This window comes from Tasmannia lanceolata, unplaced genomic scaffold, assembly GCF_043159265.1.
Source record: "Tasmannia lanceolata isolate RefF3 unplaced genomic scaffold, GAP_Taslan_0.1 ptg000012l, whole genome shotgun sequence".
NCBI lineage: Eukaryota > Viridiplantae > Streptophyta > Magnoliopsida > Canellales > Winteraceae > Tasmannia > Tasmannia lanceolata.
In genome coordinates, this window is record NW_027518689.1 from 34,841,445 (window position 1) to 34,967,373 (window position 125,929).

A 125,929-nucleotide genomic window follows, 5' to 3' on the forward strand; every position below is an offset into this window, starting at 1 on the left:
ATCCACATCATATTGAGAGAGTGGCCCTCAATCATAGGCTTATTTAGCCAATCCTTATCCACAAGTCTAATCATTGAACTTCAACATCAATAGAATCAGTGAAATTATTAATTGAGAATTTTGTACCAATAGTAAAAATCATAACTGTAAACACATAAAATTCAAAAAATTTCTTTAAATAAAAATTATGAAGAAAGCCTCTAGCCTAAATTACCGTTTTACTTAAAGGGTATGTTCCAATGAGGGTAAGTACAAAGGGGCAACCCATTTCACAGTAAACTATTTCAGAGTAATCTACTTACCTTGGATTCGTTTTCCCTCAAATCGATTTCATTTGTTTCAATGAGTGTAAATTAAAGGGGTATTTGATTTTCAGTGTTCCGATAGAACCATTGATCTCAGCTGTTGGCCCCAAAATCGCCTTTTATCATTGATTGTAAAAGTGACTTTTACGTAGTTTTTAAACCATCCACGATAGGGTCCACCAGATGAAAGGTCCAGATTAGTTGAAATGATATAAGCACCCCTTTTTACTTGGGACAGCCCCCTCTAGTGTAAAAGAGTAGTATCTAGGGGCTGTCCCAAGTAAAAAAAGGCAAATATTTCACTACCCTACCCTGTTTGGGCGGTTCACTTTATCCTACAGCGGGACCCACTACTAGATAATTTAGCAGTGTGAGGGAATTCTCTCCCCATGTTATTGCTCTATGTGTGTTAAGACGTAAAGAGCGGGATTTAGCGCTATTACTTCTCCGACTTTCCCTCTCTACGTTTGTCACTTATGCTGATTTCTATTTACTACCTTTTCGAGTGTATGCGATTTCCCCTCTTTTGGGGTAAACAAATGACAGCGCGGAAGCATCTTACGGGGCAAGTTGTTATATTTTGATTATTGGAACACCCTTAAATTTTGCAAAGAGGGTAAACTAATGTTTTACCCCCTATTTACCCTCATTGGAACAGACGCTAAAGGATTTTGCTAATGTAGGGCACTCGTTAAGGTGCATTGGGAAAGAAATTTTACACTGTTTTTATAAAGAAATCTCAAAACAGGTGTAGAAATCCGAAAGTATGTGTAAAAGGATTGAGAAATTTCTTTTCCAATGTACCTTAACTGGTGCCTTATGGCCCTTGTTTTAATTGAGGGGAGAGGGGAAAGAGATGTTTGGAGGCAAGTAGATCATATCACAATAATAGAATTTCAAGTAAATCCCTTGTTTGCAAAGGACTGAGAGAGTTGATCGAGGTTAAAAAATGGAGGTAAATTTGCAAGTGACTCTGAACGTTATGAGATCCTCCCATCTCTTCTTTCAGCAGGGGCATCATACGCAAGTCCTCCTGACTGCACAATCCAAGAAAAAATATTTAGAAAGAAAAAGCATTTTGATCTTTATATGGATCTTCAAATCATTATTACATTGACCTAATTACTTGTGTATTGCTCTCTCTCTCTCTCTCTCTCTCTCTCTCTCTCTCTCTCTCTCTCTCTCTCTCTCTACATATTTTCAGAAAATTGACATTAAGTATACATGATTAACATCAACTCTACATGCTTAAGCTTTAGGTCCCAACCCAGCTTCCGATTTGTCTCAGCATATGACTTATGGCACAGATGGTCTGTGATATGCAACGGTAAAGAGCAGAGGCTGGCCATTGTTCAGCCATGGGATCCTCCGTCTCAGGGACACTTTAAGTTGAATTTCGATGGTTCTAGTCTAGGGAATCTAGGGCCTGCTCGAGTCGGTGGTCTTTTGCGTGATCATGATGGTACGGAGATATGGACGCTCTGAGGTCCTATAGGGATTGCAAATGCAAATGAGGAAGAGATCAAAGCTGTGCATCAAGAAATCAGGTTCATTGAGCTGAGCATACTTGATAAAGTAATAGTGGAAGGCGATTCCTTGAAGGTGATAACATGGTTGTATGGTAATCTCTCTCATCCTTGGCATTTTACGCACTACAATGATGAGGTTTTGGATCGAGTAGTAGGATTCTCTATCTTCTTTCATCACGTGAGGAGATCGGCTAGTAGTGAAAAACCGATAGGTTATCTAGGGAGGGAGCTTCTTGAGCGTCATAGGAAGTCTTCAATTTCCTACCTCCTTTAGGGGTTTCGATTTGGAATTTTGGTTCTTTTTCCTTTTGGTTCTCCTTGTATTTGTTTTGCTTGTTACCGGGTGATTACTCAGGTTTCATTCTTTCTTATAATATAATTCTTTGCCATTCAAAAAAAGGCTTTTGGAGTAATTGATTTTTTCACATGGTATCAGAGCAATTGCCTCAGGGTAGGTCCTAGGTTCTAAACTAAAAATGTACATGTGTGGACAACCTAAAAGAGGGGCCACACATGAGGGAAGTGTTACAGTATAAATAATTAAATAACCCCTGAAGGATAAAATCCCCCACCTTTAACGTTATCCATTAACTTTCAAAGGTAAGAAAAAACATTAAAGGGGGTTAATTTATCCTCAAGCAGTAAACCAGTATCACGGTAAACCTTAAGGGGGGGGGGGGGGGGAGGATTTTATCGGTCAAACGGGGGAAATATCATTCCCCCAACTCTAATAGCTTAAGCCAGCAACCCTAAATTTATGCATTTTCCAACTGCCTCATTTAATTTGCTCTTACTTTTTCATGTGTAGGACAAACAAACATGTTTTGATATTCCTAATTTTAAGGGTCTATACCAGTTCCCTATTTTATGGAAATATTCGTTTTTTTTTTCTGATCGGTAAGCTGGAAATTGGCAGTGGACCCCGACTGTATGTAAATATTCTTAGGAGAGCTATTAGGAAAAACACGCCCATTTCAAGGAGGTCCCCATGAGAACTCTCTATTGTGCCACTAGTACAACATCCCATTAATAACCAATTTTTCATGCTAAAAATACCCTTGTGTTTTTTTTTTAACCCGAACGGTAAAGAATATTATTACAAAAATACCCTTTTATTTTACAAAAAATGATAAATATATCCCTACTCTGGTTCACATGCAACTAGTAATAGTTCTACTTGTTCGAGTATAAATGATTAAATAATAACAGCTCTAACAGCTTAAGCTTTTAGAGTTGTTTTCAATTGGTACCAGAGCCATTGCCTCACGGCAGGTCCTAGGTTCAAAATCCAACAACTCCTTGGTATTAAAAAAATTCCAACAGAAAAAAAAGAAAGAAAGAGCGGTCACATGTGATGGGGAGTGTTGAAGTATAAATGATTAAATAGCACCATCTCTAACGGCTTAAACTTTCAGTGTAATTGCTTGTTAATTAGCTTTCAGAGTAATTGGTTGTTTACTGTCCAAGCAAAAATTCAAAATCCTTACCAATACCACACTATCTCTTGCTGCAAATATATATATATATATATATATATATATATATATATATATATATATATATATATATATCAGCACAAGAAACCACTCCTTTGCTTAGGCCCGGTTTATTATGGATTTTGATAACCGACTGTGAATCCAAAACTGATTATTGGACTCAAAATTAAGGACTTGTTCATTTCAGATTGTGACAACTGATTGTGGGCCCCAAACTGATTATTGGACTGAGAATTAAACGTTTAATTCTGAGTCCAATAATTGATTTGGGCCCACAATCGGTTGTCACAAACTAAAATGAAGTGCCTAAACGTAAATTTGAGTCCAATAATCAGTTTTGGACTCACAATTGGTTCTCAAAATCCAAAACAAATGGTCTTAGAAAAATGACATTTAAAACTTTACCCTAACAAAACAATCATGGAAATGCATTCAAAGCAGCCCCACAGCTAGCTAGACCCTTGTCTCTATTAAAAGCCTCCGTAACCTCATCCTTTAACAATTAACTCGGGAAGGGAAAAATTACCTGTATCAACTTGAAACTGAGCTTCCGACCCAACACTAAGACACAATACCACAGCCAAAGCTATCAACATTCCTATGCTCAGACCCATCTCTCCAATCACCCAAATTTAAAGTAATACCAATTATACTTGCACTGCATGGTTATCTATAGTAGAAAAAAGGTGGCACGCTTGCAATATTAAATCACTCAGCTTGTGGGTCGGGCGGGAAATATGAAATATGTCTAGGTATTGAGAAGGACCCTGTTGGACAACTTGTAAACAAAAAGTTTTTTATCCACTCTCAGCTGAAAGCTAAGGGCGAGCTTTGGCGCAACGGTAAAGTTGCTCCATTTTGACCTGGTGGTCACGGGTTTGAATCATAGAAACATCCTCTCGCAAAGCAGGGGTAAGGCTATGTACATCTAGCCCTCCCCAGGCCAAGCAATGGTGGGAGCCTCGTACATTGGGCCACTCTTTTTCTCAGTTGAAAGCTGATAAGTTCTTGGACTAATGAAGAAGAATCAAAAGCATGAGTGGGATCTTAGAAAGGGAAAGCAATGATAGTTGGTAGACAGATTTTATATGATGTGGTCGTATACACCACTATTTTTCAAAAAGTAGGGTATGGCCCACTCCATAGGATGATCCAAACAGTACATAAGTTGGGCCACAACGTAAATAGGTTGTGCCCCAAAAAGCATTTCCATAGGATGATCCTAATTCTGATCTATAGAAGTTTCTATAGAAGTCCCTCTATAGATCGGAGGGTTATGATCATCCTATGGAAATGATTCTTGGGGCACAACCTATTTACATTGTGGCCCAACGAAAGGAGGATTTGGATCATCCTATGGAGTGGGCTGTACCTTACTTTTTTGAAAAAATATGGGTTTATAGCCACACATCGTATAAAATCTCTAGAAAAATGGTGGAAATATATAAAATAGAGGAGTGGTTTTGATATTGTACCGACGAAAGATATGTATCGTGCGTCTCCCGGGTGTTAAGCATAGGTGATTAAATGCCATTCCAAAAATGTATAAATGATTAAATAACATCAACTCTAACAGCTTAGCTTTTGCATTAATTGGTTGTTTCACATGGTATCAGAGCTACTGCCCTCACGACAGGTCTGCACCACCAACCCAAAAAAAGAGGGGCCACACGTGGGGGAGTGCATAAATGATTAAATAACACCAGCTCTAACAACTTAAGATTTTGGAGTAATTGGTTGTTTCACACCGAGAAGAGGATTAAGGTAGTGAGTCTGTTTCAAACATGTAGGACAAATTTATGTCTCCTTTGCCGACTTTAAATTTGATTAGAAACATTAAAATGGTTTTTTTGTACCTGCGTCCAAGATTTTAAATTTCGATTGAAATCCGAAATTTCGGGTTTCGTCAACCCCGAAACTGAAATTGTAGATACCCGAAACGATACAATATTTCGTTCAAAATTTCGTTTTCCCCGAAATTTAAGGAATTTCAATGAAATATCTATATTCTTTAATTATTTAATACTTTCCCAAAATTTCAGCCAAAATTTTTGGTAATTTCGGCCAAAATTTCCTATGAAATAAAATATTATTTTATTTGGTTTTGTTTATTTCACCCGAAATTTCAGAATTTCGGCCGCAAAAGCTAATAGCTTCAAACCAAGGTTTTAAATTTCAGTTTCGGTATTGATTTCGGACCCCACCGAAATTCTGTATTAATTAAAAAATAGTATTTAATAAATTTAGAAATTTCGGCCGAAATTTTGTAACAGGTTTTTTTTTTTAAATTACATTAAATCGAAATTTCGGACCGAAATTCTGAAAAGGGAGAAATCCAAAATTTCGCCAAATTTCGGTTTCGGTCTCCACCGAAATCGGATTTCAGCCGAAATTTAAAACCATGCTGCAAACCCAAGCCCGCACCAAGCATAAATTATGTCCCTTGTGGCTTCTCATTTGAACGGGTAGTGGTGCCTCTTTTCCTTTTGTGGTTTGCTATTTAGGGGGAGCTGTCCTTTTGGAGCTTGTGGCTCGGCGCTTAGCCTTACCCTCTTTGTAACTCTGCGTTTCCTATTACATAGAATCTACACATTCTTTCCTAGGTTAAAAACAAAACAAATAAAAAAACACTCGCACCAAGCAATCCCAAAGCAGAGAATATAAAAGAAAATAAAAAAATATAAAGGGGAGGCCCGGTGCACGAGACTCCCGCAATTGCGGGGTCTTAGGAGGGCTAGATGTACGCAACCTTACCGTTACGCGTTACGCCGAAGTAGATAACATAGTTTTTGATAAATAACAACCGAATTTGCAGTAAAAAAAATTATCTTGACGACTTGAAACGGTCAAGTTGACTCAATCACATAACAGAAAATTGAGCTCCTCATAAGAATACTCGGCCATTGTCATTTTTTTGAACGGTGAATAAATAAATAAGTAAATGAGAGAGGACCAACGTGATCAAACTAATAGAAAAAAAAATAAGAAAAGCAAATTAAAAACTAAAACACAAAGAAACTCCAAGACAGCAAACATCTCCAAAGTTGGGAGAAATGATCAAACATCTCCAAAGTTGACCTCTCCACATCGGATTTAGCAAGGTGATCCACTTCACCATTTGCCAAACGAGTTGACCCATCATTGAGAGATAGTCTATAATGTCCTAAATTTCCACAACCATGTCATTAAATCTCCACGGATCGAAAATTCTAATTCCTGTGAGGAGGTCAGAAGAGTCATCAGTAGAATCAATGACACTCACAGTAGGCCCAAATAATCTCCTCATCTTAATCATAAATAAAAACCCCATACTATCTAGCAAATGTTCCATAAACTTGAACCATCAAAATTCAACTTCACAAGCCCAAAGGAGGGGGGAAATCATCTAGGAGTAAGGCGTTCCAATCTGGCATTGCTCATTCTAGTGTTCATACTAAGCATGCTAGAGAGAAGACTATATAATCCCCTTAAAATGGGGAGGACCGTGGATTAGAAAATTGATGCGGTACTAAATGTCCTGAACACCACATTCGAACACTTTTAAAAACCCCACCATTTCTTTCTTTGCAAGTCATCCAGAGAGACACTTGCAAAAACAAGCCCCAATAGGGACCGACCCCTCTAAGGCCAAGGTGCAAAACCCCAAGCCTTGAACAACTCAACAATGACCAAAGAGAACCAAGCAAACCTCGAGCAGACAATAACAAATACCTAGATACCTCAGCAAAATTGCAACGGAGAAACAAATGATCTACAGATTCCTCAACTGCTTAGCACAAAGCGCGGTGATTGATGATAATCATCCTGTGACTACGAATTGAAGATAATCAACCGTCAATATCTTATTGAAGCAATCAGTCCAACAAAAAGCAGTCACCCTCTGCGGGACATGTATAGCTTCTAAACCTACCAGCATGAGACCTACCAAAATGAGGGGCAAGGTGGATCATAGAAAGACTGTTCTCCTAAAAGGGACTCTACAATTACTAGTCTCACTAAGGTGGATAAAGGATGAACCCACGCTGCATGTTTGGATGCATGGATTCCATTTTCTCGAAAAAAATCCTTACAAAACGAGTTTTCCAATGTTTTGTTAACCCGTTTACTAGAGATTCTTTTTCCTAGGTTAAGCTTTTCTACCAAAAAAAAATAAAAATAGAGAAAACAAAATGAGAAAAATACCCATAGCTCTTGCAACACCCAGAAATGAGAAAAAAAGAAAAGAAAAAATTAAAGAAATCCAACAAAAATCTATAAAACACTTTTATAAAAATGGACGTAAAATTTGTTTATTTTTATGTCGAAAGGAACGGAGCCTAAATGACATTATACCTAACTCATAGAATATAACCAAGATATCCCTATTTCATCAAAAGTGTTAAACCATTCGTGTTTTATAAAAATGACCAAAATATCGCTATCTCATAGAAAATAATCAAAACACCTCTACCTCACAAAAAATAACCAAATATCATTATATAAAATTGACCAAAATAATCATATCTCGTGAAAACAACCAAAATACTGCAGGGTCAGTTTGTCTATCCATGATAATTTTGGAAAAAAAAAATGAGAAAAAAAAATTAAAAAAGGGAAAATAACGATAATTAAAAAATCATGTAAAATCAACCAAAATACACCTGTTTCCGAGACACTAACCAAAATGCTCCTACGTCATAGAAACTAACAACATACACGTCTCTCATAAAAAACGAAAATAAAGGTACGTAGTTAAGGTCGGTGGATGAATGATAGTCGTCCCCATCCTTGGAGATTTGCTGATATGATTGATGATATTAAAAAGCGTGTAGTTGATTTTCATGTCTTCTTTCTCCATGCGAAAAGATCAACGAATAGTGATACGAATAGACTTGCTCATCTGGGAGTATGCAGGGAAGCAATAGAGATATTTGACTCTTACTGATGCAGCCCAAAAATTTGGATGCTCTTTGTGGTGCCAACAGCGGATGCAAGATTGATAAAATAAATGAAAAAGGGGCCCTTCAAACACGGTCGTAGAGAATAGAATACTTCGATCACCGTCGAAGGAGATGTGATTTACTTGAATATCGTCGAAGTCAAGTTTTTTAGAGCGAAACTAGAAAATACTCTTGCAGGTGCTAACCAAGCATCCAAAAGTTCTCAAAAGAACTCAAAAGCCTAAAGGCAAATTTCATTCAATAATCAAAGTCCATTGCAAGGCTTACATAACATATATTTATAATAAAAGAAACCCTAAGAGCTAGCTTAATACCCAAGCAACTAATCATAGCCGTCCATCTATAATAACATAAATAAAACCTAAAACTTGACTAAAACTTACCTAAAATAGTAATCCCGTAATAGACACTTACCATATCCTAAAACTGCCTATAACTTAGCCAAATCAAGTCCTAATAGCGTAATCTTTGGCTCTTTAGATAAGTAATCGAAAAATCTTTCTAAAAACACCAAAATCAGGCCAAAAGAACAAGATTTGATGCCCTAAGAAACTTGTTTCACGCCAACGAACATAACTATTCTTGGTGATTTTCGTTTGCATCACTTACCTCCATGGTAGTTGTTCTTTATTTTTTTGTCTCATGTAACTTTGACCATCTCGATCTCCTAGGGTCCCGGCGACTCATTCTGACTGAAACAAAGGGTGAGCCTTTATCAACATCAAAATCAAAATAGATTTGTAGGAAAAAGTCCAACCTTGGGTAAGGGGGGTGGACCGAGACCTTAGATGTGTAATATGTGCACCTGATCGTGATTCGTGAGCACCCTTCTTCTTTGCTCTTCTATTAAAATCTATTTTTCCCATTTGAAAAATGAAAAAAAAATCAAGTCAAATCAACAAAATATTGAGTCAAATCGTCAAAGATCAGGTAGACTCGACCAAAGATCGGGTCAACTCAGAAAAGATCAGGTTGAGTAAGGAAAAGACTGGGTTGACTTGTAAAAACATCGAGTTGACTTTTGTGCAAGTCGGCCCGATTTTTTGCCAATTTGACCCAATCTTTGCCGATTTAACCCCAAATTTGCAAAATTGACCCAATTTTTTGTCGATTCTTCTTTTTTCCTTCTTCTTCCTCTTATCTTCCTTTTTTTTCTAATGTTTTTTATTTTTTCCAGTAACGATTCTTCTTTTTCCTTCTTATCTTCCTCTTTTTTCTCCGCTTCCTCTTCTTCTTCCTCCTTTTCTTCTTCTTCTCCTTCTATTTATTCTTCTGTTTTCTTTTTCCACTTCCTCTTACTCCTCTTCCGGAGTTGCAGCGGCAACAGGCAGTATAAGAGATGAAAAAATAGAAAATATTAAATGACAACCCAGGAGGGAGAAATTAGTCTTTCGGACTGTACTGTGCCCTTCCAGGACGCAAAAGGTTGGAACTACAAACCACCAAATATAATTTATTCATCTTATATGTATTTTTTGTCTTTGAAAATTGATGGTTAAAAGCTACACATTGGCACGAGTTCAAATTTCAACAACAAAACATCATATTACTGACCGTTAGAATGCAATGATTGATGTGATTGTTTAGTCCATAAGAGATCAAGGCAAGGCCTATCAAAGGGAAGATTCAGATTAATCACAGGTGGGATCCATTTTGCCAGATTCTGGGATTTGTCTTATTTCCGAGATCAGAATTGGGAAGTATTATCTCACAGTACCTTTTCTTAGGAGAGGAAGGAGTTGTGCAATCTCTCTACAGATCAAGGGGTTTGGATCATCCTAGGGTAGTGATTTTTGGGGTACAACCTATTTACATTATGGCCCAACAAATGACTGCTTTGGATCATCCTATGAAGTGGGCCCTACGGTATTTTTTTAAAAATACTGGACTTTACGGCCATCTACCATATAAAATCTCCCAAAATAGCATTTCCCTGGAAAAGAAAAGTAAAATAACATCATTTTCCATTTCCCAGGGATGTTTTATTGCAATGCAAGGTTTCTTTTACATTCCTTAATTGTTTGCAAGGAATTTTTCAAATAATAGCCTTTTGAGTTTCTTAATGTGCATCCAAACGGGCCAACAGAGTACTATTTTGGTTTCCTAGTTGCTTTAGCTAGGAGAGAGAATTAGTGAAGAAGAGGGGTTCAATCTTTTTCAAAGAAACCAGCTGATTTAGATTGAGCACATTTTGGCCGACAAGATTTAGGCCCGTTTGTGATATGGTACGAAGAAGAAAAGAAAGAAAAGAATCCCTCCTGATGGGGTCCGGACTCAGCACTGATGGGTCCGAACTCAGCACTGATGAGGCCCGAACTCAGCAACCAATTGGTTGTTGACACGTGGCCCTCACAGGGACCGCTGCAAAGCCAACACATGTCCCTGCTAGGTGTGACATCTGGGCCAATCAGGGACTTCCACCTGCCCCTCCTAGGTATGAGACCTGGTCCATACGGAGGCCACCACCTGTCCTGGACAGGTGGCTCAGAACTACCACCTGTCCTAGACAGGTGGCTCAGAATCACTATAAATAGCCTTCACTTGTGCTAAGGTGAGGGATCTGAAAATCAAAACCCTAAGCTTTTGCTCTGACATTGCTCTGCACTCCTACTCATACTGACTTGAGTGTCGAAGCGCCCGTCCGGAGCACCACTCCGGGTTGGTCTTCTGATCCTTTGTCCTCTTCTCTGTGCCCTTGTGCAGCGCAGGACCCCACTAGCCCTTCAGCTGTGGCTTGTCAGATCTGCCCTTCCGGCCCTACCATAACCTGTTACCAATTTTAGACCTAACAGATTTGGCGCCATCCGTGGGACCCCGCAACAAAAAGCTGTTCGGAACCTCACTTAAGCAATGGTAGGAAAAAACAAAAAGCATGTGCCAACCTCCCGGACGACTCGGGCTACAGCCCCCCGCGAACGAAGAAGCGAGCGACTGGCCTCGCAGATAGAGGTCAGGGCGGCAGGGGAGCGCAGTCCGACTCGCTCGGACCGTTCAGACCCTACCCCGACCCCGAGGGAGATGCGCGCCCTTTTCCAAGAAATGACTGCTGTGATTGCGCAGTTCAGGAATCCGGCCACCGCACTCCAGCAGCACCCAGCCGAGGCCTCTCAGCCCGCCCAGAGGAGGGGAAGCTCCCGCAGAGAGCACACGCCTCCGCCCCGGGAGCAGACTCGTCACTCTACAAGACGAGATCACCTCTCCCGGGACAAGCATGTGCGCCCCGAGCCTCGCCTACATCACCGGTCACGATCTCCCTCCGTACAAAGGCATGGCAGCAAGAGAGACGCCACGCACGGAGAGGGATCGCGGCACCGGCGAAGGAGTCTGGCCAGTCAGTCCGGATCGGCTATGAGTCCGCCAGCAAGAAGAGAGAGGCCCGTCCACCGGGCGGAGGAAAGAGAGGACCCGGTGTTGCGAAGGATCCAGCAGATCGACCACCGGATCGAAGAGCTCGCTAGAGAGCAGGGCCGGCCTGCCTCCCGGATCTTCACAAGCGCTCAACCATTTTCGGACAGAGTGCTCAGCGCAGAGGCCCCTGCGGGCTGGAAGATGCCGCAGATTCCGCAGTATGACGGGACCACCGACCCCGTGGACCACCTGGAGACTTTCAGGACCACAATGCTCCTCCACGGGGCGTCGGATGGATTCCTTTGCCGGGCATTCCCCACCACGTTGACCGGAGCAGCGCGGGACTGGTACTCGCGGCTCAAACCCAGGTCCGTAGACAATTTCGATGACTTTGGGGACGACCTGGCCCGTCACTTTATGAGCAGCAGAAGACCCAAGAAGACGACGACTTCGCTGATGGCCCTCAGGCAGGGAGATGAGGCCTTGAAAGTGTTCGTTGGTCGCTTTAATAGGGAAGCTCTTCAGGTTCCCAACCTGGATCCCTTCGCAGCCACGAACGCCCTTCTGGCCGGCGCCCGATCAACTGACTTCAGGCGAGCAGTGGCCCGGCACAACCCGCAATCCCTCGCAGACCTGATGGCCGGGGCGGAGGAGTACATCTCGGTGGAGGAAACTCTCGCCGCCCTGGACTCTGCTAGCAAGAGAAGGCCCGAGGAGAAGAACCCTAGCAAGCAGCGTAGGGATGATAAGTCTCAGAAGAAGGAGAGAAGCCCTTCTCGAAAGGGGAGAAGCCCCCACCCGAGAGAGCATTACACGCGGCTGACCGCGTCCAGAGCGCAGATCCTGGCAGCCATTCGGGAAGAGGACTTCATCCGGTGGCCGGAGAGGCAGACCTCGTCGACAAAAAGAAACATGTCCCAGTACTGTAGGTTCCACAAGGACCACGGCCACGACACCAACGCGTGCCTTCATTTGAAGGAAGAGATCGAGCAGTTGATCAGCAGAGGGTACCTCGGAAGGTACTTGAAAAATGATGACAACAAAAAAGAGCGCAAGGACAAGCCGAGGCCCAGAGGCAGAAGCCCCCGGGGCGCTCAACCTCTAGGCGACCGCATTCAAGCTCCGGCCCCGGCCAGCCCCCCTCCTCAGGTACCTCAACCTCAACCTCATGGTGTTATTGGTACCATTTCAGGAGGGCCGACCGCAGGAGGAACCTCTTCATCAGCCCGCAGGACTTATGCCCGACAGGTCAACGCCGTCCATACCTGCAGCAAGAAGGCCAGGCTAGAGAACGAGATATCCTTTTCAGATGCAGATCTCGACGGCCTGATCCTTCCGCATGATGATGCCCTGGTCATCACTATGCTGGTGGCGAACTGGGAAATGAAGAAGATCTTGGTCGACAACGGGAGCTCCGCAGACATCCTCTATTATCACGCCTTAGAGCGGATGCTGATCGGAACCGACCGTCTGAAGCCGGCCAACTCTGATCTGTTTGGGTTCTCCGGAGAAGTTGTCAAAGTTGAAGGGCAGATCGAGCTTCCAGTTCTTATCGGGGAGCCGCCCTGCCAGTCCGTCGCGATGGTGAACTTCTTGGTGGTAAGGGCCAAGTCGGCCTACAATGCTATCCTGGGTCGCCTCGGCCAGAATCTCCTCCGAGCCGTTCCTTCCGCCTATCATTAGAAGATGAAGTTCAGTACACCAGGGGGCGTAGGGGAAGTCAGAGGGGATCAGCCCCAGTCGAGGCAGTGCTATGCAGCGGCACTAAAAGGGAAGAATGCGTCCGAGTCTCTGCCGATCGAGCTGTTTGATCTAAGGGACGAAGCCCAGATCACAGTAAACGAGCCGGCCGAGGACATTATATCTATCCCGTTGTATAGCGATGACGACCAGAGGGTTGTTCAGATCGGCTCTGCCCTGCCAGAGGCCGCGCAGCAGGATCTTGCTCAGTTCCTCAGAGCCAATGCAGATGTCTTCGCCTGGGCTCCTTCAGACATGCCCGGCATCGACCCTGCAATCAGCACCCATGAGCTCGGGGTTGATCAGACCTGCAAGCCCGTGAAGCAGAAGAGGAGGCACTTTGCACCGGAGAGGCGAAGGGCCATTAGAGAAGAGGTGGAAAGGCTTCTGAAGGCCGACTTCATCCGCGAGATCCAGTACCTGGACTGGCTCACGAATGTTGTGATGGTGAAGAAGTCTAATGGGAAGTGGAGGACCTGCATAGATTTTACAGACCTAAATAAGGCCTGCCCGAAGGACAGCTACCCGCTCCCAAAGATCGATCAGCTCATCGACGCTACTGCAGGTCACGAGCTGCTAAGCTTCATGGACGCCTTCTCGGGATACAATCAGATCAGAATGCATGAGTCCGACATTCCGAAAACATCCTTTGTAACCGATCAGGGGACTTATTGCTATCGAGTTATGCCTTTTGGACTGAAGAACGCAGGAGCCACCTACCAGCGGCTCGTCAACAGGCTGTTCAAAGAGCAGATCGGCCGCAATATGGAAGTATATGTGGACGATATGCTGGTCAAGAGCAGAGCTACCTGCAATCATGTTGCCGACCTCAAAGAAGCGTTTCAAGTCTTGAGGGAGCACAACATGAAGCTCAATTCGACCAAGTGTACGTTCGGCGTCGGAGCAGGCAAGTTTTTGGGCTTCATGGTAAGCTAGAGAGGGATAGAGGCAAAGCCTGAGAAAATCAAGGCGGTGATGGAGCTGACTCCGCCCAGAACTATCAGAGAAGTACAACGCCTGACCGGATTAGTAGCTGCCCTGGGGCGGTTCATCTCTAAGTCCGCAGAAAGATGTCTTCCGTTCTTCAACGCAGTCAAGGGTATAAAAATCGCGCCCTGGACTTCGGAGTGCCAAGCGACATTTGAAGAGCTGAAGCAGTACTTATCCTCTCCACCGTTGCTGTCGAAGCCAGAACCGGGAGAAGAGCTGATTCTGTATCTCTCAGCGGGACCTTTGGCAGTTGCAGCAGTACTGATCAGAGAGGAGTACCACCAGCAAAAGCCGATCTACTATGTCAGTAAGGTCCTCCATGATGCAGAGACAAGATATCAGCGAGTCGAGAAGCTCGTATACGCCCTCGTTATGGCGGCCAGAAAATTAAGGCCGTATTTCCAGGCGCATACGATCAAAGTCCTGACAGGACAGCCCCTCAGGCAGATCCTCCACCGTCCAGACACTTCAGGCCGACTTGTGAAGTGGGCCGTGGAGCTCAACGAGTTTGACATCAAATATCTGCCCAGGCCAGCAATCAAAGCTCAGATTCTTGCAGACTTCATAGCTGAATGTACCATGCCAGATTCAGACCCCGGGTAAGAAGCAGCGCTTCCTTCAGAAGCAGAACCGGTCAGACCCGAGCAGCAGATCGAAGCCGAAGCGGTTCCGCTTCCCGGGCTTGAGAGTGCAGCTCCTCCGACCAGCCCGCTTCCATGTTCTGAAGAGCCGTTCTGGGAGGTGCATGTCGACGGGTCTTCAAATAAAAGTGGCAGCGGTGCCGGACCAGTTCTCACAGGACCAGATGACTTTGTCCTGAATTATGCCCTGAGGTTTGGATTCCGTGCGTCAAACAATGAGGCAGAGTACGAAGCGCTCATCGCCGGAATGAACCTCGCCATTCAGGCCCGCGCTCAAAGATTGAAGGCGTACTGCGATTCACAGTTAGTCGTATGTCAGATCCAAGGAGTATATGAGGCCCGAGAAGAACGAATGATAAAATATCTGCAAAGGGTCCGTGGCCTGGCCAGCAAGTTCGGAAGTTTTGAGGTCATCAGAGTCCCCCGGACTGAAAATACAAAGGCTGATGTGCTCTCAAAGCTAGCGGCATCAGGCTACACCGCTCTCAGAGAAATCCGTATGGAGTTCCTAAAGACCTCCAGTATTGATGACCAGCCCGCCGTAGTAATGCAGATCGACGATGAGCCGTGCTGGATGGATGAGATCATCAGATATCTGCGCAGCGGAGAGCTCCCCGGGGAGAAAAAAGAGGCCCGTAAAGTCGTACAGCGGGCAGCAAGGTTTTCACTTGACGGCGAGACTCTGTACAAGAGATCTTACACCCTCCCGTACTTGAAGTGTCTCCGGCTAACCGATGCCCTGTATGCTCTGCGAGAGACCCATGAAGGGATTTGCGGAGAACATCTTGGGGGGCAAGGCCCTCGCCATCAAAGTCCTTCTAAGAGGCCTGTACTGGCCTACATTGAGACAAGATGCACTGAGCCTTGTGAAGAAGTGTGAGAAGTGTCAAAAATTTTCTCCCGCCGTTCACCAGCCTGCCGTGCCAATGGCTCCGATCATCAGCCCTCTCCCTTTTGCTATTTGGGGAATGGACATCTTAGGTCCTTTTCCGCCGGCCTCCGGAGGCCGCGAGTTCGTCGTTGTCGCCATCGACTACTTTACTAAGTGGGTAGAAGCTGAACCTCTGGCCAAGATCACCGAGCAGAACGTCCAGAACTTTTTCTGGAAATCAGTGGTGTGCAGATTCGGGATACCCCGGGTCCTCATAACAGACAATGGCAAACAGTTCGACTCAAGGAACTTCAGAAAGTTTTGTGCAGATCTGAAGATTGAGCAAAGGTTCACTTCCGTGGCACACCCTCAGACGAATGGATAGACCGAAGTGACAAACAGGACTCTGCTGCAGGGGATAAAGAAGAGACTGGATGATAAGGCCGGACGCTGGGCTGACGAGCTGTACCATGTGCTCTGGGCGTATCGGACTACCCCACGCACTGCAACGGGTGAGTCGCCTTTCAATCTCTCCTTCGGAACAGAGGCTGTGATTCCGGTTGACATCGGTATTCCTTCCCCAAGAATTGTTAACTTCAATGAACAGCTGAATGGGGACGGGCTCCGTGTCAACCTCGACTTGCTTGAGGAAGTCCGTGAAGAGTCACAGATCAGAGCCGCAGCGTATAAGCAGAAGGTGTCTAGATACCATGACACGGAGATCCGACCAAGGGAGTTCCGCACAGGCGACCTAGTTTTGAGGAAAGCGGCCGTCTCCTAGCCAAGAAGGGTGGGCAAACTCTCCCCGACTTGGGAAGGGCCGTACCGAGTCAAAGAGGTCATCCGTCCAGGAAGCTACCGCCTAGAGACACTTGACGAGCAGCTGCTGCCGAACGCCTGGAATTCCAGAAATCTTCGAATATACTATCAATAGTATTTTCCTTTGCCTTTGAAGGCCTGTAAAGAATCTCTGTAATTAAATTTCGAAGAGAAATAAAGTGGAGTTCTCTGAACTGTGTCCCTCACTTTTGAGTCACTAGTATATGACAGCTCCCCCATAAAAAGACTCTAAGTGTTTGCAGACTTACCTCTCATTCTAAGTGTTTGCAGACTTAGAGAATGGCAATGGTGCACTCCAGCGCGTCCAATTTGGTGTGAAGATCAGTTCCGACCACATGGACCCGCCCTAGTGGAAACCACCTCAAAGACCTGCCCAGCCTGGCCGTCCACAGCCTAAGCCGGACAGGATATGGCGCAATCGCTAGACGCCAAAAAGACTAAGTGTTTTCAGACTTAGCTCTCATTCTAAGTGTTTGCAGACGACAGTGGTGCACTCCGGCGCGTCCAATTTGGTGTGGAGATCAGTTCCAACCACGGACCCGCCCAAGTGGAAAACCACCTCAAATACTCTAAGTGTTTGCAAACTTGGAGACAGAAGTGGTTCACTCCGGCCAATGACATCCGGTTAACCACTCCGGCTTGGCAGAAAGATAAAGATGAAGCACAGACGTCATAAATACAAAAAACAAGGTAGCCGTACAGACAGTTAGACAAAATTGAATTTGTATTCATATCACAAAAGTGCTCTTTTCGCCGAGCTGGCTTACAAAGAATGAGCCTCGTGGGCCATTACAAAAATTTACAAACAAAAATTAAGGAAAGGAGCAACAGGGCGGCCACTCAGGCCTCCCCGTCGGCCACCTCGTCGGTGACTGCCTCTGCAGTAAGGGCTGCAACCTGGCCGGCCTCGGCAGTTGGAGGGGTGACCTCGGAAGCCAGAACGACTTCCTGTTCGACCTCGATGGGTTGGGAGGAGTCCAGTTCGCCTTCTTCCTCCTCGTTCTCTTCCTCCTCATCCTCTTCCTCCTCTGGAGGTGCATACGGGACGGCCAGTCCGTCCAGAGATATGCCGGGGTGAGCCTTCTTAACCTGCTCGGAGCAGAGAAGGAAGCCTGCCTTATAGGCTTGGAGGCCCAGGTTGAAGAACTGTGTGTCCTTCCTCTCTTCGGTCTTCTGCACGGCCTCCCGCACTGCCACTTTCACGGCCGCCTCGATAGCTGCCTTTTCTCTCTGATCGGCTCGCTCCCTCGCAGTTAGGAGATCCTGCACGGCCTGGTTCTTGACCCTCTGCACCTCGTCCTTTAGGCTGTTGCATTCGGCCTCTTTGACCTGGACGGCTTCACTAAGCCCGTCCTTGTCCTTTTGGAGCTGGCCCTTCTCGGACTCTATCTCTGTGAGCGTCTCAGAGAAGAGATAACTCTTCTTCGCCATATCCCTAGAGTACACCTGGAGCTGATAGAGGGCGGAGGCGATCGCCTCTGCACAGGTCTCCGGCGCCTCTTTCTCTACTTCCCGTCGGTCGCGTGGGAGGACGCCCTGGTACATCAATTCTGTGGCCACCCGGCTATCCCCTAGGCCGGTGTCCGTTTTCTGCACCGCCCAGTTTGGGCGGAAGACGTTATCGCCTCTCGCCGCCATGGCAGCAGGGATGCCCAAGACTGGCCCGCTGTGTTGGGGCTCTGTCACCCGTGCAGACCCTGAGCTCTGCCCGACGAGATTTGGCCGGCTCGGCTTAACTGCAAGCTTATGTGTCGCCTGGCTGCTTTTGAGAGGCTCAGCCAGTACGACCATTACCGGAGTTGACTCCGGCACCTTTCTTTTCTTGCCCTTGGGTTGGGGCTGCTCATGCGTTGGGGACGCCTGGGAGGTCTGCCTGATTCTGTCCATCATGGACATCTGCTTCACCATTTCTGAACGTGAAAACAGAACAGAGTTAGAACTATAAAAAAAAAGAAAAGAAATGAACAGTTCAAAAAATAAGAGTTGGCCTAAAAAAGTCTACGTACGTGCCGGCGTCGCACGGCTGATACCGAGCTCTACCAGGACGGCCTCCTCGGAGAACTCCGAGCAGTTTATTTGACCGCGCTTCAGCTCTTCTTTGATCAAAACGAAGGTCATGTAGTCATAGCCCTTAAGGGCTGGCTTCCGACTAAGGTTCTTGGTGTCTGGCGTTCTCCACTCCAATGAGAACGGCCAGTGGGAGCCCTGCTCGGTGTCCCTAGCGTAGAAAAACCTGTTCTTCCATGTGTGAATGGAAGTAGGTATGCCAGTGATCATTTTTACTTCGGGCCGTTGGCTGATGTAGATCCAACCGCCGTCCTTGTGCCTCTTCAGGTGCGCACACATCCTGAAGACGGGCAGGGTGGGGTTCCTATGGAGCCGAACTCCCAAAAGGTGCAGGAAGCCGACCAGCGTCCTCCAAGAGTTCGGCACGACCTGTCTAACCGCCAGCCCGTAATAATTCAGCACGTCGACAAAAAATGGATGCAAGGGAAGCCTGAGCCCGGCCCGTAAGGCTTCTTCGTATAGGCAGAGATCTGCACTATCGTTGCTGGCCCGGTCCCCTTCAACGGCCGCCCTCAAAAGGTACCGATCAGGGATACAATATTTGTCCCTGACGGCCTGAAGTTTGCCCGACCCCAGATGATTCGCCTCGTACAGGGCCCCGATGTTGTACTGTGGGTTGGCCTCCATCCGTGCCTCCGCTATCACCTCGACGGGTGCGCGCGGCAAGCGAGGAACTTCAATGTGTTCTTCGTCATCGCTGGTTTCTACCCGGTGCGGTCCGTCCCCACGGACCGGGATTGTGTCTAAGTCCACAATCTCTTCTTCTCCGCTCTCCTCGTCTACTACGATTATTATCTCCTCGTCCTCAACACCGGCCTCCGCAGGAGAGGCCGGCCTCGTCCTCTCCGACGCCCCGGACCCAGTACTACTAGTCGAACCGGACTCCTTTGAGCCGGAGTCCGACTCGGAACTAGTGCTAGACATTAAAAGGGAACAAAAGAAAAGCTAAAAGAAATTACCGAACTGAGGTGCTGATTGAAGATCTCCGGGCTCACTGATCCAAGGCGGGCAGAAATTTGACTAGCCGAGCAGCAGAGAAGGAGAGGAGAATGTGAAAAGTGAAAAATGAGGAGTAAAAACTCCGGTATATATAGGCTTGGAAGAGCGGGAAAAATCCCGCCCTTTTCCCACCAGCCGGAGTGCGCCACGTCACCTACCGCATTAAATGCGCCGCTCGCATTAAATGCACCGTCCGCATTAAATGCAAGGTACAAGTTCCAAAGTGCAAAGTGATGATGCCAGAAGACAAAAGATCTATCCGGCCTGGCCGTCCAACGCCTTAGCCGAAGCCGGACAGGATATGGCGCAATCGCTACGCGACAAAAGACCTGCCCGGCCTAGCCGCCCAGAAGGCTTAGCCGGACAGGATATGACGCGTTCGCTAGAAGACAAAAGATCTGTCCGGGCTGGCCGTCCAACGCCTTAGCCGAAGCCGGACAGGATTTGGCGCAATAGCTACGCGACAAAAGACCTGCCCGGCCTAGCCGCCCAGAAGGCTTAGCCGGACAGGATATGACGCGTTCGCTAGAAGACAAAAGATCTGTCCGGGCTGGCCGTCCAACGCCTTAGCCGAAGCCGGACAGGATATGGCGCAATCGCTACGCGACAAAAGACCTGCCCGGCCTAGCCGCCCAGAAGGCTTAGCCGGACAGGATATGACGCGTTCGCTAGAAGACAAAAGATCTGTCCGGGCTGGCCGTCCAACGCCTTAGACGAAGCCGGACAGGATATGGCGCAATCGCTACGCGACAAAAGACCTGCCCGGCCTAGCCGCCCAGAAAGCTTAGCCGGACAGGATATGACGCGTTCGCTAGAAGACAAAAGATCTGTCCGGGCTGGCCGTCCAACGCCTTAGCCGAAGCCGGACAGGATATGGCGCAATCGCTACGCGACAAAAGACCTGACCGGCCTAGCCGCCCAGAAGGCTTAGCCGGACAGGATATGACGCGTTCGCTAGAAGACAAAAGATCTGTCCGGCCTGACCGTCCAACGCCTTAGCCGAAGCCGGACAGGATATGGCGCAATCGCTACGCGACAAAAGACCTGCCCGGCCTAGCCGCCCAGAAGGCTTAGCCGGATAGGATATGCCGCGTTCGCTAGAAGACAAAAGATCTGTCCGGCCTGGCCGTCCAACGCCTTAGCCGAAGCCGGACAGGATATGGCGCAATCGCTACGCGACAAAAGACCTGCCCGGCCTAGCCGCCCAGAAGGCTTAGCCGGACAGGATATGACGCGTTCGCTAGAAGACAAAAGATCTGTCCGGCCTGGCCGTCCAACGCCTTAGCCGAAGCCGGACAGGATATGACGCGTTCGCTAGAAGACAAAGATCTGTCCGTCCTGGCCGTCCAACGCCTTAGCCGGAGCCGGACAGGATACGGCGCACTCACTAGGCGACAGAGGACCTGTCCGGCCTAGCCGCCCCGTCCAGGAAATCTGCCCGGCCACGACGCCCAGGAGGTTTGGCCGGCCAGACTTCTGGTTCAAATTTCGGCCGGACTGGATTGCACAGGGGCTCCTACCCGGCCGTGCTCCTTCAGGCCAAGTTTCAAGGCCGGACCAGGCCGCCAAGAGGCCCCCGGCCACCGCGGTTTTTTCTGGCCCCTGCCCGAGGCCGGCCTCAGCTGCCCAGAGGCCTCAAGGCCGGCCAGATGCTGCTTTAGCCCTCTTTTTGCTTCCCCTAGCCGCTGTCACGACTCGGAGAACCAGGGGGCAACTGATGGGGTCCGGACTCAGCACTGATGGGTCCGAACTCAGCACTGATGAGGCCCGAACTCAGCAACCAATTGGCTGTTGACACGTGGCCCTCACAGGGACCGCTGCAAAGCCAACACATGTCCCTGCTAGGTGTGACACCTGGGCCAATTAGGGACTTCCACCTGCCCCTCCTAGGTATGAGACCTGGTCCATACAGAGGCCACCACCTGTCCTGTTCTGAGCCACCTGTCCTAGACAGGTGGCTCAGAATCACTATAAATAGCCTTCACTTGTGCTAAGGTGAGGGATCTGAAAATCAAAACCCTAAGCTTTTGCTCTGACATTGCTCTGCACTCCTGCTCATACTGACTTGAGTGTCGAAGCGCCTGTCCGGAGCACCACTCCGGGTTGGTCTTCTGACCCTTTGTCCTCTTCTCTGTGCCCTTGTGCAGCGCAGGACCCCACTAGCCCTTCAGTTGTGGCTTGTCAGATCTGCCCTTCCGGCCCTACCATAACCTGTTACCAATTTTAGACCTAACACCTCCTTCATACCAAGTTTCGACTTCTTCCTCCTTCATAGAATAGAATTGGTTAACATTAACAGTCAGTTTTTAACCAAAAAATTATCTAGGGACCCCGGCCGGCACCTTAAATTTTATCGATAAGGTAAAAAACATACAAGAGGACGTCCTGTCTTACCTCAAATCCTATAGCTATACTACAATTACTTACAACGAATACTTGGAAGACCCAAGGCATCATATCGTAAACCACCCCTTGCTTTAGTAGGAAGATTCCTCCAGTGCCTAAATGCATTATTAGTGTTATCTTTATTTGAAATTTGAATTCCTTCTTAGTGATCACATGAAACTAATTCCCTTCATTCACTTTCAATCTGTCAACTCCTTACTTCACAACACCTTTTAATTAGTCAAAATAATTGTGCTTAGACAACATTATCCATTGCATAATAATTTTAACTCATACACTCAATTATTTAGAAAGAAAAAGAAAATAAAATAAAAGAAATTTGGTAAGCCCCCAAAAGCAAACTAACCACATCAATTGATTACCCTACAATTCGACCGAATCTCTCCGGCAGTGCCAGTCAGGACTCCGAGTTGACTCATCTTCACCATAGCTGAGGCGAAATTTTGTCCCCAAAGAAATGGATTGCCCACATTCAGACTAACTTGGTTCGCAGTCGCTGGGTTTGTCAAGAGCGCCTGATCTGATGTGAACAAACCACGGTTCGCTAGAACGTCCATGTAATAGCCAGTGTCAAATATATTTGGGCTGCTTGGATTCATCTGAACCACCAAGCTTGGATCTGTGCTCCCTTGTGGACATTGAAGCTTCAGTTGGGTTGCATAGTTTGGGTCTAAGCTTGGGTCTTGGCTAGTTGTGGAGTTGAATGTGTATAGTCTATTACTGAAGGAAGTGCAGTGAGAACGACCTATTGTATGTGCTCCTGTGTAGACATGTACATCAACAAAGAGAAAGGTAATTGAAAATTATGACATGAAAGCATAACAAAATAAAGGTTAATAATATTTCCGCCCTCTTTTTCAGCACTTCCTCACTTTTGTTTGTTTCTCTTAAAAATGATAGCATTTGGAGGTGGAAATGTAACGAATAGGGGTGGAGATTTCATTTTCCACAAGTAAATAACTAGTGGGTCCCATTGTAATGAACCAGTAATCACAATACTTCTCTTACTTCCTTTTGAAAGGCCTCTCAGTGCATCATTAACACAAATGTGGCACTTAATACAAGTGAAATTACATGCAACTAGGTTCAAGGAAACAACAGAATTCTATATCTAGGGAACTTCTTACCAGAAAGTGTAACCATTTCTTCTTGCGTGAATCCCTTGCCCGAGAAGGCTTGAGTGAGTTGGTCCACGTTAAATGATGGACCAGGTAAATTTGAGAGTGATTCAGAAGCTAAAGAGATCCTTCCATCTCTTCTCCCTGCAGGGACAGCATAGCCAAACCCTCCTGTCTGTACAAGAGAACAATATATATAAAGCATAAAATCAGTAGAGAGAGACAGAAGAAAACAGCTTAAGGGGCTGTTTGGATACGCGGAATTTAGAATCTGGGATTTCTTCAAAATTGTAGATGACAGATAAGAGAAGCGGACCAGCCGTCATTTTCTGATTTCTCGACCTTCTTTCCGTCGGCAAGAGTGGCAGATCATCCCATGTTTTCAGGTTTAAGAAATCTCAGGATGCTGGAGATTTATTTCTAAAACCTGGAGATTTCTAAAATCTCAGGACAGCATACAACAGCTTGATCATGAACTCTCTTTTACACTGTTTTTTTTTTTTTTTTTTTTTTTTGAAAGATAACCAATTTATATCAATATTCCAACCATTATAAAGTGCGGACCAGGATCTTTTACACTGTTTTCAAACTAAAACCTGGATTCTAAAATCCGCGTATCCAAACGGCCCCTAAAAGATGTAGAAATAGAGGGGGAAGTCAAATGTGGCCAAACTTAGAGAAGAATATCTCTCTCTCTCTCTCTCTCTCTCTCTCTCTCTCTCTCTCTCTCTCTCTCTCTCTCTCTCTCTCTCTCTCTCTCTCTCTCGCGTCTGTTTAAGATTATGACAACCGATTGTGAGTCCAAAACCAATTATTGGACTCAAAATTAAACGTAAATTTTAGTCCAATAATTGGTCTTGGACCCACAGTAGGATGTCATAATCTTAAACGGGCCAAAGTAGCTAGGTAGATATTGAAAAGAATATGTGAGATCTCATAAAATCTCATCATTGGATTGTGTCTAGGGATGCAACTCGGGTCGGGTTGGGTCGGGTTGAGGCCAACCCGAGGAACCCATGTTTCCAACCCAACCTGACCCAACCCGATTTCCAACCCGGCTGTGTTCAACCCAACCCAATCCGAATTGCAATTTTCTCAACCCGACCCAACCCAACCCGACCCGATTTGCAATTCACAACCAAAAAAAAAAAAACACAGCTTAACGGCCAGATTTGATTTGAATTTCACCAAACTCACAACCATTTGATAATTGATATGAGTTAACCACAATGTTTAATCAGAGAGCATAACTATTTGAATGAATTCCACCAAACTCAGAACCAGTTGAATAGCCACTGGTGCATGAACACAGTTCTGATATTGTAATGCAAAACCATCAAGCCTCTTACAATATAATTTGCAATTTTCCCACATGCATCAAAACATCATAGTGCTACACACTAAAAAGAGATATGGGATACTGAAAACATCACAAGGAGGAGGTGAAGCCGCGGACCAGACACGTGGAGACGATTCCATGCCGCCGTGACGTGGGGTTAGGGTTTCATTGGTAAAGGAGAAAAGAAGAAGAAGTTTTAGATCTCAGGGTTTCTACTTTCTACTGTTTAGTTTAGTTTATGGCTTATATTTGGGAAAGAGAAAAACTGAAAATGACATAAAGAATCAAAGAGAGTAAAGCTGTAAAGAGAGTACGAGACCTGCTTTCATTGCTTTGCCAGCTGTGAGTCACTTTCACCAAAAGTTTAAAATTCTAAAAAGAAATGTCTAAAACGATAAAACCATATTTATTAATAAAAGTTGAAAAATATAAAAAACTTCACAAAAATCGGGTTACAATTCGGATCGGGTTGTCCGGTACCCCAACCCGACCCGACCCGATTTGCAAATCGGGTTATAAAATTCCAACCCAACCCCGCAAAAAACCGGGTTGAACCCGTCGGGTTCGGGTTGAGCCCGACCCAAGTTGCACACCTAATTGTGTCAAGATCTCACGGTTGGATCTTCTTATAATATTCTATTTTATCAGATAATGCCAAAACATTACACTAAGATCTCTCTCTCTCAACATGGCTAAGTAGGTAAATAAGGCCAAAACATTAGACTAAGAAAATCAGTGTAAAGATAAGACATCTCTCTCTCTCTCTCTCTCTCTCTCTCTCTCCAACCCCGGCCCATTTAGGGTATAAGTTGAGTGAATGGAAGATTCTTACCATTTGCACACTATCCCTAGCTGCAAAAGCAAGAATATCAGCACATGAAACCACTCCCCCACATACGTTTTCCAATCTAGACTTGGCATTGTCGATTACTTCAAACCCCCGAAGACTAGGATTGTTAGCTGGAGAATCCTTCTCGGCCGTGTTTGTTGGCGTCGAATCAATAAGAACAGACCCATCACACCCCTACAATGTCCAACAAACGTCAACTCACTTCTCATACACATAGAGTTGAGATTTTATAAGATTTTATATGGTGTAACCCCTTGTAGTCCAGTATTTTTCAAAAAATACCGTACGGGCCACACCAAAGGATGATCCAAACCGTCTATTTGATAGACCACAACTAAATAGGTTGTGGCCCAAAAATCATTTTCATGGGATGATCCCAGCACTTCGATCTATAGAGGTTTCTGTAATATGCAATTCCTCTATAAAATCGGAGGGCTAGGATCATCCCTTGGAAATGATTTTTGGGGCACAACCTTTTACGTTGTGGCCCATTAAATGGACGGTTTGGATCATCCTATGGTGTGGCCCGTACCCTATGTATAGCCCATACAATCTTTTTGAAAAATACTGGACTGTACGTGCTGCTTACACCATATAAAATCTTGAGTCAAACATAGGTAATAAAAGAAAGATAGAGCTCCAAACTAACTTACCCTAACAAAGCAATCATGGAAATGCATTCTCAATAGACCAGCAGCCACACCCCTGTCTCTATTGACTGCCTTTATAACCTCATCCCTAACAACAAACTCAGCCAAACTACATGTAGTTTGATAAAACCCCACTTGAAGCTGCGCTTCCAGCTGAACACAAAGACTCAAACCCACAACCAATGCTATAAACATCTCTACTTTAAGACTCATGTCTTGAATTTTCAAGATTTCAAGACTTGGGTAACTATACCTCACTGAGTGACTACTTATAGTCAAAGAAATTCGACAAATGTGGATTAATTAATCTACCCATTTTGGGTTTTATATGGGTTAGTGGCATGTGATAAGGAAAATGGCTGGAATGACTTTTTCGTAAGCAGATTAGAAGGGTTGATTTGACTTTTGAGGGCTAAGAGACAGTAGGGTTGTTGTTGAAAAAGGAGTTAAACTAAGAGAGTTTAATCGATTCTCATTCGAATGGAGGCCAAAAGCCAATGGTGATTGTTGTTCGAGAAGTGGTGGAAGCGATGGATAAATAAAATAAAATAACAAGAGATGATTTGGTATGCAGGTTTTAAAGATTATTAACGAGATTACTACTATATAGCTAGAGAAAAAAGGAATTTCGTTTTTTTTTTCTGTGAGATTTACACATCAGCATTACTCTTTTACCATTAACCTCTTTTGATGCAGGGAGCGTGAGAGGCAGCAACACAAGATGAAGATCAACACAAGAAGCAACTAAAATAAACTCGTGGGGGTTTGAAAACCCATGCCACGGTTTGGAGAAAAGCTCCAATATAACAGATGACAGGAATCATGCTTCTTCTTTTTATTTATCTTGCTTTAATTAAAAGATTGAGAATAATAGTTAGGCAAGAATTTAGGGTTGTTATTCTTAGGTTTTGGCTTTTTATATAATGTAATGGCATGAGGAAAGAAAGATAGATTTGAATAAAGTTTATTTTTGGGATATCTTTTGTGAAGAGCATTGGCTCGTTCACGTGGGTGAAGGAGCTTCGCTCCTGTCATCTGTTATATTGGAGCTTTTCTCCAAACCGTGGCATGGGTTTTCAAACCCCCACGAGTTTATTTTAGTTGCTTCTTATGTTGATATTCATCTTGTGTTGCTGCCTCTCACGCTCCCTGCATCACCTTTGCTGATATCTAACATCTATCTCTATGAGAAATTATTTGAGGATAAAATCGTAATCTACATATGAAAAGTACCAACCCAAGGTACCTGTCTATGAAAATTACGAAACAAAACTACCAAGAAGAGGTAAAGACATATGACAATGACAAAAGAACTACTTTATATTACTCATGCATGACACTTGCAAAATATTGACAGATTCCGAACACCTGAAGATGAACAACAATTATGGAAACCTCTGTCGATTGGAGGGCTAGGATCAGCCTATATCGATTGGAGGGCTAGGATCAACCTATGGAAATGATTTTACGAGCACAACCGATTGATGTTGTGTTCCATCACATGGACGGTTTGGATCAACCTATAACCCGCTATAGATCGGAGGGTTCGGATCAACCTATGAAAATTATTTTTAGGGCACAACCTATGTAGGCAGTGGCCCATCTAATGGACGGTTTGGATCATCCTATGGTACGGGCCATATCGTACATTTTAATAAAGTGAGGAGTGTGATCATCAAAATACGGTGAGTAGTGCCATTATAAATATGGTAGTGAGGACATTAGCACTATATATAATTTGAAACCATCGTTGTTACTTGGATGTTCCCACGCGGGTCGGGTTTAACCCGAATTGGAAATCGAATCGGGTCAGGTTGGGCTGTCGGGCAACCCGACCCAACCCGAAACCCAAATTTGGGTTCCATCTGAAGAAGTTCTGTTTATGTGTTTTTCTTTTTCAACATTGAAATAGTCTCCACAATCCACAATGGACTGTTTGGATAATCCTATGGTGCGGGCCATACCGTACTTTAATAAAGTGAGGAGTGTGATCATCAAAATATAGTAGTGAGGATAACATTTCCCTTTATTAATTGTTAGTCTCTGTTTGGCTTGGATTTTGAGAACCGATTGTGAGTTAAAAACCGATTATTGGTGACATACTATTGGTTCTCAAAATTCAAAACAACCAGGCTTGAGTTGAGGTGGTCAGCAATTGGTACCATATCAAATCGGGTCAACCCGACCCAACCCAACCCGAATTGGAAATCAGGTTGGGTCGGGTTGAGGAAATTGCAGATCGGGTTGGGTCGGGTTGAACCCAGTCGGGTTGGAAATCGGGAACTACTTTTCCTTATTCACTATGTGCGTGTCAAATTACGGAAAGTTTGATATTAGGAATGCAGAACACCTGTAAAAATATTGACGAATTCTGGGCACCTTAAGAGGAACAACAATTATGGAAACCTCTATAGATGGAAGGGCTAGGATCAGCCTAGGGAAATTATTTTACGGGCACAACCTATTTATGTTGTGTTCCATCACATGGATGGTTTAGATCAACCTATGATGTGGTCTGTACAATTCTTTGTCGGCCCGTGCATCGCACGGGGTTTTTTGCTAGTTTTACATTATGAGGAGGTCTAACTTGGGGACCCATGTCGGTAAGAAATCTATGACAGAAAAAAACTAAAAATAAAATAGTGGAACGCTAGCTATTCTCCCTCTAGTGTTTTGCTCGCAATATTTCACGTAGCATTGAATAAATTTTTTTTAATAAAACCCCCCTTGACCAAAGTTTCTCAACCAAAATCTCTTACAAATTTGGAACATGATAGATTGAAGGGCGCCCTTGCAATCCATATCAGCAAAGTGCATTTATATATGGCTCCTTTAATCAAGGTTTCAAATTTCGGTTTCGGAATGCATTTCGGTCCTCACTGAAATTTTGATTGAAATGGAACGAAATTATAAAATAAAAAATAAAAAAAAACTAATATTTATCCCGTACAAAATTTTGGTAATTACGACGAAATTTCTGGAAAATATTAAAGAATGAATAAAATCAAGATTTTTTGGTGAAAGTCCTTAACTTTCGGACCAAAATTTTGAAATTTCAGTTAAAATAATGTAACATTTCAAGTATCACAGATTTCGATTTCGGGATTGACCGAAACCCAAAATTTCAAATTTCGTCGAAATTTAAAACCTTGCCTTTAAATTTAGGGAAATGATACCAACACTTCAACATTTTTATAAGATGCGCAAAGCATCTTGTTGTATAGTCTTTAAAGGGCTTGTATAGGGGCGGAGGCACATATAGCATGAGGGGGGCCATGCCCCGCGCCCGCCGCGCCCCCCCCCAGTGTAAATTCATGGCTCCGCGCCGGGGCTTGTAAGAGCTTTTTGAAAACTTTAATATCCTTCTGAAAGCCCTTTAAATACTACACGATAAGATGCTTTCGCGCTTCTTATAAAAGCGTTGGAATGTGTTGATGTCATATTGTCATTTCCCTAATTTTATTGTTGTCAACCCTATTTCATATTTTTTTTAATGCCCTTTTAAATGCACTTTCTTGTGATGGACCAATGAAGGTGCCCTTGTAACGTTTTTGAAAAGCCACCCTTCAGTCTATCACTCCTCTACAATTTTTTAGAGAGGTGCAAGCAAAAAGTAAACCCATGCATTTGGCTAAAAACACAATGGGTTTCTATGCAAAAAGACAAGAGAGGGGCCGGGCCTAATAATTTTTGGGTAAATCTAAGTAATAAGTAGGCATCTCGTGAAGCCAGATGCCACCAATGCCAAGCAGAGTATCTCGACCCAAGCAATTCCTCGTCGAAAGAAAGTCCAAATGGCAAAAGGTGGTTATTTCATTCTCTTGCTTTTTTTTAAAAAAGTAAGAGGAGTTGGTTGTGCATTCGAATCCGGCAAGATATCACACAATCAGATCGGATAGAAGAGTCATTTAGATTTTACCCTAGGGCTCATGTTTGACTCAGTAGGATACTAGGCATACCTCCCAAATAGGTTCGTTCTCTGATTGCACGATTGGAATGGGTTACGCATCAATCCAACTCGATCGAAGAATGAAGTGTTACACATCAATCAGATAAGCTATCAAGGTATGATAGCTTGAGAAAAAGGGATTGATGAATATACTTCCCATTGAATGATTCTACTATGTTGTACTAGCACGTCTCTACTTTTATTAACGAAAACAAGTCATGTTGTAGGAGGGAAGAACATAGGATTACATTTTGTAGCTATTTCTAACAAATTGCATGTGCATAAATTTTTTTTATAACAGACTATATTTTAACCATCCATGTGAATTTGTTCATTGAATTTGAACCCTCCATATGACTATGGTAATCAGATTTGAGCCTATGGGTGAATCTGGTAATTAGATTTGAATCATGTCGAGTGAATTGGCAATTGGACTTGAACCATCTGATTGAATCTGGTAATTGGATTCAAACCCTCTCTATGAATTTAGTAGTTTGATTTCAAAATCCAAGTTAATTTTTCTAATCAGAATTGGACCCCTCAGGTATATTTGGTGATCAAATTTGAATCGCCTAATTTGATCTGGTTGTCGAATTTCAACCTACCTACAAGCAAGCTTTTAAATTTCGGTTTTGGTGTCGGTTTCAACCATCACCGAATAGATATATTTCATTTTTCGGTGGGAATTATAACATATTTCGGTTTTCAGTGGAAATTTGGGCCGAAATCATGTAAAAATATAATAATAATTTCAATTTTTAAAAATTTCCTCCGAAACGTCAAGCAGTTTTGATGGAAATTTCATAAATTTCGGTGGAAATTATAACATTTTGATGGACATTTTTAAAATTTCGGTAGAAATTTGTAAAAATGTGTAAAAATGAAATTGCAACTGAAATTTTGGCGACATTTTGATGAAATTTTGTTGAAATCTTGTGAGAAAACATTTTCATGTAAATTTCGTTTTGACCTTTGGCCGAAACCGAAATATTTTAGCTGAAACAACGCTGAAACGTGTCGCTTCGACCGAAATTTAAAACCATGACCATAAGCGAATCTGGAAATTAGAATTCAAACATCCAAGTTAATTCGGTAATCGGATTTGAATCTCCAGAGTGATTCTGTCAATTGGATTTGAACTCTCTACGTAAATTTGCTAATCGATTTGAACCCGTAAATAGTTGATCTAGTGATCACCAATGGCTCCTGTAACAAGTGTGGTCAAATGATAAATGGAGATCCAGTTTGCTCATCAAGACTCCCGAAGAAAAAAATCCATGCCCGAGAGATGATGCATATAAAACTACTAATATGAAAACCACTTTGCTTTTCTTTCTTCTTTATGTCCCAGTTATGCAAAAATCTTAAACCGAAGTTGGTTGGATTTTATTTTAGTTTTGCTATCTTCCTAAAAAGATTATGACATTAGAAACATCTGATGGGGTCCATTAGATCAACGGCTGTGATCCCCCTCCCTCGTTTGATGGGTCATTTGTACATATTCGTCATTCTTAAAAATCTTCGTGCCATTTTTGTCAGCTAATCTCGCATCTCATTATCATTTATCATCAGTCATCACCCTTTTGGAGTTTTGGGCCACTCAAGCTTTAGAAACCCTCGCTTTCCTCTTTCAACTCCATTCCTTCTCCTTTTTTTTGTGCAGAAATCAGCAGCAAAAATGCCGGGCGCGGTCGTAGAAGAGCAGGAACATCTCGTCTCCGTCGAGGAACAGCAGAAACTTCAGGTACTCTTCCCTATCTACGCCTAATATACGCTTTATTATACGCTTTCGTATGTATACACTACTTTCCCTATTTGCTTTCCATTTTATTTTTCTCTTTACCTTCTTTCAGAACGAGGATCCAATCATCGAAGATGTTAAGGACGATGATGATGAAGACGATGATGAAGACGAAGATGATGACGAAGACGGAGCCGAAGGTATTTATTTACTCTTCATTTTTCCTAATTTCCAAATTGGGTTTGCTTTTACGACTGGTATATAGTTTTTTTTTAATCCATTTGATTGTTTTTTAGGGTTTTCCTTTTTTTTTTTTTTTTTGCTGAAACCCTAATGCATAAATTCTAGTAATGTACTTACTCTTCCTTTTTCCAATTTGCAAATGGTTTTGCTTCTTTTTTTTTTGTCCATTTGATTGGTTTTTAGGGTTTTTCCTATTTGTTTTGCTGAAACCCTAATGTATAAATTCTACTAATGTACTTACTCTTCCTTTTCCCAATTTGCATTTGGTTTTGCTTTTATTACTGGTGTATGGGCTTTTTAATCCATTTGATTGTTTTTTAGGGTTTTTCCTATTTTTGTGTGGAAACCCTAATGTATAAATTCTATTAAGGCACTTACTCTTCATTTTCCCAATTTGCAATTGGGTTTGCTTTTATTACTGGTGTATAGTTTTTTATCCATTTGATTGGTTTTTAGGGTTTTTCCTTTTGTTTCAGAAACCATAATGCATAAATTCCAATTTGCAATTGGGTATGCTTTTGTTACTGCTATATGGTTTTTTAATCCATATGATTGGTTTTTTGGGTGTTTCCTATTTTTCAGGAAACCCTTATGTATAAATTCTTGTAGGGTACCTACTCTTCCTTTTACTAATTTGTAACTGGGTTTGCTTTCATTACTGGTATATAGTTTTTTTTTTTATCCATTTGATTGGTTTTTAGGGCTTTTCCTATTTTTTTTGCTGAAACCCTAATGTATAAATTCTAGTAGGGTGCATACTGTTCCTTTTCCTAATTTGTAGCTGGGTTTGCTTTTATTACTGGTATATAGTTTTTGTTATCCATTTGATTGGTTTTTAGGCTTTACCTATTTTTTGCGGAAACCCTGATGTATAAATTCTACTGTCTCTATCTGGTTGAGTGTATCTTTTACTCTAGGTTTTGATTGAGCGTCTCATTTTCTATTGTAGATTGTAATTTTTTTAATGATTCTATTGTAGACTGTAATTTGTTGCTTTTATGTTTGAGTAGAAGTTTGAGATGTGGTTGATGGATGCAGAATAGATTTACAGCTTCAGTGTGTCAAGCCCAGGCGAGCAATTGTTAGTTCTTGCATATGTTAGCTTTGTTATTTTTGTGCACATATTATGGTGCCACTCCAGTGTATTTGGATACGGGGCCAGTTCAATCACAGGTCTGGACTCTGGACTATTATGAATATAGTGGGAACTGTTGTGGATGGGCCACGGCGTGAACATCATGCCAATTGGAAATCCTAATCACTTGATCAATGGTTTCAAATTGATGGTTAAAAGAAAAAAAAAAACCATTTGTGTGCAGCCGTTTGACTGTTAGATCATCTGATCGAAACAAGTTTTGGGTCATCAGCAATCTAAAGTGCGCCCCATCAATCTAGTTCGGTATTTGTGTGTCCAATAGATGAGAGTTACAAGATCCTGGTAATGGCAATCGTTTTAAGGGCAGAATTTTTTTTTAGTACTTGAAATTTGTAGAAATTAGTTTCTCTGCATTTGTTAACACAGATATAACTTAAGACTCATGTACATGCTATTCGCAACCAAGGTGCACAAATTAATGGAATAAGGTTAAAACAGGGTATAGAGTTCTGAGGTCTTATTTTGTGATGCTTCGGAGGCCGAAATAAAGGCGGCTTATCAAGGTATCAAAAGAATTGATAGAGAGAACATGGACAAAACTATTGTGGAGGGTGATTCTCTCAATGTGATTCGGTGGTTAAGTAGGGCGGTGTTGCCTCCATGGAGATTCTATTCTATTTTTGATGAAATAGAGGATTTAATCTCGGGTTCGAGTATTGTGTTTAATCATGTGCGGAGGTCCGCTAATGGAGAGGCGGATGGTTTGGCTAGGGGTGGAGTTAGTCGTTCGGAATTGGAATGGTTTGATTTTCTCCCTCCGTGAGTATTATTTTGTAATTTTTCTTTCTTTTTCTTGTTTCCTGTATTCTCGGGTGTGGTCCATCTCGGTCCCCCCCCCCCCCCCCCCCCCCCTTCTTTTTATGATATTTTTCACCATTTCAAAAAAAAAAAAGTTCTGAGGTCTTGATACTTGATAGAATGCCCTATATAACAACTTATCTGACTTGATGGATGAATCTTTTATGTGCCCCTTATAAATGTAGCCGGTGTGGTCTTTATCTAAAAGGCTCCTTGCTTGTTGAGTTGGATATTGGTTACCCATCTGCAATGTGCCATATGTAGGTGAAGCGCCGGGCTTTTTGAGGAAGCTTGTTTATGGATAGCTGATTAGCTACACTCTTAAATTTTTCTTGGTTTGGGTGGTACATGCCCTGAAATAAGCATGGTGTCCAACATTTTAATGCCATGACTGTGTCTCAATGTGGCCTTTATTAAGGCAAGATTATCCCCATGTTGTAATTTATTTTGTGATTTTGTGGTGTAGATAAATTAGAATACCAATCTCACTTTTCGAACCTAAATTCAAACCCAAAACATAGCCAAATAAATACTTCAATAAAATATAAAAATGGAGAGCAAGATATGGAGCTGCCTGAAAGAGGAACAACATAGGAAAAATCAAAACTACTTGCATAAACTTAAATTTTGTAATTAATCAAAATTCTTAAACAAGGGTTTGGACTGACCACACGGTTTGTCACTCTCTTCTCTCATAAAGATCATTTCCATTAGGAAGAAATACTCCTGTAGTCCTACCATTCTCAAAAAAGGAATATGTAAAGTCGCTTTCACCTTCAAAGCACTTCTCTTTCCATACACAAACTTTATAGAACTTTTTTTGCACTTTCTAACTTTAAAACACTTCCAAGACAAGCCCCAAACAAGCTATCATTATTTCATAAAAAATAGGAATGTCTCAAAGAGAACTGGTCCACATCATTATAACCTTTTTTGGACTTTTAAAACCCAATTAAAAAGTTCTCCAAACTCACATAAAAAGCACAAAATTAATGAAAACTTCTTGAATGGTCATCATTCTCCAATTTCTGATTTGAAGGACCTATGAATTTGTGATTCATCGGTTTATTTATTTATCCCTAGGATGATTAGTATAGGTACCTAGAAAATTCTATCTTGTAGGAGACCTTATTATTCTTTTTGAACAGTAAGTTTCTTTACTCTTCCGGATAAAAATGCCATTTAAATGTACTTTAATGAAGCACCATTACCTCATGTTTTTTCATATCAAAAGTTTAAAATTTGCAAATTGTTGACTTGGCAGAAAATTGGTTCCTGGTCAGTTCAAGGCCTGTCTGCGCTTTCACTTAAAAATGATTAAAAGCTAGAAATAAAACACAAAATTTACCTGAATATACTATAAGAAACTAAGATTAATGTATCAAATCATAGGTTTTTGTGATTTTGATGCTATCCTATAATACTTAATTCCTTCAAAATGCTAGAGTATCTGAGTATCCTATATGGACCCCTGGATAAGTATATTTATACCATCAAAACATTGTATGGAATGATCAAATTAGAGAAACTCCTTACTCGATCCTTGTCATATTGGATGTAGGTATCCCGATCCTAGTAACACACACACACACACACACACATCTATGTATATTAAATGGTTATCCTAGTGACTTATGATATCTGAGTATCCTATAAGTACCCCTGGATAAGTAGATTTATACCATCTAAACATTGTATGGAATGATCAAATTAGAGAAACTCCTTACTCGATCCTTGCCACATTGGATGTATGTATCCCTATGCAACATGGATATGCATAGGGGTATCACCAAACCATGTTGTATGACACAAGATATCCATAAATAAAATATTAGAAAACTCAAATAGAGTTAACTTCGAAGGAGGAAGTATAATATATTGACTTTAGCATCTACAGGACACATACTCAAAGCTCAAATTACAAGTATGCAATACTATCAATTAACAAGCATGCTATTTAATTCGAGAAGAATGCATATATTTAAAGCACAACAGGCATAAGTATCCATGCATTATCTTTGAATTAGTATTGCTGTCATGTTATGTCTGACGGTACGTTGGGCCTATACAAGTGCATATGGGGGTATATCATGGACCTTCACTCATATTTTTTTTTCTTTTTATGAGATGCCAGTTTGCTTAATCTGATTTCATCTTTCATGATGCTCATGCACTTTTTCAGAGATAAGCTAGGAATGAAACTGTAACACCAAGGTTGTGTGATTGCACATTTCCCAAATGAGCTACAATATAGAACCATTTCACTAGTTGCGGACTCCATCACCCTGTATTCAGCTCTATGACTTCATCTAGGGGTTTTTTATATGTTAACATCTTGTTGATTAAACTGGTGTAACTTTCAGGATTGCATTTTTCTCATTCATTAGTTGCCACTGATTTGTTTTCTGTTGAAAATTCTGTGGTTGATGGTAACAAGCTAGCATCCTACATTTTTTCTTATAAATCCAAGCTTGTATCTCCTTCCAGATGGTATAATCCCCTTCTCAAACCTTTGAGCTTCAATACCCAAAATGTATCTAACCTTGTCTAGACTCCACATTGAATATCTCTTTCAAGTATCTTTTTGAAGAGCTAAATAGAACCAAGTCTATTCCTGTGGATTAAACTGGTGTAACTATCAGGATTCCATTTTTCTCCTTCACTAGTTGCCACTGATTGGTTTTCTGTTGAAAATTCTGCGGGTTAATAGTAACAAGCTAGCATCCTACATTTTCCTTATAAACCCAAGTGTGTATCGTCTAGACTCCATATTGAATATCTTTTTCAAGTGTCTTTTTGAAAAGCCAAAAAAAAAAAAAAACTATTCCCTTTGTAGACCTTCTTAAAAGTAATGATGAATCAGAATCTGCCTTCATCAATCCTTCGGGGGCATGGCATTGCAGAAGTTGTCAGACAATGCTTGAGGAGGTTGCTTTAATCCTTAAAGTTACCTTTAGGTATGCACTATAGACCCCGGTATGATTACAATGAGATGTGCAGCTAAAATACATATGTACATCTTATAAACAGCCATGCAATAAAGCATTTATAATATCCAAATATAACAACAATTAGCTTCCATGGATGAAACAATTCACAAATGAATTATATGGAACAAAATGTTGAATGAGATAGTTATTATGATTTGCTCCAAGGAGATGAAGTTCTAAAGATAAATGAGGAACATTTTTAGCCAATAAAGTTGGGCATTCTATAAGAATTGAAAATTTAGTTCTAGGAAGGAGGTAGGTAGTGCCAGTTCATTAAAAATTCAGAATTGACTACAAATTTGCAAGTTCATAAGTATAGATTTCCTTTTCACGTAATGTTAAAAAATAACCCCGGTCAGCGGTTCTCAATTCTCTCTTGACTGTGGATCACCTTCACAACATGAATGTCGGGATTATAGATCATTGCACCTTATGTGTAGCAGTTAGGGAAAGCGCTAATCATATTTTCATTCATTAGGTTCGCTAGACAAATTTTGGGTCGGACCTCCCTCTTCACATTGATGAGCTCTTTGAGGAGTGGCTTCTCAACCCTTGGCCTTTGAGAGGTCAAACCCTATGGAGATTAGTGTTTCTGGCAAATATTTGGGCTCTTTGGGAAGAAAGAAATAATTGATGGCTTAACAAGTCGAAGAGTGCTCCCGCTCAGTTTACTTTCTTAAAAGCTCGGACTCTAATTATTTAGTGGGCCAGTGTTCTTCCGTGTTTTTGAGATGCTTCCTCCTATGTGTTTTGGTATTATTGTCGTGCGATTTGCAGGAACCTGGAGATTCACTCTTCCCCTGGGCCTCGCCGATCTCCCCCTGGACCAGATATCTATAAATTCAATTTCGATGGGTTGAGCTTAGGTAATCCTGACCCAGCTGGAGTGGGCGGGGTCCTGAGGGATGAAAATGGTGCCATCAAGTGATCGTTTTAGGGTCCTATATCCCTTTGGTGTCATTGACATAAGAGATGTCATTCAATCGAAGAAGATGGTATCGTTGACATAAGAGATGCCATTTCTAGTCTATCTGTTTCTATCTATGGAAAGCTAAGAAGTCATCATATAATAATTGAGAAATTGCAATAGAAAAGAAGAAAAAAGAGGCGACTTGCTTAATGTCATTAGGTGGATGAACAACTTGTCTTCTCACAGAGATTTGCTAATGCAATCGAAGAAATTCAGGATTGCATCGAGGGTCTTAGAGTGCAATTCCAACATGTTTAGAGGTCAGCTAATAGTAATGTCGACAGACTTGCTCAGACCGGAGTGATTTTGCTTTCTCCTCTCCACCTTGAGAGGTGGTGTATTTATTTCGGTTTCCTTTATGTTGTACTTTGACCACCTTGGTCTTTTTTTAATGAAAATTTCTTCCATTGAAAAAATATATTCAATAGTGCATACAATGAAGAAAGGAATGGGATAGCCTTTCATGGGATAAGAATCAATGACCATCACATAGTTCATGTAGCGTGATAGGGATTGGGGTAATAGAGGACAATAACTTTGGTGTAAGGCGTATGCGTTGATTGAGGTTTGTTGTGAGAGTTTGGTATGAGTCAGGTCAGTATATACTAAAAGGAATTGGGTAACAATTGAAGCATTCTTCTTTTTTTTCCTGAAGGGACAATGTATTGATAAGAAAAAAGAAGCAAAACGCCAGCTAAAGTCCAACACCATAAAAGAGGAAAAAACAAAAGAAAAGAAATCCTTGTTACAACTTTGACATCTCATGCCAAACCATGCAATCTAAACATGAAATTCATGATTGAGATATTTTTTCAATCGAGCAGCATGAATTGAAGTATCATCTAGTTCATCTAGTGCTGCACCAAAAAAAAAGTTAATTTAGGCATTGAGAGAAAAAAAGGACCTTTGCTTCACTGCAATAGGTAAATGTCTTTGGAGGTTTGTGACAAGAGAGGTTTTATGGGCCGTTATTGTAATATTTGCTAAATTAAATGACATTTCCAGGCTCAGGCACTAGGATAGTGAGATTTGAGACTAAGTTATTATTCACAGCCGTTGCTGGTTTGCTTAGATACAAGGTTAAAGTTTTAAGAAATGTGCTTATTTGGCATGAGTTTTGAGTAGAAGAGGTCCTTTGGTAGTCTGGTAGATGCCATAGTTTATAATTGCAGTTTTATACACACAGACATATTTTGACTTTTGCTTTATTCATTTAATTAATCTGACATGGCTGTCATCACTTGCGAAGGACGGAGCACGAAGGAGGCTAGCAGATCCCATATCAAATTTTAGATTTTCAAACTTAAGCAAATATGGGCCATTGGATTGAGCGAGGCTGGAAGGGAGTGTTAAAACTAAGTGTTTTTTTAATTTTCATTAAAAATAAGAGAATGGGCGGGGCCTGAATTTGGAAGAAACAGTGGCTTAAAAAAAAAAAAAAAAAAGTTGGGTGAACCTAGAACCTAACCAACCCGATCAAGATCGTTTCTGGTTCGGTTCCAGGGTTCCATGGTTCGGTTTTGGTTCCCAATATTGGGAACCGATAGGGATTGGTTCGGTTCTGGGAACCGAACCAACCCTAACCATGTCCACCCCTAGTTGACGCAGTCTAACATGGGAGAGTCAAATGAGTTTTGATCGACTTTGTAGGAAAAAATGCGGACTGGGACAAGAACACAGCCAAGGTAAAAAGGAGTTGACTCGGGGGAGTCTACAATGACGTAGGGGAGTTTTGAAACTATGCTACAAACGACTCCAATCTCTTGAACAGATTCCATCACGACGAGTTGAAAGATTCGTTATCTTCTTTCTCCACCACTTCCTTCGCAAGCTTATCCGCTTGCTATTCATTGAGTGCTTCATATGGTTACACTCCGGGCAAACAGACGTGCAAAGATCACCTATTTTCGAGACAATATTTGCCAATTCCCATCGACCAGGAGACTTTTCCATTGCGCACACCAAGGCACTGGCGGAATCTCCTTCAATGATTAAAGGCTTTGACAATAGTAGACACGTACCACTTCAAGTCCCAAAGGAGTCCTCTCGCTTCTGACTCATTAGAATCACATAACCCAGCTGGTCTAGAAAAGGAAAAGATTGTGTGACTGCTATTATCAAGAAATAGGCCACCATTGCTCACTCTACCAAGGTTCCCTTTTGCGCTTCTGTCGAAATAAAACTTCATCCGCCCTCTAGGAGTAGGGTACCACCTAGGGGCGATTTTGCGCTTCACCCCTTTAATGATAGTCCTCTAATTCCTTCAAATATCTCCCATGATATATGGAGACAATACGTTTGCATGTTTTGCCCTACGAAACTAGTTCAAATTTGACTTCCTTTATAATACTTCAAATCTTCCCTTTCTCTCTTCAAATATAAGGTTGTTCCTCTCTTTTCAAAGGTGCCAGATCATGGCGAAGGGTACCAACCTCAAAAGGGTCTGCCTTGCTTGGCCAAATGGTCCATTACTCCATTGTAGGATTGTCTTTTTGATGATTCTATGGGATACCCAAGCCTAACCGAAGCTCCTTATAATTAACCGCCAAATCCGATGAGCGAATGTGCAATGTAGCAAAATGCGATATAGAGTTTCTTCATCGTTGTTGCAAAGGATGCGTTTGATGGCGAGGTGAAACGACCTTCTTTTATGGTGATCACCTGTATTGATTCTTTTGTGCCAAGCAAATGCCGCAATCTAAGGGGGAGCTGACAAGTTCCATATGTTAGGGAAGGGAGTTATGTGCTGTTGACCTCAATATTCTACCCTTGAGTGCAGGTAGTGCTACTGCGGCAAAGGTTAACTTCGTTGTCAATTGCTCATTGACCCATGGTGAGGGTAGCGGGCTTTGGCAGGTACAAGGGGTTTTAAGCTGTAGGGGTTTTGCTTTTTCCTGCCAACCCATTAGCTGTTACACTGGCTTTTTGTCTGGCAAAACATTTCCGGGAAGTATAGGGCTTCATTTTTTCAACCAATTTGCTGCTTGAGCACTTCTTTGGCATCATTCCTATATATGTTTTTTCTATCATTCTCTTTATAGACATCTAGCTCAGATAAGCTATCTGGGGTCTCCCTCAGGTACATTTATCTAATAGATAAATCATTCTCTTTTTATGAATGTTACCCAAAAAAAATCATTCTCTTTTTATGCACATGGGGACATTCAAATGAAAAAAGCACGACGCTTGAGGACTTTTTTCATTGTACTTGTGGACCCATGGCTTATTGGATAAAGAAATAACATGTTATCTGCTTGAATAACAAAAATTCATAAACTAATTTGATTTTCATTTGCTACACTAGTTCTGGTGTAATTTGTGATTCTTTGTTTTTTTTTGGTGAAATGGTTCTTTGCTTCTTAAAGTTGAGAATTTTTCTGTTGGTACGCTATGAATGCCTTCTTCTCCTCAATCTCTCAACAGGTGAGCAAGGTGCAGGCACAAACGAGAGCTCAAAGCAGAGCAGAAGCGAGAAAAAGAGTCGCAAGGCAATGCTCAAGCTGGGATTGAAACCTGTTACAGGTGTCAGCAGGGTTACCATCAAGAGAACCAAAAACGTAATCTGTCATTTCCAAATTAGTCTCTCCATTTCATCTTCTCATGACTAATAATCAAACCTTAAACATTCAACTGTCCACCACAGATACTGTTTGTTATCTCCAAACCTGATGTGTTCAAGAGCCCGAACTCCGAAACTTATGTCATATTTGGCGAGGCAAAGATCGAGGATCTGAGCTCTCAGCTGCAAACACAAGCTGCCCAACAGTTCAGGATGCCAGACATTAGCAGTGTGATGGCCAAACCTGATGTGTCTGCCGCTGCACAGGTCGATGAGGAAGAAGAGGAGGTTGATGAGAGTGGAGTGGAGCCCCGAGACATCGAGTTGGTGATGACCCAGGCCGGAGTATCAAGAGGAAAAGCTGTCAAAGCTCTCAAAACACATGGCGGCGATATTGTCAGTGCTATTATGGAGCTCACTGCCTAGTGATATCTCCAGTCTACCATTCGTCTGATGACTTCATCTTTGCAGGCATTTTCTTTGATTTGAGAAAGGTTGAGACCTTTTATTAGCTTGGTTATGGTTAGGGTTCTTTTTTAGTTTTTTGGGCACCAGAGTGCCCTTATTATCCTACTCTATTCCTCCTGATATTTTGTCTTGTGTTTCGTCTATGTTTATGCATTATGTGGACTAAAGAATGGCCATAATGCTTTCAATTTCCACAGCTCGGGTAAGTCTCTACATGTTGCTTGGGGGATGATGCTTGCTTTTATTTTCTGTGCAGTGGTGGTTGCCTGCATGTAGGGGTTCAAATTTATTTTATTTTTAAGTGCTATTTGGATCTAGGGAAAACAATTTCCAGGGTCTGGCAGGTTTGCAATTTTCTTTGAAAATTAGAAAAAACTTTTGTTGTGTAAAAAATATCCACAGAAAATGAGTTTGTCAAACGGTGGAAATTTCATTCTTGGTAAAAGTTTTCCAACAAATTTTCCATACGTCCAAAGAGTCCTTGAGCACTGAAGTGTGTCCTGATAGAGTAGTGGGTAAGTAGCCAACTGGTAGAGTAGCGGTGTAGTAGTATTCTGGTGGATTAGTAGTGGTTGTCAAGGATTGGTTGATAAGAGAGAGAGAGAATAGAGAGAGTGAGAAGTCTGTAGATGATATGTTCAAAGCTCCCTACTATTTTCTCTCACCCAGTAATACATATACACTTCTGTCTATCAATCTTGAATATTTGCTGTGGCAAAACGAGATCAGCTTCTTGTGAGCTGAATATTACATATACTTTCAGAAAATGTCCCCTTCCATAAAACGAGCTTATGGGCAGTTTAGTGGAGGGGATGATAGAGCCTTCTACGTAGAGGGAGTAGGAACAGGACATTTTAAGGAGATGATGAATCAACCCCAGCTTTAGAAGTTACTATTCAGGAGAATGAACAGGCTATAACCAGCGGCCGAGGCGAGGCTAACGCCAACAGAAGTCTCTATATTTGGCCACCAAAAGATCAAATCTACTTTTCCATTTGCCAACAAGGCTTTTTGAAAATTAACGCCTTTTTTTTAACCTGCGGAGGAATGGGGCACTAGGTTGGCCCTCAAAATGATATAAATATAGGAAACCAACTAAGGAGGACTAATCACCTTGTCTCTACAGTACAACATGGGGTAAATCCTTAGAACATAGGAGCCCCCTCCCTTAAAAAACATATTACTCTCATTTGCCAGTGCCCAAGTTGGGGGAACCCAGCGCATCACATCTCGCAGCCCCTCTAGCTGCTATGGGCATTTCCCTCTGCCATCTAAGGTGGAGTTGGCTTTGGAGAAAACCGCTTCATTAGCAAGGGCGGCGCCTAGTGTTAACACTGAGATCGGAGTAGGAGTATTTTTAACCCTTAAACCCTACACCCAACCCTAGTGCAATCTTAACCACCTGAACAGCCCACCCAACATCCTATAGATTCAGCCCTCCAAAAAAACGCAGCAACACTCCCAAAAAACCTAACCTAACCAAAATTTAATACCCCTCTATTAAATGCCCCATCAATAGACCCAACTTAAAATTAGGAAGGAAAAAAAAAAAAAAACCCTCAGAAAGAAAAATTAAGGGCACATTTGGCTGCCAGAAATTATTTTTCATGTGGGTGAAGTTGGCTAAAAATCTGGAATCAAATTTCCGGAACTAGTGTGTCTCCGGCTAGGAGAAGTTGCTAAAATCGGGAAACCAAAAACTCTACTCAAAACCGAATCAACCTTCCGACTTCTTAATAGTTGGTACTAAAATTAAAGCTGCAATAAAGGCTCGGTGTCATTATGTTAATAAAAAAACAGCTCGGTAGTATGTCAACGAATTGGTCCAACTTCTCCACTAGTTCTGGGAATTTGATTCAGAATTTTTAGCCGACTTCACCCACATCTCCACTTGGAGACGTCCAATTCATCATGAAAAAACAATTCCTAACAACCAAACATGCCTTAAAATTCCAATTTGGGATTTGCTAGGGTCAATCGCAAAAGGCTTTTCGCGGCTAGTCTGTCACACTTCAGGCCAGCCACACACTTCAGACCAGCCCCCTGGTGAATACAGACAAAAGCCGTTGTCTTCATTAATGAGGTGGCTGATCTGACCTGCGACAGACCAGCCTCAGAAAGCCTTCTGCTGTAGACGCTAGCAATTCCCTTCAAATTTATAAGAAAGAAAAACAAAACCTGAAATCTAAAATCTAAAAGAAAGTAAAACAAGAAAAAGTAGCAAAAACCCACATCTGTAAAACACGTAAACGTGTGAACAAACCGCCCAACTTGTCTCTCCTTGTTGATCTTATAAATATTCTCTCCCCACTCTCTTTCTTCTCCTTTTCTCTCTCTCTCTCAGACCGACTCATAGACTCCGAACACACAACGAAAGAATCTCATGCATGTCTGATGGTCAAACCAAAAAGGCAAAAAAAAAAAGGCTTCGAGAGAAACCCAAAAAGGATAAAAAGCAGAGAGAGCAGAGTCGCGTTGATAGGCCGTCGAATCTTCTCGCAATAAATAAAGCGATATTTTTGCACCCATTTATCGTTCTCTGTACGGTCTCTATCTTCGCCCCAAATATTTAGGGCAACAATCAAACCCCCAAATATTTCCTAAAAAAAACACACACACAGAAGAAAAATATCTTCTCTTCGCTTCCTATTTATATACCGATTCTTATCATTTTTCTTCATCTTCTCTGTAAGTTAACTCTTGATTCTTCTTCTGTTTGTTCTTCTCTGTTTCGATTGTGTGTTTTTTTACTGTTTTTCTGAGCTTTTTGTTGTTGGATGATTGAAGAGAAATGGAGAGCGATAAGGCATTGCTTGATTGTGTTGAGGCTAGGGTTAGGGTTTCGGAGAGTACGGAAGTAGAGGCTAGGGTTTCTGCTACTTCTTACTGGTTAGATGCTTGTGAGGATGTTTCGTGTGATGATATTTCTGATTTTGTTGATTTTGGGAGTGAGATAGTATCAGGAGTGGCCGATGATCTTTCTAATCAGGCTGTTGATGCTAGTTTTTTTGGGGAAATCGATCGGATTCTTGATAGTATTAAAAATGGCGCTTCTTTGGAACCTGTTGTTGGGGCTATTGATAAAGATTTAATTAAATCGGAGAATGGGGCGGTAGAGGGTGAGGGTTTTAAGGAGCTTGGTGAGATTCTTGAAATGCGAGTTGATGAGGTGGTTGTGAAGGGTCTGAAGGATGAGATTGAGTGTCAGAGTAATGGAATTAAGGATGAGATTGAGTGTAAGACTAATGGAATTGAGAAGCACTGTGAAGGTGATGATGAGAGGAGGGTTTTCAATGGTTTTAAGGGTAGAGGTGAGAGGTTTTCCAAGGAGAATGGGCGTGAGGTTTCGAGAGATAGGGATGGTGATAGAGATAGATGTAACAAGAGGACTCGTCTTGGAAGTGGCGGTGAAGAGAGGAATTGTTCAGCTGGTCGGCGTGGTTACACTCGAGAATGGGCGGGTAAGAAAAGGGTGAGAGATTGGGAAGAGATTGAAAGTAGGGATAGGGATAGGGATAGGGATCGAAGCAGTAAGAGAGAACGGGACGGGAGTGATAGGAGGGATGGGAGAGACAGGGAATGGAGGGAGAGAGAAAGGCGAGGGTATTGGGAGAGGGATAGATTAGGGAGGGTCGTGTTTCGTGTTGGTTCTTGGGAGGCTGAATCTAATAGAGAGGCGAAGAGGGTTAAACAAGAAGGTCAGGAGCAGGTTAAGAGTCCTGAGAAGAAATTGGAGGAGAAGAAAGAGAAACCCGCGGAGGAGCAGGCGCGGAAGTACCAGCTGGATGTTCTTGAACAGGCAAAGAAGAAGAATACAATAGCTTTTCTTGAGACTGGAGCCGGAAAAACACTTATTGCTGTTCTTCTTATCAAGAGTATATACAGGGATATGCTCCAAGAGAATAGGAAAATGCTGGCTATATTCTTGGTACCAAAGGTCCCTCTTGTTTATCAGGTACATATCTTTAATCCCCTTCTTTTGTTTAGAACATTTATCCATATCTATTCATTGACTGAATGTTGATTTAATATTGTTATTTGATCTTAATCTCAGCAAGCTGAAGTTATCCGTGAGAGAACTGGTTATAAAGTAGGACATTATTGTGGTGAGATGGGTCAGGATTTCTGGGATGCTCGGAGGTGGCAGAGAGAGTTTGAATCGAAACAGGTAAATATGATTGTCAAATGTATTGTCTAAGTTGCTGTTCTTTTAGTCCACTACAGTTCTCTCTGTGCCTTGGTTATAGTTCAGCCTTATTTTTTGTGTATTTTTTCCTTTGTTACTTATATGTTCTTACACTCTGAATATGGCATTTGATGGCATTGAATGTCCCCTCCTCTCTCTGTTTTGCATACGGAAAGGGTTGAATGCTATTGAGGGTTAAGTACTCAACACAGTTTTTTGGTTTCTGAATTGACCTGTAAAGAAAATCTTGTTCAGTTTAAAATTGGGGAACTTTACTTCCAATCAACTGAAGCTTTTCGTACCATTTAGTAGACACAGTATTTACCTTAGTAGAATGTTAATTCAAGCTAGAGGCAGGGTTTATTTTCATAGACATGTTTCATGGGTAAATGCTTCATGTTGTAGATGTGTTATTTATCTACATAGAATCCATGTTAACTTAAATCAAAAGCCAAGTTTACTTTTATGGAAGGCATTTCATTTAGTTGCGATCTATGTTGCGTGCGTATAGGTACGAGTGTCAGAATTTGACACGGGTATCAAGTGTTAAATTCAGCAAACCTCAAGGAAAATAATTCCTGGATCTGCCAATTTATTTTAATCAGCTCTAAATATTTAACACTCATGTACAGTAATATGATTATAATAGGTAATATGTTGGGAAATTTTTTTTTGAATGGTAATATATTGGGAATTTTAATAGGTTTAAGTTTATGTAATGCTTTATTTCCATATAAAAGTGACTATTGGGATGGGTAAAACTCATAACTTGTGGTAACTGTAGGACAATTTGCCAATTTAGAAGGGTCCCTATAACATAGATTTTGGGAAGACTAGAGTGGCTGTGAGACAAAAGTGCCACAACACCCTCCCCCTAGATGACCCAGGGAAGAAGGACCAAGACTCAATAGCTTCCACCACCAATCTAGGGAAGACCCCTATAACATAGATTTTGGGAAGACTAGAGTGGCTGTGAGACAAAAGTGCCACAACACCCTCCCCCTAGATGACCCAGGGAAGAAGGACCAAGACTCAATAGCTTCCACCACCAATCTAGGGAAGACCCCTGAAGAGTTTGAGCACAAAATGCCCAACGTGAGAAGCGAAATGTAATGGGGCAAGAGGAAGCAATCCACTGACTCTGCATCAACCAAACATTTCTAGCAATGGTTGATGATGAGAAGGTGACGATGGATAAGGTACAGCATCTTATCTATGCACGCAGTCCAACGGAAGGCTAACATGGGAGGGGGAGCAGGGATATGCCCAAGTTTAAATTTAATGCTATTTTATCGACGCGACAATAGTCTTGCTTCATAGTCTATACTAGAAAGGTGGGAATGACTCTTCTTGAATTTATCATTTATGATTGGTATGCATGGACAATTTTTCGGAACTTTTTTGAAACCGTTATTTACTTTTGAACAACCAATTTTGAGAAATAAATCTCAAATCTAGCTCATTTACTTTAGTTTGTCAACTTACCATGCTCAACCTAAGTAGAAGTTATTTTTAGTTAAATTCAATCCACAATACTCCCAATCTTATTATGTAACAACCACTAATCTTTGTTGCAAACAACTTGTAAATCCTACTTGCAGACATCTCCTGATAACCTATGACTATTTTCTAGCAATAGGTAATTGAGATGTGTCCAAAAACATATTCAACTTTTTAAATTTGAAATTTTAATCCTACCATTGCAAGAACTCTTAAATGATCATACTATAGCCAAACTGCATCTCCTAATATCACCAATAGTGTTCCAAGTCTTCTGACACATGCACATGACTTATTCAAATATCATAATACTAATAGCAGGTAAAATAAAAGCCCTATTTTTTTTTTGAAAATGGAAATAAAAGCCCTATTGAACAACAGAATTCTTTCTTATCAAAGAGTGGGCCCTATCCGCAAGTGACATGTCACATTATGTCACAATTGTCTAATGGGTTGGGGCCATTAGTGATAATGGCACTCCTTCAATATTGATTCCAACAATTGATAAAGAAACCCTAGCATTTTTTGTTTCCCAAATTTCAATGCGAGAGGGTAATCAATTTCAATGATAGACCGTAATGATTCCAACAAATGTTAAAGCCAAGTGGTACAAGTCCAGAAACTCTTGAATTCCTTTGTCAATTCTAAACTACAGCTGTTTTGTGCCAGATTAACATAATCAGCCTTCTGGAGATTTGAATAGCACCTGTTTTTAGCCCTTTTGAATTGGGCTATTTATGCCATTACAGAATCATCAGGCTGTTGGCTAAGTCTAGCCAAATCAACGATATTCTCTTTGGGCTCGGTTCTGTAGGATTGTGAACGAAAAAGGTATTCCGTCTCTTGCCACGTTCTAACTCTACTAGGTGGCAATCTTGTGTACCAATTAAAGGCCAAACCAGTTACAGAATTTGGAAATATTCTAAGTTTGCAATACTCAGTCCCCACCTCTCCGCACTAGACTGCAAATCGGCCTACGTGCTCTGTGGTTGACTGATTATCTTCCTCAGAAATTAAAGTAATTTCAGGAACTCTATAACCCCTAGGGTATGGATAACATTCTTCATACCATTCGGGATAAGGTTTCCTGTAAATTGGTTTCGTCATTGGTATAAATGTAAGACCGAGTCGCTCTTGAATCATTTCTGCAACTTGATCCCTAATTAATCCAGTGTACTGGGGAAGAAACAAAATTACCCGGGAGGGGTTATTGATTAGGACCGAACCTTGGGTCTATTGCAAGCTTGCATCCAATCCCGTTAAATGGTAGACCACCAACATTCACCTGGGGAATTTGTTGTGGTATTTAGGTTTGATTCTGAATCCGCTTCCCATTGTTGTTTACAGGAAATCCATTTACATTACCAACCTGTTCAGTCTAATTTTCATTTTGCCCAACAACAACTGAGTTTTTGATGATTTACCATAGACAACCCTTTATAATCCACAGGTGTATGTTAGGCAAGACATTACTTTGAACCATTGTTGTTGTTGGTAAATTTTGCCGTGGCACCAAGTTTGGATTTGCTTCTCCTTGGATTGCAGATGGGCCAACGTAATGGCCACCAGGTAAGGGTATCGGTCTAGCTGAAACTTGGACTTGACCGAATCTCAGGTTGCTGCCTTGAGGAGCTCTAGAACTGGGACCCAATGTACCACATTATGGTATATGTTGGAGTGGTCTAGTACCTGGCCAAGAATGGGGTTGCATTGGCATTGTAGCTACTATTTTTTATTCTTTTTGAATGATAGCCAAAAATTTTATTATAAAAAGACCGAGATGGTCAAGGTACAAAAGATTCAGAAGAAGAAAAAAGTAGGACCCTAGAGAAATTGGCGTTGGTCGTCTCCATCTTAGACAATTCATTGGAATTCTCATCAATGTCTTGTCTAATGGTCGTCGCCATTTCTTGAATCCATGGAAGATTATTAAAATCACATATCCTGTTGAGGAGTATCTCGACTCTGCGAAGACGTAGATTCACTCCTTCGTTTCTCTTGGTATTTTCTTGGATTGTGGTGTCGCCGTGTCGCTAACATTTCCAGTAACACCGTCGTTCACATTTTTACCTATAGTAAGGAGCCATTTTAGCAACAGCAGGTCCCATCAGGTGTGCCATCAATTCGTCCCATGTGATTGGATTTTAGGCAATTGAGGGAAAGAGAGGAACCGACTTTTTTCCTTAGGCTCTTAATGCCCCTTTAGAGAAACAAAAGGACATAAAGTTACCAAAATGCAGGCCCAACACAAAAGAAATGCAGGAATGCAAGTGGCAACAATCATGCAATAAACATTCAATCAAATAACAAAGAGCACGGACAAACACCAATGCATTGATAGAGAATAAGAAGCTAAAAGGAAATGCTCACCAGCAAGGATGATTCCATTGCACCATTCAAAAAGAAGAAGAAGGATGATTCCATTTCTTCTAGCATTCGTATCCTTGTATAAAACTACAAAGTACAAACTAAGATGACTATAATACTAGGTTAAAATAAATTAAGACATGTTGTTGAATGGTTTTTGGACCTCTTCTCTGGACCAGTTGTCTCTTTATATAGTTTTCCTCATAAACCGTTCATAACTGCCTCTTCAGGGAGGAAATCTGTCGTAACTGCTCTTAACTAACCTCTTTGAATTTCATATTTCAATTCGTTGAAAATAACTGTCCGTAATAGTATCCCTAATTTTAGGGAAATGACCAATGGCGGATAACTGCCCTAAATTCAACAAATTAGTATCCAATGTCTTACAAGACCGAACTTATCTTAATTTCAAAAACTGGTGTAAACAGCATGCTAGTGAAACCTTGATGATAGTTGGACCTGGCAGCCTTTAATCGCCCTCTCCACTTTATGAGTGAGGCTCTGAAGGTAAGTTCTTTGGATCTTCGTTGGTAAACTACTCGATCCCTTTTAATTAAGGTAGGGATGATGTATTTACTTCAATGTATCATATAGTTTCTATTGCTTGGAAGACAAGTGCTATTAGGAGTCTCTTTGGTTGCTAATATTCCGAGTTTTCATAGGAACAGGAAACAGAGGCAAGCAGGTTCTATGTGTAAAATTTATCACTCTTTCCTTAGAGGTGGAGAGATTCTTTTATTGATTTATTTTTATTTTTTTGAGTTTTGGTAGACAAATTGCAGAGCCCTATGCCTTGGGGCATCTTATTGGAGGTTTGATGTTTTTGCATGTGTGGAGTCGATGAATCATTCACTACTAGAATCTGATTTTGGATTGTGTTTTTATCTATGATTTGTGGACACGGACATGAGTGTCGTGTGTTGACACGGACACGGAGTGTCGGACACGGCAAACCCCCAAACTTTAGAAACGGGGACACTGCTAAAATAGAAAGTATACGTAATCATGATTTGTGGATATGGATTTGTGTGTCCAGTTTCAACATGGATACAAGTTGTCTAAATGAGGTAAACAAAATATTCAATAAAAAAACAGAATGTCACACTTGACACGGTACAAAAACATGTCCACACACCCACAGTAAGTCTAACACTTCCAGCCATTCAAGTAAAAGTGTCTAAAGGAGTGTCGACACGTGTGGACACGGGTGTCGTGTCGGACACGGCAGGACACGTGAGTCGGCAATAAGCTCGAAGTGTCTGCCAAATCATATGTTTTTATCTAATATTTCCTTGAGACGTCCTCTTCTAGTTGCGTTGCTTTAGAGAATTAGAGGTCTGATATGGAAATTCCCGCCATCCAGTTTGGATCGATTTGGCATTAAAACTCTAGTTTTGAGGGGTTTTCGTCGGATTTGTGTGGATTTTCTAAAGAACACAACTTATGGCATGGCTCAGGGCACAACCCCGAAAGTTAATCAATTGGCTCCCATTTTTTTCCAAAAATCTGGCTCCAATTTTTTAGACCTTTCAGAAGAGGTGGATTTAATTTACATACATGGTTAGCAGACTTATGATACGTAAGTGGGAAAACATGAAAGGATGCCAAAGACCACTGTTAGAAATCAAGGTAATCATTGGTGGTGGACATCATCCACTTGGACCGCTGCATGTTCCTGGTCAACACCAGGCAGTCCTAGCTACTGAAGCACTACAAGATCGTATCCTACAATTGTTGGAGAGGAATCAAGTGTGAATGTATATGTCATATAATTCTAGGCAGATTTGCATTTTGATGAATTGTTGGATTTAAAAAATGAATTTTTAAATAAAAAAGTGGATACCGGGATATGGATTGGCATGGTGGGATGATTTTCAAGCCATTCATCTGTTGTGGGATGGATAAAACTACTTCATGGGAGAAGATGAAAGTCCAAGTTGCGGCAAACAGCACTTACAAGAGGGTCATTTTTCAAAGTTGTCGAAATCCCAAATAGCACGAATAATTGGTGAGTGACACGTTGGGGAGTTCTGTTGTTTTACATCTAGATGCAGATTGCATTGATCTTTGAGGATCAAATATCTCACAATATCTTATTGGATTATTAGAATATTCAAAACTGTATTGGCCTTCATAAATTTTTTTGAGAAATCATCTGGCTCTCATGGTGGAGGATATCATTAATTGGGACCTCAAGAGGAAGTTTACTTCAAGTAAAGCTTTAACATTTATGGCTGAACAGCAAGGAGGTAGTTTCCGAAAACTAGTGACTGGTAGTGTGACATAGTTAGTCACCCTCATTCAACTAAGCTGAGCCCCAACCCGAAATTTCGGATTTTGGTGAGGACTGAATCGAAAAGGTACCGAAACCGAAATTCCTGAAATTTACCAAATTTTGGAAATTTTGGGAATTTCGTCGAAATTTGTATTAAAATAATAATTTTTAATTACATTAAAAGTATTTCGATCGAAAGTACCAAAATTTCGGTAAAAATCTGGCTTTTCGTTCGCCAGTACCAAATTTTGCCCGAAATTTCGGTTTCGGATAAGTCCGAAATTTTAGCCGAAACCGAAGTTTAAAACCATGGCCCCAACCAAGGGGGAGAAATTTTGGAGAGGCTATTATCCCCAAAAAAATAGTTTGGTACCTCATAGGATGGGTGCTTTTTGTGCTATTAGCCTGGTCATGTATTTTTAATCATGGTTTTTGTTAGAAACTTACCGATTTCTCCAAAAGCTTAAGCTGTTGGAGAAAAAGCGTTATTTATCTTTTATACTTTAACACTTCCCCCACGTGTGGCCCACTTGGCAAACACGTGGCACATGTGGTCCCACTTTGGGCTGACCATCGCATGTGTATTTTTGCTATCGGGAGGTTTGAACTCGAGACCTTTGGCTCTGATACCACGTGAAACAACCAGTTACTCCAAAAGCTCTATTGGAGAAGGGCAGTATTTAATCTTTTGTACTTTAACACTCCCCTCACGTGTGGCCCACTTTCTGGTACCATGTTAGAAACTTACCGACTTCTCCAAAAGCTTAAGCTGTTGGAGAAAGGTGTTATTTATCTTTTATACTTTAACAGTTTTAAATTTCCACCAAAATCGACACGAAATGACCTACACATTTCCGTTTCCATCCCCACCAAAGCACACACAGAAACCGAAACGAAAACCGTTAATGTGTTAGTGATATACTATACCAATGTGTAATGTGTAATTATATTTATATGAATTACATGTGAAATGTGGTGCATGTAATATATATTTATATGAATTACTTTTGAAATATGGCATGTCCTGAATTATCAGACATGCATGACAGTGCATATCACTTGGTGTTCGATGTTGCTAAACCATTATGGGTAGGTTTTTGCTTATGTTATAGTTTTTTGATTATTTATTTGTGCTTATTCTAGCATTTCTTGAAGTTTCATCTTAAATGTCCTTCATTTGTATATGTTTATTTGATTTTACAGAATTTTCACAAATTTCATCCAAAACCGAAATGTTACTGTTTCCGTTACGAACGAAACATATGCTGAGACCGAAACCTGAAACCATGTTTTTAACGTCCAATCACTAATAATCAAAGGTAACTTGACAAAGGAGAATATGGAGGTGATATGAAACGATATGAAGAACAAACGGAGAAAACAACAAAGCAGTCCATTAAAGATGAGAAAGGCCAGGCAATGTTGAAGAAGACATTTATGGAGACCAAAGGGTGTTATTTGGTACTTCAAAGAGTAATGACGATCAGACCAAAGTCTATTGAAGACTTTGCATTCAATTTTTAATTGACGTGGTACAAGAAAGAGGAAATATAAATTAAAAGCAAATATGCTATAACATCATCATCAAGACTTTGCATTCAAAAGAAAGAGGAAACTAAAATATAAACACAAATATGCTATAACAGAAACACAAGGGAAGAGCTCTCAGCTGACAAAACATTGGACATAATACCAAGATAAGTACACAGGCTTTACATGTTTAACCAGTTGGGGTGCATAACTAATTATGCATTTCAATCTTTTCTTCAAGAACCCATTGGCTGCTACATATAATGAACACGGTTTTTTTTTTGTTGAAACGGAATGGAGGGTTGATATCCGCAGTTGTCATTGAGGTTGTCCCTATTACACGTGTCTTACTTATATTGGAAAATTGCCTCTGCCTTTAACTTGATTATCTCTGCTTCCGTCCAATGCAGGTGCTAGTAATGACAGCTCAAATTCTGTTGAACATTCTCAGACACAGCATAATAAAAATGGAAGCCATCCATCTCCTAATTTTGGATGAATGCCATCACGCTGTGAAGAAACATCCTTATTCATTGGTGATGTCCGAGTTCTATCATACGACTCCCAAGGAGAAAAGACCGGCTGTTTTTGGCATGACGGCATCTCCTGTCAACTTGAAGGGTATGATTCTCAGATCACATACATGGCAAGCAGCATTTTATAAATGAAGCATCCTTAGCAGTCTTTATAGGAGTTTTTATATGCTGTGTGCGTGTGAAGTCAATACTTTTTCGAAAAGTACAGTGGGGCCCGCTTCAGAGGATGACCCAAACCATTCATTTGTTGGTCCACAAAGTAAATAGGCCCGACACTGTATATCATCTCCATAGGATGATCCTAACCCTCCGATCTATAGAAGAACACACAACAAATAAAATCTCGTCTTATAGTACTTTATCACATTTGCATGACATTGGTTTTTCTTAGCAACATGATGTCACTCTCCCCTATTTTGGTTATCATTACTGCTTGCTTCATGGTTCTATTTTCTTTGCAGGAGTTTCTAGCCAGGAGGATTGCGCAATAAAGATTCGGAATCTTGAAACCAAACTAGATTCAATTGTATGTACAATAAAAGACCGGAAGGAGCTTGAAAAGCACGTTCCAATGCCCTTAGAAGTTGTGGTAGAATACGACAAAGCAGCTAGCTTGTGGTCCCTTCACGAGCAAATAAAACAAATGGAAGTGCAAGTTGAGGAAGCTGCCCATTTGAGTTCCAAAAGAAGCAAATGGCAGTTTATGGGAGCCAGAGATGCTGGATCTAAAGATGAGCTACGCCTTGTTTATGGTGTTTCTGAAAGAACAGAAAGTGATGGAGCTGCCAATCTAGTTCAAAAGTTGAGGGCTATCAACTATGCCCTCAGTGAACTGGGACAATGGTGTGCTTATATGGTACTCTATGGGACAGCTGTCACAATCTTTTGTACTTATATTCTTCTCACTATGGCATTTTTCGGTGACTGATTTGGCTCATGGTACTTCTTTCAGGTTGCAAACTCATTTTTGACAGCTTTACAGAATGATGAGAGGGCAAATTACCAGCTTGATGTCAAGTTTCAAGAATCATACTTGAAAAAAGTTGTAGCTTTGTTGCAATGCCAATTGTCTGAGGGGGCTGTCTCAGGTAATGATTTAAACGGTATTGATGTAACATGCAACAATGAAGGGGGTGATCCTGATGAAATTGAAGAGGGGGAGTTACCAGACAGTCATGGTGAGTGCTGCTGTCTCAGTTCTTCTGAAACTTTAGTTTATTATCATGTAATTTAGGCGCTGTTTCATTTTCAAAATATATAAAAAAAATTGGCCCTCCAGTTTGGTTGCTCAAAGGTGGCTTTGAGAGTACTGGAATAATAAGTCAAAAGGGAGTAGACAAGCATGGAAGATGTCTAGAATTTCCACTGGGAGATTAGTGGAAGAGTGATAAGTAGTGTTTGGTTGCTCGGCAATCCTCTTGGAGAGTATTAGAAAAAGTAGGGGTGTCATTACCAATATATAGGTTGGTAGAGAGAGATAGGGAAGGGAACTTTTCAAAAAAAAAAAAAACGAGAGAGAGAGAGATAGGGAAGAGAGAGAAAGAGAATAAGATGAGACCCTAGCCACTCTTCTACCCAAATTTCTCCATTTTTGGTAAAATTTAGTTGGAAGATGTGCGGAGGTAACATTAGCACCGCCGCCGCATAAGAAAAAAAGGCAATGCTGATGTCCCAAACATGTCTGGGAGTCAAATGGAGTTTCAATGCAAATTTAGCAACCAAACATGAATAGGTATTTATTGGAAGTTCACTGTCATTTGAAACTCCAATGAATGCCAAGCGTTTGAGCAACCAAACAGGGGCTTAATCAATCATTGTGTCAAGGCTTGGCTGTTCAGTTAAGTCTACGAAACATGTTCAGGATTTTCTTATTTGAAGTAATGTTGAGTTTGAATCTTCCTTGTACTTTTAGTGTGTAAATGTAGACTGCTTTCATTTTGACTGGTTCTGTTGCTCCATTTTTTCCATCTTAAATATGTTAACAGTGGTGACTTGTTTTAAAAGTAACAGAGCTAGAAATCCAGTGATATCAGGGACAGTTGACTGGTATTGGTGTAGGGTATATGTGTTTAAGGCAGGGTTTGACATGCACATATTGTAGTCTCTTGACTGGACAGTGGAATGCTTTTTTTCTCTGATAAAAAGAACATATTGCGGAAGTTCTTGGTTAACACTTCTGTAGAAACATCAAGAATTGTGTTACCAGGGTAGGTTCTTGATTAGCATTTCTGTAGAAACATTGTGCCAGACAAAATCATTCCTGAAAAACAAAATGTGCATGACAGATTTGCTGAAAGTATAGAAGAGTGGTGTCCATCGAACACACGACTAATGTCATATTGGCAATGCAGAAACTTTGATAAACCTGATTTAGATTTTAGAGGGTTCTCTTTGCTGCATCCAAGTTTTAGTATGAGCATGTTTGATTTCCAGACTTACTGCTAGGGTGGAATCAGCTTCGGCCAATGTAAAATAACACAGTTTTCCCATGACGGGTTCATGCTTTCCTGCACACATCTTTCAGAATATGTTTTTGTGAATGGTTTGTTTGGCAAGTACAGCTATGCTTTCTTGTTATGCTAAATATAAGCTTCATAGTTTGATGCTTGTGTTTATTAATTTATTTTTATTATTAGCTTTGGTTTATTTTATTGGGGAAAGTGGCACTTGGACTGGTTGGGCCTTTTCTGATTAAATCGGGATAAAATATTCGATTGAGGTGGAGATTCAAGCAATTCTTTAGGGAGTTAGGAATTTGAACCATTCACAGTTCGATCAGATAATCATAGGATGAGACTCACTCAGTCACTCAATGTGATCAGGTGGTTGTTAGAAGACTCCAAAATTCCAAATACCAGAGATTTTCCGATGCCATCGAGGAGGTTCAAGATACATTGAAGGCTCGTATCATTGGGTTTGTTCATATATGGCGATCAGCTAATTAGGAGGTTGGTGCTCTCCCTCGATCAGGGGTGTCTAGAGAGTCGTTACAGATGTTTGACCAAGCCGATTGGCATAGTACTTCAATGGCCTTTTATTATCTCTGGGCACCAGGAGGAAGGGAAGGGAATGGCTTATGCTTCTTGAAGAGTCGTTACAGATGTTTGACCAAGCCGATTGGCTAAGTCGTTACACCCACTTACATCCGACTATCTGAGCACCAGGAGGAAGGGAAGCCAACTGCCATGTCTGGTTTTTGGCTAAAGTATCCATCTCACCATCCCGAATCAAGCATAGCCTCTCGAGCAGAGCGAGGAATAGAAATCGATGACAAAGATGATATAAATGCGGTATACGAAGGAGATAACCGAGCATAACTTACCGCATCAGAAATAGGGTGATGAGTGGTACGAGAACGAGTACGGCTCGCAATGGGGGCATTAAGAGATTCATCAACCTGAGCAGCATCATCAGAGGATGAGGGTAAATGACCTGCTTGCTGAGAAGAGATGGCAGGGCATGAAGGCTCAACTGAAGTAGTACAATGCTTTCGAGTATATACCTGGAAGGGACGCTGAACCGGATCCGGTGGCAAACTGGGAACCGGAACTGGCAATGGCAACGGAGGAGGAGATACCGGTAAAGAAGAGGAAGCAGGATAGTAGGGAGTATCCTAAAAAAGGAGACATCAGCACTGATAAATTTGCGGCGAAGCTGAAGACTGTAACATCGGTAACCCTTCTGGGTTCGTGAATAACCCAGGAAAACACAATTGATTGCCCTTGGGGCCAATTTATCAAGTTCTGGGGTGAGATCCTGAACAAAGCAAACACACCCAAACATCTTGGGAGGTCACGGAAACGGATCCCCAGAAGGGTGTAACACCGAAAAAGGGGACCAATTGCTAAGAACTGAAGATGGTAAACGATTAGCTAGAAAGCAGGCTGTAAGCATAGCATCAGCCCAAAAAAATTTGGGAACATGCATCTGATACAGAATGGTGCGAGCTATATCTACAAGATACAGTATTTTTCGCTCGGCAACACCATTCTGTTGTGAAGTGTGGGCACAAGACGACTGATGAATAACTCCACGACTAGAAAGAAACTCCTGAAAACTGTGCCGATCAGAAAAATACTCACGTGCATTATCAGTACGTAAATATTTAAGGGAACATGAGTATTGATTTGTAATTTCAGCATAAAATAAACAAAATGTAGAAAACACCTCAGAACGATCCTTTATTATATAAAGCCAGGTCATCATGGAAAAATCATCAACAAAAATAACAAAGTACTTCCCACCAAACATAGAAGGAGTACGACATGGACCTCAAACATCAGAATGCACTAACTCAAAAGGACTACTGACATGACTAACAGAACGAGACGGGTAGGAAACACGATGGTGTTTTCCATACTGATAAGACTCACAATGAAAATGACTAATAACACCAGAAACAACTGAAGAACGCTGCAGACGCTCAGGAGAAGGATGACAGAGCAAGCAATGTCACATAAAAGAATCTGCCGTGGTACTAAACGCCGTGGGAGTGATAGCATCATCTAGGTAGTATAGGCCATTTGTCTCTTGCCCCGAGCCAATCTTCTTCCCAGTCGCAAGGTCCTGAAAAACACAATAAGACGGAAAGAATGTGACTGAACAATTAAGGCGATTAGTGAGCTGACTAACAAAAGAAGATTGCAGGGAAAAGTAGGAACACAGAGTACATATGATAAGGATAAGTGGGATGTGGCTGTAACAGTCCCAGTGCCTGAAATATGACATCGAGTCCCATTGGCCAAGGTAACCATCTTAGTAGGAGCACAAGAAGTAAAGGAACTAAGAAGTGTACTGTTACCGGTCATATGATGAGAGGCATCAGAATCAATGAGCTAGGAAACAGAGTGGCTAAGGGAGCAAAATGGGTTGCTACCTTCTGTGGCAAGTTGAGCAGCCGGTTGTTTCCCTTTCTCCTGTAGGCGCAAAAGTGACTCATACTCGGTCCGAGAGACGACCATGGTGTCTAAGGTAGTAGGAGTAGGTGCGGCAGGTGTCTCAGAAGCAAAGTGGGCGGCTCGAGCGGGACGCAGCTCAAGATGGAGATCGTAATAGAAATCAATAGTGTGACCCTCCATGTCACAATGACTGTAATAACGTGAGTCACGACCCCCATAAGTACGGCCTCCCCCTGAATTTCGGCCAAAGCCACGGCCCTGTCCGCGACGACTGCAGCCACGACCCCTACCACGAGTGCCCCGAAAGGAACCAGACTGGGCAACAAAGGCGGACTGGTCACCAGCAACAGAGATAGCCGGATCGATACGTAGAGCGCGTTGAACGCGAGAAAAGATCTCATCCAAAGATGGGAGCGTGCCTAACCCAAGGATCTGTTGCCGAAGAGGGACAAACTCAGGCCCTAAGCCATCCAAAAACCGAGTAGTACAGAGCTCATTCTTCTGTTGAGCCAAGACCTTAAGGTTGGTGGATGGTGGATGATAAATATCAATCTGCTCACAAAAACCAACAAAATCCGAATAGTACTCAGCGACAATCTTATCTCCACGCGAGATACGAAAGAAGTCATTGTAAACATCAGTAATCCGCGTGAGATTGTTGCTGCCGGAATAGAGTGTCTCAGTACGCAACCAGACTGCCCGTGATGTATCCAGAAATAGCATGTGGCTCGCAATCTTTGGTTCCATACTCTGACAAAGAAGAGACTGAAACTGGGCATCCTCCTGACTCCACTTATCATACCCAACATCTTTCGGATTCGGAGGATCCGTCGTGATGAAACGTAACTTGCTCTGACCTCGCAGATAGAGGTGAACAGAACGATTCCAGACAGGGTAATTAGCACCATCCAATTTAATGGATGTTATAGAGGTCACTGACACCAGAAATGAACCGGAGGAAGAAGATGATGGCAAGGCCATAATAAACACCAAAACTCAAATGGGATGTGGGTGAAGCAGACCGGACAAGACACACCACAACAATCACAGACACCCACAGAAAATGACAGCCAAATATAGGCAAGTACCACGAAGATAAACAATCAGAAGGAAAAACCACAAACATCCGCCGGAAGGACCCCGAAAGAACAAGCACGAAGCCTCATACTTGTGGAACTACAACGAAACATAGAGACAAAGCTCAAGTCATCAAGTAGGAAGCAAAGAAAAATGTAACAAAGCGGAGCCACGACAAAAAATGTGAGAAATGTAACGGGAAGATTTAGGGCAATAACACCCGACGGCTAAAAGAGAAGAACACTATTCTTATAGGTCAAAGAAGATGGAGAAAGATGTTACAAAAGAAGGGAGAACGCGCAGGGGCGGCAAACAGGTAATAGTTGGGTTTTCCAAGGGGGCGCGCAGGGGGGGCAACCAGGGAAGAGTTGTGTTTTACAGGGGGCAAACAGGGAAGAGTTGGGTTTCCCAGGGGGGGCAACCAGGGAAGAGTTGTGTTTTCCAGGGGGGGGGCAACCAGTGAAGATGGAGGAAGAAAGAAAGAAAAGAAGAAGAAGAAGAAGAAGAAGTTAGGGCATGGGCTTCAATGGAGGAAGACAAGAGGTCTTCAATGGAGGTCCCTAGGGCATCAAGAAACCCTAGGGCTTTGATACCATGTTAACAGAGAGATTTGAGAATGAAATGTTGTGTGTTAGCCTACTTGCCCTAACACACACATATATATTTATTATGAAAAGAATATGAAAAGACTATAATGCCCTTAGGCTACATAAGCTTATTCTAACAGTTACTTAAGTCTTTTAAGTCATAGGATATTAGAGTCTTTTCCCATCAAAATCACTTTAGTTCTTTGAGTTATGGGTGTTTTAAATAGGCCCCACACACGTATTATGAATATTAAGCAGAGAGTGTTTTTAAGTCATTAGAGGGTATTTTAGTCCAAAAGTGTTTGGTTTTTTTAGGGTTCTAGAACTTTTTTAGGGGATTTAGTCCACACACGTATATGAAAGTCAGTTTTTCTTGCTTTTTTGCAAAGCATGGATGAGAAGTCTATCTCTTCATATTATTCTTTGATACATGTGACCTTAGTCTCGCCAAAAGCCCTTGCATGTACCTTTCCGGTATATGTCTGCACCTTTCCGGCACATGTCTATACATTTCTGGTATACAAATGCACCCTTCTAAACCTACCATAAACCTAGTATAAATATTTTTCTAATTTAATAACATATTTTAGGAGCTAAAATCCTAATTTTACCCATCATTTTTCACCCATAATGTCCCTTCCATAGTTCCGTCCTACATCAGTTTGGTATCAAACCTAGATCGTTTACTTGGTCAAAGCGGAGCCCAGACCATGGAGCATAGCACATAGTATTGATGTGGTTTAAGATTTAATTAGAGGTATTAGATGCGTCGTTTTCACACTCCTTGAGGTAATCTACGATGTAGCATAGCAGATTATCTCTATCTAGAGAAGAGGTTGTTTTGAGACTCAGGTTTTGGAAATATTTTCTTCCTTTTTAGCGTTGTCTCGTATATTCTCTCTTCTTTATTAAATTGTTTTCATCGCTCTTCATGAAAACGAAGTTTTTCTTAATGAAATTTGACATTTTTGCTGCAATGGTCCACTTGTAAAAAAGGAAGGAGAATTAACAATCTTTGGATTTTATGAAAATATACTTTTTTGCTGCAATGTTCCAATTGTAACATGGGAAAGAGAATTGACAATCTTTCCCACAATGTTGGCAGTAAGATATGTTAGTGAAAACACCATGACCCATTGCCTCTTTTGGGAGTTTATCATAATAAAAGCCCCAAAAGAAGATAGAGAAGTGGTATACAATCACACAATACATGAAATTTGAAGTCTATGATGGTAATTAAGTGAATAAAATATCTAATTCTTCTGTTGGTGGCTATGTTTTTTTACCTATATTACTTCTACTGTATCACTACAAATTGAATCTTCATTTACATGAAATTTGAAGTCTATGATGGTAATTAAGTGAATAAAATGTCTAATTCTTCTCTTGATTTCAATGTTTTTTTTATCTATAATACTTCTACTGTATCACTACATATTGAATCTTCATTTGCTAGATAGCTAAAGTCATGCATAGGGTGACCATAAAAAGTGCCTAACATCACCCTCCTCATGTTTGATGTACTTCTCATTACATAGTTGTTTCTGGTGGAGAGCATGTGGATGTGATAATTGGGGCAGCGGTAGCAGATGGAAAAGTCACCCCTAAAGTTCAGTCGCTGGTTAAAATACTGCTTAAATATCAGCACACTGAAGATTTTCGTGCCATCATCTTTGTGGAGAGAGTTGTGGCTGCCTTAGTTCTTCCAAAGGTTGAAGATTTAAAGTGCCTTTACATCCTGAGCAGATATTATGATTCTTGATTTCTTATATTCTAACAATTTCTTAGTGACATGCGTTTTTTTTACTATAAGTGAGCAGGTGTTTTCAGAGCTTCCGTCATTAAATTTTATCAAGTGTGCAAGTTTGATAGGGCACAACAATAATCAGGAAATGCGTACATGCCAAATGCAGGACACAATTGCAAAATTTCGTGATGGTCGAGTATGTATCACAGCCCAACTTTTGCTTGCCAAATTTCAGTGTACTATTACTTTTTTAGGGGACAATTTTTTTTTTGTTGGGGGGGGGGGGGGGATGGTTTAGGGGACACAATTTTATTCTAGGCATTTGATTGTGCAGGTTACACTATTAGTAGCTACCAGTGTTGCTGAAGAAGGACTCGATATTCGGCAGTGCAATGTTGTCATTCGCTTTGACCTTGCAAAAACTGTTTTGGCATATATTCAGTCTAGAGGTCGTGCTAGGAAGCCTGGATCTGATTATATATTGATGGTTGAGAGGTAAATTGTCAGATTGTCAATGTTTGATGTGACTATTTTCACATTGGAATACCATACGGTTTATGACCTTAATGTGAAAATGAAAAATCTAACTGTCTTTATTTATGTCAGGGGAAATTTGTCACATGAAACCTTCTTGAGGAATGCTCGGAATAGTGAGGAAACCTTGAGGAAAGAAGCAATAGAGAGGACTGACCTTAGCCATCTTAAGGGTAATTCAAGGTTAACTTTAGCAGATACAACCCCTGGTTCAGTGTATCAAGTTGAATCAACTGGTGCCATTGTTAGTCTGAACTCTGCCGTTGGACTCATCCATTTCTACTGTTCCCAGCTACCAAGCGACAGGTCTTCATCATATTACTTATGATTGATGCTTTCAGTATCAAGGTTTAAAATTTCGGTTTCGGTATCAGTTTTGGACTCCGCCGAAATCAAAATTTCGGCCGAAATTCGGTAAAAAATATCAAAATTTCGTAAAAATACAAATTTTTAGGCGAAATTTCAGCTAAAAATTTTAAATTCTGGAAAGTAAAATAAATTCGGCCGAAAATTAAATTACCGAAATTTGGGCTGAAATCTGGGACCGACACGGAGTCAAGGGACTTTCGGTGTCAGTCCCGGCCGAAATCTGAAATTTCAGCCGAAATCTCAGTATTTTGGATGAAATTTGAAACCATGTTCAGTATTTAGTTATTATTGACAGATAGACATATGATGTAACATACACTTCTTACTCAAATACGTCTTCTATCCAGATATTCAATACTTCGTCCTGAGTTCATTATGGAACGACATGAGAAGCCCGGGGGGTCCACCGAATATTCATGCAAGCTTCAGCTTCCTTGTAATGCACCATTTGAAAAGCTCGAGGGTCCCGTGTGCAGCTCAATGCGCCTAGCACAACAGGCATGGCATTATTTTGTTTAGAAAGTCATTACAACAATGCCTGCGTTTCGAAGTACAATACCTTTAGTAACACTGCTAGAAAGTCTTTAGCTGTTTATTATTGGCTTTATTGTGTAGGCTGTTTGTTTGGCTGCTTGCAAGAAACTCCATGAGATGGGGGCATTCACTGACATGCTTTTGCCAGACAAGGGAAGTGGGGAAGAAGGAGAAAATGTTGACCAGAATGATGAAGGAGATCCCCTCCCTGGAACTGCACGGCATAGAGAGTTCTATCCTGAAGGTGTAGCTGAAATCCTTCGGGTAAATTCCTTTCTTCATTATTAGTATCTAATTGTTGATGTTCATCTTGAATAAGGCTGGCATTGCAATCTGTCACGGTCGTAGAAAGGTCTTGTGGTTGTGAAGGACTCTGATAATTCCTTTCTTTTTCTTTCTTTCCTCCAACCAAAAGAAGGTAAACATTGTTGTTTGAGTTCAGCATTTCTTTCTCCCACTACAGCATATTAAGTTCACGCTACTGCTCATTCTTGATTTGTAAGAAAGCCACCTATATGTGCACGTTGAGGTTCGCTGTCAAGTGAACTTCCATGAAAACTGTGTAAGGCATCTAGAATTTCAAATTGGACCTTCATTTTGCTTTCTGTTTTTTCCTTATCAAACTGGTCAAAATTCAATGAAATGCTGGATCTGAGAAGTTTTTGTTTGTGTGACCTCAATAAATTTGCACCCTGATCTCCATCTTTATTAAGAGTAAATTGCACAATGATCATTTGCTCTTAGGTGTTACTGTTAGTTTCAGCGGTGTACAACCTCTTTCTCAGACCAATAGAAGTCTCTGATGTAGAAAGTCTAGTTACAATAGTTACACAACGCTTTAAAAACTTCTGCTTATTGTCTCAGAAAATGTTTCGTAAGATATGACTCTCTGGTTATGCACATGGATTGCAGGAGTCTCTTTATAACTTTAGGGTTACCTATTTTTACAAACATGTAAAATAATATCCTAAAGAACTAGGACTAATTTTTCAGCAATTTTTTTTTAAGGGCTATTTTTTTAAGCAATTCTTTGGACACACTTACTGAAATTCTGTATTCCTTTGAAGGGAGAATGGATTTTACATGGGAGAGATGGCTGTGACAACTCTAAATTGGTTCGGCTGTATATGTATGGGTTAAAATGCATAAACATCGGCGCCTCAAAAGATTCGTTTTTGATGCAAGTTTCAGAGTTTGCAGTACTTTTCGGTAATGAGCTGGATGCAGAGGTATTCTTCTAAATTGCTTTTCATAATAACTTGAATACATGATTACATGTTATGATTACCTGTTATCTTTGGAATCTAATTATCTATTAAATCTATCTTTTAGCATTCCTCTGACTCCGTGATTGCATAGATGTGTCTTACCATGACTTTTTTTTTTAGGTTTTATCGATGTCGATGGATCTCTTTGTGGCTCGAACCATGATAACAAAAGCATCTCTTGTCTGCCAGGGACCCATAGAGATTACAGAAAGCCAGGTTCATTTGCTATTCACCTCATCGATAGTGAAGATTGGAAAGAAAGTTTTTCAATTATAGATATTTTAAAACAACTTTTTGTTTTATGCAGCTGGTTTCACTGAAGAGCTTTCACGTGAGACTTATGAGCATTGTGTTAGATGTGGATGTTGAACCGTCAACTACTCCATGGGATCCTGCTAAGGCATATTTGTTTGTCCCAGTAATTGGTGAGAAGGGCTTAGACCCAATTCAAGAAATTGACTGGGTTCTAGTTGAAAAGATAATAGGAACTGATGCATGGAATAATCCCCTCCAGAAGGCTCGTCCTGATGTGTACCTTGGTACTAATGAGCGAACGCTCGGTGGGGACCGCAGGGAGTATGGATTTGGAAAATTGCGACATGGAATGGCTTTTGGTCAGAAATCACATCCAACCTATGGTATCAGAGGAGCTGTGGCACAATTTGATGTCGTGAAGGCCTCTGGACTGGTTCCTACACGTGATGTTATAGAAAGTCAAACATACGATGATCTGACCCAAGGCAAATTGGTGATGGCAGATTCCTGCATTGATGTAGAAAATCTCATTGGGAAGATTGTAACCGCTGCTCATTCCGGGAAGAGGTTTTATGTGGACTCTGTGCGTTATGAAATGAATGCAGAGAGCTCGTTTCCAAGGAAGGAGGGTTATTTAGGGCCTTTGGAATACAGCTCATATGCTGATTACTACAGGCAAAAGTATGAGCTTCATTGGCATCTCAAACTGCCTGATTTTTTATACTAACTTTGGTTTTGTGCAGTCAATCGTAATCATGTTTTTAAATTTCGGCCGAAATACCGAAATTTCCACCAAAATTTCAGATTTCGGCCAGAACCGACACTGAAATTTCCGCCAAAATTTTAAAAATTTCCCGAAATTTCGGTTTCAGTACATCTAAAACCTTGATCATAATGCCATTGCTTCAATTTTTTTATCTGTCCTCTTTGTTTAGGTGCTAGTTTCTGATCTTGTTGACTTCCATGCCAGGAAAGGATAGCCACCGTGCACCTAAACTGTTGTGCTGGAAGAAGCTAAAGTTGTATCATTCTATCAAAGAACCAGTTATCTACTGTTGGGTGTGAAACATATGGGGGCACCATAACCTTTATCCCAGATATTTCTTAGCTGACAGTAGCTTACTGATTCTTTGAATAGATCTGAGACGCTTGTGTTTCTTCATGCACAACAGACTGGTGCATATTGGCTATCCATTTCTGCCTTACTTTATTACAGGTATGGAGTGGAATTGGTCTATAAAAAGCAACCTCTTATACGAGGACGCGGTGTTTCTTATTGCAAGAATCTCCTTTCCCCTAGGTTTGAACATTCCGAGGGTATGTTGTTACACTTCAAGACCCTTCATTTCTTGATTTGGTGTCGATCTTTTCTTATTCTTGTAGCTTCTTGAAGTTTAAACGCTTATGGTGCAATTCATGGTGTTATAGCACGAGATGGAGATGGTGACTCTGAAGAGACTCTTGACAAAACATATTATGTGTTCCTGCCACCCGAGCTCTGTTTTGTGCATCCACTTCCGGGATCCCTGGTTCGAGGTGCCCAAAGGTTGCCTTCGATAATGAGGAGGGTTGAAAGTATGCTTCTAGCAGTTCAACTTAAGGATATGATTAATTACCCCGTCCCTGCTTGCAAGGTATTCTCCTATGATTTGCGGACACGCTGTGTCCGACACGAAACGCGTGCCGACAAGTGTTGACACTTTTAAATGTACTGCTAGAAGTGTGACAATAATGTGGGCGTGTCAACACGTTTTTCTACCATGTCAAATGTGATATTATGCCTTATTATTAAATCTTGTATTTACCTCTTTAGTCTTTATTATTAACTCATCTTTTATTATAATCTCTTTTTTAACTAGTATTTATTGTTACATCCACCCCTAAACCTAAAACCCTAAACAAACTCTTATTCCAATGTTATATTCATTGTAGCCTATTGTTCTCCCTTTCTTTGCATATTGGAGACTAAAGAGAACTACATTGAATTGATGAATGCGTTGTTATTTGATTATCTCTTGTTTATTTTATATTATAGTTGATTAATACTAAGATTTTATTAGTTTGTTAAGTGAATACTGTATTTATGTATTTATATTGTTGTAAATTGTGATAGTAGTCAATAACCATTTCTAGATTTTTAGGGGTTGCCATGTCAGACACCTCGTAATTGTTTCGAAACTTGACACACGAACTTGTGTCCACAAATCATTATTATATATACTTAATGTTTTAGCCGTGTCCCCGTTACTAAATTCCGGAGGTTCCCGTGTCTGACACTCCGTGTCTGTGTCCCAAATCATAGGTATTCCCTGTTGCAAGCTGATTGGAAGTGAAGATTTCCTGTGCATCAAGTCATTTTCTTTTCTTTACAGTTCTAATTCTTTCTACAACTTAAATTGATGCATGTTAATCCTGTTACAGATATTGGAAGCCTTGACTGCAGCGTCATGTCAGGAGACTTTCTGCTATGAAAGAGCAGAGCTGCTTGGAGATGCTTACTTGAAGTGGGTTGTGAGTAGATTTCTTTTTCTCAAATACCCTCAGAAACACGAGGGCCAGCTTACTAGGATGAGGCAACAGATGGTTAGTAACATGGTCCTGTACCAGTATGCTCTGACTAAAGGACTCCAGTCCTACATCCAAGCAGACCGCTTTGCTCCCTCTAGATGGGCAGCTCCTGGGGTGCTGCCCGTCTTTGACGAAGATACCAAGGAGGCAGAACCCTCTTTATTTGGCCCGGAGGGTTCTATTGGTGAGACTGAATCACATAAAAATCTCTATGAAGATGGGTATGAGGACGATGCAATGGAAGATGGGGAGCTCGAGAGTGATTCGAGCTGCTATAGAGTACTCTCTAGCAAGACACTGGCAGATGTTGTTGAAGCATTAATTGGGGTGTATTATGTCGAAGGCGGGAAGGTTGCCGCAAATCATCTCATGAAATGGGTAGGGATTTATGTGGAATTTGACTCGCAAGAGATAGAGTGCTTGACCAGGCCATGCAACATTCCTGATAGCATAATGAGGAGTATTGACTTTGACGCGTTAGAGGGTGTGTTGAATGTAAAGTTTAAAGATAGGGGCCTGTTGGTGGAAGCCATCACTCATGCTTCACGGCCATCATCTGGAGTCTCATGTTATCAACGGCTGGAATTCGTTGGCGATGCCGTCTTGGATCATCTTATTACTAGGTATCTGTTCTTCACATACACGGATCTACCTCCTGGCCGCCTGACTGACTTGCGAGCTGCAGCCGTAAATAACGAAAATTTTGCACGTGTTGCTGTGAAGCACAAGCTCCATGTGCACCTCCGGCATGGATCTAGTGCGTTGGAAGCGCAGGTTATTGGTCCCACATTCTTCACTTCATTTATTTCTAATTGGGTTGGGGTGGTTTTGGAAATACTTTCATCCTATTTCAATTTGGATGAGTTTTTTTTTTTTTGTGGTATCGACTTTGATGAGTTTATACTCTTATTTTTCGTATTCTTGGCGCATTTTTTAATTATGGTTTTCATTTTCAGATTCGTGAGTTTGTTAAGGATGTACAAGATGAACTATTAAAACCAGGGTTCAATTCCTTTGGTCTGGGAGATTGCAAGGCTCCCAAAGTACTTGGTGACATTGTTGAATCTATTGCGGGTGCCATTTTTCTTGACAACGGTCGCAATACCACAGTTGTCTGGGAGGTAAAGTTCAACTCTCGAGCACCATAGTTTAACATGATGAAATAATGGATAGGTATGGATATTGCATGTGTGTTACAAATTAGGGTTCTATAAAGTCCAGAGTCTTCAGATGCATTTCAAGAAAAAGAAAACAAAAGTTGTGGTTGGTCTCTTGATTTAATTGTTTTTGCAGGTATTCCAACCATTGTTACATCCAATGGTGACCCCAGAAACTCTCCCAATGCATCCAGTTAGGGAACTTCAAGAGCGTTGCCAGCAACAGGCTGAGGGCCTGGAATATAAAGCTAGCCGGAGTGGTAATGTGGCTACTGTCGAGGTTTTTATTGATGGTGTCCAGATTGGAATCGCTCAGAACCCACAGAAGAAAATGGCACAGAAATTGGCAGCAAGAAATGCACTTGTCGTATTAAAGGAGAAGGACACGGAAGCAAAGGAGAAGGATGGGGAGAATGGAAAGAAAAAGAATGGTACCCAAACCTTCACCAGGCAAACACTGAACGATATATGCTTGAGGAGGCAGTGGCCTATGCCTCAGTATAGGTAAAAATATCAGTATCTAATTTCTGAATGCCTACAACCTGTAAATTGGCATCAATCTTACGTATTTGTGTTTGCGTATTTGTACAGGTGCATAAATGAAGGCGGTCCTGCTCATGCAAAGAGATTTACATATTCGGTTCGTGTGAACACAACTGACCGAGGATGGACGGATGACTGTGTTGGGGAGCCAATGCCAAGCGTCAAGAAGGCAAAGGACTCGGCCGCAGTTCTTCTATTGGAGCTTCTTAACAAATGGTATGCCCATTCAGAGATGAGATGATCTAAACTCTGGTGTAGTTGCTCATACAAAAAGTAGTTTACTTATTGGTGGCTGATACCAGCCATGTTTCCTTCTGTTATTTTTTTTATCGGCCATTCCTAAGAAGTGAGTGGCTGAGATTAGTGCAAGGGAGCTCCGATGTGTCCGATATTTACACCACCTCTGCATAAATTGGACACTTCTTTTGGTAGGAATTGTGGACACTTCACATCTGTACACTTAATTATCGACTTTAAAATCATGTTGTTGTTGTTGCCAATATATATACTATAATATTTTGTATGAATTGAAGGTTGAGGAGAGCTTCTTGGGACTGATAATTTATTTGATTTATTAGAAAGTACTCTTTTTGGCTAGTTCAGAAAGAGTTGATTCCGAATTGTTTTCCTGAAGAGGACAGCTTCATTGTTTCGATTGGGGAGCTATGTGTATCTTTTGCCTGTTGGTTAGCACCATGTGACCCATCAGTGCATGGATATTTCGGCCTGTTTGATTGTAGAATAGGTTTTGCCCTGAATTAGTTTTATCTTTTGTTTGCCAACAATGCTATGCTTGATTAATACTGTACTGTTCTGGATGGGTGTGTAATGCTGTAAAAGCTATAATAACTATAATGAGCCTACAAATAAGCAAATCCGAGGTCTACTTTTTCGCTAACCGTGACAATATGTTTGGTTCTTGGCCTGAAGTGTTTAGTTCTTGGCGTGAGTGCTGGAGTGAACTGCTAGTGAACTTCTATGAACTTCTATGGACTGTTTATTAGAACTCTAATAAATGATTTTTCCTCCAAAGAAGCTGCATATACTAGTAATAGACTTACATTTACACTTGGCCTAGACCTCAAAAGAAAATGCGTATAGATCCATCATGCTATTAACTAAGATTCGTATTCCATAATCAATCGTGCCATGGATGCATCCCAGTTGAAAATAGAATGTAAGAAAGCTAGAATTTCAACCAAGTAATAGGAATAAAATCCCAAATGGTTTCACATTTTCTTTTGAACTTCAACCAAACAAAAACAATCAAAATCCTCAATAAAGGTAAACAAAAAAAAAAAAATCAAAGAAACCATTTGACAAGCTTCATCTTCCTTCCATTTTGCAAGGAATTATTGAGATACGAGGGAAGCAAACCATCTACCGCCTCAGACTCTGCAAAATATACTGGGCATATAGATCCCTGCAGTGCACCACAACAAAAGGAGAAAATACATTAGAGAAATTACAAGCAAGTGGCTCATTCCTTTTGCAATTTTGGGGGAAAAGACCAATAACAAAATTATTGGAATCCACAATCAAGGTTTTAAATTTTCGTTTCAATTGTCATTAAACATAAACGTTTCTGTTTCAGTGGAAATCCTGTAAAATCACATAAACGTATAAAAACATATGCAAATGATGGAATTTTATCATTAAAATTTTTTAATATTACACTTCATGAAATATTAGAATAAATGCAAATACACACTTAGAACCCATCACATAAGCAAGACACATAATGATTTAACAATGTCGAACACCTAGTCACCTGAACGCCCATGTCTGATAATTTAGCACATAGCCCATTTCACGCAATTCATATAAATAATTATACTTAATATGTCACTACATTTCAGATGCAATTCAAATAAGTATAATTATGTAACACATTGGTACATTATGCTATCAAATATCAATAATACTTACTATTTTGGTTTTGGTATTTGTTTCGGTGGGGATGGAAATGGAAACATTTCAATTGTTTTGTATTGGTTCAGTGGAACTTTAAAACTATGCCTTTAACCAATTTTCTATTTATATTTCCTCAGTCAATTATGATTACGATATTATGATTCATAATTTCAATAAGAATTGATATGTTCTCTGTTTCCGACCTTCTATAGAACCATTCCTTTTTCATTTGATTTCATTCTATTCAAGAGTTGACAACAAGTGTCTGCAATTGCACCAATCAAATCTTGATATGGGTGTCATAATCCGGGCTGATGAATTCATCTAACCTCATTGCCCATTTTTTTCTTAAAACAATCTTTGAACAAAGTCAGTAGTGCCATTATTAAAATATGGCAGTTGTCGAGCAACTTACATGGAATATTGTATAGCTGCATGAGCTGTAGCCGCAGGCAAAAAGTCATTGACAGCCACCTCTTTGTTCTCATTCTTCTTGTCTGGATTGTTTATCAAGGATCCCATTCCTCTATAGTGTATTCGAATCCCAGATAAAAATGGCATAAATTATAATGGAAAAAAGGATACAGTCTTCAAAGAAGCGCCTGATCTCAGCTAGGCGATGAGGAGGAAGTTCATGGATGTCATTGTAGTGCCTATATTCTGGATCATCAGCACACACTGCAATGATCTTATCATCTTTCTCACCCTATTCACCAAAACCAATCAACACAGCACTTGGGGGGAAAAACAGAGATTTTTCTTATTTGATAGAGAACATATTTCTCATTTGCTAGAGAACAATGTACCTGATCAATCATGGGCATGAGTCCGATGGCCCTGGCTCGAAGAAAGCAACCGGGAAGCACTGGTTCCTGTTTAAAGTGTTGGTTTAGGGAATAACTAATCCTTTTAACCAAAACCATTTGTAACTATTATGATTTTCTTTGTTAACATAATCCTTATTCCAATACAAGGAGTTGAATAAGATATGAGTATGTTCAAGTTACCTGCATGAGGATTAAAACATCCAGTGGATCATTGTCCTCACAAAGCGTGCGGGGGACGAAGCCATAGTTATGGGGATAGACCACTGATGAATATAAGACCCGATCAACCTGATACATTTAAAAAATAAAGTTTGATGGTATGGGAAGGTACATTAAATGAGGAAACTGATACCCCTCTATTTTGATAGTTCCACTCCTTTCTATTTTAAGATTCTCTATTGCCTGTTACAATCTTATTAATCCCTAACAAGGTATCAATCTTCTTCCCAAATCTCGTTGAATTTAAAAATGACTGGGAAGTTCTCTAAACTTAAAAGAACTACAGTAGTGTCCCAAAGTCGTTCCCTTCAGCTGTCCTTATTGTAAAGGTGACAGGGTAGGCAGTATCTCTTGGAAAACTCAGATTCCAGTTCTTCAAATACTCAAAATTTCCAAATGATTAAATGCAGTAGTCATGCATACCTTTATCAGCCCAGTTTTCTTGTCAAGTTCGTACTTGACCTTGCTTCCTTTTGTTATCTCCACAACCTATATCAGATGAATAAAAATTCTTGTATCAGCCACAGATGAAGTGAGTTAAACTTATGCCTATGCGGAAATAAAAAGTAACTTCAGCTTTCACTTTCACTTTCATTTAATGTCTGCAGCAACTGTAGATGAGTATTTCTTAATTGATTTTGTTTTTTGAGGTAAGAAATTTCATTGATTTCCAAAATCCTAATATCATTGTACTGCATTCCGCAAGTAGCTAAGCTATGGTCTACAATTAAACAGAGTACTCACACAATTGCAGACTATAGGAGCTCCAGGTCCTGTATACAAGGTTGTAAAGATGGTCAGTGGCAGAAGGTTTGTTTATATGCAACCCAATAAGTGAATTATTGAGCTAGTTTTTTTTTTACCTATCTCAAGATCATGCCATGGGTGTGCAGCTACAGATCGCCTTGACAAGGATGACAGAATCCTTTCATTCAGTCTGGGAACTCGACTTTGTCCCTTAGGAGCTTGAGTCGCGTTTTCCTCACTCATATCTCTATCAAACAAAAAAACAATAAAGTGTACCAGGTTGCTAGAAATTCACACTCTAAAAGGAAAACAGGGAACACATTCATTTAAAACTAGGAAAAAAAGTGCTCATCAATGATCCTAACTCCACGTTGGATACCATAACTTGGATCAAGCACTGGATTAAAAAGTTTCAGGGGAAATACACTATAGAATTTTCTAGTGCTTCCTTAAAAGTTTCTAAACTTGTTTCATCCATAATCTAGGAATAGATCCATAGCATGACTTGCGAGGTGCATAGGTAGATGAGGAGTATTACCCCATCAATTGTCCAACAGACATGGTTCTGAACAAGAGTAGAATATCAAATTATCAATAAGGAAAGACCAGTGGAGTAGACATTGTGAAAGATAATGAAATTTTTTAGCATACCATGAAATAGTGGAAATGTGTACATTTTCATTGTGAGAAGGAACAAGTGAAGGTAAATTGTAAATACTGTTACACATGATTCCCTTTGTTGTTACATACCATTATATAAAGTAATTTGAAGCACATGGATCACAAAGCAAAAACATGCATGATAGTCACTTGGAGAATCATCAGATTTTTAGTTTGCAATCCCTGAATTCCGTCAATGTTCAAGATCAAAAGGTGATGAGCTTTGAATATGCAACAAATTTTTATTGTTGTCGAGAGAAACACCACCTCATTTTCTAAATATTGCATCCTTTTCTTTTAGATAGTTCATTTTTTTTTTCCAATGTGGGAATAAACAGAAGGATGTTAAAATGGAGTTATGGTTTGGATTTTAAACACGAAAATTTAGAACGAGAATCAACAGAAAGAAGATAAAGATAAGACATGGGAAGGAGATGGAATGCAACAAAGGAAAGGAACATACCTTGTCTTGAAATCCTGTGTAATGCTGTTATTGAAGAGAAGACAAATGAGACAAGTAACACAACTCTTGTCTTTAATATGCAAAGAGCACCAAGCACGAAGCCAGAGAAGCGCCTTCCATGTAGGAAATTTATATCAGACAAAGGGAGAAACGGTCTTCGATGCTGATTTTTTCAAATCTCTCTCTCTCATGAAAGATGGCCCTTATAAAGACATGTATGTGCAATCAAGACCGTTGATCTTGTTGAAACGCGTGAAGTGGCCCACATGGTCAGGAACAAGTGTAACAATCATCACCATCTATTTATCAAATTTTGGAAACAACTTTGAAGATGGGATACCTTTCACTTGATAAATCATTCATAAGTCCCCACTCAATTGTTGGGCCCAATATAACTAGAACAAGCTCTGAAGATCATCTTCATAACATGATCCTAACTTTCCAATCTGAACACAAACTACACCCCATAGAAATCTCCCTAAATCAGAAGGTTAGGATCATCCGATTGAGATGAATTTTGGGGCATGGGTCTATTTACATTGGGCCCAATAACTGAATGGTTTGCATCTTTGACCAAGGTGTGCTCCAGTGTATTTAAAAAAAAAATGGAAGATCCAAGCCATTCAATTGTTAGGATCCAATGTAATGTATTATAAAAATGGAAGATCCAAACCGTTCATTGGGGCCCACCTACGTGCGGGACCATAAAACGTGCATTCATTAGAAAATTCATTGGGCCCTACCTTGTTCCAATACATCAATTTCCATATTTATTATGGGAAAACGTGGCGTGTCATGGGCACATCTTCGCCATATTTAAAACATTGCAAAGATATTTATTTATATGTAGTTACATGTCTCAGCTAATTACTATTAATTTATACAATATGTAATGGGAAAACAAAGTGGTATCATGCAATTTGACATAAATAAATTGCAAAGTGATTTCCCATGCTCTGTCCACTCCTACCCAAAAGAACCATGCCAGGAAGGATTCATTACTTAATCATGCTTGGCTTTGGAAAATATTCCATGGAATATGTGGAGCAAGTTGTGATAGATATGTGGAGAAGGTGAGACTTCAGAGAGGGTAGGAGTGGACAGAGCATGGGAAATCACTTATAAACTCACAAAAAAATATGCTTCTTAAATTTGTTTTGTTTTCCCCTATTTTAATTTTGGGGATTTCTATGCTCCCTCAGACCTATCCTATCAACTCTCTCCCTAGCCAGCTCATCAAAACACAGTAGTGCTGATAACATTTCCCTTAGTAAGATGTAGAGAGTAGTGCCATTATTAAAATACAACATCCAAGAAAATAAGGGACATTTTTTTCTGCAAGATTTCAAACAGAAATTCAATTCTGCTCAAGACCCACTTAAGATCTTCCTCACTCTTCACATTGTATTTTCTGTACAGCTACAAAGGATCATCTGTGACTACTCAGCATGAGCCACAATTTGGGAACTAAAACTGCCATGAGCCACTCTACAACTGTCGCATGTGCTTGGTGATAGCTCCACACAGAACGGAGATCTCGTTGGCAAGATTGAAGTGTCCAAATAATCAAATTAATATTGCATCACACATGGGGATTTGTTTGAGATATCCCCACCCACAATGGTTCATAAGCCGCCCACAACTGCAATTAGTGGGAAGAAATCCAAGTTCACCCGGTTCATAAGCTGCCCATAAGTGCCATTAGTGGGAAGAAATCCAAGTTGAAAGTTCGGAATGTCACATTCAAAGGCTTGTATGATCTTGCTATAAATATTGCTATGTACAAATTTCATGATATATTCAAAGATTTACAGCTATGCCCAATTAAAGAATAGACATTTTATTTACATTTGCACATTTTGGCATCACCGCTTCATCATCTGTCACCTCTCAGTTTGAAAATTCGAATATTAGCATTAGACCAAAAATATCAAGAATTGACCAGAAATATAAAGATTTTGCGTCAACTAGCCAGTCGATTGTATTTACTTGGTGGGGAAGCCTTGGGTTCGCCTGTGGGAAGAGTGAGCCATCTGAGACTCACGCCTACGGGCTTTTAACTCAAGAATGTATCCGTGAATTCGCTCTTGATCAGGAACAGGTAGTGCAAATGGCGGAGTCAATGGTAATGATGGGGCTTCAGTAAGGATAAATGAAAACAGAACTATTGCTTTCGAATATGATGTAGTGGCAATGCTATGATTACCCATAAGCTCATCCACCTGGGAAAAAAAACAAAAAATATAGAAACAATTTCCACGAAAGGAACTAAAATAATAAAATTTGAGTATGAAACTTCATTTTAAACTCGACCTTGTATGAGGCTTTCAAATCATATACAAGAATACATGGAAAAGTGAATGTCTTCAAATTTGATCATACTAAGGGGCCGTTTGGATATGCGGATTTTAGAATCTTGGATTTCCTCAAAATCCTGGATGGGACACGAGAGAAGGAGACGGTCTGTAGTTTTCAGATTTCTCACCCTTCTTTCCTTCAAGTGAGAGAGTAGGAGATCATCCCGTGTTTCCAGATTTTAGAAATCTCAGGATGGGGGAGAGATTTCTAAAACCTGGATTTCTTCCTTAAAATCCAGGATAATGGATTGTAAAATCCAGAATTTTACATCACTTTCAAACTAAAACCTGGATTCTAAAATTCAAGTATCCAAACAGCCCCTAAAAAGTCAATCTCAATTTTACCATAAATACATGGCAACACTAAAGAGTACAGAATGATTTACTTACACCCCCATTTATTCCAGTTGCCCGTGCTGTTTCATATATAACTTCCATTGCATCTGTTATCTCAGTACTTCCTGAGACATGATAATAACCTTCAGCTTGGATTTCAAAAAGCTATTTAAGTCAAGCTCGTAAACGGAAAATACCCAAGCATTAACATTAAAACAAACAATAGATCATCAATAAGCAGCCTAACCACCCACATTACCTCGGATATAATTTGAATTATTTTCTGCTCTTTCACATGCAACGATAAATCCTTGCTTTGCCCATGAGCAAACAGACGCAGGATTGCTGAAATCTATGCCGTCCAAATAGGCACCTTGTTGATCAGGTGGACACTCATTAGCTGAAGAACTTCCAACATAGTCTCCATCAGTATGTGATGCTACCCAGGAATCGCACAGATGGACAGCCTTTTCCCAGACAGCTAAAGTTAAAAGTTGAACTGAAAATGATTCTGAATGTAATCCTGCATTAAGCTGCACGCATTCAATCAACTTAAACATCAATAAATATCAGTGAAACAATAGGTGCCTTACTGGTTTATAAAAGCTGAATAACAAGAGTTGCACATGTGTGGTTTTCCTAGTTGATGTGGACATTTTTCACAAGGCTGGCATCATGGATTTAAATTTTGATTTCAACAAAATCCGAAATTTCGGGTTTTATGCATTTCGTTTTCGGTGCCAACTGAAATCCGAAATTTGGCCGAAATTTAAAATCATCACATGTGTATACTACACATGGTTAGATTCTAGAAATAGCACTTTATGTGAATCAACTGTGTCAGTTTATGCAAGATCTGATGCAAGAACATTTACAAGCTGCTAAAAGAATAATGAGGTCTCGTAAAGAAACCTTGACTCATTGTCTGTTATATGGTCCTGGTCAAAAGACAGAAGCAAAATTATTTGGATTCCCAGGAGATCAATTACACGGTACTGCACTGTATTGAATCACTGTTTGGTTTCATAGTGCTGTAAAAAGCAAGACACGGTTCCAAGATCTAGTGTGGAAATAGAATGTACAGCATGACTTCCAATACAGAAGAGATGATTTGGTTAAGGCGACTATTTCAGGAGATACATGTGTTGTTAAGAGCGAATTCAAAATTATATTCTGATAACCGAAGGGCAAAGAAACATATATAAATTGATTTCCACTTTGTCATAGAAAGAGTATAAAGTCGTCAGACAGTTCCACTCCTTGTTCTAAGTACAGACTAGGTACCAGACATTTTTACTGAAGGGCTTACAAGTGATAATCATATCCATCTGTTTGACAAGCTAAAATTTTCAAATAGTAAAACTAGAAGGCAGTAATATAAATAAAAATAAGTCACATGGTATACATAAGTATGTTATGGTTTGTTACTTCACGAATCCCAGTTTTGTATGTGACATGTCATTATAGAAGCTAGTATTAGGGTAATAAATAATTATAAAATAACACAAACCCCGCAAATTGAGTGGGTTTTCTCCCCTTCTCTTCTCTATGAATTTCATCTTCTTAAGCTAGGGTTCAAAATAATTATAAAATAACACAAACCCCATGAATTAAAGTTTTCTCCTCTTCTCTTTTCTATAAATTCCACACCCCCACCAAAAAAAAAAAAACACACACACACACTCACATAAAGATTGCAAGAGTTTTTAAATACAGTTTCTCTACATCTTTTCTTAAAGGTTTCCTTGTTGAACACAAGCTATAGAGACACACAAGAAGCATTATATGGGGGAATGATACTCTGAGAAGCCTTAGTATGATAAACTATGATTAAACTCACACTTAAAGTTATGTCTGTTATGGGGTGGGTTATATCAATTTCCTCCGACATCTCAAGTATCTGTATAGAATTCTTGACATGCGAAACATCTTTAAACACAAATAAAATAGAATATTAGAATGTTTTGTTTGAAAAAACTCGTATTTAAGAAAAATGACTTTTTAATATAAATAAATTGAAGTTGTACCTTTGCTCTTACTTAAATTTGAAAAGAGAAGAAAAAGTAGAGCTTATCAATGTTTAGATCAAAATAGGAGTTTCAATGGCCTCCTCGTATATTACTAACTCCACTTCGGCTCCTATGGTGTGAAATAAATAAAAAGAGTAAATATTGTCATGTTTGATCCATCACACTATTAGAATTTAGAATTGATTCCATCACACTAAGCTAGAGCATAGTTGGTTGTCACATGCTTTAATTGGTCAGGATCACACCAATAGAGTTTGTTCTATCATGCTAAACTAGTTCACAGTTGTAACATGCTTCATTTAGATAAATACATCATGTAATGGGGCCATTATATATATATATATATATATATATATATATATATATATATATATAATGTTGGTGCGCTTACGCGCACCATTTTTTTGGTGCGCTTAAGTGTTTATAACGCCTCCCATTCGCTTAAATGTTTGGGTCCCACTTAAGCGAACCAATGGGAGGCATTATAACCACTTAAGCGCACCAAAAAAATGGTGCGCTTAACACTTCTCTCTCTCTCTCTCTCTCTCTCTCTCTCTCTCTCTATATATATATATATATATATATATATATATATATATATTGGCAACTAGAATTCCTGACCCACACTATGCAAAGTGAATTACATACCCACACACACACACACTCGCATAAAGATTGCAAGAGTTTTTAAATACTCTTTCTCTACATCTTTTCTTAAAGGTTTCCTTGTCGAGCACAAGCTTTAGACACACATAAGAAGCATTATATGGGGATGATACTCTGAGAAGCCTTAATATGAGAAGTGGATGACAAACCTATAAGCTTATCCACGTGAAAATAGTGTTATCCATACCCTTCCTTTGGTAGGTTATAGCATGGAGATTACTTGACTAGAAAACCCTACTTATCAATGATCATGACGGTTCAATTAATGACTTGCAAATGAACAGTTAAGGGGAAAAAAGAGCAACGATCCACACCCAATTTCTATGATCGAATGACGGCTCTAAAAAGGAGCACTTGATTCCTGGCACTACTCTCGCTTGGACGCCCTGTGAAAGCAGATGTATATGCAGGTCTCGTGGTCAATTTATATTAATTGCACAACAATAGAATCATAGTACAATTTTATAGTATATGCGGTAATCCTTTCAAAGACTAAAACCTAACATTTATAGTACGATTTTGCCACTAATGTACACCTTTTGCTAAAAAAGTGTGCCATCTAATTAGCCTTTTAATCACATGGAAAAAAGAAATGGTCTTTTCCCCTACAAACATCTAAAGTTGTCAATAATGTTCTCGAATCATCATGGTTCCGAACCATGCTTAAGTGGCAACGTAATTACATTGGATCATCTCAACCCATAGGCTCCCATCAAACTCTTTTAAAAATATTTGAGAAGAGTTCATTAGAATCCTGTATACCTATCTGATCAGAAAATGCCTTCACAATCTTTTTTTGGCCATTCTAAGGTACTTCTTTAAACCTTGCTAGTCTTGAGTTTTCCGGTGAAGGCCCATTAAAGTTCAACCATATGATGTGAGTTGGTGGTGGTTTCCATCTAGAAGCTTTCTTTCTTTTGGGCATATTCCATATCTAATCCCTTTTCATTTTCTAGCCTTGAGTTGAATATAAACAAAATTCTTTCTGTTTTTAGATGAGTTATATTAGACTGAGGGTATACTGGTCATTTCATCATGTATAACTCTAACCCTGTACACACATATATATAATATTAGTGAGAGTGGTTGATTACTCTCACTTTCTCCACCTCACTGTCGCTCTCTCTTTCTGCTCTCAATTCCTTAAAAAAAATAGTGTTTGAACCAGAAGGATAATCATGGATAATTTAATGAGTGCCTGTTTAAAAGGTGAATACATCAGTAGAAGCAAAAAATCATGCACCTAAATCCTTGTACTTTTTTTCTACACTCCATATACCAAACTGACTCCATGTTAAAATTATCTATAATTAGCATCCATACAAACATATATGCATAAATGCACACAAATACCCACTGTATACTTCCTACATCACAGACCCTACTATGTGATTCGACATAAGCAATAATTCCGGTCTTAAGATTCTGTATAGGAAAAAAAAAAGGGGTGATAATGCCAAGTATTGTTTCATGTGTACTCGCATGAATGCATATAGGACAATATGGGGCCTATGGAATGATTTATTGAGAAGACATTTAACAGAAGATTCCCAAGGATAGAATGATTTTATTCATAATAAAGTGTAACATGATTTTGGTTTATAATTACAAATATAATCTACTGAGAATGTTGTAAATGCAGTAAAGAACTTCGAATAGGATTGACATACCTTTTTCTGTGCTAGTTCCGAAAGAGCGTGAACATACGGATGTAATGACCGAAGTCTAGTTGAAGGATGCAATGGCAATGGTCCTTGCACATCACCCAACTTAGTAGACGCTGTTGATGGAGCAGACCCGTGGGTCCCACAGCTTTCCGCACCACAGACAGAACTAGCAGCCAGTGGGCTATGTTGCATTGGAATAGCTATACCCTTACCGGTCTTCCTCAATGGGCAATTAGATCGTCTGGCAGCAGAATTTTCTAGCACGGATGCCTCAAGTGAAGAAGAGAGTGCCTCCATTGAAGCAAAATGAGGATTTACAAGAACATAATCTTTTTCAATGGACTCCAGTGAATCAGTAATAACTGGAAAAATATGACAAAAAAGATAGTATTCATGGTTTGCTAATTATGAACCTAAGAAAACACAACTGACTAGGGATAGAGACTGACCTTTTGGTGCATTCATGCTTAAAAGCCCTTGTTCCGCACTTCCACTTCTAATACTCCCCCTACCCGATGAATTCTCTGGACCACCGTCGACAGATTTTCTTATGCTATCATTGGAATTTGGCATAAAATCAGAAGCACTTCTTGTCACTCCGGATGACAATGTTTTGAAGTCTTCATCTTTTTTATGTAATACCCCCTTTTGCGTGCAAGCATTCTCCTCGGATGAACTAGAAAGTAAATTTGAACTTCGATTTGATGAACAACCCTGATACAATTGAGATGTCTTATCAGAGGCAAAAGGTAATTCTGCATGTGTCAACCCCTCCTCTCTCTGCTCAACCAAAGCTCTATTTTCCAGGACCGAAGTGGCATTCTCAGAACCTACGGTGGGCCTACACAAATTTGCAGGTTCATTAAATTTGTTATATTTATGAAGAAAAATAGAAATTTTGATTATGGATGCTTAGTGACATTATATAATGTCAAATATATAAATAAACATGAAAATGTTCTAAATTCAAACGTAAGTCAACCTTGCGTCAGCCATAAACTTGTGATTGAAGAACTCCTCAAATGTAAGCCGCTCAACTGCAAAATAATTGAAGGTTAAATGTACATGACTTACTTTCTTGGATCAAAACACAATGCCTCTTGAGTCACATTTTGATTCCTATAGTTAAAAAGTGCACATTCACTAGAAAATTGATATTTCAACTCCAAAACCTTGTGTAAGAATATAATGCCCAGATAGAAATCTTAAACAAAGATAACTGTATGGAAACCGTGCCAAAATGATGCAAAAAAGAAATGACAAAGATGAAAAGAATTATATTTTTCTTTTGAGAGAGAATTAGATAATTAAATGGGCAGTCAATTGAGGCATCACACAATACGATGCTCACGCACTCAGCTACAACAGTAAATCTAAATTTCTTCCACTTAAAATCTTTTGTTTGTATTATCCTAAAACTATGCAAAATCTTTTGTTAGTATTATCCTTAAACTATACACTAGGTGCAATGTTCAGTTTACTAGATCTAGAAAATTATATGGTACACCAAATAACAACCAGATCAGCATCACATAAACATTTTTCAAGACGGTAAATAAACTCTAACCAGATAATACAATCGGTATGCATATCAAGGAATGAAAAAAGCACAAAAAATGATACATATCCATTTCTAATGTGAACCCTAGGCTCTACCAAATAATGCGAACCCTTGACATACAATAGAAAGAGAGAAAGGAAATAGAGAACCAAGAACAAGAAAAGAGAATCAAGACCAAGAAAAGAGATAAAGATCAAGAAAAATGATTAAGATCAAGAAAAGAGATCAAGATCTATAAGAGAGATCAAGATTCAGAAGAGAGATCAGGAGCAAGAAAAATGATCAAGATTAAGACGAGAGATCGAGAAATAGTATTGCGATATTTTACTTAAAAAATCAAGACGAGAGATCAAGATCAATAACAGTGATCATGATCAAGAAAGAGAGAAAGATAGAGATAGAAAGGAGAGTGGTTTACAAACCCAACCAGGAAAGGTGAGAAAAGTGATGGGAGAAAAGAGGAGAAGATAAAGAAAGAGAAACAGACGGTTTAGGGATAAAAAAAATTGACCTAATATGAAGCATCACATTTCAAAAGGCATAACATCCATACAAGAGAGAGAGAGAGAGAGAGAGAGAGAGAGAGAGAGACTTCAAATCTTTATTCATTCCATTCTATTCTATAGCCTTCCAGAAAAGTGTCATGAGGCTACATATAAATAGAAATACTTTGGACTACAATACCCTCTAATGACTTAATCCTACTACCAAAAGCTTCTACCTTGCCCCATTTCCTCCAAAGTAGCCAAAGTGTGGGACATATAAGCACCACCCAGGGTATGTATATTTGGTTGGGCCACTAGTCTTGGGAGGATCCAGATAGTTGACTTCCGTAGGGAAAGGAACATGTTGATTATTGATCATTGCGCATTGTGTATCGAGTCTGGAGAGTGTGTAGACCATCTGCTAGTGCACTGCAAGGTAGCTAGAAAGGTATGGGGCAGATTACTATAAAGATTTGGGATAGATTGGGCTTTCCCGGCTAAGTTTATAGAGTTAATGGAAAATTGGACAGTGGCGCTATGGAAAAATAAATGAAAAATACTATGGCACGTTTCATTTCTAGCCACGATATGGGTGCTTTGGAAAGAATGAAATGCAAGAGTTTTTAAGGGATACTCCAAAGGTGCTCAGTTCCTATTCAATAAGATAATTGCCTTAACAATATCATGGGTGAAAACTTTAGAAAGCTTCAGGTTTGTATCGGCATATGACTTATGGCATGGCTGGAAAGAGATATGTAGTGCCTCTTCAAATGAGCCCAAAATAATTCAAGCTTGGGTACCACCGGCCCATGAAATCTTAAAGTTGAACTTCGATGGCTCTAGCTTGGGCAATCCAGGACCTTCGGGGAGGATTATTGCAGAAAGATGGAGTAGTATTATGGGCCTTTAGATGTCTGATTGGGATGGCAAATGTGAATGAGGCGGAGGTCCGTGCTATTTATCAAGGAATCAAAATGATCCATAATGTGGATTTGAACAAGGTTATGATTGAAGGTGATTCTTTCAATGTCATCAAGTGGCTTAGAGGTCTACATGTGCCTCCTTGAAGATTTGCACCTTTATCTGACGAGATGCAGGATAGATTGGGCTTGGCATCTATCTCTTTCGATCATGTTAGATGGTTAGCCAATGGGGAGGCGGACAGATTGGCGAGAGAAGGAGTTTCAAGGGAGAGCAATGAGATCTTTGATTTTCTCCCTCCCTAGCTTCTGATTTGGTTGTTCTATGTTTATCTCAGCTGTATAGCATGTTATCTTGATGTACCCTCGGGACCTCCTCGGTCTCGTTTTTATTAAGAAATCCTTTTACCATAAAAAAAATGACTTAATTTTCGTAATAAATATGTGGACACTATATAAAACACTCATAACTCAAACAACATAAGTGATTTTGATGGGAAAAGACTGTGATACCCCTCCTATAACTTAAGGGACATAAAAATACCTAAAAGACACTTAAAAATTAGAAAATGGTCCCTAGGATGGTCCCCATCAGTATCCCAAGCCATTTTAGCCTTCTTTTGCTTGAATTTGCAACAAAGTACAGATTAACAATGTCAATAACTAAACACTTGCAGCCCCATAACAAAACTACTCACTGAAGTGGTACACTAGATCAATCAATAGCCAATATCTACAATAAATAATACAAGAAATTTTACAAGAAATTTTTACAGTTATAATGATGGAAACACCATTTTATTTGCAACAAAGTACAGACTAACAATGTCAATAACTAAACACTTGCAGCCCCATAACAAAACCAGTAACTAAAGTGGTACACTAGATCAATCAATAGTCAGTATCTACGATAAATAATACAAGAAATTTTTACAGTTTTATTGATGGAAACACCATTTTATACCAGTATAGTTTAAAGATTGGTTTTTCACCCAGATTAAGGGATCATTATCTATTACCTAAGATGTTGGACTGTTGAATAATCAAATCTGTAATTTTGGTTCAATTTATTAATTATTCAAACCTTGCCATTAGTTTCTGAACCTTGGGCATAGTTCAAAGGAAAATTTCTTGCAATCCAGCTTAAATATTGACCAAAGCTTGAAAATTCCGGACAAAGTCCGTTCGAGAGAAAAAATGTCTGTTCGAGAGTTCTTCAATCGCCGGCAAATGAACCCCCCCATTGGGCCGGGATTCTCTCACAAATCAGTGTGTTTGTGGATCCAGCCTTGACTGGGTGGCCCCAACGTTCCTTGACCTGGTAGAAAGCGGATACTCAGCTCAGGAAGCTTTCTATTCATCTGAAGTTTTTAACAGCTGCTGTCGGAGGTCTCTGATCTTGACAAGTCAGGGGGAGAGCAGTTTGGTCAAATTCTGGAAACTCAGATGTCGGGTAGTCATGACCACTGCCTGGAATTTGCTTCTGTTAAGGTTCTAACCTCTTTGTGGAATTGTTTGCCTTCTTTTATTAACCTTCTGGTAGATTCTACGGTTTATCCAGCTGGAGTTAAGATGGTGGATGAGTCTTTAATGTCTTTTAATAATCCTTTAGCAGTTAGAAATTCCGCTCCTTTGGCCCCTTCTTCAGAGGTCTCAGCTGACCCTCCGCCGGCGACTGATCTGCCCGTGGTTGAGCCGCTAGAAACCTCTGGGGGTAAATCTGTCATTCCCAGGTCAATAGAGCCGTTGGATAACTCTGTCTCAGAATTTGAATTATCTTCTACTTTTGGAATGGAGGAGCCGGCAGAAGCCCCAAAAAGTTTAGCCTCATCATTGAAGGGGAAAGTGGTCATTCCTGGGGAAGGACCGTGTCAGAAGACCCCAAAAGTTAAACCAAGTATTTTCACTAGAAAAGCTTCCAAGAAAGATATTTCTAACTGTTGTAATCTTCAACCCATGTCAGTGTAAAAGGCGGTTAAGATTAAAAACCGCCTTTTTAAGAGCAAAAAGAATAAAGGAAATTTAAAAGCCTTGAAAGACCCCAATAGTCACATCAATAGATTTCGTGTCAATCCACCCATAAAAGGGCTCGTCGTTTCAGACAGATAAAGTCGGCCAAAAGGGGAGGGGTGTGTGTCCTGAGAACTATCTGTTAGCCACTAAGGCTCCGTTTGGTTGCCGGAATTTTTTTGATTCTTGGGACTTTTCTGGGATTTCCTTAGGAAACCCACGTTTGGTTGGTGGGCCCAAAATAATCCTAGGAACCAAAATAACCCCACACGAAACCCAAGGAAGGAAAATAAAATACTCCCAGGAACCAAAATAATCCCAAGAACCAAAAGTAAGCTTGAGAAGATTTTTTTTTCTTCCCAACAGTTAAAGCAACCAAACAAAGCATTTTTTTCCCACCATAGTCCGGTCAACCAAACATGGGATTTTTATTTTACCAAGATACTTCTAGGACTTTTTTTTTCACACCAATCTCCTTGGGTTTTTTTTCTCCCACATAAATCTCTAAAAAAAAAAATACCCGGCAACCAAACAGAGCGGAGGTCTTTCTATTTTTTAAAGAAACCTCTTGGTTTCTCGAAGAAAAGAAGAACTAAGAAAATCTAAGATAGCCTCTAACTTTAGTCGCCTCAAAGATTTTGATAAACCTTTCAAAACTCCTTCAGCCTCTATGTCAACCGAGTCTGGTTCTTCATCTAGGAAAAGGAAGGCAGTCACATTTGAGATAGATGATCCACAGTTTCTTAGGGCTCTACAATATGATGAAGCGATGGCGGAAGAAGTATGTCCTACGCCTAAGGAAATCTCCACGGGAATATGGAAGAGACAATGGAAACAATTTAAGAAGAAGGCATTGGCTAACAAGGATAGCCTTCTAAAGGTCCCAGGTAAGTCCGACCCAAAAGAGACCTTTGTCAGAATCTATAAACTTTCTTTCTTTAAGGAAAGCTCTAGAAGAGGAACGAAGAGCCCGTCATCAGCGTTGGGAAGAGGTTAGAACGACAGAGATTGAGCGATTGGAAAAACTGATGGGTTATTCAGATGATGTACCTCAGGAGTCACATAATTCCTTGGATCGGGAAGTAAGTTTGGAAGTTCGGACTCGGATCGGAGAGGATTTGGAAAGACAAGAGGCGGATTCAAGGTTGATAGATTTTCTGGAATCAGAAGAGAAAAGTGTCATTCCCACTGATGAAATGGATGAATTGTTGGCTATTGGGGATGTCTTCAGAATAGGTTTTGAGGATGATTTGGAAGCCACAAAAAATCTATTTCGGTCAATGGCCATTAGGGATCTGAAGGAATTAAGAAAGATCAGTACTGAGAGAAAGATGAAGAAAAAGGGCCGAGGATAGTAAACCCTAAATGAAAGGATTTCCAGCCCGGAAAAAAAAAAGAATCTTTGCTAGGGGATGAAGGACAAGAGAGGAGGGATAAAGGAAAAAGAAGAAGGAATCTGCAATTCATTAGATAGAGAAGTGGCGGAAAAAGGGAGATATAACTCATTTTTATTGATGAAAACCACTGAGATTTGTTTTGCTAATATCCAGAAATTGTCACTTTCCATACCCATAGCTTGAGAGATTCGTTTTTCGCTTGGGCTATCCTATCTGGATTCTTTTGGGGTGCTTTATCTCCTTGGTAGTTGCTTTTACCTCATCGTGGAGCCTGGATGCAATTTTAGTAAGTTCTGATGATTTGATTAGTTTGAAGGCGGTTTTTGGTACTGTCTGATCATTTGTTTAGATTGAAGTCTCCAGAGGTTTTGTTTATGAGTTTTATATTTATTCGTAGTGAAAAAAAAGGATATGTGTGATAGTTCTAATCTGGTTATAGAAGTTCTGGAGAATGCATTCAGCAGAATACAGAAACGGAATGCTTGGGTTCTATTGTAATTTTTGGATATTTTGTGTACTTTGAATTGGTCTCGGGTATGCATGTTCCAATTCACCTTAATATTTTGTACGGCAGGCTGGGACTCTTGGTCCCGAATGCTATCTGAATATTAATGAAATGTCACTTTTCAAAAAAAAAAAAAAAAGCCTGAAAATTCCGCCTCCATCAAAAGGAGGGTGTCATGGCCTCCAGAAAAGAAAAAAAATTGCATCCGTAAGATGAACATGTATTGTTGTGCAGCAAAATGCCCACCATATGATGTGAGTGAATTGTAACACAATGGCTATTATGCACAACATTGTATTACTCATAATAGAGACAGAAAAAACAGTCAAGATAATGGCAGAGAAGCCTCAAACTAAAGTTGCTGGTATTCAGATTTTTTTAGGGAATGGGAGCTTAATCAAGATAAAAATGAAATACATAGATCTCTCAGGGGGGGAGATGGTCAAACACTGACAGATCCCCTCTCCACTCCGCTCTAAGACAACGAATCCACATTACCATTGGTGGAGAAAAATACCCACTTAAATAAGGTCAAATGCCCATTAAAAAAAATGTCCAAAATCTCCTCTAAAGAGCCCCTAAAGCGCCATGGGAAGCCTTCACTGTTCCTCAGCCACCGGGTGACATTAAGCATCATGACCAAGACATCAAGAAGGGGTGTTATGTATCACCAAGGAGAATCCCGCTCAAGAGAGCAAGAACTTGCACCTTGATGGAATTAATCATCTCTATGGCCTAGAGAAGGCCACTCTAATACTACTACCAGATTTGAGAAGAATACAGGAGCCAAATTTCCCTAGATATTAGGCCCAGCCATCAAAGTTAAGCTTAAAGAACATACAGGAAGGAGGGGCTCATCTGCGACATGGATGATCCTCGTAAACTATAGAAAACCGAGAAATAAATTCTCAAATAGGATAAAAAAAGGATATGCGGCAAACATCAAGAAAAAAAATGAGAGAAACATAATCACACCTTAGAAGCACGAAGCGGGTGCGGGTGCGGGGGCGGAGGCGGGAGCGGGAGCGGGGTCGGGGAAGCGTGGGGTCTAGAAGAGTCTAAGTTTGGGAGCGCCATGGGAGCGTGTATGCAATAGTTTCTTTATATATCTTTCAAAATCCAATTACATCAAAAAATAATAGTTTCTACCCATTTTCATACGTATATTTCAAAATTTAAATACATCTAAAACCTAATTTCTAACCATCTTCATTTGCGTGCACTTGTTCCTCGTGCCTTCTGAAGATGCACAAGCCTTTGTACTTGCTCTAATGAAGTACTTTGAAGAGTTGGAGGAGTTTGATGTAGGGAAGTTGATGATGGAGGGACTTATAGAGTAATAGAAGCAGGCTGGGAGTGTCATTGAGCAGTTCTCGTCTCTCTGGGGTTGCGCTCCCTAGAAGCTCCTTACTAAGGAGCGCCGAATCGAGGTTTCGAGGTGGGAGCGGCACCCTGAGAGGAGGTTCCTGCTTCTAAGAATCACACAAAGCAAAAACACAAGATTTGCGTGCTTCGACAGTGTGGCTACGCCCACAGGAGAAGAGTTTCACTATTTCAGTTTAGGTTTACAAAACTCTCCATGGCCAAGAAAACTCAAAAAAAAAAAAAATATATATATATATATATATATATACACACACACACACACACACATGGAAAAGTGTTGCTACTTGGTCTTGTAGATAAGCTTATCTACTCGGTCGGGTTAAATATAGTGGGGGCCCACATTGTTTGGGTGATCCAAAGTGCCTAGTCCATCAGGGTACTAAATAATGCCAGAATACAAGACATTTGCACAACATGAACCACGATCGAAAAGGTCTTGTCCCATGACAAGTGAATCATCGGCTCAGAGATGCTTCCAAGCATTGGAAGAACTACCGCCACCAAATCATTGATGAGAAGATCTGTTTCTGAATGTCGTGTAAAAGTCTACCTTGATTCACGAGGAGACGAAGTAAAGAGGGGCAGGAAGAGTAAAATCATGAGGGAGCCAATATGGGAGTGATTTTCATTTATTAGAATGAGATACGATGACTTATATACTAATAACTGTGTTGCATGGATTCGGATTTGGATTCAGGTGTCGGGATCTGGCACCGATTTGAGGTATCGGATTCGGCAAACCCCAAAAAGTAGGATTAGTGGATTCAGTAATTTTCATTAAATAAAATAAAAAATTTAAATATGTAAATACGTATATCTATATACATTCATGAAAGATTTGTCGTTGGCTTACCTCATCATGTGTTTGAATCGAGGTCGAATTATCCGTACAAGATCACGAATTTCAGAGATAATATCTACGATATTCCATGGCCCCTGAGCTTAGCACATAGCCCATGCCACTACGTTGGCCGAGTCAATCAAAGGACCAAGCCCTTCATTTGCATATCATTTTTACCCCTATAATAATGATATAGCTTCCACCTCATTTGCATCACAAAACCCCGCTGGACCAAGCCATTCTTCTCTACCTTTCAATCAACCCCTATAATAATGATATAGCTTCCACCTCATTTGCATCACAAAACCCCGCTGGACCAAGCCATTCTTCTCTACCTTTCAATCAACCATCTGCACATTCAGCACGGATGGTTTGGAGAAGTTGGTCCTCCAACGTGAAATGGCCTTGTAAGATCTCAAAATCACTTTGAATTTCTTCGTTCTATGCTCTACTAAACAAGAAGGTGTCATCCGCGTCTTGAAAATGGGTGGTCTTTGGCTCCAGCCTGAAACCCTCAATAAGCCCTCCCACCGCTCCTAAATCATGTCTAAGCGACTTTGCCACAATCATGAAGAAAAAAAAGGGGAGAGAGGGTTGCCTTGTCTTAGACCTCTAAAAGTTTTGGCAAAAAAGCTTCTAGGAGACCTGTTGACCAGCACTAAGAATCACTGAGAACCAAACAGAAGACACAATTTTGCATCCACTCAAGCCATCTAACCCCGAGGCCCATCCGCTCCATGAAATAATCTAGGCAGATTCTTTATTGGTGATTAACTGATTGAGGAATGCTTCTAGTCTCATGTGGTGCTTCTCTAGAATGCTCAGGGAAATGGACATCCTTAGAAACCTTATGGGGAGTGTCAGTTTTGCCCTATATATCATGAAGGAAACTCATTGATAGAAATCTTAGGTAATTTTGAAGTCTTTTGTAGTGATGAAGTTACATGCCTAGCATGTAGTTGTCCTTTTGTTCTTATCTGAGGGTTTGATTTCTTCTCCTCTTTTGATGAACCCTCTCTGGAGAACTTGTCTGTTTCTGTTGTACATTTTTTGCTTGTTGATAAATAAAAATAATAATTGGCCATTTTTTAACTTTCATATTTGATTTATTCATCCATTTGATGGAATAATCATGACTAAGCCCTGCCACTCTTAAATTTCTTACAATAAACCACAATTAGTAGCTGTAGAAACTGGATTCACCTGGGTTTTGGCGTAAAAGGCTTTTACATAGATCAATACAATCTGGATGCAGTTCTTGCACAACACCTTGAGGAAACTGTATCTCACTCGATCTCAAAATGTTCTGGAAAAGCTGTACGCAGCAATGGTATAAAAATAAAGATAAATAATTTCTCCTACTGGAATTTGAATGCATTTCTGTTGCTATAAAAACCTGAAATTGGTTATTGCCATCAAACGGAGGCTTCCCAGTCACCAGCTGGAACAGAATTGCTCCCACACTCCATAAGTCAGCCTGCAAGATTAACAAATGGAAAATACATTAGAAATAACCCCACATGAGTACTACTTATGTGGATAGTAGTTATGTCACAGCACCTTTGCATCATATTTTTGGTTCTGAATAATCTCTGGAGCCATGTATAATGGTGAACCACATAGCGTGTCAGCTAACCCCTGAGGCATCAAGTACCTGCCAGAGAGGCACTTTAATCAAGCCTGTTAAAAGAATATGGCGTATAATGAATTGAGACCAGCTATAAGTATGGTATATTCAAGATTACCCACAAAAAACAGGATAATTTTTATAGTTTATACTATAAGAGCTCAAAGACAATCAATGATGATGATGATTAGGCAATTTTTATACACTTACAAAGAAATGGAAAAAAATAATTAGGATCAAAACCAACAGTCGCATAGACGAACAAGAAGCCAAATGCCATCACAGAGACAATGGTCTCAGTTTATATTAAACAAGACAGACCACAATACATGTATGTATTATTCCCCATATGTTTGGTTGCTCGGGGGTGGCTCAGAGAGTAGTGGAATAAGAGGTCAAAAGGAAGGAGACAAGCATTTGATTTGTCTAGAATTACCATTCGGAGAGTAGTGGAATAGTGGTAAGTAATGCTTGGTTGTGCGGCAGTCCTCTCGGAGAGTACTGAAAAAAGTAGGGGTGTCATTATCAATATAGATAGTAAAGAGAGAGATAGGGAAGAGAGAGAAAGAGAGAAAAGGCAAGACCTTTTCCTCTATTCTTCTACCCATTGGTAGAATTTGGTTTGGATTTGAGGAGGGACATGAGTGTCACATGGGCAAAAAAGCAATCATTATATCTCAAACATGTTGGGGGGTCAATTGGCATTTCCACCCTTAAAAGCCAACCAAACATGGAATGGCATTCCAAAAGCCCACCATCTCCTTACCTTTCTTCCAGACTTCTGGGAACCAAACAGGGACCAAATGAACTCATCATGTACAAGAGTCTTTAAAATTACATAATTGCACATGTAGATTTTTATTAGCAAAAGCCAGATCTTTTTATTCTAGCCTCCTGGGTCCACCTTCACCACTCAACACTGGCTACATGAGTGCCTTGTGAAAAAACATTGGACAACATCCATCCACCTTATCCCATAAAACACTCACACACACAGAGAAAAAATGGTTTGTGAGCAGCTGCTCAGATAAGCTACCCCACAAACCATAGGGGGGGGCCACATTTTTGGGGGGATCCAAAGCATTCATTTGGAAGGCCCTTCCATGGATAGGGTGTGTACCAAAAATCAGCCCTATAGGATCATCCTAACCCTGCCATTTGTGGAGGGGAAAATGGGCAGAAACATGGACACACAGTGTCTGTCCTTTTTCCCCTCCACATTTGATTGGGTTAGGATGATCCTATAGGGCTGATTTTTGGTACACACCCTATCCATGGAAGGGCCTTCCAAATGAAAGCTTTGGATTCCCCCAAAAATGTGGCCCACCCTATGGTTTGTGAGCTCTGCTCAGATAAGCTTATCTGAGCAGCTGCTCACAAACCGTTTCCTCATATATATATGAGGAAAGTGTAGCTGCTTGATCGAGTAGCTAACTTAGCTACTCCGTCGGCTTACAATATAGTGGGCCCACATTGTTTGGGTGATCTAAACCATTCATTTGATAAACCCTCACATAGATAGGGTGTGCCCAAAAAATCAGCTCCATTGGATCATCCCAACCCTTCAAACTGTGGAAGGCAAAAATGGACAGATCTGTGAAGGTTTATACACGTCCATTTTTGCCTCCACAAATCATAGGGTTGGGATGATCCTATGGAGCTGATTTTTTGGGCACAACCTATGTATGTGAGGGCCTATTAAATGAATGATTTGCATCACCCAAACAATGTGGGCCGCCACTGTATTTTAAGTTGACGGAGTAGCTAAGTTCGCTACTCGATCTTGTAGCTACACTTTTCTCTATATATATTTATCCACATATATATATATATATATATATATATATATATATATATGTGTGTGTGTGTGTGTGTGTGTGTGTGTGTGTAGGAAATGCTAATATGTTGGCCTTCACGGATATATTAGCAACTTATCCAAATTTTCAGACAGAAATATCCCTACATTTTCGGTCGTTAATGGTAGAAGACATGGACAAGATAGTAATTTCTTTCTAACCCCCTTTTGTTTTTCATTTCATCGCCCGTTCTGCCCAAAAACCCTGCCAAAAATTTCAATCCAAGAGCGTCACCGCCGCCATCGAGTCTGAGATCATCTACAATTAGATCCCAAATGCCACTGTTGCCCCAAAAGGCGAGACCAGCCTCATTGGTTGTTTGCGGCCATGAGAGAGATCGGTTTTTGTAGTGGCTGTTTCCATGGCAATTGAAAAACCCTTTGATAGGGTTTACTAGCGGATAGAGAGAGTTTTCAGCAATTACTCACTTTTTCTTTGATTTATTTTCAGAAATTTCTCATTAACTTATTAGTTTTCTTCTCTTTTGCTCTCCATCCTACTCTTCGCCCAAAAGAAAAAATAAAAATAAAAGATTGAATCATTTCAATTGCGTGATTTTCTCAAAACCCTAATCCTCATCTTCCCTTTTTTTTTTAAAAAAAAATTCCAGTTTTTTGCCCCCTCACCTCTTTATCTTTCTATTTTTCTAATTCTAAAATGTTGGTGATGGACTGACGGCAGACCGAGGCGAAAGAACGGCACTTCAAAGAGGTTCATTGTCAAGGCAGAGTTAACCACTGCTGACTAAGCGTTGATTAACAAAATTCCCAATGATGAAGCATGGAAGATGATTAATTTTTGTAGGCTTTAAAAATAGACAAAAAGTAGTTTTGTTTGAGATGAGAAGTCAAACGAGGATGATATGAGCGATGGCAAGGGAAACTTCTATCCCTGAAATTTTAGTTGGTGATGGATTAAGATAGTCACTAGTTGCAATTAAATGCTCTTCAACCCATGGCATGGACTCTACCTCTCAATGTGTTTCCTTGGCTTATGGCCATACCACATCAACCCCAAGATGCTTTCACAGGTCCGAATTAGACATCCACTAACAACAAATGAGGACTTCAAGAATTTCATAACGACTTATTAAAAACAGTAGCTCACTTTAGCTTATCTGGAGGAATGGAAAATTGGACCAGCATACACACAATCAATACACAAACGGATACACAGCGGCTGAGTAATTAGGTGGTACAATGCATGGATATTCACAACCATTGTACAATGCATGACTATTCACACCTTACCTAATTTGTTTCAAATAAATAAGCTCCAGTCATAAGATGTTACAAGTGTGGAACCTAGAGCATACACCAGTGTCACAAAACTGAAACACTTTGTGTAGGACAATTCAAATTGTACCAATTTGGAAATCAAAGAAAAAAATTGTTACAATTCAACCAAAAAGAAAAGCAAAGAAACTGAAATAGCCAAAGCACCTAGAGCTAGTTGTGCACCTTCTCCTTCGGAAAAAACATCACTTAACACATAATACAGTTTACCTTTACACTATGCATTGGAAGAAACTCTAATTCGCAACAAAGAATAGTTTACTTTTACATTATGCATCAGAAGATACTCTAATTTGCAACAAAGAACAATAAACACTTGCAAGGACAGGGTATATGTTCTTTATGATCTTACCTTGCAAAACCAAAATCTCCGATCTTCAACACCGGAGTCTCGTCATTAGTGGACAATAGAAGATTCTGCAGAATTTTAACACAATGGATCAAACAAACAGAATTGAAACGCAAGAAATACAATCACTTTGGGTATGGAATGATAACTTGGGACTTGGGCCAAAAGCTAACATCTCATACCATAAATGTGAGAAGCATGAGATAGTACAACAAACCAATGGCCAAACTTAGTGGCAAAATATGAATATTTCTTTTTTTCAGTCAACCCTGTTAGTATGGTTATGGTTGGATTTTGTCTACAGGATCAATGGTATCCATCTAATATAAAGCTCACATTGTTCTTATGTTACAATTCGCCAATGGACAAACATAGACTAAACATTCTCACATGGTGTAGCAAAGCCAAATAAGAAAACATGAATCCATGGTTGTATTTTGTCTACAGATCTGTGCTTGAATCAAGTCCACATGAAAGCAAATCCATCTTTAGAAACATCTAAGAAAACCCAAAGTCTTCCCTACGAACATAGTTTAAATTTCCACCGCCAAAACCGACACGAAGAAGTTCCATGTTAAAACCGAAACCGAAATTTGTGCTTAGTCTAATACGTTCTGAAGTTCCATTTTAAATATCCATCATTTGCATATGTTTTCATAATTTTACAAGATTTCCATTTAAATTTCCGACCGAAACCGAACCCAAAACCGAAATTTAAAACCCTGAGACCCTAACCCCCTAACCACAATACTCAACATCCCCATGCATAAATATATACGCATGTGCATGCACACACACAAAATGTGCATCTCTCTCTCTCTCTCTCTCTCTCTCTCTCTCTCTCTCTCTCTCTCTCTCTCTCTCTCTCTCTCTCTCTCTCTATATATATATATATATATATATATATATATATATATATATATATATATATCGACTTTACCCAGTTACACAGTAGCTTTAGGTCTTCCCTTGTCCTACCCACCTACCCAATAGCTTTAGGTCTTCCCTTGTCCTACCAACCTACCCAGTAGCTTTAGGTCTTCCCTTGCCCTCCCCACCTTGCAATGACTCTATATTGTACCTTACATGGATATCCATATCCATGTATCATAGATTTTACATGCAAGCAGTAGACAAATCAATTAAGATATGAAAATTGAAACTAGAGAGAATATTTTGAGGACATCTTACTTGAGGCTTTAGATCTCTATGTATGAGATTGTTTTCACGGAGAACTTGCAATCCTGCAGCTAAATAAGATTAAAAAAAAAGAATTAGACTTGCCAATCATATAGAAGATGAAAAAGAAAATGGGATAACCACAAAGGAAAACTTCACAAGAACTGTAAGATATGATTGAGACAAGAGTGTGTGTAGAAGAGGCACTTAAAATCATTGGTTACTCAATATATTCAAACATAATGGTACCATACCCAATTGTCTCATAAAATGTCTAGCAATGGCCTCTGAAACTCTTCCAAAGCGTTGAATGTAAGAAGAAAGATCACCACCCATACAATACTCCAAAACAAGGTATATTTTATCTGCAGTCTGCAAAAGGCAACATTATTACAAAATAAGTACGCACGTAAATCAGATTTATGATTTCTACGTCTAAATGATAAATCAAAGGACAATGATTCTCTTCATAGGCATCAAAGGAAAATAAGAATGCAATCTCAAGCAGCCTATACATAAATAAAAAGTTGTTGATACGATTGGGACGCATAGTTTCACCAGAAGAACCAAACTGGGTTTGAAAAATAAAAGGAACTGGTCAGCACCACTAAAAACATCTCATAGAAAAAAAGAGGAAGAAGCTTAAAAAATAACCTAGTTTCACCATAGATTTTTTAGAATGATTGTATCAAAGAAGCCTAAAAATGAAAACGTTTCTAGCAGACATACCATAATAATAGATTGGTAATGATCAACTTATACGACAAGTATGCATCATTCTTTCCAAAGAAGTTATACAATATGTCAAACAATGTAACTCAAGCCAAGCATGATAAAAAGAAGAGAAATAGAATCAAGGATAACAAGAACAAAATAGCAAATAAACAGTGATGAGAATGATATAAGTCCTAGAGAAACTATGGGAAGACAAGCCAATATCATGAGAGAACGGTGGAGAAAAAGAGATGTGACAAACCCCAACAAGAGTAAGGCACCAAGGATCACAAGGGTTCCATTCTATGTTGCATCAGTAAGGGTACAATTGTCCGAATCTGACATGAGAATCGATTGTTGGATTCGGCAAGCCTCAAAAAGAATGATCCATTTATTCGGAAAAAAATTTTAATCAATTCTCAAATTTTAATTTTATACGTAACAATATGATTATAACAAGTAATATATTGAAAATTTAATAGGATAAGTAAATATAAAATTTTAATTTTATACATAACAATATGATTATAACAAGTAATATATTCAAAATTTAATAGGATAAATAAATATAATATTTTATTTCAATTTAAGAAACTTACTATTAGGATGGGTAAAACTCAAAACATTATTAAAAAAAAGTAGATAAAAGAAATCTAGAAGTGTCTCATTGAATCCTGAAGTATTGGAATCTGAGACATGTCCGACACGGATACTTTGCCCATTTAGAAAAATCCTTGTAACATGGGTTCCATTGTTCCTACTTTCTCATTTACGATATGCCATAAAAATGACAAAAGACGGGTCCAACCTCATTTGAGTTCAAACCAATCGTTAAAGAAATGCGAATGAAATCCTCCCCCCGCCTACACTCGTTGGGCCCAAGTCGCCAACTGCAGCACCATTAAAGTTCAGTTTGTTAAGGCTGGAAGGTTTCCATCTTGATTTCTTTTTTTCCTTTTCACTCTGTCCTAGGCAATCACCGTCCAATTTCATAAGGATATTGAGTGGAGTATCACTTAAAATCACGTTTATAAATAGCCCAACAACCCAACACAAATATTGCTCTTTATCCTCCTCCTCCTCCCCCCTCCCCCCCAACCCCCCCAAAACACACCCACACACACCCCACCCCACGCTAAACCCACCCTGACTAATCCTCTTTTGAGGTTTTGTGTAAGATGCCGCCACACAATCCTACCCCCACTCTCTAAAAACAGTCCATCACATGAGATCCTTTCTCCCTAAGTACGCTGCTGTAGTACAGAGAAACTCAAAATCAGTGAAACTCACAAACTGCAGTACAGAGTGCGACGGTTGATTTTGTAACATAATCCGCATTGAACCAACTAAATACTTTGTATACTTCCTCCTATTTCTATCAAACATTGGATTAAAACTCGATCGAAAACAACAAAAAAACAGATAAGCCAATCAGTACAAGTCGTAAAAATACATCTTATATCTCCTTCGATCTTTTGTAGTTAAACATCAAAACCAACAAGTGCGTATAAATGAGATAGTTTCAGCAGCAATCACAAGCGTGCCTAGAAATCCGATGCTATAATAAACACTGACAAAATTTGCTAAACCAATGCCTAACAATCGAAAGGGTGCTGAGCCCACTTACGGTTTTTTACAAATATATTCTTTTCTTAAGAAAAATATAATCTGACTGAGATAGTTTCAGTTGCAGTCAAAAGTGTGCCTACAAATCCGTATCCTATAATAAACACTAACAAAATCGCTAAACCAATGCCTAAACATCGATTGGGCGTGAACCCACATACAATTTTATTCCTTTCTTAAGCAAAATATAATCTAGTTAAGTATGCTATAAATATAATAAACACTAACGAAATTCGCTAAACCAATGCCTAACAATCAAAAGGTCTCTGAGCCCACATACAATCTATCACAATTTTATTATTTTCTTAAGAAGAATATAATCAAACAAGTAAATACCCAACAGTGTATCAATTAAATATCATCAAAGGATGGGGTTCCCAAAAAAAAAAAAAAAAAAAAACCTCAATGGCTTCATGGAGGCAGATGATGTTGGGATGTCGAATTTGTCTGAGAATGGTAATCTCCTTGCGAAGGCTCTCGTTTATTTTGCTATTAAGTTGTTTTTTATTGATCTCTTTGATGGCTACCTCCAAACCCAAAGACCTATGTGTTGAACGCCATACTACTGCAAAAGAACCAGACCCAATTTTCGGACCCAGAATATAATCTCCAATCAATCCGCACCTGTTTTCTCTGAAATCCATACCCTTTTCTCTCTGTTTCTTCAGCTTTCCTCTGAAAACCCCAATTAATTAAAAGCAATAGAAATTCCTAAGTTAGTAAAATCAATCGTTGGAAAGCATGGTTTTATCTTTTTTTCTCTCTTGCTTTTCTTTATCTCTTCTGGGTTTTCCTTTTCGTCTTACGTGAATGAAAGAGAGAATGCTTTTTTCTTTTTTTTCTTCTTGTTCTTTTTTTTGTGTGGAAGCGACGCTGCAGTTTACTGGAAAAAGGTTTATAGCTGAGGAGGGGAGTCGAGAAGAAAAAGTGTTTGATTTGAAAGAGAATTGAGTTATGAACTTATAATCAGTACTTGGTTAATAATAAGTCATCTAATGGGATGACTTATTATGTGGGTCCCACATTGGCTATTTTTTTGTTGTTGTGGGTCTTCACTTAGATGAGATATGTGGGTCAGTGGGTCACACATTGATGGATTTTGGCTATTCTTGTGGTGGGTCCCCTGTCTTAGATGAAACAAGTGGGTCCCAACTTGATTGATTTGTGGTGGGTCTTTCTGTCTTTCCAAACGTGAATGCTATACCTTAGAATTGTTTCTTGGGGAGAAAGAAAATAGGAGGGTCATGGACTCCTTTTGGTAAGGGTACTCTTCATTTTATTAAACACTAATGTGTAACAACTAACAACCTTCTAATAGTTAATTAGAAAAAAACAATAGGCCAGTGTCATTGTTAAACTATGATCCTGCAGGCATGAGTTTCCTATGGGAAATTGGGAAGTCATATATTCATTCCCTCCTTTCCCTGTGCCAATGCCTCCAGTGTATTCATGCTACACTTTTTACACTAAGGGTGCGTTTGGGTTGCCAGAATCAGACATTGGAAGTGAGATTTGATTCCAATTCCACATTATTCCAGCATTTGGTTAAAAAATGGAAGAATAATGGGGCAGAGAATTGACACCGGGGCGGAATTAGATGGGAAGATGCCGGAATCTATTTCCTGCCTCAATAGGTGGTATTCTGATTCCGCCATTTCTGATTTTTTGTTAGAATTTTCTGGAGTTAAAATTTTTAGTTTAGTTTTTTTCTCATTCCATTTGAGAAATACAAATAGGAATCGGAATATGATGTTGATTCTGATTCCAGATTCCAGCAATCCAAATAAGATATGGGGTACAATTAAGATCTAGGATCAGGGCACTCGAATCTCGTTCGAATCACAACTTTGTAGATTCTAAAATAACATTAACATGGATAATGGATATCATTAATATTATTGCACAAGTCTATTGAACTTAATCTAGTATAGTCATATGAATGATCTAGAATAAAAAAAGAGATTAGGATCTTACTTCGATCAGACATAGCGGATGATCAATCTACGATAAATCTTCTACGGCTTCTCTAGATGATCAGATCTCTGATGTGATACTGTTACAGTCCTGAGTGAGGCCTACTTGGTTTGGGGCAGGTTTAAAGGGCCTTGCCTAACGCGTTCTATCAACTTTGGAGCTTCTGGCGTATTGGTAAGGTACATAACATTTGGTATTATAGTAGCCACCATAGACTTTGTGAAACAACCATCAACTCCAAAAGCTTAAGCTATTGGAGAAAGGTGCTTTTAATCTTTTATACTTTAACACTCCCCCTCACGTGTGGCCCCTCTTTCTTGGGTTGGCCTACACGTGGCACATGTGGCCTCTCTGTTGGGTTTGGCCATTGCATGTGGAATTTTGCTATCTGGGAGGTTTGAACTCAGGACCTTTGCTCTGATACCATGTGAAACAACCAATAACTCCAAAAGCTTAAGCTATTGGAGAGAGGTGTTTTTAATCTTTTATACTTTAACAGACTTTAATGTTTTTTGACGTCAATTCACGCTACATGGGTGCGAATAATCCTACAGGGAGTGTGAATTTATCATCTCCCAATTAATAACATTATAATAATCAATTTTGGAAGATTAAAGATGTTTTCATTGAAAGATTTCATATGATTGCGACAAAGCTTCGGGTAGAGAACAATAGTTTTCTAGTGGAATTTTGGTATAGCTTTGTTTGAGTCATTGAGTGTACATGAATGAAAATAGAAATAAAAATAGGCTATTGATATTAGAACTACCATGTTCTAATATTTGCACAAACTCAGCTTGTCTTTTCTTTTTTAATTGGCTTGCAAGAGCTTTTTGGGAACTGTAACAACCTTTGACAGGTTTTTAAATAATTAAAAGCTAAGCTGAGTTAGTTTGATTATCAAAACATGGTAGACTGGTAGTGCCAACATCAATAAGATAGTGTAGGGATTGGAGGGTTATGGTTAATCATAATCTAATTGATGATGGTAGCAAAGGATTAAGCTAATCCTTAACTAATATAGGTATTTCTATAGGGATTTTGGGGATATTTGGATGTGATTTTTCCAAGGGAAGAGAGGGTTCTAAACAAAGGGATGAGACGAGTTTACCATAGTTTTTCTAAGTAGTTGTTAAGGCCGTTCGCATCAAAGAGGGAGGGGCGATTTATAGTTATAGGTACTGTGAGATATTTTGGGGTTAGTTTGGTGAGAAATGAGATGGAAAGCTCACATGGGCAAATGGCATGGGGAATTTGGTCTTTTAGGAAGATCAACTCTTAGCCTTTGATTAATTCATATGAGTGGCTAATATTGGTCTTTCCACTTTGCTTAAGGGCTAAGGAAATGAGTTAAAAAATTTAGTGAAATCACTTCCCTCATCAATTGAGAGAAAGAGAGAGAGAGATTTTGGTATAATTTGGGAAATCCAAGGGATTGACGTCTCATTGTCAACTATAGGTTCAAACTTCCATTTTTATAGTCTCATTATCTTTTCCATATTATTACAATACATTTAATGGGGAGTGTCAATGGACCCAGAGATCCATATCATTAATGGACATGATTTGGGCACAACCGGATCCAAACCGTGTCCATTTTGGATCCATATCATAAGGGTCAAAATTATTTTAGATCATGACCTATACATAACGGCAAGATGAGGAGTGTTTAAATCCAGAAGTAGTGGCCACTACAAAAATGCCCTTCATATTTTCAGTCAGGTTCTGCTTCTTTCGGCGTAAAAAATAGACGTAAGATTTGTTTCATGCTGTAAAAATGAACATAAAACAAATTTTATGTCTAAAGAAACAGAGCCTCAATGTGCAGCCACGTGGCGTCACGTGAACTGGCCTGTTCATCCAACGGTGCCCACGATGGAGACATCAAGGTATTTGCTCCAATACGGACAGGACCATTTCAAGATCTTCACCGGCGGATTAATTCTCAAAAAGCTCTTGCAAGCCTTTTAATACTAAACGACAAGATGCTTTGCACATCTTATTAATACATTGCAGTGCTGATTTAATTTTCCTAATTATATATGTATAATTATATACATATATAATTGAGGAAAGTGTTCCTAAGCTATAGTTTATCTAAGCTGTAGCTCAAAAACACATGTGGCCCGACATTTTTTGGGGATCCAAAGCATTCATTTGGAAGGCCCTTCCATGGATAGGGTGTGTACCAAAAATCAGCCATATAGGATCATCCTAACCCAATCAAAGGTGGAGTGGAGAATGGACAAACACTGTGTGCCCATGTTTCTGCCCATTTTTTCTCTCAACAGATGGCAGGGTTAGGATGATCCTATATATATAACTTGTGACTTAATTCATTAGACTTAGCTAATTTCTTGGTGGTATTAAATCATAATATGAATCCATGTGAACGAAGTAACACTAATCAGGGGTCAAAACTTAGTACCACTTTGGATATCTCTAAAAATAATTTGTTCATTAACTTGTATGCAAATAATTTTGAAGTTAAATATGATTATTTGCAAATAATGGTTTTAATTGTCTTAGATACAATATAGTTAATGAACCCCTGAAAAAGTCCTTAATATCCCGTCTGCAAATGAGATTATATTATTTCACCCCACTGTAGGATAACGCACCCTCCTTTAACGTGATTTAACATAAAAAATCGCATTAAAAGTCTGCCCACAATTCACCTTAAGAGGGGCGCAGAGGGCGAAAAATCATTTCCCTTAAATAATCTTCTTCGCAAATTAGGAAAGAATTTGGTAACATTCAAAGAGTCCCTCGAGAAGTAAAAAATAAAAAGCAAAAGAAAAAGTTATCATGACGCTTGCTTATGGGAATGCTTTCACCTTTTCTCCCCCTATCTTTATTAAAAAAGGAAAGTGATTGAAAAGAGGAATATGTTCTCTACTTTTCCACATGTGATTTATATTTAGCGCTAAGTGAAGGTTAATGGTTCTTAGCCCTCTACTAATTTTCACCTCTACTAAGAGGGCTGCTAGGAAAAAGGAAATCCGTTTTTCCATGGATCCTTCTAATGTGCCTAGATCCTGTCTATTAAGGTTCGGATTCAGACTATCCATTGGACCGTCTGGGCCCATTGACACCCCTACAGAGGCCCGTTTTGAAAGTGTTTTCCCATATACTAATATGGGATTTGCACGTGGAGAGAAAGTATGGGAATTGAAATTGGCTTTGACAATTGTCTAAAAAGATGTAAAATAAAACGAGTAGTGCCATTATCAAATTATTCTAATGCAGATATCAGTCCCCTGAATATATGTTGAAGTTGGTAGCAAGAAATTCAAAAGTCAAACCATAATTCGATCTGGTTTATTTGTATTGATTCATAATACAATATTTTAATATTGGAACAAATGAACAGTTATTGTGATATTTTTTACAAAATTAGTTTTATGAAATTGAGAGGAGAAAGAAAATAATAAAAAAAATATCTAGTCTTCCATGAAATTTTATCGTTCGATTATATTTTCAGAGGCTTCTTGGAATTATTTTCCTATTTTTTGGTAGGTAAGCTGACTTAAAGCCAGAAGACACCAAGCACCTTCCAACTGAGATAAGAACTCCTTGGAATTATTATAACAAGAAAGCAAAAATAATATATGGTACAACAGTGCTTGGCAAGTTCCATGATTTTTGGGTCTAAAAAAAGAGGAGAAAATTTACACGCGACGAGCAAATCTTAAACTACTTGCAAACACATATCATCACATTGGAGCTTAGCCTTCGCCTTCGCCTTCTAATCGTATTCTCTTGGCAACATTTTCTTCACTTTTTCCGCCACCATGCACCACCCTACTCTCTTTGGCTTCCATTGAACACCTCTTGTAAGGTTTAAATCCGGCTCGACGAGCTTTCAGCTTGACATTTCCAAAAAGCCCATTCTTCATTACCTCTGTACTGTCATTTCTCAAGAATTCACCATTTATGATGCATGGAGGAAGATCAATAAAAGTTGCCAATGTCTTGTTGCCAAGTTCTAATTCCAATGTATCTTTTTCATCATTCTTGCTCGGCTTCTGCTTGCTTTCTTCAATATTGTCCTTTGGATGCACTTTGCTCCTCAAATTATGTGGGGGGGAAAAGCTCTGCGGTAATACATTTCTAGAAAACAATGCTTGAAAGGCCAGCCGTCCCTGACAAAGTTAAGAGAGTTTCATGACATTAGAATTGATGAATGTTGAGAAAAATAGAATGATATAATAATTTGTAAAACCGCAACCTCTTCGGAGACTTCCTTCCAAGAATCATTGACATTTCCGGTGCTCCGACAGCGACGAGAAATAAGTTCACCACTTAAATGGCTTAATTCGGCTTCCTTAGACTCTTCCTTGCACTCCGTGTGCTTCTCTAAGACAACGTCTGTTTCTACTTCACTACTTGAAGGTGTGTTGGAGCCACATGAAGAACGATCCAGTTGTTTTCCGGTCTGTCCCTTATTGGGATCATGGAACACAGTGCTTGATACTTGCTGGTCCTCACTGGCGGCTTTTGGTTCAGCACCAGGTGACCCCGCATCTCTGCTCCCATCCAAGTCAGAAGATGACAGTGATGATTTAGAAGCCTGATGTTGTGTTTTTAGAGCTGCAGAGAATTCTGGACCTAGTAGTTGTTGGCCTTCCCACTGAAAATTTTGGGTGTTATCTATCGTGTCTTTATTAACTTCTGGAGCTTGGGTAGTGTCTGTTGATGGAATTGCAGTCGTGGGTTGTGGTGTAAAGTTAAAGGGAGTGTGAATGGGAGGACAAAGGGGCAGAAGCCCATGAGATGACCACCACGCAGTTGCAGCTGCCACTGTAGTGGCAGCAATAGCTGCGAGACTGGGACCTGGAAAACTTGGTGTGGGAACTGTATGTCTCAATGGAAATCCACCTAAGAGGATGTCTGCCGAAGACTCATTTGTGTGGGTCCAGAATGAAGCTGCCAGGCTCCCTGCCGCATGGGCAGCCGGGTTCTGTAACAGTGTGGATAGAATGAGACTTGAAAAGTAGGATGGGTTATTGAGGAGAGATGTATAAGCATCTTGGTTGTTGTGGGGCATGGTAAAGGGAGAATGGAGAATTGGGAATGGTTGGTGATTAGACCTTGCCGAGTTGGGATGGTGTTCTGTAGATGAAGAGATGGTTGGGCTTCCATGAGCTCCTGATTGGATGGTGGATACCGGGATTGTCATATCAGAGGATGGAGTTTGCATGCATTTTGCAATGCTTCCCTCCACAACATGCACGGGAACATGCCTAGGGCAACTCTGAGTAGCTAGCCTCTCATTTGTTGACAATAGACCTAGTTTTTCTGCCTGCTTTAATTTATTCGCTCCATCTTCTGGAAAAAAATTTGCATGTGAAGTTAGGCAATGGTTTTGCCATTCCAATCCTTCACATTTGTCAAGTTTCTGATTCCCATTGGGCTCGATTGTAAATGAGGATTCATCTGTTGCAGCCTGGTCATTCTTTTCTTTCCCCGGCGGTGCAAATTCACTGAAGGTACTAGGGTTTGTGAGCGGCGTTGGTCTTGGAACAGAGGTTTTGCTTGCTGAGGTAGATACAGAGGGAACCTCTTGGAAAAGGTTAACGATTTCTGAACAATTAGCATCATCTGAAGTCTCTTTCGTTCCTTCGAATGTTTCGGTTCCAGCAGGTTTCTGCTTAAAATATGTTGGGAGGAGAAATAATTTGAAAAATGTTAAACTGAATAGGAGATGGAAGGAAATGGATATATACCTCAAGAGGTGGATCATTTTCCAACTCCAGTACTTGTTTACTGGGATATGAAGAAGAAAATGATGGAGAGATAGGACCACCTAAACCAGTCTTCCGAGGATATGGATTGCTTGGTTTCCTTTTAGGGCGTGGAGGAGGGATATCTATGTCATGAGCTTGTCCTAGTGGCACACCTTTGAGAAGAGCTTCTTTTTCCAACTGAAAGTACAGAAGAACATTTGTTAGCAGGGGAACTCTTTGTATGCATAATTTTGTATTATAAAAACCTAAAAAGCATTAAAAATACTACCATATTTTGAAAAGAAGAGCAGAGAAAGTCATATAATGCGCTTATGGAATGCAACTGGTTGAACCATAGTTACTGGAACCATGAACGTTTGTCACAGGTATGCTCTTATTTGCAAGGAAATGGGCTATGAACATAATAGACAACCATACTGTCAAGAAAGTAAATAATGATGGAAGAAAGAGACGAGAAGAGAAATGAAGAAAGAGAGATAGCAGCGAAGAACGACAAGAGATTGTAGCAAAGAAGGAACCCCAAATATATTAAATAAGTACTGAAGAAACAGCAAAGATTACAGATCCAATGTTCTCGAGAAATTCTCCAAAACCAGTCCCAAAAGGTACCAACCTGATATGCTTGAGATGAACCACAAATTTAACAACAAATCTGGACAAGATTGAAAGCATGAACAAGGTGCCAACCCTAAAAAGAGGCCTCGGCAAGAGCAAGGTTCATCCTTGTCTCCGGGAGCACCAAAAACGTTGGAGGTGGGAGCAGCCTACTCTCTCTCGCGTTCAAAGCAAAGGAAAACCCTAAAATGAGCATCAAGCCCCCACCCCTCATTTCCCATTATATATAGGGGAGAACGGAATTGGTGCCTACATATTAGGACAACCAAAATGAAAAAGAGAAAATTACACGAGAAACGAAACTAAAGGTGAACTTGCCCCATGGCTGATCCCTTAATAAAAAAGGGGGCATTACATAGGGAGATCGACAACAATAATTTTATACGGAAGTAGACTGCTTTCAACTACGCCTTGACTGCATGCATGGTCTTCCCAATAAGAGCCTGCATAGCCAAAATAAGACTGTTGTTAGGGTCCAAGATGGTCCCCTAAAAACCAGCTACCCTAGCACTAATGCCATCAACACTAATAAATTTGTTGCTGCCAACAAAATTGAGTTTGAACCAACCAAGCTAAGGTGATCCAAGACATCTTGAGGTCTGCAAGGATGAATATAAGACAAACGAGTGCTTTCTCAATCAGTAATTAAAGAGTTGACGGGTATATCCTTGAAAAGACTAGTTTTTGAGGCCCTCTATGGAGACCTCAATCATAATTGCATCTACGATGTTTCTATATCCTCAAAGAAAATTCATCAACATAACCAAAGATTATTATTTGGAGGATGAAGAAGGATGAGACTGTTATTCTAAAACATTACTTTATGATCCCTTTGGATCTTTGGCAATGAAAAACAAAGAAAAACATGAATTGAAACGAGGTTGGTTTGATGTACCTTGAGCAATGGTGGTCTCCTATGGTTGTGCAGTCCCGTGATTCTTTGATCCTTTCACGAACACGATGAAAGGCCAGAAACGTTCCTTTGATATTCTCCAAGTGCTTCGTGCAAATAAGAAAACCACACAAGGCCTTCTCTTTCCTCCACACACACAAAGCCGATGGATGGCTTCTCACTCTCAACGTGAATGTGTTAAAAGTGTAGAAAGAGGGACCTTCGGGCTGTATTTAGATTTCCTTTATGCAAAGTTTCCATCGTGCTTTGCTTCCATATTTAGCCACTATGCTTGGCAAGAATCCAAGCTTTCCAAAATCGTTAAGGCATGTTGCCTTTTCTTTTTTTGAAAATTGAATTTTATTATTCCAAAAAGCGTCAAATAAGGGACAAGATGTCCCCTAACAGGCTACAACAGTACCGCCCCTACATACAGTAGAATTAGCTTACGTATCTGTTATATGCTACCCATCCCCATTCCCCATTACATTACCCAATAGCCTAACTTGTATCGAATCCAAACAAAAAATGCCATATTTGTGGTCCCCACCAAGTCATGATACGTGCCCGCCATGCCACACAGACTTCTCCACCTTATTCCAGCTAGCGATTTTGATTTTCAAAAAACCCGCTTGAGGACCTAGAGCTATTGTGCGCCCCCTAACCGTGCACGATAGCCATCTTCACCACCCGATCTCCGGTGGCCTCCACCTCGCGGCGCCACCAAGCCCCGGTGGATCCCCATTCAATCCGGCAACAAAACTGTTTCTTCCACCATCCTCTCCATTGCAATATTTGGCAACCCACGACCTCCATGGCCACCACTTTCGGCAACCCCTGGGCCTCCACTACCTCCCATGGTCTTCACAGCCTTCACTACCTCACACAGCTTTGGACTGAGCAGGGCCTCCGGCCATATCCTGCCTCTACCCAACGGCCTTCCTCCGGCCTCCTCCGGCTAGATCCGGCCTCCCGACGGTGAAAGACCTCGAGTTTCTTCACAGCTAAAAGAGAGGTAGAGGAGAGGAATTGGTTTGTCCTACTTGAAGTGTTCTTCACAGCTTCCCCGGCCTCCCGGTGGCCAAAGCCCTCTCGATGGCCTCTCTGACCAGATCCGTCTCCTCTAGCCAGCTCCCGCCTCCCGACGGCCAAAACCCTTGATTTTCTTCACAAATCCAGCCTCCCCAGCCAGATCCGACCTCTATGTATCTCTTGAACTAGCCTTCTTACAGCCTCCCATCCTCCCTACGGTCTCCTCCGGCCAGATCTCCTTTGTGTCTGTGTTCAAAACTTGAAAACAGTCCTTGCCGCAGTCAAACAATTCAACGGGGAATCCACAGCTTGGCCATCCTAATGCTATTCTTGTAAAGGCAGACGCTACTGAATAAGAATCTGGACATGGTTTTAAATTTCAACCGAAATCCAAAATTTCGACCGAAATTTTAGATTTCGGTCAACCACGAAACCAAAATCGTAAATACCCGAAACGCTATTTTATTTTGATGAAATTTCAAAATTTCGGTCGGAATTTCAATTTTTTTTCCGAAATTGAAATTTAAGGAAAATCAACCAAAAATCTTGAACTTTTAACTTATTTAAATTTTTCCCAAAATTTCAGCCGAAATTACATAAATTTCAAATTTCGAGAATTTCGGCCAAAATTTGGGATAAGATAAAATATGCTATTTGTTACGAGAGAGTTTAGAGAGAAAAAATGAAATGAGTTAGGGTTTTCTACCCCTTACTCATATCTTTATATTAAAGCAAAGGATGTACAAAGTCCTAAATGCCCTTAGGCAAGTTACATATTCCAACACTCCCCCTAAAGCTGGAATGTAGATATCATACATTCCCAGCTTGTTACATATATCACTCAATTTGGATTTCTTCAAGGACTTTGCAAACATATCAGCTAATTGGTCCCCTGACCGAGTAAACACAGTACAGATTTCTCCTTTCTGGAATCTTTGGCGGATAAAATGGCAATCCACTTCAATGTGTTTGGCACGCTCATGGAAAACTGGATTGTTAGCAATGTATATGGCAGCTTTGTTATCACAGTAAAGCTGCGAAGGTGAGGATGAAATGAACCCAATCTCAGAAAGAAGTGAGCGTAGCCAAATAAGTTCGGTGCTCGTCTGTGCCATTGCCATGTATTCAGCCTCTGCACTTTACTTAGCTATAACATCCTGCTTCTTACTTTTCCACGAAACGAGATTACCCCCTACATACGTACAATACCCAGTGGTAGATCGTCTATCAGCTGGGGATCCAGCCCAATCTGCATCAGAGAATCCTTCAACTTTCAAATGACCATGCCTCTTGAACATCAATCCCTTACCTGGAGCCCCTTTCAAATACTTGAGAATCTGGACTACTGCAGCCCAATGAGAAGTACGTGGAGAGCTCATATACTGACTGGCGACTCCAACAGCATATGAAATGTCTGGTCGGGTAACTCTAAGATAGATAAGCTTACCAACCAGCCTTCGATATCTACGAAGATCCTCTAACTTCTCATTCTTCTATGACAAGTTTCACATTAGGATCCATAGGAGCAGAAGCTGGTTTAACTCCAAGATTACCTGTCTCTTTAAACAAGTCCAAGACATACTTTCTCTGTGATAGGAAAAGACCTTTAGAAGAACGAGCAACCTCTATCCCCAAGAAATACCTGAGCTGCCCCAAATCCTTAGTAGAAAACTCCTTTTGTAAGAATGTTTTTAAATGTTGTATACCTTGTGAATTGCTCCCTGTGATGATTATATCATCAACATACACTATCAACAGAATACACTCAGCTGAAGAGTGATGACTGAAAGCTGAGTGATCCACTGCACATTGTTTCATGCCAAAGTACATAACTGCCTCACTGAATCTCCCAAACCACGCACATGGAGATTGTTTGAGGCCATAAAGTGACTTGCGTAGGTGACAGACGTAGGAGGATGTCTCCTCCTGAGCAACAAACCCAGGTGGTTGCTCCATATATACCTCCTCAGTCAGATCGCCATGGAGGAAGGCATTCTTAACATCCAACTGATGAAGAGGCCAGCTATGATTAACAGCGAGAGAGAGGATGACACGAACAGATGGAATCTTGGCCACGGGGCTAAAGGTCTCAGTATAGTCAACACCAAAAGTCTGTGTATACCCTTTCGCGACTAATCGTACCTTTAAGCGCTCGACAGTACCATCAAGGAGATACTTGATAGAGAAAACCCAGCGATAACCAACAGGACGAGCACCAGGAGGTAGAGGAACTAGATCCCATGTGTCATTACTATGTAGAGCTCCCATTTCAAGGTTCATCGCATCACGCCAGCCAGGATGTTTAAGTGCCTCAGCCACAGATTACGGTAAAGACATAGAAGACAAAGAGGAAACAAAGCTGTGGAAGGAAGGGGTTAGCTTATCATAAGAAACGAAATTCAAAATAGGGTGTGCAGTAGAGCGGGAACGCGTACGAGACGCAATAGGAAAATCAGAAACAATTGGAGAACCAGAAACAATAGTTAATCGAGGAAGAGACGATACCTGAGTTTCTGGGAGAGGGATCACCGGCTCAGAGGATGATTGTGTGAGTGGAGGTAAGACAGACATATTGTTTGCCTGACATCGCTGATACTGCTTTGTAGTTTTTGGTGGGACTGGCTTCTCCAACGGTGCAGAAGAAGGTGAAGTGGTAGGGAGTGGCTGCACAGAAACAGGTGTCACGGTAGGGAGTGGCTGTACAGAAACAGGTGTCCACGGAACAGAAGGAGGTAGATCTGGTAAGGAAAAAGATACATCGGAATCAAAAGAGGATGAGGAAGGTTTCGCACCCTTATGAAAGAAAGCCTCAGACTCGAAGAACGTGACATCGGTTGAGATAAACCAGCGACGCAAACGAGGGCTATAGCAACGATAGCCTTTCTGCGTACGGAAGTATCCCAGAAAGACAACGCTCAGACCGGGGGTCAAGTTTGTCGTGCCCAGGTCCAATGTGATGGACAAAGCAAACACAGCCAAAGACACGAGACGTGAGAGGAAATGGTTCACCATTAGGCGTTAAAACCTCGAAGGACGACACACTCTTCAATACAGATGAAGGGAGACGATTAGCTAAGAAACACGCTGTGAGGAGGGCATCACTCCAATAGACCTTAGGAACACTCATCTGAAAGAGAAGGGTACGACCTACTTCAAGTAAATAGCGAAGCTTCCTCTCAGCGACGCCATTTTGTTGAAAGGTGTACGCACAGGAAAACTGATGAAGAATCCCATGATGGGAGAGATATGATTGAAAGCCATTTGTTTCAGAAAAATATTCTCTAGCATTATCTGTACGAAGACATTTAATATTTGAATTATATTGATTTCTAATCTCAGAATGAAATGTGCGAAAAACATCAAACACCTCAGAATGATTTTTCAATAAATATAACCAGGTCATGCGAGAGAAGTCATCAATAAACACAATAAAATAACAAAATCCAGAACTAGATGCAACCCTAGAGGGTCCCCATACATCAGAAACTCAAATGGACTAGACACCCTATTGACGACCCGGGAGGAAATGACACTCGATGGTGTTTCCCGAGTTCACATGACTCGCACTGAAAAGTAGAAAAATGGCCTGGAACAAGATGAGTCTACTGCAGCCGCTGAATGGAAGGATGCCCCAGACGACAATGCCACTGAAATGTATCCACAGAACTGCATAAGATAGGAGGCGGCCAGCAATCAAGACGATAGAGTCCATCTACCTCACGACCCGTTCCAATCGTCCTCCCAGTCGAGAGATCCTGAAACAAGCAATACGATGGGAAAAATGAGACAGCAATTAAGAGAATGAGTAATCTGACTAACGGAAAGTAAGCTAAAAGGTGATTTTGGAACACATAAAACAGAAGATAAGGTGAGTGTAGGATGAGGTGAGGTATGACCAACACCAGTGATGGGAGCAGTGGACCCATCAACAAGGGTGATAGATTGTGAGGAAGACGAAAAAGAACGAAATGACTAAAGCTGAGAGGAGTTACCGGTCATATGGTTTGGTGTGCCAGAGCTAATGATCCATGACCCTGAGCTAGAAAGAAGGATAGTAGGTAAACTACCTGGCTGGGCGAAACCTGCAGAGGGAGGACGAGAACTGAGGCGAAGTCGCTGGAACTCCTCATAATCAGCACGGGATAAGGTATATGTAGGATTTGCTGGGGCTAGAACAGACGTTGAGGGAGCGGAATCCAAAACAGAACCAGCGGTAGCTCCCATGTGCGCCGACCGTGGCGGATGAAGCTCGGGATGTAGTGTATAGCAATGGTCAACATAATGTCCCTCTCGCTGACAATGAGTGCAAAAGGAACGACCACGACCACCACTAGAACGACCACCACCACGGCTAGCACGGCCACGCCTAGAGGAGGACCCACCACGAGGCGGACGAGCACTGTCATCATAGGTCACGAGAGCTGAGCCATCAACATAAACAGATATCACTGGGTCACCGGGAGAGCACTGTTGAACTCGGGAGTATACCTCAGTAAAGGAAGGAATATCACCAGATCTGATAATCTGCTGACGAAGGTGCGTATACTCTGGACCCAAACTCTCAAGGTACTGCACAACACGGATCTGATCCCTCTGACGAGTAGCCTCCTTGAGATCTGTGGTAAGCGGCATGTAAACGTCAAGTTGTTGGCATAGACCAACAAATTGGCTATAATGGGTGGCAAGAGGTAGATCACCACGGCGGAAGCGCACCCACTCAGAATAGGTAGAGCAGATACAACTAATGTTTGCCATGCCAGAGTAAAGAAGAGTAACCTGATCCCAGATCTGTTTCGCAGTAGGAAGAAGCATTAATGGCCCAGAGACGTGAGGGGCCATACTCTGCCACATAAGAGTACAAACAAGAGCATCCTCCTGTTCCCATCGATCAAAGGTGGGATCATTCGTAGGAGGAGGATCACGGCGAATAATGTGGGCTTTGCCACGGGCAATAAGATACTTCTCGACGGCAGCTTTCCAAGTAATGTAGTTTGCCCATCCAACTTAACAGTAGTAATCTGGGGGAATGATCCATCCACACAGAGAGGTGACGACGAAGAAGATGCCAAAGGGGGTGTCTGACGAACAACAGGAGTCACTCCTGAGGAGGGATTCTCAATCACTTCCTCCATAACAACAAACCAGAAAGAAACAGACAACCCAAACACAGGCGAAGAAGAGTAGATAACTGAATAGGATAGCAAACTAGGCCAAGCCAAGAAAGCTAGACGCGGTTCCAAGGATGATGGTCATCGACGAAACGTGAAACGACCGAAGCCATGAGGCACAAAGAGGAGCCGCAAAGACAAACAAGAAATCAAGAAAATAGAAGATGAAGATCGAGCACATAGAAAGAGGGTGAAAGTGGTTTAGGGTTCACAGATAAATGAAATAAAGAGGGGGAAAATTTATTTCGGGTAAAAAAAAATATATATATATATATATATATATATATATATATATATATATATATATATAGGGTGAGGAGGGTGGGTAGGGAGGGGGGGTTGGCCGCGGGCAGGGGGGGCGCCGCGCAGCTGGGGCGTCTAGGGGGGCAACCAGAGAAGAAGAAGATGAAGAAGAAGAAAAAGAAAAAGAAAAGGCAAAGGTTTTGGGTTTTGGGTGTTGGGTTAAAGTTAGGGTTTTGGGTTTCAAAAGAGAAGAAAGGGAGAAGGAGATGGAGAATAATGGAAGAAGGGTTTAGAGTTAGGGTCATGGTTTCAAATTTCGGTTTCGGTGGAAAACGAAACGAAATTCACAGTGAGTCGGAAAAGTACCAAACTTCGCCGAAACGTTTCGGAAATTTCGGCCGAAACGGTACGGAAATTTCGGTGAAACGTTTCGAAAATTTCAGAAAATTTTTACAAGATTTCGTCCGAAATTTCGTACCGAAACCAAAACGTTTCGGTTTCGGTGATGACCAAAACCGAAACCAAAACCGAGATTTAAAACCTTGGTTAGGGTTAGGTGAGGGAGATGGAGAAGATGAAGGTTAGTGGAGAACCTTAGGGATCAGAAAACCCTAAGGCTCTGATACCATGTTACGAGAGAGTTTAGAGAGAAAAAATGAAATGAGTTAGGGTTCTCTCCCCCTTACTCATTTCTTTATATTAAAGCAAAGGATGTACAAAGTCCTAAATGCCCTTAGGCAAGTTACATATTCCAACATTATTTAATGATTTCATCAAATTTCGAAATTTCGGTTGAAATTTGGTTTCGGCGAGGACCGGAACACATTATGAAACCTAAATTTAAAACCATGGATCCGGTCACCTCCGGCCAGATCCGGCCTCCCAACGGCCAAAGCCCTCAGGTTTTTTCACAGATCCGGCCTCCCCAACCAAACTGAATGGGGTCTTTAGGGCCAAGGAAGAGGAAGTCGACGAACTCAAGAAGAAGACGGATGATCTGAAGATGGCCCCGGAGAGGGAGATTGCTAGAGCGAATCGCCGTGCTGAGATCGCGTAGAAGAGCAAGGAGGAGGCTTGTCAGGCCGCGGTGAAGGCTACCAAGGACAAGCTGTTTAACTTGGCCACTTATTCTTACAAACTGGGTTTTGAAGATTGTAAGAAGAAGGTAGCCAACAAGCAGCTGGACTTTCCCCATAGACAAAGTTGCCATCTCTGACAAGAAGAAAAGTTGACCGCGGCCTTGGAAGACACCACGGCGCCCGTCGACCCGACCTCTCAAAATGCGATCTCACAAAATGTCAATCTCCCTTTCAACGTTGCCAATTCACCTTTCTGGCAACCTATGTTTGATGCTGTGAATGCCGTGGGTTCGGGTTATAAGGCACCTACTTATCATGCTTTAAGGGGTTCTATTTTGAAGAATACAGTGGATGAGGTAAACAACTACTTTGAGGAGATTAAGATGTCATGGAGATACACTGGCTGTAGCATTATGGCAGATGGATGGACAGACACCAAACAACGTTCCCTAATCAACTTTTTGGTGTACTGCCCTAAAGGAGTCATATTCCTCAAATCCGTTGATGCATCTGGCATAGTGAAGAATGCCGATGAATTATACAATATCTTTGAAAAGATTGTCGGAGAGACTAGAAGTCGCGTTTGGTACATTCTTCTGAACTCCGTGCGCAGCTCATTGCTTAGATCTCATCTTGGAGCATCTGTGCAAACCGACTGTATTTCCTCACATAGCAACCACAATTGAGAGGGCTCGGACGATTACAAAGTTCATCTACAACCATGGAAGCCTCTTGAATTTGATGAGGAAGAAGTTCACAGGTGGGAAGGAGTTGTGCCGCCCTGCTGCAACCAGATTTGCTACAAATTTCATTAGCATACAAAGTCTGGTGTTGAATCGGAAAGCACTTCAGCAGATGTTTGTGTCTGATGAGTATAGTACTAGTAGGTTTGTCCAACACCCACTGAGTGAAGGGGTAGTTAGTACTGTGTTGGATAAATCTTTTTGGGACCAATGCAAGTACATTCTAAATATCAACGAGCCTTTAGTGAGAGTGCTGCGTCTGGTAGATTGGCAGGACAAACCGACGATGGGTTACCTATATGAGGCCATGGATAAGGCCAAAGAGAACATCAATGAGAGGTTGAAGAGAAAATCAGATTACATGCCCATCTGGAGGATCATCGACCAAAGATGGGATAGGTAACTCCACAGTCCCCTCCATGCAGCAGGATATTTTCTTAACCTTGCTCTCTTTTTCACTCATACCTTCTCTAAGCACAGTGAAGTAACCAGAGGCTTGTTGGCATGCATCACTCGACTGGTACCTAATGAAGCTACACAAGACCTCATCACCAATCAGATTGAGGATTATCGAGAGGCTAAGGATATGTTTGGAATGAAGCTTGCAATCCGCAACCGAACGAAGTTGGGACCAGGTATATTTGAGTTGTTTGTTTAATTAAGTATAATTCATTTTAACTTTCAGTTTCTCAACAAATAATGCTTTACTGTTTGTTACTTTACAGTTGTATAGTGGAATCAATTCGGAGGTGACGTGGAAGAATTACAGACCTTTGCGATCAGAATCCTCAGTCAGACCTGCAATGCGACTAGGTGTGAAAGGAATTGGAGCACCTTCGAACACATTCACTCTGCAAAGAGAAATAGGTTGGAGCACTAGAGATTAGATGACTTGGTGTTTGTCCATTACAATATTAAGTTTCGAGAAAGGTATACAACGTAATATAATGTTTTCAACTCTCACCTCATCACTTTAAGCTTTTAAGTTTAACCTTTGACATTAAACTTAATGTTTTCCTTTTCAGGGACTTGTTGAGAAAATCATCTACCACTAGTGACCCTTTGAGCATAGACCATCTGGATGTCATGATGGATTGGGTTGCAGAAGAAGATGTCATATTCACGCCGGAAGACATTGGGTGGGAAAATTTTGAAGCACCTACTGCTGTGGTTGGGGCCGGGGACGACGACGACGACTTTCTCATGCCTCTTGAAGAAGATGTCCCTACTGGTGGTCCAAGTGGTGATGACGGCGACGACGACGACGAAGAAGACATTGAGTATGATCATTCGGGTTGTGATGACTGAGAGTTGTTGCTACTAGCTATTGTCTATGTTTCACTTTCATGTATCTTTTTTTTTTATGTTTTCTATGTATCAGACTATCAGTTGGACTTGTGCAAGACTTTATGTGTTTAAGTAATGAATATGCCTTTTGGGACACATATTTTGGACTATTTATTAGTTTTTCATCTTTTTCTATTGATTTTTTTATTTTTTTGGATTTTTCTCATATTTTTTAATATATTTTTTGTGTGAACGAAAAGTTTCGACCGAAATGCACCGAAATGACCGAAATCCCACCGAAATTTCGTTTCGATGGCCAAAACGAAATGGCGACCGAAACAGAATTTACAACTAAGCCTGCAAGCATAAGACAACTAACTTCTTGGAGGTTCTGAAATTTTTTTACTGCTATAATATTCCATGCAATAAGTTCTAACGTCACTGATACACCTTCGTGCAACCTCCCTTGTGATCTCTCCCAATGCCAGGTTTAGAGTAAAATCTTTGTTTAGAAAATCCTCAATTCTTCTTTTCACATTGCTACTTTTCTATTATTTCTGAATCTACTCATTAGTTTTAGCTTTATTGAATAAAGCATAAGCTTCTTCTAGTCATCTCCCTTCCATATAAATCTCAATACTTTTCGCAATTTGCACAGGTTTGGATCAAATCTCTTCATTCTCCAATAGACATATGGGCATTGATGGTCTCATCACTCGATCCAAGCAATAAATAGTCGTTCGAAAATGAATAGAATGAGAACAGATCAAAATTAGAGGAATCTGCAATATCACATATTCTTAAGACTCTAAGTTTGTGAGAAGGCCTAAGAGCTGCACGAGCAAAAACTAGAAATTTCCAAAAATTTGGATTGGTTCTTCGAGAATGTATTAGCCCCGTTTGAATAGGTAGTAAGCTACATAATCATATTTAAATCTTCCCGACCGATGAGGACTTAAAAAATAGGGGCACTAAACAAAAGGAATATGTCTTGGGGGAGTGTACCTGATCTTAGAAAGTCCTCCCTTCGAGGATAGAGCCGTTCATCTAAGCTACAGATCCCAAGAGCTCTTCTCAATTTGAGAGCTCCTCCATCCGACGATTCAAGTTACTCCTCCGCCATAATGTCATTACCTTTCCACTTCAGCAAGCTATTCCCCCAACTTGGAATTGGGTAACAGATAAAGGATCAAGATCACCTGCTCGGATAGTCCTAAAACAGATGCGCTGAACAGACTGCACTACACCTCACGCGCAGAGTCACTTAGACCCGGACTAAGTGTTAGCGAAACTGAGAATCTCGCAGAAGGAGCTGGTTAGCTAGACCAAATGCTCCCATCAATTTGGAGGGACTGGAATATGCGTTGCCTTGTCCCACAGGTGGTAGGTTGAGAATGCGTTGCCTTGTCCCACAGGTGGTAGGTTGAGAATGGTTCTTGGAAAAAGGACCCACTGTGCTCAGGAGTCAGGACCACCTTCTTCCGACACAGTCTGAAGGAACTAGTAATCCAATGGTTTTTAGACAATGGAGTGAGGCCCATCGCTTGCTGGCGCCTCTAAACATCAGCATTGCAGAATGGCCAACCATCACTCCTTACCTGCCTTGCCATATGTTCCTAGATTTGAAAATTCAAACTTGACATGTCCCATGCAGATTCCATAGATGCAAGGCCTTCCGGGGTGACAAAACGTTGCCACCCATCTTGCTAGGCATGCCATCTATCCCCTTGGAAGTATAGATATCGACAAGGGAGGCAAATAATGAGAAGGTGGCTAAGATCCTTGGGCACTTTCTTTAGCATCTTCACCCCTTAACTCGCAATTTCAGCCCTAGAATCCGGGCTATTGACTTTTTGAATTTTGGATCTCCTGCAAACTAGATCACGGTGTATCTTGATCTTCCCAACTCTCTTGTCCAGCAAGGGATGTTGATCATCTTCATCTCTCCTTTCTGTTTGGTTCAGCCAATGTCACAGACAGCAATCTACCGTCAAGGTCATCCAGCTCTTTGAACTTCACTTCCACCATGAACCTCATATCGTCCACTACCCAGCATATGTATTTGCAAATAGGAAAGCCATCGGTCAGCGATACTTTCATCCTAGAAAACTGTAGGTCCTCGGCGCCATCGATTTGGAATTGACCTCCAAAACTTTGCCTGCGCAATAACCGACTTTCCTGAAGGTTTCCGATCCCTACACATGAAGGGGTATCTTGTAGAATCGAACCCATACTTGCCTGGAGAGGGTGTGCATGTATAGCGTCGTGTGTTAGATGGATTCCCCCCACCCTCCCCAATCCCAGAATGCCGAATCTGCATCGATACGGGAGTCGGCCATGGATTCACATGGGACACATCCGGATTCTTATCATAGCCGTGTTCCGCACAAATCCTATTTTTTCGGGCGAATCCGACTGATCATTTTTTAATGGTGGAAATTTCATTCATGAGAAAAGACCGAGATGGTCGAATACAAACACGACAACAGAAAGTAAGCAATATACAAGAAAATTGATAAAAAACTGAAGAGCACTCAAGGCAGCAAAAAATCAAACATCTGAAGGGACACCAGATGGACCCTCCCCTTGCTAGCTTATCTGCCTCTGCATTAGCAGATCTCCTAATGTGACCGTAGGCTATCAATGAGCCATCTACAATATCTTTGATCTCCTCAAATAGGTCAGCAAATCTCCATGGGAATGCATGTAACCCACTCAACCAGCGGATTACATTTTGAGAGTCCCCCTTAGTTAAGCCAGCTACACCAATGGGGCCTGCAAAGGCCCACTTAACTACACCCCTTTCATCTCTAAGTACACCCCTGTCCCAGTCGGACCCGGATTTCCCAGACTAGACCCGTCAAAATTGAGTTTCAAAAACCCAGGGGTCGGCGGCTTCCACTTATGAACAATCACAGGACTTCGCTCTGAACTAGAGCACACCTCCCTCCACTTGTTCCACAAGTCAAAGGCGGAGAGAAACTTGAAACTTGGAAGAGACTTTACCCAAAATATAATAAGTGCTATCACCTTATTTAGCAAATAAGGAGAGCTCTTAGCGTATCCTTTAAATATCCTGGCATTCCTCTGTTCCCATAGCACTCAAACAACTGCAAGAAAGACTTTTTTTCACAAGATTGTCCCTATTAAAATAGCCCAAACAACTTTGAATCTGATACATCGCTGTCTCTATTAAAATGTGAATCGTGTATATTTTCCCTTTAAATGTGTTTCATTCTTAACCCTTTTTTAATAAAAGCACAACCCGTCCTCTCTTAACAAAACCCTAGAGCCTCGACCCTCCACCCTCTAACATTGACCCCCTCCCCCTTCTTCTTCGACACTCTTAGTAAAAATCCTAGCGCCCCGACCCTTGACCCTCAAATTGTGTGTGTGTGTGTGTGTGTGTATCCTTAAATTTAAATTTTTTATTTTATTCAATAAAAATTATCGACTCCACGATTCCTACTTTTTGAGGTTTGCTGAATCCGACACCTCAAATACGTGTTGGATCTCGACACACAAATCCGAAGCCATGCAACACAAATAGTGTCCATTTCAAAAGTTATCCTAAGAACAGCTTATTCTCATGCTTATGCATCTCCTAGAATCAATCGGCTTCCCTTTTTGAGGAGAAAATTAGCAAGACAAACAATTGACTTGGAGCATTCCCTTTATTAGGCTAAAGAGAAACAATCGCCTTGGAGTTTTGGATCTATGGACAAATCTTCACTGGGATAGGAGGGGTTTCTGGATAGTTGGTTGGGGTAACCAGCCTCTTCTCCTTTGACAACTTCGCAATCACATATTTCTCTTGCGGGAAACATCTCCAACAAAATCTCCTCCACTTGAAATTTACATAGGAGCAACCACTACAGGTCCAGTGAATGTGGTCTGAGTCCATGCCTCGATCGCTGGCCACGCATCTCTTCTTCCTGTTTTCTTTAACCTCTCAACCTTCCTTCACTTCTTCTTCTGCCTGAGACTTGACATTCATTTGTGGACAACAGTGGGCATAGAATTTCCGGAAGCAGAAGTTAATGAATCCGCAGTCACTGCACTTCCAATCTCCCCTTCACCAAGCTTGCGTGCTTTAATACTTCTTGGTTTCCTTCTCTTTCAAACTTTCTTTCATTGTCTTTCGCATTAGGAGCCCCACAAAATAAGAATCTCACCAATTGATTTTAACACTCCAGCATGGAATTAAGTTTCTTGTGTAATTAAAAAAAGCTGAAATCAACTCAAAAGATTTCTAATAAAACAACAAAAAAGAAAAAAACATCTCTGGATTTATTCCACTTCATAATATTTCGATTCTTTTATTTGCATATGCAAGCAACAAATATGAGGTTAAAATACAATTTATACTTCCTGTGAAGCAACATAGTACATATAACAAAAAAAAAAGAAAAAATAGATCTGAATGGTAAATCAAAAACCTTCAACAAAAGCAGTTTCACGTATCAATTTTGTTTAGAGGAATCTATGTCGACAATCAACGATCAGAGTTTTGAGTTATAACTACCATATAAGCAAATAGAGAGAAGGTACCAAAAGACCTTTGAAAAGAACTTCTGTGCATGACTTCTAATCTGCACCGCTGTCTTCGTTCCGATATGCTCTGTGCACCAAAAACCAAAGAGAGAAAAAACAAATCCTCATGCAAGAAAGGGAGTATAAATTCATAAAATCCAATTCATTCATGACGTGAAAGATCCAAAGAATCTAAATTCATCACTCAAATCTGAAAGACAGGATCCCTATGATAACTTCTAAAATAAATGCTACAGACCTTTTGGATCAGATTACAACCCAACTAAATATATTGACTCAACATAAAAATAGAAACAGAGATTGCAGCCAAAATCTAACCTTCTATACACTGCCAAGCTCGCCCATACAGTTTCAAAGCTTCTAGAAACCTGTTATGCTCCTCCTCTGTCCATCTTTCTCTTTGCTTCGTGATCGTATAAGGCTTCCTCGCCTGTCAAAAACATCTCAGTCGTCTAAAAGAAAAAAATTACTTCTACACTTTCCAATTCTTACTAAAAGAGAAGTAAAAGAATAAATACATAACAAATTCAAGTTTACTAAAAGAGGACTAAAAAGAAAAAGACATAACAAATTCAAGTCAGCAACGACCTTTACAATCAAATCTTCTCCACAATAATTCATCTCCACTGTCAAAATTCAAAATCAGAAATTAACGATGCTTCAAATCTTCTCTGATAGGCAATCGATCGACCCTTCTTCTTCCATCTCCCTGACCGATGCAAGAATCTGATCTCGCTACAAAGAACAAAACATTCACTGCAAACAAAAAAAAAACAACAAAAATCCAAAACACAGGTTCCTTCTCCATATCTAATAACAAGAAATCCACTAAAAAAAATCCTTTTTTTCAGAATCCTCACCAAAACGAGCCGAACGCCAATACCTTAGAATGTAAAAGAAACTTAATCAGTAATACACGAGCAATCTACAGAACTACTAATCCTTTTCAAGATCTCAAAAACTTACCTCCGAAAATCGCCATGGAAAATCGAACCAGATGATCTTCGTCCTTGTTTTAGATCGAAAATCTATGTTCATGGATCGAATACATCTGATCTTTCAGTAATTGCGGTTAGGGTTTATTGTGCCCTAATTTTCGACTCAGAGCTGAAAAAGGAATGAAAGTTGGGAGAAGGTTCTCGTTCCGATGACCTAAAAGCAGAGAGAGGAGGAGCAATCTCAGCCACGAGAATTTGGGCTGGATTTTATTTGTTCTGAAAATGGTGCTTTTTTTATTATTATTATTGAGGCTGGCAGAAAAGGGACGCGGAGGGATCATAGGATTATGACAAGTGGCGGATTTTTAGTGGCTGAGTTCTCACCTTGCGCTTTTTGAAAGAGGAGGGAGAGAGAGGGGACTTTTATGAGCCACAAAGATAGGGAAAGAGATTGGGGCCGTAGAATAGAGTTTGGAACGCGTAAAAGTGTCTCTCGGCCGACTGTTTGTGGGGCCCACAGGTGGATGTGGCCACGTCACCTAGAGAGACACCGTCTCGCCCAACTTATAGAGGGTACGGTTCCTTTGCGCTTTTGATGCAGACGTGTGGGTCGATAGCAACGTGGCCAGTGATGATTGGATAAGAGCTACTAAAGTAACCGGATTTTTGAGAGTCTGCCGTTACCGCAGCATAATAAGGTTATCTGAACTTATTAATGGTTGATGGGATTTGCTAGGGACTTTTGCATAAAGGCATTTCACGGATGGCTGTTGCAATCAAGGTTTCAAATTTCGGTTTCAGAATGCGATTCGGTCGAAATCGTGTAACGTTTCGGGTATTTCGGATTTCGGTCGAAATTTAAAACCATGGTTACTTCACATATGCTCACTTTTCCGCAGATTTTGTCTTATTCATTTAATTCATTTTGGCGCGAAATGCCTTTCTGCGAAAGTCGCTAGGATGACCCTGTTCGCTATGTGGGTTAATATTTATTTATTTTGAAGAATATTTTTGTCTATTTATTCATATAGTTAAGATATTTAGCAAACATTGAAAGGAATGGTAAAAAAAAAGGTGTAGACTGTGTATGGATAATTTGAATTTCAAAGGAATTTCTCTTTGATTTTGTATGTATGGAGTACTGAGTATTGAGAATACAATAGAGAGAAAGGAAAGAAATTAGTAGTTATTTTAATTAAGTGGAAATATTTATCAGCATGTGTAAAGGGGTGTTAAGTTATTTTGAGTTACTGGGTGACTTCTAAAAAAAAATTTAACTATGAAGATTGTTTTAATGGAAATGCCTTAAAAGACATGAGGTTAATAACAAAATAGATATTTAAGAATTATAAGAAAAGTGATTGTGAATAGAATTTGTAAAAAAATAAATGATTTAAGAGAGTATTAAATTATATAAAGTACAAAAAATCATGTCCAACACTATTTGGGTCATCTCATAGTTGCTGCTAGATTAACCATGCTATAGTCTTGGTTAGAACTCAATGTTAGATTATCCTTGCCAATCTTTAAGGGTCATACAAGAGAAACTAAACCATAAATATTTTGTAGGCATTGATCTTATAGATGGAGTGTCTATATGTCATGGGACCAATACCATGACAACTGGTTTCAATTTTTTAGAGTAAGCCTTATGTAAGTTGTATTGCAAAAATTGAAAACGGGAAATGATAAATGCGCCCCTTTTCATCACTTGGGACACCCAGCGGCAGCAGTGTATCAATGACTGCAGAGGGGCTGATGTACTTCACGTCAGAAGTATTCAACGGCTTTGATTGCCACGTACACTTCAGTTGGGTGTCCCATGTGATGAAAAGGGGCGCATTTATCATTTCCCTTTGAAATATTGGGCTTCATTAAATCTTAGTCATAATGATACACATCTTTACGCACCATGTTTGTGCCTAACACATACTATTTTTTTAATATTAATGCCAGCTTTTCTTTTGCACAACTAAACTCACAAGGCATGTTTTACTGCTATATATGAATACCAATAGGGACTTACCTAAAAAATTATGCACTTGAACTGGAACCATAGGTTTCAATTATGTCCCAATCAAGA

The 125,929-nt window shown here is 40.4% G+C and overlaps 6 protein-coding genes across 10 annotated transcripts; 2 read left to right on the forward strand and 4 right to left on the reverse strand.

The window, feature by feature from the left end:
* Window positions 1–22,230: 22,230 nt before the first annotated feature.
* On the reverse strand, window positions 22,231–26,342 carry LOC143887250 (peroxidase 5-like). Its single transcript, XM_077391366.1, has 4 exons — window positions 26,133–26,342; window positions 25,462–25,653; window positions 23,300–23,465; window positions 22,231–22,932 (listed from the first exon to the last, which is right to left on the reverse strand). The coding sequence occupies exons 1-4, from the start codon at window positions 26,340–26,342 to the stop codon at window positions 22,523–22,525; spliced, it is 978 nt and encodes a 325-aa protein (XP_077247481.1). The 3' UTR covers window positions 22,231–22,522.
* Window positions 26,343–31,662: 5,320 nt separating this feature from the next.
* LOC143887959 (nascent polypeptide-associated complex subunit alpha-like protein 2) lies at window positions 31,663–42,247 on the forward strand. Its single transcript, XM_077392210.1, has 4 exons — window positions 31,663–31,822; window positions 31,932–32,019; window positions 41,400–41,533; window positions 41,620–42,247. The coding sequence occupies exons 1-4, from the start codon at window positions 31,757–31,759 to the stop codon at window positions 41,959–41,961; spliced, it is 630 nt and encodes a 209-aa protein (XP_077248325.1). The 5' UTR covers window positions 31,663–31,756; the 3' UTR covers window positions 41,962–42,247.
* Window positions 42,248–44,327: 2,080 nt separating this feature from the next.
* DCL1 (dicer-like 1) lies at window positions 44,328–70,554 on the forward strand. 2 transcript variants are annotated; one of them, XM_077392212.1, is made up of 21 exons: window positions 44,328–44,691; window positions 44,791–45,958; window positions 46,058–46,171; window positions 54,272–54,482; window positions 54,859–55,253; window positions 55,350–55,575; window positions 62,498–62,670; window positions 62,780–62,902; window positions 63,041–63,201; window positions 63,313–63,546; window positions 63,957–64,107; window positions 64,225–64,407; window positions 65,211–65,372; window positions 65,532–65,627; window positions 65,719–66,347; window positions 66,883–66,983; window positions 67,095–67,300; window positions 68,088–69,008; window positions 69,191–69,355; window positions 69,528–69,895; window positions 69,983–70,554. In XM_077392212.1, the coding sequence occupies exons 2-21, from the start codon at window positions 44,795–44,797 to the stop codon at window positions 70,173–70,175; spliced, it is 5,976 nt and encodes a 1,991-aa protein (XP_077248327.1). In that variant the 5' UTR covers window positions 44,328–44,691; window positions 44,791–44,794; the 3' UTR covers window positions 70,176–70,554. The 2 variants fall into 2 exon arrangements, with proteins under 2 accessions (XP_077248327.1, XP_077248328.1); XM_077392213.1 differs by having other exon boundaries at window positions 44,328–44,544.
* A 558-nt stretch (window positions 70,555–71,112) lies between these two features.
* PPA1 (pyrophosphorylase 1) lies at window positions 71,113–74,901 on the reverse strand. Its single transcript, XM_077392215.1, has 9 exons — window positions 74,765–74,901; window positions 73,758–73,886; window positions 73,639–73,667; window positions 73,318–73,383; window positions 72,856–72,963; window positions 72,655–72,720; window positions 72,434–72,554; window positions 72,264–72,345; window positions 71,113–71,357 (listed from the first exon to the last, which is right to left on the reverse strand). Exons 2-9 carry the CDS (start codon window positions 73,882–73,884, stop codon window positions 71,315–71,317), a joined length of 642 nt encoding a protein of 213 aa, XP_077248330.1. The 5' UTR covers window positions 73,885–73,886; window positions 74,765–74,901; the 3' UTR covers window positions 71,113–71,314.
* Window positions 74,902–76,479: 1,578 nt separating this feature from the next.
* Window positions 76,480–100,511, reverse strand: LOC143887962 (Protein kinase superfamily protein). Its single transcript, XM_077392214.1, has 13 exons — window positions 99,973–100,511; window positions 97,486–97,603; window positions 97,244–97,302; window positions 96,056–96,120; window positions 92,486–92,579; window positions 92,322–92,402; window positions 92,129–92,240; window positions 82,803–82,857; window positions 82,270–82,661; window positions 81,824–82,182; window positions 77,717–77,990; window positions 77,512–77,582; window positions 76,480–76,986 (listed from the first exon to the last, which is right to left on the reverse strand). Exons 1-13 carry the CDS (start codon window positions 100,213–100,215, stop codon window positions 76,750–76,752), a joined length of 2,160 nt encoding a protein of 719 aa, XP_077248329.1. The 5' UTR covers window positions 100,216–100,511; the 3' UTR covers window positions 76,480–76,749.
* A 4,595-nt stretch (window positions 100,512–105,106) lies between these two features.
* Window positions 105,107–124,100, reverse strand: LHY (Homeodomain-like superfamily protein). Of its 4 annotated transcripts, none has more exons than XM_077392217.1 (8): window positions 123,875–124,100; window positions 123,769–123,791; window positions 123,497–123,643; window positions 123,227–123,338; window positions 122,914–122,975; window positions 107,275–107,472; window positions 105,777–107,195; window positions 105,107–105,690 (listed from the first exon to the last, which is right to left on the reverse strand). In XM_077392217.1, exons 3-8 carry the CDS (start codon window positions 123,527–123,529, stop codon window positions 105,274–105,276), a joined length of 2,241 nt encoding a protein of 746 aa, XP_077248332.1. In that variant the 5' UTR covers window positions 123,530–123,643; window positions 123,769–123,791; window positions 123,875–124,100; the 3' UTR covers window positions 105,107–105,273. The 4 variants fall into 4 exon arrangements, with proteins under 4 accessions (XP_077248332.1, XP_077248331.1, XP_077248333.1 ...); XM_077392216.1 differs by having other exon boundaries at window positions 123,497–123,664; XM_077392218.1 differs by lacking the exon at window positions 123,769–123,791 and having other exon boundaries at window positions 123,497–123,664.
* Between the last annotated feature and the right edge of the window lie 1,829 nt (window positions 124,101–125,929).

What these genes read in the sequence shown, in the direction of transcription:
- LOC143887250 (XM_077391366.1), bottom strand. Translation starts at nt 26,342, where the DNA reads ATGAGTCTTAAAGTAGAGATGTTTATAGCATTGGTTGTGGGTTTGAGT. An exon ending in TCCATGATTGCTTTGTTAGG is followed by an intron (nt 25,654 to 26,132) that starts GTAAGTTAGTTT and finishes TGGACATTGTAG; the next exon opens with GGGTGTGATGGGTCTGTTCT. An exon ending in CTAGGGATAGTGTGCAAATG is followed by an intron (nt 23,466 to 25,461) that starts GTAAGAATCTTC and finishes TCTCTTGTACAG; the next exon opens with ACAGGAGGGTTTGGCTATGC.
- LOC143887959 (XM_077392210.1), top strand. Translation starts at nt 31,757, where the DNA reads ATGCCGGGCGCGGTCGTAGAAGAGCAGGAACATCTCGTCTCCGTCGAG. An exon ending in AGGAACAGCAGAAACTTCAG is followed by an intron (nt 31,823 to 31,931) that starts GTACTCTTCCCT and finishes ACCTTCTTTCAG; the next exon opens with AACGAGGATCCAATCATCGA. An exon ending in CCATCAAGAGAACCAAAAAC is followed by an intron (nt 41,534 to 41,619) that starts GTAATCTGTCAT and finishes TGTCCACCACAG; the next exon opens with ATACTGTTTGTTATCTCCAA.
- DCL1 (XM_077392212.1), top strand. Translation starts at nt 44,795, where the DNA reads ATGGAGAGCGATAAGGCATTGCTTGATTGTGTTGAGGCTAGGGTTAGG. An exon ending in CAATGCGCCTAGCACAACAG is followed by an intron (nt 64,108 to 64,224) that starts GCATGGCATTAT and finishes TTTATTGTGTAG; the next exon opens with GCTGTTTGTTTGGCTGCTTG. An exon ending in ACCCCGTCCCTGCTTGCAAG is followed by an intron (nt 67,301 to 68,087) that starts GTATTCTCCTAT and finishes ATCCTGTTACAG; the next exon opens with ATATTGGAAGCCTTGACTGC.
- PPA1 (XM_077392215.1), bottom strand. Translation starts at nt 73,884, where the DNA reads ATGAGTGAGGAAAACGCGACTCAAGCTCCTAAGGGACAAAGTCGAGTT. An exon ending in ATGGCATGATCTTGAGATAG is followed by an intron (nt 73,668 to 73,757) that starts GTAAAAAAAAAA and finishes CCTTGTATACAG; the next exon opens with GACCTGGAGCTCCTATAGTC. An exon ending in TCATGCCCATGATTGATCAG is followed by an intron (nt 72,555 to 72,654) that starts GTACATTGTTCT and finishes TTTGGTGAATAG; the next exon opens with GGTGAGAAAGATGATAAGAT.
- LOC143887962 (XM_077392214.1), bottom strand. Translation starts at nt 100,215, where the DNA reads ATGGATTTCAGAGAAAACAGGTGCGGATTGATTGGAGATTATATTCTG. An exon ending in CCTTTTACGCCAAAACCCAG is followed by an intron (nt 82,858 to 92,128) that starts GTGAATCCAGTT and finishes ATTATTTTGCAG; the next exon opens with TTGAGCGGCTTACATTTGAG. An exon ending in CGGAACTAGCACAGAAAAAG is followed by an intron (nt 77,991 to 81,823) that starts GTATGTCAATCC and finishes GAATGCGTGCAG; the next exon opens with CTTAATGCAGGATTACATTC.
- LHY (XM_077392218.1), bottom strand. Translation starts at nt 123,529, where the DNA reads ATGAATTATTGTGGAGAAGATTTGATTGTAAAG. An exon ending in AGCTTGGCAGTGTATAGAAG is followed by an intron (nt 122,976 to 123,226) that starts GTTAGATTTTGG and finishes TTTGGTGCACAG; the next exon opens with AGCATATCGGAACGAAGACA. An exon ending in CACAGAAGTTCTTTTCAAAG is followed by an intron (nt 107,473 to 122,913) that starts GTCTTTTGGTAC and finishes CTGTACTTTCAG; the next exon opens with TTGGAAAAAGAAGCTCTTCT.